Here is a 144,179-nt window from a genome sequence, read left to right as displayed (position 1 = left end):
CACCCGGAGGAAGCAGGGCCAATTTTGCTACCTCTGAGCACCGGCAGCTTGATGGCAAAGCTGCATGAGCTGGGGTTCAAACCTGCAACCTCGGCCTCCCGCTCATAGTGGCAGCGCTTTAGACTGCTCGACCACTCGGCGCCCACTCTAATCAGCATTTTTGAGTGGAAAAGAATATGGATAAAATATTGTGTACCAGTGTGCTGAAACGACCATCCCTGCTATGCCTAATATATTCATTTTGAAAACTGGGGTGTCACTTTTCGCAGGAGTTCTCCTGGCCACATGTCTTATGTACTTATGTCACACATACTTATGTACTTTCGCCTCATGGTTGGTGGAGCAATGGAGACTTCAGAAGGGGAAATTCAGAGCTCAGTAGCTTTATTCACTCATAGTAAAAACTAATAAACGAAGGAGTGAAGTTTCTGACTGAGTGCGCTCTCTCTCTCTGTGACTGAACATAACCTGGAATCGGATTCATCCGCTCTGAAAGGAGACCACATCACACCTGCCCAGTTTAAAATGATTCTTCCGCATACTTGGTGCAATTACCCATTCTCACCAGAGAGGTCCCTAAATCCCAAAACTTACTGACATCAGCTTTTTTCCATGAGCCCTAGAAGCTACCCCCAACTCCCCCTATGACCCTGGCAGTGTTATATACATGTTTTAACATAACATATGTATATAGTATACTACGCCAACAAGGAAAAGTCATAGCACACTGAAGAGTAACTGTTTATTATACGTTGGGTTTATTGACAAATATCTTTCAATTATGATTACTTATCTTAGTATCTATATTTACATAATCATTGTGTGAAACCTTGTATTCAATATGCATAACCAATACTCACATTGTATTTGATCATCTTTATTACTCACAGTGTATTTTACACGCATTTATATAAAAGATTAACCAATAATCACAATATATTCTTTATCAGGCATGTGACTAACACAGACTCTATTATATGACAAATTAACCCACATGATACATTTACTAACACATTAACATATAACATATGAGATGTAGCTCAGGCTTGAAGAATTTTGTTGACTGCATGACCCTAACTAACGGTCATCAATTCGACTGGTACGGGGCGAAATTGCTACAAAAAAGGCTATTAGATCAAAGCAGCCTTTTGGTGAGTGAGTGCCTCCCTAAAAAACCTCTGCTTCAAAGCGGGGGGTGACGCACACACACAGATAGTGCCATGATGGAAGAACACAGTCAAGGTCAAACACTAGTGGTCCAGTCAGACACGTGAAACTTCAGTACTAACACGTGCATGCTAACATGAGATGATTTTAACAACGCCTCATCAACAGGCTTTACGTCATTTTGGGTATAAACATGGAGTCAGATCAGAGGGGGGTCAGAACTCTTACTGAGATAGCTGTAATTCTGTCTTGTATGTATTGGTTCTCCTGAATTCAGATAATAAATACCTGGTTTGCTTTCAGCTTCACTCCACCTGTCTGCCTCTCTCTATCAAACGAACACGCAGGGGAGTTGTACCCCGGACGAAAGGTGGGGGTAGCCCACCTTGCATTTTCTTTTCTACAACAACACCCATCACCATGTTTTACAGATGCGGTGGTATGCTTTGAGTCTTGGGCAGTTCTGATTTTTTTCTGAACACTTTTGTTTTTTTTTCTCTAACAAGTGATATTTCTCTGTTTAAAGTTAATCTTGATATCTTTAAACTTTTTATTTTGATCACATAATGTTTGGAAGACCTCCTGGCAGTTTTATGTTTTAAACAAATTGAACATGGTGCTTTTAGTTCATTTCTACACTGAATTGTCTAAAAATGCATTCAACATTTAAAAAATGCCAGTTCTTAAAATGTATGTGCTTTCTTTGCTGACAGTGTTAATGTAACCGGGTTAACGTTGTAGTGTAGAATTAGCAAGTCCATGAAATGTTGTTACTAGTATTATTTAATGTATTAATTATCACATTACATTACATTTGGCAGACGCTTTTGTCCAAAGCGACTTATAATAGTGAAGTACAAAAGTAATAGAAGTTTAAAGGTAAAAACATATTTAGATAGGGCTTAAAGGAGGTCAAAGGAAAATAATGGGATAGAGGAGTGAAGGAGGGGAAGAAGGAAATGAGGTTAGAATTAGTTAGTGTGTTAGAGGTGTTAGGAGAGTAAGTGCTCTTTGAAGAGCTCTGTCTTCAGGAGTTTATTAAAGATAGTGAGAGATTCTCCTGATCTGGTAGTGGAAGGTAGTTAGTTAGAGGTGTTAGGAGAGTAAGTGCTCTTTGAAGAGCTCTGTTTTCAGGAGTTTATTAAAGATAGTGAGAGATTCTCCTGATCTGGTAGTGGAAGGTAGTTAGTTAGAGGTGTTAGGAGAGTAGGTGCTCTTTGAAGAGCTCTGTCTTCAGGAGTTTATTAAAGATAGAGAGAGATTCTCCTGATCTGGTAGTAGAAGGTAGTTAGTTAGAGGTGTTAGGAGAGTAAGTGCTCTTTGAAGAGCTCTGTCTTCAGGAGTTTATTAAAGATAGTGAGAGATTCTCCTGATCTGGTAGTGGAAGGTAGTTAGTGTGTTAGAGGTGTTAGGAGAGTAAGTGCTCTTTGAAGAGCTCAGTCTTCAGGAGTTTATTAAAGATAGTGAGAGATTCTCCTGATCTGGTAGTGGAAGGTAGTGCACTTTGTTCATCAGTATCACAATTTACATGCAGAACAAGACTTTTGATTATGTTGCCAGAACAGTTTTCTATTGTCCTTAGTCTATTTAAAATAACATAGCACAGAGTTTTTAAATTGTGTTGATGTGTGGCTTCTTTTTTCATGAAACTTTGACCAGCATGTGGATTGCAAGTTGAACTTTGACTTCTGGAAGTGTTCCAAAGCCCATGCAGTGATTTCTAGTAGAGAATCAGTACAGCCTGTTTTTAAAACGATACCACCTGAGGACCCAAAGATCACCAGCATTTAATATTAACCTTGTGCACATTGATTTCTCCAGAAATTCTCAAGAATCTTTCAGTGATATTATGTACTGTACATGGTGGATTATGCAAAGTTTTTGCTATTTTACATTGACAAATTTTTTTTTTGTCATTTGCTTTGTTATTTTTGGACACAGTTTTTACAGATTAGAGAATCTCTTCCTATCTTTGTTTCTGAGAGACTCTGCACGTCTGAAAGGCTCTTTTTACATCCAGTCAAAAGCTGCTCATACTGCAGCTGTTTTAAATAGTAACACTTACATTTCCAGCCTTTTGTTGCCATATTCCATTTTTTTAGATGCCTTATGTAAAGCCAGACTTAGTGGAGTGACGCTAGCCGAGTAAAATGAACAGACTGGGTTATTAACAGGCTGATAACCAGATATTACAGACACAAGAGCCAAACAGACATCTCACTGAATACAGGAGTCGAAGTAGTGTACTTTAGTATCTTTCAATCAAACATCCTCAATAAGCAAGTTCAAGTCTTTATTGTGACTCACAGGATACAAGAGTAGAGTTTTTAGCTCTCAGTTTCTTTTTGTCTGGCCCCCAGGAACAGCCATGTTTTTTCTGTTTATAAAACAACAACTTTAGTGTAGGTGCTGCAATAGCAGCTCTGGTTTCTTATGTATTCTACTATACTACATGTACACAATCCGAGTTCAAAACCAAAAGACAGTCCAACCAAACACCAAATCCAAAAGGGGCAAAACAAGAGACATAAACCGATATTCAAGGATTCAAGGATTCAAGGAGATTTTATTGTCATTCGCATCTTATGTGGTACATGAGGTGGAACGAAATTGTGATCTCACGATCCAGTTTACACCCAAGAGCTGTTATTAAATAGATATATAGATAAAAGTACAATAAAGGAATACAATAAAAATAGAATATACAAAATAGTTAAAGATAAATACCCCAATGAAATAAATAGAAAGAGTAGACAGGTTGCAACAACAAGTCCAGAGTGCAAATGTGCTATAGCAGCATGAAATGAATTAGAGCAGTAGAAAATAAAGTGTCTCAGTGCGGGTAAAGTGACCGTGTTTGTGCAGTAATTGTCCTTGTGTGTCAGTGCAGTGTGTTGTTAAGTGGAGTTTAAGAGTCTTACAGCTTCCGGAATGAAGCTGTTTCTCAGTCTGGTTGTTTTGCACTTGATGCTCCGCAGCCTCCGTCCTGAGGGAAGCGGGACAAAAAGTGCATGTGCTGGGTGGGTGGGATCCTTCCTGATGCAGGTGGCCCTCTTCCTGCATCTGGAGGTGTAAATGTCTGTGGTGCTGGGGAAGCTGACTCCAACAATCCTCTGTGCAGCCTTCACCACCCTCTGCAGAGCTTTCCTGTCTGCAGCAGGAAAATAGGGTCGTAACGAGAAGGCACTAGAAAAATGCATGAAAATAACGCTCAGTATGCAACAAAAGTCGACAATACCTCGCGGAGATTGTTTACAGCCTTAAATACAGCAAACTAGATGAGCATAAGCCAGAACTTTCTCAGAACACAGGTGAATCAGAGCGTCGGAGCGTAACATGATTGGGTGAAGGAGAGCGACTGGCGGTGACGTCATAAATCATAGGATTCTGGGAAATGGAGTCCGGTAGTGTGGAAGGAGAGCACGGCAGCGTGACACCTTACTGCAATCAGGTTGTAAATGAGTTAATGTTTTCCATTAAATGCTACAATGTCTCATTTTCTTCAGCTTCAATATGTTCTATTGTAAATAAAATATGGGTTTGTGAAATTTGCAAACCATTGCATTTTTAAAAAATACATTTAAATGTAATTATATTTTACACAGCGTCCCAACATTCCTTTTTTAAATTGGTGTTTTACTATAAAACAGGGTCTCAGCTGTTTACACCTTAATTATTAAATGATGTGGAAAGTTATGAAATATCAGTAGACTTTCCCTTTAAGCAAGCTTGCAGTGCTGGGCCTTTGAGGATGCCTTGGGGGCATACAGGGACAATCCATGATATATGATGGTGCTAATGCACTTAAAGGAACCGTATCCCACATTTGTCTTGCAATTATTTGTTTCCCTCGAGATCCACTTAATAATGGTTGTGTGAGCTGATCAACCAAAAACAATCATACATGTGAAATGCAATTTCTCTGATATTATTCTTCATTATGGTGGGAATTATTCTGTTATTAGCTACCTGCTAAAATATATATTTTTTACTTTGTCTGTAAAAATGGTTATTACAATATCTCACAAAAGTGAGTACACACCTCACATTTTTGTAAATATTTGATTTCATCTTTTCTAGGGACAACTCTAAATATATGACACTTTGGTACAAAGATATAACACTTGTATATACATGTAAATTTGCTGGCAGCAAAATTAAGTACAATTCTATTACTAGAAGTGACTCGTTAATGTTACAAAGTCTCATGTGTGTTTAATTTGGTGTTTTGTGTACATATTTTTCTCATAATGGCCACTGGATATTTAACATGCCACCTCATGGCAAAGAACTCTCTGAGGATGTGAGAAACAGAATTGCTGCTCTCCACAGAGATGACCTAGACGGTAAGAAGTTTGCTAACACCCTAAAACTGAGATACATCACAATGGCCAAGATAATACAGTACACAGTAAATTTACCAGTGTTAAAACAAGTCAAGTCTAGTAGTTTTATTGCCAATACTGCATATGTACAGGATATACAGATAATTGAAATTACATTACTCCCCTTCCCAAATTTTACAGCAAGTACAGAAAAATAAGAATATAAGTATAAAAGAATGGGAGACACTATAGGTACAATACAACAGGAACACAGATAGACATATGTGAGGCAAAAAGACACAAGACAATAGTGCAATAGTGATAAGGGGGGGATTAAAGAGGGAATGACAGTACAAGTGTAAACAGAACCTGAACAGTAGTGCAAATATAGAGGTATTTAACACTGTAAGTGTTAGATTTGACACTTTTAGTGTTAATTTAAAGAGGTAATAAACACTAAACCATTTTTTCAATAATAGCTGAATGTGTTTATTTGAAGTAATGCTTAAAACCTAATGCTATAAACCTGTTCTGACCTTCAAAAACTTTTTGGTTTAATTGTGCTATAGAGAAGAATATGACATCCCCACTGCTCTCCCTTCTGCCCCGCCCCCTAAACCCATACATCACCCAGTGCCCCTGCTAAACTACCCCTTCCACTTTGTAACCATTTTTAAATTTGAGCTGAGGGTGGATTCAGCAAAAAAAAAAGCAGGTTTTAGTGCTACTTTAACACTTTAACAGTGTTAATTTAACACCAATAAATTTACTGTGTAGGTTCCACTCAGAACAGGCTTCCAAATAGGTCCAAATAGAGTCCATGTGTTCAGTGTAATATCCAGAAGATGGCTTTAAAAAATAGACGCATGAGCTTAATAGATACTTTTTACAGTATATAATTAGAAGTTGGTATTAGTTTGTTTAGTGTAATCCCAGTTTTCATGCATCTTGTCAAGTTCTCCTCCACCAGTCTTACACACTGCTTTTGGATAACTTTATGCCTGCACTCCTGGTGCAAAAATCCAATCATTTAAACAATTGATTTTTCTGGTCTTTGGAGTGAGGTGGGGGGGGATTTTTTAAAGGGGATTTTAAATGGATTAGCACCAGACAACTAGAAATTTACCCACGCGCTGCCTTCAAGCGCACACGTCTTCATCATTACACTCTGGCCTGTACACACGCGGGCCTGCGCCGTGCTAGCGTTAGCTGAGGGCAGTCGATATCACACACCCACACACTTTCACACACACACACTTCCTCCTACTATGAGGGTCCCTGGAGCTCGAAGTCTCTATCGTTTATGTGTACTGCGCAGCGGAGAGAATGAAAAATGTATGTTGACAGAGGGTAGTGTGTGTGTGTGTGTGTGTGTGTGTGTGTGTGTGTCTGTGTGTTTTCTGTCGACTGCTTCGAGCCCCAGTGGTCCCATTTACCTAGCGCACTGTTCGGGTCTGCGATATTAATTAAGATAAATTCACCTCCACATTCGGCGGCCGCGCTATCACCCCATTTATCAAAATTAGCTTCATTATTTCTGCGCGCCGGCCAGAATTATTACCTTTTTCATGTCTGATTTTTTATTAATATTCATAATTTAATAACGCAGCATTTGAGGCTGTCCGCAGAGGGAGCATCTGCGAGATAAAGCGCCGTGACATCCTCAGACAGGGACACACACACACACACTCAGAGCTATAGTGTTTATCAGGCGAAACAGACATAAACTCACCGCATACACACACAGACTGCTTTAATAATTACCCCTGCTGTCAGACTCTGCTTTAGCTGCTTTTACTGGCTGTTTAAAGTAAAGGCACATTACTACTACTACAGCCAAACTCCATGTATTTATGCTCACATAATTACATTTACAGTCGGTACTGTAGTGTATATTGATCCTAATCCATCTTACTCTCCAGTACTGATTACATCCAAGCCATTAGTGGTGCTTATATACTCCTGAATATATATAAAACCTATGTGGATGTATAAAAGACTTTTTAAAAAATAATTTAAAAGCCGTTTGTAGGGCGCCGAGTGGTCCAGCGATCTAAAGCGCTGCCACTATGAGATGGAGGTCGCAGGCTCTCTCCCTACATCACTCCTAGGGTGATGTCTGCAGCACAGGGTGTCTGTGAGCTGATGTATCAGAACCGAGTCACTGCACTTTTCTCCGAGCGTTAGCGCTGTGATGCTGCTCGGTAATGCTGCATCAGCAGCAGCTCGAAAAGAAGCGATGGCTGAATTCACATGTATCAGAGGAGGCATGTGTTAGTCTTCACCCTCCTGGTGTTTTGGGGCATCATTAGTGACAGGGGGAGTCCTAGTGAGTGGGTTGGGTAATTAGCTGTGTAAATTGGGGAGAAAATGGAAAAAAATAGAAATAAAATTATATATATTAAAAAAAGTAGTTTGACCAGTGGTAGGATGGTCCCCGCTTTTATATGCGTCTTGGTCCTCCCAAGGTTTCTTCCTCCTGCGTTCACTGAGGGTTCTGTGTTCTGTATTTTCTATGTCTAATCTTTTGCCTGATTCTTTGTCCTGTGATCATGTTTCTGTAAAGCTGCTTTGTGCCAACACCAGTTGTAAAAAGCTCTATACAAATAAATTTGATTTGATTTGATTTGATATATTGAGTGTGTGAGTGCTAGAGGGGATTTACCGACTTTGGGCAATTGCCCACCATCTACAGATGACTAATCTGTAAATGTGCAAATGTGCATTCAATCATTGATTGATAGAAAAATATATACAGCTTTGGAAAAAAATAATAGACCACTTTAAAATGATCAGTTTCTCTGATTTTGTTATTTATAGGTATATATTTGAGTAAAATTAACATTGTAGTTTTATTCTATAAACCACTGATAACATTTCTCCCAAGATACAAATTAAAAAAATATTGTCATTTAGAGCATTTTATTTGCAGAAAATATTACTTTAGAATAAACAATGCTAATGCTTTAAGAGTTCTGACAATTATAAAAAAAATATTTGTTGGAATTACCCGGATTTTTAATCGCAGCTTTTATGCATCTCGGCATGCTCTCCACAAGTCTTTCACACTGCTTTTTGGTGACCTTATAGCACTCCTGGCACTAACATTCAAGCAGTTCAGCTTTGTTTGATATCTTGTGACCAATTTACTGTGCATTTTACGTGATTACATTCAGAGGTTTTTCAAAGGAGTTCAGGTCTGGAGATTTTGATAGTCAACTTATTTGAAAGTCAGTCAGCAACTGCAGGATGACATCAAGTGACCTAAAAAAAAAAGAATGGCAAATGGCAGCTGGGGTGAAGTGCATGGAAAGAACAGTTCAACACACTCTCTTAGAGGAAGGACTAGAGCTAGAAAAAAGAACCTTCTTCAGTGATAAGCAAAGAAGAGCCAGGCTGAAGTTTTCAAAAGATCATAAGATTTGCACTATAGAAGACTAGAATAAAGTCATCTTCCCTGATGAGTCCAATTTTCAGCTTTGCTCAACACCTGGCCATCAAATGTTTAGATGGGGACCTGCAGAGGTGTACAAGCCTAAGTGTCTTGCACCCACTGTGGAATTTGGTGGAGGATCGGTGATGATCTGGGGAAGTTTCAGCAAGGTTGGAATTGTGTAGTTTGGTCAAGGTTATCCTGGAAGAAAACTAACTTCCTTCTGCTCTGGCAATGTTGCCCAACTCTGAGGACTGTTTTTTCCAGCAGGACAATGCTCCATTTCACACATCTACATCAATAATTAAGGTGTGGATAAAAGACCACCAGATTAAGACCCTGTCATGGCCAGCCCAATCTCCAGACCTGAACCCCATTGAAAACCTCTGGAATGTAATCAAGAGGAAGACAGATGGTCACAAGCCATCACACAAAGCTGAACTTCTTGAATTTTTGAGCCAGGAGTGGAAAACAAGGTCACCCAAAAGCAGTGTGAAAGACTGGTGGAGAGCATGCATGAACACACATGAAAGCTGTGATTAAAAATCTGGGTTATTCCACCAAATGTTGATTCTAAACTCTTCTTTAGATAAAAGTTTAGTAATGTTGTTTTTTCTAAATGAATATGAACTTGTTTTCTTTGCATTATTTGAGGTCTGAAAGCTCTGCATCTTTTTTGTTATTTCAGCCATTTCTCATTTTCTGCAAATAAATGCTCTAAATGACAATATTTCTATTAGGAATTTGGGAGAAATGTTGTCTGTAGTTTATAGAATAAAACAACAATGTTCATTTTACTCAAACATATACCTATAAATAGCAAAATCAGAGAAACTGATTCAGAAACTGAAGTTCAGAGCTGTATATCCAGATCGCTGCACAACTCGCCATGCATTTATATCTCATTCAAATATGTAAAGGTGTGATTACGGGTGTGGTTTCCCTTCGGCACTACATTAAGGCTCTCAGAGACTGTTTTTACTGTTTTTTTGGTGAGAGATTCTATTTATCTGATAGAAATTCATGTCTCTACAACACTCAATTCAAAGACATTTTGCTCAGTTGACAGAATTTTGCGAGAAATACTTTGTAAGAGTTTCAACATATTTCCACCATCTAGGTGTCTATCAGCCAGCCACCACCATCAGACTGTAACTATATTGTATTTAGAGACAAACTCAGCTCTGATTGGCCAATAATTGTCATACAAAAACCTGTTTTTCTACTTAATGTGAATAATGTGGAAAGTGTTTGTTGTACTTTCTGACAAACCATTTTAAAACAAAATTGAATAACACTGTAAGAATTTGACTTCTAATTATATCACCTGATTGGTTGCAGCAATTTTTAAATCAAATTAAAACATATAGGACTCAAATTGGTTATTTGAGTATTTGTTGTTGTTCAGTAGTATGTAACTCAACCACAACCCCAATACCAAAAAAGTTGGAATGCTGTGTATGAAAAAAACTTTACATGTAAACAAATGTAAGTTAGACAAAATCCAATAATTTGTAAATCGAATTTTCTCATTATTGCACACGTTGCATTGTTCTTCATAAAATACTAAAATGCTTACATTCCTCACTTATACTGCGTATGTTTTTTTTACTTTAAGGCAACTTAAGTTGGGTATTGGGGATGAGTGGTGGGGTTGGCAGTGTGTGTTTTTTTTTTTTTTTTTTTTTGTTCTTTGTTCTTGTTTTGGGAAATAATAATGTAAAAATGCTATTTAATGCCTGTCTTTCAGATACCAGTTCAGTTCAATAAACATAAATGCTGACAATTATCATCTGATATGTGTTCCATGTTATACTGTGAATAAAATGTGGGTCCATGAATTGTGTAAATCATTGCTTTCTTTCTTTATATTTACATTTATTTATATATTATACAGTGTTCAACTTTGGGTGTGTAATTTAAAAGTTAGATCTCTTACAATATGATTTATACATATTTATAAATTTAAAATCATATATATATATATATATATATATATATATATATATATATATATATATATATATATATATATATGATTAATCCCTCTCAAAATTAAATTCAACTATCAAACACTTGGCTATAAAGGGTAAACTGACCTTACACTGCCAATCTATTAAACTTTACTTGAGCGTGACAGTTTACATTACTGCACTGTATGTCTTCTGTAGCTACAGCAGGTCCACTTAGATTTTCATATATTCATACACACTTCTTATAGTCTCCCTTTCTATAATCATTCCCCCTCATTCATCTCTCTCTCTCTCTCTCTCTCTCTCTCTCCCCCTCTCTCTCTCTCTGCAGGTGAGCAGAGCTGAATTGACATTTTCCCTCGTTTGCGTTGCCCCCCCCTCCCCCCCTCTCTCTCGGCACTGTAATTTGACATAATTAATGCTAACATTACTGCTGATAATTTAGCTACTTAATTAAACTCCAAGGACTTCATTAAGGCCAGGATGGCACAGCGGCGCCTACATGAAGGCGTGTGTGTGTGTGTGTGTGTGTGTGTGTGTGTGTGCGCGTGCGCATGTAGATCATGGATTCAGTGTGTGTGTGTGTGTGTGGGTGTGGGGTGGGGGGGTAGGCATGATTTGGCTGGTTAATTGTTTCTGTCATTAGAAATGTACAGATTGAGCTGAGATATCAAACGTCTACAGGTGTTCATTCAGTGTCGCCGAGGCTACCATAGTGATAAAACACACACAATCAAAGAAAAGATAATTTAATCAAAAACAATAATAATATTAAAAATATTAATAATAATAATAAGAAGAAGAAGAAGAAGAAGAATGACAATAATAAGAATAAGAATACAATAAGAAAAATAATAATTATTTTTTATTTTTATTATACAGACTATACAGAAATAATATTACAGACAAAAGAATAGACATGAAACGTTACATTAAATACTTTTATACTCCATGCTAATTTATGAGTTCATTTTAAACCATTTGTCACAAAGAGCAGGCAGGAAGATGTGGAGGCGGACGCAAATGCAGGTAAGGTGAATATATTTATTAAACAAATAACCAAAGAAACAAACCAGGGGTAACAACATACAACTAAAGGCTAAACAAAGAAACAACTAAATATATATATATATATATATATATATATATATATATATATATATATACAAACAGGAAACACACACTAAACACGAACACCTGGGGTAAGGGCAGAGCTACAAATGGGACACACGTGATGGAAAATTACTGGGGAAGAAACACAGAGGAGCATGGGTCACGTGGGGAACATATACCGAGACATAAGAACAGACAGGAAACAGGGCAAGGACGTGACACCATTAAGGTCTGGTTATATGGTAATATTTATTCTAAACGATCTAATGATTTAATAACTGATTATGTGGATAATATTATTGATTAAAATGATTGATGTATATGATTCTTTGCACCCAAAAGGAATCAGCAACAGGAAGGAAACTTGGTGGGCTGTGTCTCCGAAAAGAGTTCAAAAGCAAGATTGAAGCAAATTCAAGAGGAGACACATTGTAGAGCTCCATGAGGCAGAATGGTTATATAGTGGTGTGGATTTTACCACAGCACATTGTTGCCAGCAGTGAATAGAATTAGACACGCCCCAACAGCATAAAGAATCTGGTAGATCCACACAAAGAAAGTACATGGCGGCCAGACGGACACATTCAGCAAACACTGATGCCCTCCTGTCACCCTGTTACTGCCAGCACCATTGGCAGACGGCTGCACAACACTATTACATGCACACAGACACACAGACTATTACCATAACTTCCCCTGACATCATGTCAGCATCACCAAAGACTGAAATGGTCTCGAGCCGCACTGTCCTAAAGTGACTCAGAATGGCAGTGAGTCATCTTCAAAGAAGAGTCCCCCTTTCCTGGTCCTGGTGGAGAGGACCAACAAATCAGAGTGTGGAGGTTTGTGTGTTTTTTGTAGCAGCAACAACTGCAGATTTCTTTTGTGTTTGCTTTTTTATATTGCTTACATTTTTTTAGATTAACAAATACACTTTAATATCAGACCAAGATAATCAGAGCAGATATAAAAAGCAGTTTTTTAATTATTATTTCGTTTATTAAGGGGAAAAAATCTGGCCCTATATAAAAAAGGATTTCCCCCCTAAACATAATAACTTGGTTGTTCCACCCTTGATGAAAACAACTGCGATCAAGCATTTGCTGTAATTTTCAATTTGCCTTTCATATCTCTGTGGAGGAAATTTAGGCTGCGTTCACATTACTCAAATCAGATTTTTTCATGGCTGTGTGAACGTGGCAAATCCTATTTTTTTAAATCAGATTTGAGTCACTTTCATATGTGGTCCTAAATTGGATACATATTCGATCCATGGGTAGCGACATGAATGTGAACGGTTGAATCGGAATTCATGCGTCTTTTTGCTTTCATGCATTAGCATTAGCGCTACGTGCTTCTCTCTCGTACCCACACATTTCCTGGTGCAGCTGTGCAAAAAACAGCAAAAGCAAACCGCCTGAGTATGTACTTCAGAGCAGCTGTTTACTCTCCACTCCAGCAAAAGATGTTCCACATATGAGCTGCTAACAAACGCATCCATTTCCCTTTATAAAGCTACCAGTCGTCTCTCAAATATGAGTTTTTTTGTTGGTGGTGAAGAAGGCGGCATTTATATATGTATTTATGTGGCATGTGAGGAACGTTTCATGGACAGATTCATTCACATTACACACAGATACAGATCACTTACATTTGTTAATGTGAACCGTCAAGATAGACAAACTGAGCAAAAAATCAGACTTTGTCTAGGCCACTCCAAAACCTTCATTTTGTATTTTTCAGCTATTCAGAGGTGAACTTGTCTGGGGTACTTTGGAAAACTGTCCTGCAGCAGAACCCAAGTACGCCTGAACTTATGGATGGATATACTCCTTCGGGATTTTCTGGTAGAGAGCAAATTGCAGAATTGGTTCCATAAAATACAAGTTGTAGTACCTTAGATGTTGCTCTGGGTCCTTTTAGGACTTCCTGGATGAGATGTCCATGCCCTTTTGGAGTAATTTCTGTCGGCCAGTCACTCCCGGTAAGTTTCACCAGTGTTCCATGTTTTCTCCATTAGTGAATAATAGCTCTCACTCTCTCTCTAGAGTCCCAAAGCTTTAGAAATGACTTTGTAACCTTTTCCAGAATGACAGATTTGAATGACTATTTTTTTTAATCTGTATCTGAATCTCATCAGATCAGGACATAATGTGTTGCTTTTTAGGATTCTATTAGATTCTGATTTTAGGTTCTATTTAATTAACGATTTAATTATTAGATTCTACAGGTCTGGCTGTAATAATGGCTGGTTTTGGTTAGTAGTAAAATTAAATATAGCTTTTCAATAAATGTGATTGATCACAGTTAATACACAGCAGGGAAGTTTCTTTTTATAAAGAGCCAGGTTGGTTTGGATTGCTTTTTCCTCTTAATAAATAAAATCATCATTTAAAAAGTGTTTTTTATATATATATATATATTTACTCAGGTTATATTTGTCTGATATTAAAATGTTTAATAATCTGAAAAATATCAGTATAATTTTCCAGTGTTCTGATAATATAAAAAATATGCTAATTGTAATGTAATTGCATTACAATAAAATATAAAAGTTATATTATTTGAGAAATAAATCAACACAAGTAACAATCTGAAGTTATGTTTCACCTGAAAGTAAAAATGAAAATAAATTGATGATACAACATTAGTACAGAATCAACTTCTATCTATTAATTCTATTAATCTAGTAGCTAGCACTGATAGCACTGATGCACACAGTGACATAAATCTCTGTGACAAAAGTATATATTATTTTTAATATTACATACATATACATACATATTTTTACATATAAATGTGGTGTGGTGTTTATAATGTATACAACCTTTTTAAAATACAGTTTTATGACGGTGTTATGATCAGTTTTCCATATATAATATATATATTTCCATATATAATATATAAATATTTTCAAGAATTTCCCCCCGGGGATCAATAAAGTATCTATCTATCTATAAAGCAGTTATAAAACATGATTAAGATGAGAAAAATCTAAGACGTGTGTTTAATTTAAATCTTAACCCTTGTGTGGTGTTCGGGTCTGTGGGACCCGTTTTCATTTTTCATTCAGCAAAATTAAGCAATTTTACATTAAAATGCTTTACACATGCTTGTTTCACCTAATTTGCAAGCAATATAAGCTGTTTATATTGCTTGCAAATTAGGTGAAACAAGCATGTGTAAAGCATTTTAATGTAGAATTGCTTAATTTTGCTGAATGAAATACAAGTAACAAAGTAAACGAGTAACAAAAATATGAACACCACACAAGGGTTAAGCATCTTTTTTATGTTGTGCAACCTAAATAAAGAATGACCCAGTCTGTTCTATAATAGGAGATTATAGAGGCTGTTTGTCAGCAAGAGCTGCACCTAAAAAGAATTCCATAATTAAAAATGGATATTTATAGTGTATTATTACATCAACTCAATTCAAACCCTGCAAGTGAATGAAGTCACTGTCAGGAGGCTTACACTAAGCTCTTTATGCGAGTCCTCCACAGATGGAAAAATCCTTAAACGAACAAACCCAACAGGCCGGGGTCTTGTGAGTTGGCGCTCGGAGCCGCGAGCGGACAGCGCGCTCGTCCAACCTGCGCCGAATAAATCAATTGTCCGAAAAAGAGCTATTTTAAAGAGGACCCTCATTTTCTGCTCTGAGAGTGAAGGCAGTTTAAGTCTGTCTGTTTTACTAATCACTGTCCGAATGGTGGGATGAAATATGCTTCGCTCATACATTATGCATACGAATCACTGGCAGTGTGTAACTTGGCCAGTGAGTTTGAAAGGGCCTATAATTCACCACACTGTTTTCCTACGACTCCGTGACCTCCCTCCTCCGCCGCCATTCACCACTTTACCAGAACTGATTAAGCCACACAGCAAAATGGAGGTGAGAAGCGATGGTAGCGTGGCGAGGAGCGAGAGGTTTTTTAGAGCTGCTTCTCCAGTTACACTGTTTTAAGACCCGTGTTGATGTGTAAGACTTATATTATGAAGGATTCTCAGCTTTAACCGCTCGAGACTCTGCGTCCTCATATGAGGACGTTACATTTCTGCTTCTCTGCAGCATGATACTTCATTTCTTAAACCGTTAACCCTTTGGCATCATATGCAGGCACTGCCCAAACCATCTAGTGGTCATATGACAACAATACACTCAAATGATTGAAAACAAGATGGCAAGAATCCCAGTCTAATGTTTCTACAGCCAGTCCAGACAGAAACATGGGCCAGGTAAAAATGATCATCCAATTTTACGTTTTAAACTAGTTTATTTACTTGCCGTAGAAATCTAAAGTTTAGTTTTTGGACTAATTGGTGTTTCCTGTTTCCAACTGGTACCCAGTGGCCAGTTAGCAGTTAGCATTGCAGTAGTTGAGGCGTGAGATGACCACTGCTTGTACCAGGAGTTGGGTGGCCTGTTGCGTCAGAAACAGTCAAATTTTTCTGATGTTATACAGTTAGTTAGTTAGCTAGCATTAACTAGCTCGCTTGATAAACATTTTTATTTCAGTAATACCTGATATAACTGCCTTTCAATCGCTTGCTATTTGGCGAACTTGGTTCATAAGTAAAGGTCAGATCAAGTTTGTGTATTTAATTTAACAAAAAGCCCATTATTTGGAGCAGAATTGGTTTGAAGTGCGTTTTACAATAAGCAGCAGAAATCAGAAACCATCTCAGAAACCGTTTTTTGTCTAGACTAGCATTTACTGATGACTCTAGAATGCACAGGTTTATTTTCACGATTATACATTGCGTTTGCAGAGGTGGAAAGTAATGAATTACATTTACTTAAGTTACTGTAATTGAGTAGATTTTATGAGTAATTTGTAATTTTTAAAGTAGTTTTTAAAATAGGTCATTTTACTTTTACTCAAGTACATTTTGACACAAGTAATTTACTTTGCTACATTGGAAAACTTCCAATTACTGAGTAGCAAATAAAATACTGGGGGGGGAAAAATTGTCTAAATAAAAAAGAAAACTGGCACGGATGCTCACTCGTGGAATAACGAGGCAATAACTTCCTCATGCAATACAAAATGTGCCCCGCCAGACAGAGCTGTCAGCTTTCAAAACTTCCACATCAAACCTGAGAAAGCATGTGGTGTAAGTACTTTTATCATTAAACAATCTGCTTAAATGTTAAAAAAAACCAACAACATGTTAATAGCAGTTAAAGCACAGCAATGGCAAGTTAAACTGAAAAACTATAAAAATACGGTTTATAGTCACAAATATGACCATAACCTTTTAATAGTAAAGAAAAAAAAATGGATCATAGAAACCTATGCCACTTGTTCTTAAAAATGTTTTATAAGGGTGGTCTAAACAAATACTGCCTGAAAGGTCCAAATTATTATGTGGAATAGTTTAATAGTTCATTAAAAACAATTTAATTTATGATTTGTTGTACTTTTTTACATTAGAATAATTAACAGTAACTATGTAACTTTTACTCAAAGTACATTTTAAATTGAGTACTTTTTTACTTTTACTCGAGTAGATTTTTAGATGGGTACTTTTACTTTTACTTGAGTAGATTTTTAGCAAAGTAAAGGTAATTTTACTTAATTACCATTTTTTTTGCCCATCTGCTGTCCTCAAAACAATCACGGATGGCTAGGGTCGTATAGTGCCACCCTGACAACTTTCACCACACATCTGAGAGTGCAAACACACCAGACAGTTCTGGATGAGCAGTAAAAAGAACTTCAGGAAGTCAAAAGCAGTAGAGACAGTTTCTATTCAGAGAACAGATTCTATTCACTAGCCAACCATGCCAACTAATAAAAGAACTGCTATTGCTTTATAATATATATATATATATATATATATATATATATATATATATATATATATATATATATATATATATATATATATATATACGATAATTTTGCCAGCTGTAAATTAACACTTTTATTATAAGATTTATAACATGTGAGCAGTAAACCCTGCAGGCCTTGGTACTGAACATGTGCATAGAAATCACAACCCTGTCACCATAGACCATAGACTTTAAATACAGAGATCACACTGCTTCTAAAAATAGAGTGTATTATTATTTTTCCATCATTATTATTATTTTTATAATGATTTTTATCAGGCACATTGCTGTTCTGTGCACTGTGAAGGGTAGAAATGTCTCAAGCACTGTTTTTAGTGCTGCTGCTGCGGATGATGATGATGATGATGTAGACAGGGGGTGGTGTTACTGACGCATGTCCGAGTGTGTGTAAATATATGTGTGTGTGTGTGTTTATGTGTGTGTGTGTCAGTAAAGGAAGACTCCAGACCAGGTCTGTGATCATGCTGAGTGGGTTTGGGATTATGTGTGTACTAATTAACGCCCGGGCCGAGCAGGTGAGAGAGGGTCTGTCTCAGCCTCAGGACACACACACATGCATGCACACACACGCAGCACATGCAGCGCAGCGCAGCGCAGCCGAGCCAACACACAGCCAGGGGCCACTCGCTCAGCTCCCAGGGTCAATCTGACTTTACCGTACTGTTTTTGTGTTCCTGACAAATTTATTACAAATGCTCAGTGATAAAAAGAGGTGGTCGCTGTGGTCTTTCTAAAACCTGGTGCACACTACACGATGTTTAGTCCAGATTCCAAGCCAGATTTTGTGCTTTTAACAATGTAGACGTGTGAGAGCAGCAATGACTCAATCCTAAACCTACATTTTTTCTAATGTTTCATTTTTAGCATATACTGCATATACTGAGAAATTATCTCATTTCAAGGCAGTAATTCTTTTTTTTTCTCTGTTTAGAATTGTTGTCTTACTAAGCATCGTGTATTCATTTACTTATTTTAGGAATAATAATCTTATTCAGTCTTACTTCTTATTTAGTCTTAATTTGAGTTTAAGCAAAAAAAAAAAGTCACCACTCATTTCTTATTACAAGTTATTCAAATTCTTATGTACAAATTTAAGTCATAAAATAAGGGATTTCTGCTTGATTTACTTCTTACCTCACTCATTTTGAGACTTTGTGATTGCTTATTTTAAGAAATCTTACTAAGAAAATTTGCTTAACTCACTCCCAGATTTTTCGCTTAATTTAAGCATTTATGTCGCAGTTTACACATATTTTGTGATTTTTTTGCCGTGTATAAGCTGACCTGCTATGCAATGTGTTTACTATGTACTACAGTTAGCTACACTTATAGGCAGGGCTCTCAAGTTTTGAAGTTTTGTGGGAGTGAGATTGGCGGGGGGTTGGGGGGGTGATGGTGGTGGGTGTGCGCAGTTCTTCTTCAGTTGTACCAAGGGGGGGGGGGGTGTGGGGGGGGGGTGGTTGGATGCATGCTGTTCTTCTTCAGTTGTTCAAGGTAGGTGGGGGGGTTGGGGGCGCGGTTGCCGCCGTTTTTCAGTTGTTTACCGACGTGAGTTACAGAACTTTCACATCGGACAGTTTGTCGTGTCTGACACTCTGGCTGAAACTCCTCCCTCTTTGACTAGGTCTGCCTAACAACAGAGCAATCTATATTCTGATTGGCTCAACGAGAGAACATTATAATATACAGCCGATGGATTGGCAAGCGTGAGAAATACCATGTGTGGCGTGTGAGCGTGTGAACTCGCTCAAAGTGTGACACTTGAGAACACTGCTTATAGCTCAAGTCCAAATGGGAACCAAAAAGAATTGTCCATGGATTCCATGTAGGCCAAACCCATTAAAGGTAGAGATATACTTGCTGGAAACTACACGTTCACGTAAACATCATGGTTAGGTTGTGCACGTCCTTCAAAAATTACTGTGCCTCGTGCATGAGGTGCAATACACACAAAACCCACTAGGGGCAGTGTAGCCGTTGTAGCATGTTTATATCGTTCAAATCCAGAAGCCCTTTGCCATGTTTACATTGTGTAAATCCCGAAGCCCTTTCTACGTTCTGCCCTCTAGTGGAAGCCTGCAGTTAAACGCGTTGCACATAGGCTAGTATGTTCTTAGTCACATTCACAACGCAGCCAGTTATCTATGAGCAAACAGCAAGTATGTTTCCACCCTAAGAGCCCATGCCCACCTGGAGCCCACCTACCCCACATACTTGCTTGAGAGTGAGCCCCACATGAAGTGTATATACATTATGTAAAACAGAAAAGACATAGAGAGAAGTTGGGCAGAGATTTATATGTTTTATTAAATATTATTTTTTTGTATATACAGTACCAGTCCAAGGTCTGGATACACGTGGACGAACCAAAACACTCTGTGAAGCATTTAGATAGCAAAGTTAACTCTTGTTCCTCCTTTCCTGGGGTGGTCCTGATGAGAGCCAGTTTCATCATAACATTTCTGATGGTCTTTGTGGTGACGGCACTTGAGGACACTTTCAAAGTTCTTGAAATATTTTTGGATTGACTGACCTCCATTTATTAAAGTCTTTTGTCTTTATTTAGTTGAGGAGTTCTTGTCATAATCTGGATTAGAACATTACTCAAATAGGACTATTCACTGTATACCAACTTTACCTCTTCACAACTTTACAACTGATGCTCTCAAACACATTAAGAGACAAGAAATTTGAGTATTTAATTTTAAAATAATTTCAGCACAGCTGTTAACTGAAAGCCTGAATTCAAGGTGACTCTACCTCATAAAACTGACTGAGAAAATCCAGACAAGATGTGCAAAACATGTAATGTCATGTAAGGTAAGAAAATTCTTTGAAAAATCTAAAATATAAAACATATTCTGGTTTGTTTTACTCATTTTTGTTTACTAAATGCTTTTGACTGGTCCTTATTTGTAGTTTTTGCTTTTCTATTCATAGGAAAGCACCAACAAAAAGGGAACCACATGCAGAATCAGGCTGGTTCACAAGATTGAGGTTGTTAATTGTGAGATTCTTTAGCCTTTATGCTCAGGGTTTGGAAGGTTCCTTTAAAAATCTAATCTGATAGAGATTACTAATTACCTGTTCAAATATGTATCTACTTACTATTTAAATTAAAGTAATCTGATTACTTTTAGTTACAGTTGGATTATTTGGTCGTTTAAAGCCACAAATTCAAATAAAGACGGGGAAAAAATATATATTTTACAATAAAGTGTGTTTGGCGAATTTGAAATGAACCTTGGAGGGGACATTTTTGATGAACCAATTGTTAAGCATGGTGGTAGTAGCATTGTACTCTACGACTGTTTTGGTACCAGTGGAACTGATACATTGAACAAAGTGGCTGGAATAGTGAAAAAGGACGACTACCATCAGCAAGACAGTAAAAATTGTATTTTTCAGGGACTGGAAGGATATCAACTATTAGTTACTGTCTGACGAGCCTGAAACAGAGCTCAGAGGGAAAGCGGAAAGATACGGCCTTATTAGCGAAGCGACGCAGTAAGAAAGCGAGAGAAGAGGCCTATCAAACGACTGTAGGCAAGATGATACGATAAGGCGTAATCAATCAGGAGCGTGCAGAAATCCTTAAGTGGCTGGTGTAGCCTCCCTCAAATTCAATCAGCCAGCCTTGGAGGAAGCCCATGCAGCGCAAAGCCCCGTTAGAGTGAGCCTCTCACATATCAGCTAATTCCATCAAAGGCGCGTGATGAAGTTCTACACACCCGTCGGAAAGGCAAAACTAAAAGGTCGGAGGATTTTTTAATATTGAAAATTGAGGGATATTATATCATTCAATTTGTAAGAGAGGGAGAGGGGATCTGATTATGGCGTCTAATGTGCTTTGGTTGGAGAGAGGCGTCTCATCCTCGACGGCAAGCCAACAGAGAGGTTGTAATATACTGTGATTAACCATCTAATCCACTAAATGGAGCAGGATCTGTCTTCATCTGCGCGGACTACACGGGCCGAAATCGGGTTAGCTCCGAAAACGAGAGGAGGAGAGAGCAGGAGGAAGAGGAGGTGTAACGAGAGAATGGAGAAATGGAGAACAGGGAAAGAGAGAAAGCAAAGAGGGAAGGAAGAGAAAGCAAATGACCAAGAAAGACAAAATGGAATCGAATGCGGTTTCCATAACAGCATTGCGAGATTATGGACCTTTGGGATGATATTTCTCAAGACTGTTATAATTTCAGTTATTTTTTTAAAGAAATGTACACCATAAAATCTGTGCTATTAGTTGGAAATTTGGTTGAAAATGTGTGAAAAAATGGTCCACAAGGTTTAAATTGGGGGGGGGGGGGGGGGGGAATGGGTCAAGTAATCCATCTAATATTCATCCACAAAACAGAAAAAGCTGGGAGATTATTAATTTTTTCCTACATTGGTCTGCAAAATGAATTCAAAATGTTTTATGTTTTCTTCTCTGTTCTTTTCAGCTGATGGGGGGGGGGGGGCTACATATAAAACCTTAAAAAAAGCCTGACTATAATAAAAGCCTTTTTTTTTTTGCTGCTGTATAGAACCACCTACCAAACGTTCTTACAATCATTACCTTTACCAAAGAACCCTTTTACAAACTTCAAGTTTATTTAAATTCCATTAAGTGTCTAGAATCCCAGATATACCCTTTGGTCTCCAATTTTGTTAGTTTGATCTGAACCAAAATAGCAGTTTGCTGGACCAAAGTACCAAAATATGGTCTAAGCAGAAGAGGTGGTCTCGGCGTGAATCATCTAAACCATGATGCGGTTCATTCACAGTGTGAAAACACTTTTGTGTGTGTTTTGGACTTTCTGACCAGTTGCTGCAGGCAATCATCACCCATTATACAATAGAAGAAGAAGAAAAAGAAGAAGAAGAAGAGAAGAAGAAGGAGAACTGATGTTATTTTGAAATCCAACTTTTCTGTGCGTGCATCATGCAGCAGTAGGAACACGACAGAGTATGTATCTGCTGTAACTGTAGATTAACAGTTTAGAAATATAAATAAAAGGAATTCAAAGCTAACTTGTTCTTTTTTATTTAGTGCTCATTTTGATGTGAGACAAGTGTGCACTCAAAGGGAATTTTTAATTCTGCTAAGGAGGCAGATTTTAGGCAAAACACCTTAAAAGGCAACACAAAAAATAAATGCACACCTTTTTACACACCAATCTGTATGAAGCAGGGATGTCAATCAATAAACCAAATTATCAAATTAATCAAAACAAAATTAATTGATAAATCACAATAAATATCACACTTTTTCTCCTCCTTACAACTAAGCTTTTAATAATGGGTTTTTAAACGTATATAAAGAATCAGTGTTAGATTGGTAAAAATGTAAAAATATTGATATTAATGGTGTAATTTGCTTAAAACCCATAATTGTATTAATCATACCAATATTCAGTGATTAACTAAAAATGAAAATCTACTTTCTGAACTGGACAGTAAGCGATACTGTACTGTTTATATTGCATTGTAAAATATAGTCTAATGTCTCACCAGACTCTGTAAAATTTGTCCTGTAATAAATTAATGCGTTTATGTTAACAGCCTCAGTGTCACGCTCTTGCTCTGTTTTCCTGTGTTTCTGCGTTTCCCAGTGTGTTCCCCAGTAATTTTCCATTCACCTGTGTGTAGATTGTAGCTCCGCCCCCTAGCCCCAGGTGTTTCTACTTCCTGTGTGTGTTCCTGTCTATTTATAGCCCTGTGTTTCAGTCTGTATTTGTTGGTCTTTGCACCTTCCCCTGTTGTTTGTCTATTCTGCGTTCCGTGTTATTGCTCAGTGTTTATCTCGTTTTACTTCTAGTTCTTTGTTTATTTTCCTTGTTTACACCCTTGCCCAGTTAGTTTATTTGTTTCGTTTTAGTTCCTTGTGTGTTAGCCTCCCTGTTTGTTTATGTTTTGTTTACCTCTCATTTGTTTTGTTTTTTTTCTTTGTTTATTTGTTTATTTATTTAATAAAGCCTTACCTGCGATTACGTCCGCCTCCATGTCTCCCTGCCTGCAAAACCGTTACACTCAGTATGAAGTGTAGGGTAATACTGTTCTTTAGTCTGATCAATAAACTGCAGTTTAAACCAAAACCAATAAATAAATTGTAAGACATGAACCTCAAATCAAACTTTCACACACTGAAAAAAGTGTAACAACCATGTCATTGATTTAAAGGGCCTTTTAATAAAAACTTCAAATAAATAATTTAATTTCATTTTTAGAGGTTACGACATCACATCAGATCACTCCTCCTGGAGTTCCCATCACCACTTTTACATGTAAAGGGCGTGGCCTCCCTCACCATCACTATGAAGTTGTTCTCCTCAGGATATCTTCTCTTAGATACTGAGGGCAGGTTTATAAAATGGTTAAATGCTTGAATGCAGTGTTGTAGGCTGTAAGAGCAGCTGCTGATTCGTAGTTGTGTTATTGCACAGCTATACTGCCTTTGTATGGTGAATTAAAGAATGAAAGCCTGATCAGATTTTTAAAACAAGTTTGTCCAGCTTTAATTGCTATTTAATATTAGAATATTAAGTCATATTGAGTTATTCTAGCAATTTAATATGTTTCATTTTATGCTGAAAAGAAAATTACAGAAAGTTTATAAAATTAACTAACAGAATAAAAAAAATAATTAGTTTAATTAAAGCTAAAAATATGCATGGCTGTAATGGCAGAAATTAATAGAAATTAATAGATTTTCCAGATTTAAAAAACATAGTGTAAAAAAGGGTGTTATTTATAAATCCTATATATTTTTCTGTTTTAAAAAACTTTTTTAAAACTTGGGTTAAATAATATATTGATTTATTTTAAATCCAGATGTTAGATTCTAATTAAATATTCTTATATCATAAATATAAGTTAAAAAAATGAAAACTAATATGTTTGGATGTAACAAATTAGAGTAATTTTTTTAGGTTGTTTTTTTTTTCATTGCACTTTTAAACATTTTTTACATTGATTTACCTTAATGCAGATTTAATACACTAAACATTAAACAGGTTCTAGCAGTTCTTTAATGCATCTTTTATTCAGAGCGTAAATAAGTCCTGATTTTATCTCTCAGGCTGAGAGACAATCGCATTTTTTGTGCTCGTTTCCACAAATGAATATCTGTTGGAAAAATCCTGACGTCTTCTCGTTTCTCCTCAGTATTTAGCAGACTAATGGGACAATACTTTATAAGCTGGAATAATACAGGATGGAATAACTCTTGAATAAGTTGTCATATTTTGGGCCGCGACTTGTTGGCGTGATGACGGCCGAGGTGCTTTTTCGGGAGATTATTAGTCAGACTGTAATAAACGTCACGGAGAGTGATGGCCGCGATGATGGACGGTGCCCAAATCGGGCTCGGCTGCGTTAAGGTCACACTCGCCTGCGTTCAGACAGAACGTCTGCGGAGAACAAGAGCGAAAACCACACAAGAGCCGCGCCGTTCCATCACACAACAACGCAAACAGCAGGCAAAAAAGCAGTCCTTCTCCGCTGACGTCAATTTGTGCGACCGCGCAAACACAATCACACACTAAGCGCTAATTATGCTCCCACCATGTTAGTGTTGGCAACTGATGCTCGTCCACCATGACTTTGAGTTATCACTCTGTGTGTGAGAGAGAGAGAGACATATGACAAATCGTCCATGCACTCCGACACTCACGTCAATGGGGATGATTCACAACTTCTGAGTGAAAAAGCAGTGCCACATTGAATTACACATCAATTTATCTCTCTTTCTCTTTTTCTCTCTCTCTCTCTTTCTTCAACGCAACAGTGGCGAGAACAAAACCCTGCTCAGACACAGTTTAGAGCTCAGAGCTCAGGGTCCGGTGTAATACAAGATCCTGGGTCATTATCAGAAAACTGTGTCTCTTTTAACCTTTAAAACATTTTCAATTCTTTTGACTCTTTACCAAATAGAGAGAGAAATGAAAATTTCCCAGCTTAATCATTTTTATTTCACTTTTTTTTTAACCTATCTTACATGCACCCACCCTATCATGTATAAGTGCACAGGTGTAGAAACTATGTTGAAAAAAAATTCTTTGAAATTATTTAGTGAACAAAAAAGTGTGAAACAAACCAGAATATGTTTGTTTTAACTAAGTAATGAAAAAAAGACTTTAAAAAATGAAGGTCAGTCAATACAAAACATTTCAAGAACTGAAAGAATGAAAGTTTCCTCAGGTGCCTTCACAAAGACCATCAAAAACGTTATGATGAAACTGGGTCTCATCAGGACTATAGAAAAAAATCCTTAAGATTTGCAGTTTGATTGACTATTTATGACATATTTATAAAACTTCAGACAACAGAGAAAATAAAATTTCCCAACTTAATCATTTTTATTTTCACTTTTATTTTTTAACCTGTCTTACATGCACCCACCCTATCATGTATAGGTGCACAGGTGTAGAAACTTTTATTTTTTCATAGAGACCTTGTTCTCATTCAAACATACAAGTCTGTGGTTGTTGGATACAGCTTAAATTCTTTTTTTTTTTATGTTCTGCGTTATAGATTAATACTTAGTCATTTAAACTATGTTGAAAAAAAAACTTTTTTTTATTAGGGAACAAAAAAGTGTCAAGCAAACCAGAATATGTTTGTTTTAACTAAGTAACGAAAAAAATGTACTTTAAAAAATGAAGGTCAGTCAATACCAAACATTTCAAGAACTGAGAGAATGAAAGTATCCTCGGGTGCCGTCACAAAGACCATCAAAAACGTTATGATGAAACTGGCACTCATCAGGACTGCTTCAGGATAAGTTCATCAGAATTTAGTTTGTTTAACATTTTTAAGTTACTACATGATTTCTTGTGTTCCTTCACAGTATGAATGACTTTAGTATTTATTTACAATGTAGAAAATAAAAGAAAAATATAAAAACATTTAATGAGAATTTTTGACTGGTACTGCACTTTTTGCTTTTGTAAAATATTATAATTATATTTATTTACCACAATAGCTTAGGTTTTACCTCAGCTACGTAGATAATATTGGATATATTGTATTAATTTAATATTAATAATTGCTGAACATGCAGTGTAAGTGCTTTTTAATTTGCAAGCTAATTTTCTTATAGGGGTTTTTATCCCAAAATGACATGACAAGTTTAAATAGCTTTATATTTTTAGATGAATTAAATTGTTTATTACTAAATAAAATGGATTAAATATTTTATATACTGTATTTATATATATATATATATATATAATACATATAATATACTATTATAAATATTGTTACACAGTTTATTAAATGTAAACAGCTATACTATAGACACAAAAGGCACATAACGGTGATACTGACCCTCCTCACACTGTGCATGAACTCCAGTCTGGTCCAGGTAAACACACGGAGAGGACACAGGACACTAATTATGAAACCAAGACTCCTCTGCGGAGGAACAACGCCCTGAGTCAAGCAAACCCTGCTGAAATCAACACTGCCTGCCAAAACTCCAGACAGATGGCTACTTGAATGTTGACCAGACATTGCCCTTGGTCAAACACCTACGCTAGAAAGAAAGCGGTGGAAGCTGTAGACCTTCTGGATCATTTTAAGGCTCTATTAACAGTTATGAATGAGTTCTTCTGTCTGGCATTGGCAGCCATTCAGCACTCTATTTACCACCACAATCTCTTTACAAAAGCTAAATCTTCCAGAAGTAAAAATATGTTTTACAGTTAAATTAGGCTTTTAATTAGCTTTTTATTGAGCAGATTAAAGAGCAGTTCTTTTTAAACATAATCTCCACAGTTTCTATTAACTGTCATTTCTTACTTTTTACATTAAAAACAAAGGAAACAACGTCGACTACACTGAAAAAAATTTAATTATTGAAAAACTCATCGTGCAGTTATGTCCTGTATGTCTCAGGCAGATACGTGAATGATTACAGGTGTGGTCTGATTAGATATTTGGTCTTGCTAAGCGCTGCCACTACGTTCACGAGATCGCCGATTCGAATCCTGTTCATGCAGCTTGCCATCGGCTACCGGAGCCCTGAGAGAGCACAATTGGCCTTGCTCTCTCTCTGGGTGGGTGGATGGTGCTCTCTCCCCACAACAATCCAAAGGGTGATGTCAATTAACACAAGGCGTCTGTGAGCTGATGTATCGGAACCGAGTCGCTGCGCCTTCCTCCAAGTGCGCTGTGATGCTACTCGGCAATGCTGCACCAGCAGTTTAAAAAGAGGCGGAGTCTGACTTCACATGTATTGGAGGAGGTGTGTGCTAGTCTTCATCCTCCTGGTGCGTTGGGGCATCACTAGTGACAGAGGGAGTCCTAATGAGTGGGTTGGGTAATTGGCCGTGTAAATTGGGGAGAAAGTGGAAAGCACCCTCAGTGTACAAACAGCTCATGTGTTGCCTCTCATGGCAGGGCTACCAGCTGACATTGCTCAGGGATATCTGCACCAGAGTGTAGTATCTCCTTGGCATGCACATAAATACCGTATCTTTTTTTCTTTTTATCTTTAAGGCGCTCTTAAAATAATTAAATTTTCCATCAGTGTGCCTTATAATCGTACTTTATAATCCGGTGTCCCTTGTAAGGAGCAGTAAAGCCACTCTGCTGAAGTACAGAGTTATACAGGAGTTAGTTCTCCAGCACTGAGACTGGAGCAGCATTAGCATTACCCGCTAACCACGTTAAGTGCTAGGTTTTTCACTGTTCAGAGGTGAGTATTATCGGCCTGTAGCCTGCTGCTAACCCTGGCTAGCACTGCTGGAGCAGCATTAGCATTACCCACTAACCACGCTAAGTGCTAGCTCTTTCACTGTTCAGAGGTGAGTATATCAGTCTGTAGTCTGCTTTTTTACCGTGTTTAAACAAGCTACGTGGGACGAACTGCTAGCTGATATCACTCTGGGTTACCGGAACACTCAGGGTTCCTTAGTGTACCGCTGTTGCTCAGCATTAGTGGAAATCTGTAAATCTAAACTTACTGTAAATAAACAGAAGCACTTTACCCACTCAAATAAACAGTTTCCAGAAGAGAAATATGTGTAGATTAATGTCCAGGACTCGTTTGACTTTAAAAGAAAATGTTTTGTTTAACCTAGCTTAATTTTACAGGTCTCGACACCCAGTGGTGAGACCTGCTGAATTAGAAGTAAAATATGGCAACAGCCCTGTTCCTTACTAGTGTCGCACAATGCACCTTATAATCCGGAGCGCCTTAGGTATGAAAATAGACCAGAAAATAGACGATTAAAATAAACCAAATATACCATCATCCAGTTTAACCCATGAGCTGCTGCGAGAGTGTCGGCACGCACTGGTGACAGTTAAAAAGTCTGTTCTATCCAAGGTTTTCAATCACTCACATTCTTGACGGATTTGTCAGCTACCTCAGCTGCCAAAAAGCAGTGCTATGTTATAAAATGCTAATACGGTTTGCACGAATCACGTAATCCACCTAAATCACTATGTTTACCATCAATGATTTCCTAAAACACTCCTTTTTTAATATAATATAATTAGATTTGTCTATGCCACGGGTCACCTTCACAGTTCAAGACATTCCAATTCTGGTGCATTAAAGCAAACAGATAAGAAACAAAGAAAAAAATAGTTTTGATAAAGCAGCACCTTATTTAATTTATGTTTATTCTGAAAGTCACCTACTTGTGGTCTTGTTGGAAGCAATTATATTTGTTTGATCTAAAGCAAATGAAAGGGTCTTTAAATATCGGGGAAATAAATCATACTAATCTGTGATCAAACAGAAATAAATATAAAATCGGGACAGCAGGAGGCATTTGAACATAACAAAGGCTATGCACTACATACAGCTGTCTGAGCTTCGACTGATTCCTTTCTAGAATCACAAAGCACTCATATAGTGAATATAAATAAATAATATAAAATACTTATACCTTATTCCCAAAGAATGCCAATCTTCATAAAAATGTACGCTTTAATGAGCAAGGAGGGTGAAAAAATAGATTGTACCTTCTTTGAGGGACGTCTAAGACGTTCACTTATCACACCAGTCAAATCAGTCAAAGTATTCCCCTTACCCTTTATAAAAAAATACACTCATCATTTAAAAAAAAGAACTGGACAAAAAGACAAATGCGAGATCATAAGGATGTCACTGAAGATGTCTTGTTGGAGATGACCAACAGATCAATGTGTGGAGGCACTGTGCTCAGTGCCAAGATACATAGTTTGTTGTCTAGCATCACACATCCAGAAGGCCTGGTACTGTATAATGGTGTGGGGTGGAATTTCATCTTGAAGCTCATCTTGACCATCATTACAGGCCTTTTTGTACAGCTCAACTTTTTCATTAGTAAAACTGCAAAGAGTGGCCCTACTCTTTCTGAACATGTGCTTTGTTGCGCTATTCCAACAGGACAATGCTCGTCCACATAATTCTGCCATTTCAAGAGATGAGATGATTTATTTAAGACACTGATACTATGGCAATGGTCAGCCACATTTGTCAGGTTAGAAGCAGGAAGGAGACGTTGAGAGTGGACACACTTGCGAGTGATTTAATACATGGGGATAGAACAAACCAAGGGAACCAAGGGATGAATAACACAAGAACAAGGGAGACTATTTATACACACAGACAGGGACAGGAAACAGGCTAGAGCTGGGTAACAAGGGGCGGAGCTACAAATGAACAGGTGAGCAGCAGGGGCGGAGACACGGGATAAACACAGGGCACGTGCAGGTAAGGGTAAATAAACACAGGGACAGACCAGAGAGACGAAAACCAAACCTTGGAAACTATTTTTTTTTTTTTTACATTTTGTCACCTTACAACCACAAACTCGAATGTATTTTATTGAGAATTTAGGTGACAGATCAACACACAGTAATAACATAATTGTAAAGTGGAACGAAAATGATACATGGTCTTCAACATTTTAATCAAATAAAAATATGAAATATTTTTCGCAGACCCACCTTTCGATGCAATTACAGTCTTTTTGGGTATATCTCTACGAGCCTATTCTTCTTTATAAAATATCTCAAGCTCAGCCATTTTTCAAGTTTCAGCACAGAAGCTTGATGGGATTAAGGTCTTTGACTGGGCCATTCTTACACATGAATATTTGTTAATCTAAACCATTCCACTGTTGCTCTGGCTGCATGTTTTGGTGTTTAGGGTCATTGTCTTGCTGGAAGGTGAATCTCCTTCCCAGTCTTAAGTCTTTTGCAGCCTCCAGGTTTTCTTCCAGAATTTCAGCCCTGTATTTATCTCCATTCATCTTCCCATCAACTCTGGCTAGCTTTCTTTCCCTGTCTTCCAGTCATTTTCACTACACTTGACAAGTATGTGCTATTTTGTGTTGGTCTATTACTGTAAGGTAGGAAAATGTTCAGGGGGTTTAAATGGTTTTGCAAGCCACACAAATCTGTAGGAACTGCATGAATAGTCAAGTTACATGGGGTGTAATATCACAAGACACCATTAGGAACCTCTACAAATCTCTGCCAAGACATCCGGCATGTTGTGTTACTTCAGTGTAGCTCCCATACAATTTTTGTTCTGGTAACCTTTATATTACTTCCAAATAGCAATTAAATCTGACTTTTTTTTTTTTTTTTTTTTTGATGATGAGTGTATGAGCTCTGCGACTGAAACTGACCACTGATAAAAGACTACCTGAGCTCACAGGATGTGCCTTTCAACAGATGGGTCTCTGTTTCAATCACCAGGACTGACAAATTACTCTTCAGGGTTTGGTAATAACTGATCCTCTTTACCCCAGGCCCTGATTGTTCAACTCCTGCACAGTTATAGGAGTCCTTCACAGAGCCAACTGGCTCCTTCCCGGGATCCTGTGGAGACTCGTCTCCTACAGCACTCACCCATGTGTGTTCAGCTCACCCAGATTAGGAGAAGCTGCCAACCTGCCTGCCAAGCTCAAATTCTTCTCCAGTGGTATGAACATATGGTTTGGACATCTTTTTTGAACGTCTGACACTGATGGTGTACAATCTTTTGGGCTTTTCCAGTAGATCTTACTGGAGCAGCTGGAGATGCTTCAGTCCAGAGGAGGCGGTTTGGATGTTCAGACATCAAGAGATACCAGGTAGAGTTGGACTGATCTGTGTTTTAGGTTTGATTGGCTAAATGCTGATTCCGATAGCCCCGGTAGATGCCACATTAACTTTGACAGGATTTCAGTAATGGTCCTGCATCATCCCTCAAGATAAAATGTAGTTTACTTTTTGGAATCAACCAAATTTAAAAAAACGTTGTGCAACACAATGTGCGACTGTACTTTTGGTTGTGGTTTAATGTGCTCTGCACCGTTCACTGTGTTGTTTTGTGTGAATAGAGATGTGTGTTAGCTATGTTGTGTTGCTGTGCTAATAGCTACTCACTGTATGGGATAAAATATGCATTCAGAGGTATTCCAGTTACTGGGGTTAAAGGTCTTTACTCTGCTTCCTCCACTAGGTGCTTTAGGTTTACCCCTTCTACAAATATTTTTTTGTAGAATGAGTTTGACTGATGGCAAATGCCACACAGAATATGATCTGATTGACTCCCAGGATCAGCTAAATTATAAAAGTATCAGCAAATCAACAATCACTGATATCAGTAGTATTGTAGTCAAGACCGCTAGAGCCAAATCCGAGTCGAGGCCAAGACCGTAACATGTCAAGTCCAAGTTAAGACCAAGACTTTTTAGTAGTCAAGTCCGAGTCAAGACCGAGACCAAGACCAAGACAGAGACCTGATTAAGATTTAAAACATTAAAGTATCTTCTCTATTTATCTAAATGATTCTTAATCTGTGTCTTTTCTAAAACTAAATCAGAAGTCAGCACATGAAGCCAATGAATCAAATTCTATTCATTTTTATTATAAAATGTAAAAACAATCACAATTTGCCCTCAAACAGCTCGTCCCCAAGCTTAGCCAGCTAGCCAGGTTAGCTGGCTCGTCACTAACGGTAGTTCTCTCCCTGGTAACATTAGTATTTTAGATAACTCATCACTAAGGTTAGCTAGCTCATCACTAGCTTTAGTTCTCTTCCCAGTAACATTAGTGTGTTAACCAGCTTTTCGCTAAGGTTATCTAGCTCATCAGTATCGGTAGTTCTCTGCACGGTAACATTAATATTTAAGCTAGCTCATCTTTAAGGTTAGCTAGCTCGTCACTTGCTTTAGTTCTCTTCCTGGTAACATTAGTGTGTTAGCTAGTTCATTGCTAAGGTTAGCTAACTCATCTCTAGCTTTAGTTCTCTCCCCAGTAACATTAGTAATTTAGCCAACTCATCAGTTAGCCAGCTCATCACTAGCTTTAGTTCTCTCTCTGGTAACATTAGTAATTTTGCCAACTAGTCGGTTAGCTAGCTCGTCACTAACAGTAGCTGTCTCCCTAGTAAAATTAATATTTTAGCTGGCTCATCACTAAGGTTAGCTAGCTCATTGCTAAGGTTAGCTAGCTTGTCGCTCACTTTAGTTCGCTTCTTGGTAACATTAGTGTGTTAGCTAGTTCATTGCTAAGGTTAGCTAACTCGTCTCTAGCTTTAGTTCTCTCCCTGGTGACTTTAGTAATTTAGGCAACTCATTGGTAAGCTAGCTCGTCACTAACTATAGTTCTCTCCCTGGTAACATTAGTATTTTAGCTGGCTCACCGCTAAGGTAAGCTTGCTCATCACTAGCTTTAGTTCTGTTCCCAGTAACATTAGTGTGTTAGCCAGCTTTTCACTAAGGTTAGCCAGCTCATTACTAATGGTATGTCTCTCCCTGGTAACATTAGTATTTTAGCTAGCTAATCTTTAAAATCAGCTAGCTCATTGCTTAAGTTAGCTGGGCTCGTCACTCGCTTTAGTCCTCTTTCTGGTAACATTAGTGTGTTAGCTAGTTTATTACTAAGGGTAGCTAACTCGTCTCTAGCTTTAGTTCTCTCTCTGGTAACATTAGTAATTTAGCCAACTCGTCGGTTAGCTAGCTCGTCACTAACGGTAGCTGTCTCCCTAGTAAAATTAGTATTTTAGCTGGCTCATCACCAGTGTTCTCCAGTCTCACGCTTTGAGTGTGTGACACACGCAACTCAGCAAGTTCACATGCTCACACGCCACACATGGTATTTCTCACGCTTGCCAATCCATCGGCTGTATATTATAATGTACTCTCGGTGAGCCAATCAGAATATAGATCGTTCTGTTGTTAGGCAGACCTAGTCAAAGTGGGTGGAGTTTCAGCCAGAGTGTCAGGCACGAAGAACTGTCCGATTCAAAAGTTCTGAAACTCACGTTGTTGAACAACTGAAGGAGAACAGCAGCAATCCCGCCCACCCCCCCGCCACCCCCGTTTAACAACTGAAGAACTGAATTGAATGAATTGTTGATGTTTAGTAACAATAGAAAAAAGGTTTAATTTCTAATGAACTTCACCTCAGACAGAGGACTCAGACCTGGCCAGTTTTGTCCACAAGACCGATTCCAAACAAGATTGAGTCCAAGGCGAGACCGAGACCGCTCGTTTTTGGTCTCCAGACCGGTTCGACACACCGAGACTGGACTTGACTACTACAACACTAGATACCAGTACATAGCCGATCAATCTTTCCGTCTCTATTAATAGAAAATCTAGAAGTTTTAATCCTCCTGGTTTTATTTTACCCTCAGTACCAGCTCAGCCTCAGAGTTCTATTAAAACACTCTATCAGACAAGTACTATAGGGGGTGGCTCCACTGTCTGCCATTCAGACGCTCGCTGCTGTTTCTCCATGCTAACTCAGCCACCTCCCATTTAACAGACACGGAAGGGTTAGACTTAGCAACACTGCTCCCTGGGGCAGAATCGGAATGCTCTACTGACAGAAAGTCTGGGTAAGAGGCAATAGCTGAGGCTTCAGAGCCACGCAATGGAGATTTTGTCATCTCCGCCAAAGACAAAATTGAGACTCATCCCCGAAGATGACCCACTTCTGCACGGCAGTTAATCATGACTATCCACCAAGCTTCACTCCTGTCAGTTGGTTCTTTCTTTTGGATGAGTGTAGTGCTGTGCGATATGACGATAAATATAGTTTCTACAGTAATTTCATCAATTTTGCATGCAAATATATAAAGAAGGTTACGATGAAATGTATTGGCGTGGTCACTTTGCTTAAACTCGGTTTATATAAGTGATAATAAAGTAATCTTCGCTAAAAAGCTTCATAATGTGGTTTTGCGACGTGACGCTGCTTTACGTTATTTGACGGACACGCCGGTTTGCGACATGCTTTACGTTATTAAACTCATGAGAGCTGAACAATGGAGACGCATTGTTCTTTTGAAAAAATTATCTACTGCATCTACCTCATCTGTTTTCATTTGATACATATATATTGCTGCACTAAAAGGTAGTAATTCTCATTTGTGAATGTTTGGTTTAATGTTATTTGAAATAAAATTGGAAAAAAGTAAGCAATGATATTAATTACATATCGTGATATATGATTTTTCCCATATCGCCCAGCACTAGATGAGTGTATTTAGTGTGGTAGTAGTGCACAGTTTGGGAAGCAGGGATCGTGCATGTTGTAAGATGCACATAAAGGGAATTCTAAACACAAAACCTATGCTTAAACATGCTATTCATAACATACATTCTTAACATATGTTTACACAACATTTGCGGTGTCACCAAACACTATTCTTGCTAAAGCTGAATGGAAAAACATTTAGCTAAATATATTGCAGGGAAATTATAGTCATATATAGACACAGACTCCCACTCCTACCATTTCGCATTTTATTTCTTGTCCATGTTTAGCATATTAAACCCAGAACTGAAGTGCTCTCGCTCAATGGGTTTAAACTTTAAACTGCCTCATATCGCCTCTCTATCATTTTATATCACCCTTATATAGCCTGAATAAACTCATTCCCATCCCTCCACAAAGAGAGCAAAAATAAGTCCTGGATGAACGCTAGTCATTACACGAAATAGCAAAGTGAATTTGGAGTAAGGAGTCAAGCTGTGGCTGTGTATATGCACGTTTGGGGAAAGGGGGTATATATGGTGGCTGAGTTGGACACAAACTGTCTCTCCAGGTCAGTTCAAATAGTTTTTCCAGCTCTAATGGCTTTTCCAGAAACCTCCGCACACACACTGAATGGATTATGTATATAGTAGGCATGTACACTGATGAGGCAGAACATTATGACTACCTGCCTAATCCTAATGCTGTTGATCTTCTGTGTGCTGCCAAAAAAGCTCCAACCTGCTGTAGCATGGACTCCACAAGACCTCTGAAGGTACCCTGTGGAATCTGGCACCAAGCTGTTAGCAGCAGATCCTTTAATCCCCGTAAATTGCGAGGGGAAGCCACTGCATGTTAGACGTTTTGTTTGCAGCACATTCTACGAACGCTGGATCAGATTGATATCTGGAGGTTTTTATAGCCAAGACAACAGCTCAACCCCTTCAAAATGAAGGTCCATGATGATAAAAGGGCACGATAGGTGATGCATGTCTAATTTATGTCCATATTAAAGCCCAAACTTCATCCATGTGATGCAAAAAAAAGAAAACTTGTTAAATCAAGTGACTTTCTAACATTGTTTCAAGGTGTCGAGTTCTGAAATGTAGAAAAGAGAACATAGATTTTGAAATACAATTTTACATTCCATTGAAATCCTTAACTCATGTAATCCTTAGTAATGGTAGCAACACATCTCAAAAACACTTTGGGACTTGAACATTTTGAACAAAATGCTTGAAATATAATTAAAATGAATAAAAACATTTGGACAAGGTACAAGGCTAACAATCAAGACTGGATGCTAGTGATCTTCAGGCCCTCAGAAACTGTCACTGCTTTAAAAAATAGGCATGATTTAGTAATGGAAATCACTGCAGGGGCTCAGGAACACTCCCAAAAAAACATTGTCTGTAAAGCAGTTTGCCATGCAATCCACAAATGCAATCCAGTGAAAACTGTTTTATACAAAGGCACTTTTACTAGTACACAGGGGTCCGCATGGGCCTTAAGACTGGTCTGTTTTTTTGTTGGCCTCTAGATCATTGATCCTTGGCCACAAAGAGCCCTTGTCTGGTTTCTCTCTTCTCAGACCACTATCGATAGAATGACCCATCATGACTGAACAGGAGACCCTCATAAGCCTTGCCTTGTCTTAGGTCTCAATGTCTGCTTACTTTTCCCATATCCAGACAACAAGGATCAGTGGCAGTAAATGGGCATCCTTGTGATGCAAAACTTCAATCAGGACTTGTTGAATCAGGGTTAAGTCATTAGACCATAGGACATGGTTCCGGTACTCTTTCCGGATGTGCTTTGTTGACATGTCTTCAGTAAACTGTTAGCAGGCTTTCTTGTGTACAAACTTCAGAAGAGGCTGTGTTCTGGGGTGACAGCCATGCAGACCAATTAGATGTAGTGTGCAGAATATGGTCTGAGTACTGACAGGCTGACGTCCCACCTCTTCAATCTCTGCAGCAATGCGGACAGCACTCCTGCGCCTATCTTTGCATGGCAGTTAATCATGACTATCCACCAAGAGTCACTCCTGTCAGTTGGGTCTTTCTGGGTGCAACTATTTTTTGTGGATGAGTGTATTTAGTGTGGTAGTAGTGCACAGTTTGGGAATCAGGGATCGTGCATGTTGTAAGATGCACATAAAGGGAATTCTAAACACAAAACCTATGCTTAAACATGCTATTCATAACATGCTTTCTTAATATAGGTTTACAAAACATTTGTGGTGTCACCAAACACTATTCTTGCTAAAGCTGAATGGAAAAAACATTTGGCTAAATATATTGCAGGGAAATTATAGTCATATATAGACACAGACTCCCACTGCTACCATTTTACCGTTTTATTTATTCATTTCCATGTTTAGTATATTAAACCCAAAACTGAAGTTTTCTCGCTCAATGGGTTTAAACTTTTAACTGCACCTCTTCAATCTCTGCATCAATGCTGACAGCACTCCTGCGCCTATCTTTCAAAGATAGCATTTGGATGTGACGCTGAGCACTTGCTCTCAGCTTCTTTGGACAATCAACAAGAGGGCTGTTCTAATTGGACCCTGTTCTTTTAAAATGCTGGATGCTATTGGCCACTGTGCTGCAGCTCAGTTTCAGGGCCTTGGCTACAATTCGTCTTTTTTAAAATCCTCAGAGAGTTCTTTGCCATGAGGTGCCATGTTGGAACTTTCAGTGACCGGTATGAGAAAGTGTGAGAGCTGTACTACAAAACAAATTGAACACACCTGCTCCTTATGTAGACCTGAGACCTAGTAACACTAACGAGACACGTGACATTTTTGGAGGGAAAATGACAGGCAGTGCTTAATTTGGAAATTTAAGGGTTTTGTCTCTTAGGGGTGTACGCACTTTTGTTGCAGGTGGTTTAGACATTAATGGCTTTATATTGGGTTATTGTCACACCTTAGCCTGTGTCTGTCTCTGTTTTTCTGTCTTGTGTCCCTAGCCATTTGTTTTGTTTATCCTTCTGTCTCCGCCCCAGCCCCGCCTTAGCCGTTAGTTTTGTAACCTCTTGTCTCATTTGTAACCCCGCCCCCTTGTTAGCTCCCACAGGTGTCCCTTATGTTTGCCTGTGTATAAATACCCCATGTGCTCCTTTGTTATCTGTCGCGCTTTTTGTCTGATCTTGTTCCGTTACTCTGTCCAGATCTTGCTTATCTGTTTTGTTTAACCTCAGACCAGCTGTGTTTTTTGTCTTCAGTGTTTCAGGTTTGCTTTTTGTAGTTTGTTTCTTAATTTGTTATTTTTGCTGGTTTGTTTCATCTTTTAGTTTATCCTCTGTTTTTTAGTGTTTTGTTTTTGTAAGTTTAAATAATGGAAAAATAAAGACTTGCGCTTGCATCCTTCCTCCTCTCCGTTACAGTTATTTTGAGGGAAGAATACATTTACATTGTTATGTAAGCTGCAGACTACTTTTCCTTCTGTCAAAGTGTCATTTTGTCAGTCTTTTCCCACGAAAATACATACTTAAATATCTGCATAAATGTGAGGGGAGTAATCACTTTTGTGATGCACTGAACCTCCATCTAGGTCATCCATCAGCCAGTAACCAACACCTTTATTTGCAGTGGTGTTGTAAATGAGAAACCTATTGGGTAGCAGTACTGCACTCTATGCTTCAGACTACATCCCCTGTTGTAGGTTCGAGTGGATCAGCAGCAGAATGAACAGGCATAATCCACTCAGCGTATCAGCTCTGACTCAGTCAACACACATTAGCATATGTTAGCATTTCTATTCTAGTAGCTTTACATGCGTTACAATCTGTGTTCCTGCAGATTCCTACATGATGGATCACAGAAAGCCTAAAGAAGCATAAAACGGGAAAACTAACACATGCTCCGTCATGCACATTAGAAGGATCCATACATAAATATGATATATTTCCAAAATGTTTATGGTCACCTTTTCCTGATATCCACATTCACACTGTAAGTCCTTGTAAACTATCCCAGGCAGAAAAAGAACAAGAACCATGGCAGGCATGGGCTAGCGGAGTATAAAGCCCCCAGTATTGAGCTGTGGAACGATATATAATGATATAAATAATGATCACTAACAGTCTTGTCAGGTTGTCAGAAATAGGTGGATTTGGCCCTCTCAAAAATTATACCGCAGAAAAAGCAGAAATTGTTTGAAAATAAACTTCTTGATTTTGAAAGCATGCTGAAATCTGCACCCCCACCATGAAAACACCCCCTCTCAGGAGTGCATTTCTAATTAAAGTTAGCTAAAGCAAATCTGCTTTTATCAAGAAGACGGTGCGGTCGAGCTGCCAAGAGAGGTGCTTTTCATGGCGGGGTTGCAGATTTAGGCACTTCTATGGTGCTGAATTCAGAACCCTCACCAGGAAAAACACCCCCTCTCAGGAGAGGTAGTAGGCAGTCACTCACAAAAACTGGAGATATCAGCCAATAGCATTCGCTGATGGAGATGACCCTGACCCCACCCCCAAATTATCAAATTCACCCCTATCTACACTCGAGGGCAAAAACTTCACTTGAGCAAAAAGACCAGCCGCAGGAAATGTGCGTAGCTCGTGAGGATAACTGTGAATTTGAGAAAAGAAAAAACATAAAATGGAGAAAACTGAAGCTTGAGAACAATATTTGGTTCAGCATACATACAAACCGGCTAATTATCAACAAGCTGAGGGAAATTTACTAAAGGCTGAACTGCTTTGGCCTCTTGAAGCTTTCTACCTACAGTGCTGTGAAAGAGTATTTGCCCCTCTATAGATTTCTTGTTTTTGCTTTCTTATCATACTTACAATATCAGACAAAAGTTACCTGAGTAAATACAAAAAGCAGTTTATCTAGCCCTGTGTGCAAAATTATTTTCTCCCTAAAAATAATAACTTGGTTCTGCCACCCTTAGCAGCAACAACTGCAATCAAACTTTACCGATAACTGGCAACGAGTCTTTCCAATCTCTGTGGAGGAATTTTGTTCCACTCTTCTTTACAGAAGAGACACATAGAGGGTTTTTAATCATGAACAACCTTTATTTCGTTATTTTTAAATATGGACTTGCTGATGTACTTTGGATCATTGTCCTGCTGCAGAACCCAAGTACGCCTGAGCTGATGACCAGAGATTCTCCTTCAGGATCGTCTGCTAAACAGCATAATTCCTGGTTCCATCTATTACAGCAAGTTGTGCAGGTCCTTAAGCAGCAAAGCAGCCCCAGGCCATCGCACTACCACCACCATGTTTTACATTCAGTATGATGTTCATTTTTTTAATTATGTGTTGTATGCCACAGGACACAACCCCTTCCAACATGTTTCATTTTTGTCAGCCCACATAATTTTTTTCCAAAAGTCTTGGGGTCATCAAGATGTTTGTTGGTAAATGTGAGATGGGTCGTTGCATTCTTTTTGGTCAGCAATGTTTTTTTATGCTTTGGAATTCTCCCATGAAGACATTTTCTCTTTCTTAATATTGAATCATGAACACTTGGGCATTAACTGAGGCAAGTGAGACCTGCAGTTCTTTAAAACATTTGGGACCTCCTGGATGAGTTGTCCATGCCCTCTTGGAGTAACTTTGGTAGGCTGGTCACTCCTGGGAAGATTCACCAGTGTTCCATGTTTTCTCCATTAATGAATAATAGCTCTAACTGTTGTCCACTGGAGTTCCAAAGCTTTAGAAATGACTTTGTATCCTTTTCCAGACTGATAGATGATCAATGACTTTTTTGTTTTCTCATCTGTTCTGGAATTTCTTTAGATCGCAGCATAATGTATTGCTTCATGTTGTCAGACAGGTTCTATTTAAGTGATTTGTTGATTCTACAATCAACAAATTCACAAATGATTTGTGGATAGTGAAATTGAACTCAGCTTTCCACAAAATGTAGTTAATAAAGCAATAATACACAAAAAAAGAGAGTGCTATAACGTGTAATATTGGCCGCAGATCAGGCACAGCAGTGGCACTATTATACGTTATATATAGCTCAATATTGCAATTACACCACGGTTCCATTTTCGCTGTTTATTAAAAGATTTTGAGTTAAAGAGGAAGAAAAAATATGATCTGTTTGGTTATAAACACTGCGAGTTAAAATAGTTCCATTGCTGCTCTGTTTGTAGCTGCACTGTTTGGTTTGTAAGCGCTGCATCGTTGCTAGGTTACCTTCATGTGGCAAAGTAATACATGAAGAGCTTCGTTTACAGTGCATTACCGGCTGATAATGGCACTTATAAAACGCCTCTCAGCCAATTACATTGCAGGATTGGACCTAACTGTGGTATAATCACGGTTAATTATGGGGAGCAGGGGGGGTTACTTTGGTTATCTTTGTCTTATACGAAAGTTTGTTTGATAATCTGAAAAATGTAAGTATGATAAAAAATAAAAACAAAAGAAATCTGTAAGGGGTAAATACTTTTTTACAGCATTGTATGTGAGCTGTATATATTTACACTAGTGGTGTGCACAAGAATATTTCTATTCAGCAGCTTCTCACTCAACACTGCTCAAAACCATATCCTAACAAACAGTGCCTGCACTTTCTCCAGGGAGCTCTTCACTAGTGCAGCATATGGAGAGTCTAATCATGTCATTTAAAGCATATCAGTTTCTCACGTTCCTGGAAAAAACAGCTGATCAACTGCTTCACAGTTACACTCATCACTGCACCCAGAAAGAATCAACTGACAGGAATGAAACTCGGTGGGTAGTAGCGCCAGACTGTAATGGAGGGAGTCAGAATGACAATGGAACAATCCAATGTTACTCTACAGTTTTTAAGCACACTCTGGTGCGCTATTCCAACAGAACAATGCTCGTCCACATACTACTGCCATCTCAACATCTCAACACAGATGCTACGCCATAATCAGCCACATCGCCAGATCTATCGCTGATTGAAAATGTGGACTATCAACACTTCACCCCTGCCACAATTATTATTTATTATACCACAGTTACTTCCGACCCTGCAATGTGATTGGCTGAAAGGCTTTTTATGAGTGACATTATTAACCGGTAATGCACTGTAACCGAAGCTCTCCATGTATTACTTCACCATATACAGTGTAACAGCCAGAATTTAGCAAAGGTGGAAAGTAGTGAATTACATTTACTCACATTACTGTAATTGAGTAGATTTTATGAGTAATTTGTAATTTTTAAAGTAGTTTTTAACATAGGTAATTTTACTTTTACTCAAGTACATTTTGACACAAGTAATTTACTTCACTACATTGGAAACTCCCCGTTACTGACTAAAAAAAAAAACTGTCTGAATTAAAAAAAAAAAAAATTGGCGCGGCTGCGCCGGCACACAGATGCTCTCGCGTAGAATAACATGGCAATAACTTCCTATCGCAATGCAAAATGTGCCCCGTCGGACAGAGCTGTCAACTTTCAAAACTTCCACATCAAACCTGAGAAAGCATGTGGTGGTGAGTATTTTTATCTCTAAACAATCTGCTTTAATGTTAAAAATAATGTAAATAGCACTTAAAGCACAGCAATGGCAAGTTAAAAAGTAATAATGAACTGTAAAACTAGAAATATGGTACAATTGTACAATTTAAAAAGAAAAAAGAAGGAACAAATAGTTAATAAAGTTATTCATTAGAATTGTCATACATATATTACAATATTTTTTCTCTAAATATGGTGAGATTTTTACTTAATTATTTAAAAGGTCTCTATTATTCCTAACATATTAATTTGCTTATATTGTATTAGTGTTTTGTTTTATTGTATCAACAGTGTTTTATTTGTCAAATAGTTAAAATAGTTGTTGTTGTTTAACATCCTAGATAGTTTAAATAATTATATAGTATTGATGGCACTTATTATGCTTAAATATATTTAATTGTTTAATAGTTTAATGTTAAATATTATTTATAGGTATAATATATAGTTATATAATGATGTATATTCTAATGCAAAAGTTTGAACATCCTGGACAAATTATACATTTAACTGATGTTAAACAATCTCCTCTACAAGAAAAATAACTTATTTATAAAAACCAAATCTCCAACTTGCAGAATTGTAATAATAGACAAAATAAAACAATGTATTAAATGTATAGGTGAGCGATACGGCCATAATATGACAAAACACTGAATTAAAATTAAAAAAAGTAAAGGAAATCAAGGATATACTTCTGGAACCAAATTAATATTATGTTTTATTATATTATTCCACACAATTTTATATGGCACTCCCCTAATTGTAGTTAATGATCCAACATGTCACGATACTAATAATGCACTCCATATATCCACAAATGAAGTAAAATAAATGATACTGGACAGATATAATCCGTCTGTAGTAGTAATATTTAATGGGAAATGAGAACAGTATGAATTTTCCTTTTGATACAAATAGTAAAAACATTGTACCCTAAAATTATATCATCATATTTTCTATATTGTCGTATGTGTGTCACAGATCCCTAAAGAGCTGTGTAAAGTTCCCTACAGCATGCTGTTCTTTTTTTTAGCTCCGTTAAAATAAGTTCCTCAGAGCATCACTACAGGACAGTGTGTGAATCTGTGTTACTTCATCTGATCTTATTTACAGAATGTACGAGTGCTTTAGGGTTAGTGCTGGAGATAAACCTAAACTAGCTCCTTTAAAATTGTGTTTTAGCTTCTACAGATCTGTTCTTATATGTTCCAACCATTTTAACAAATTCAAAAGCTTTAATGTAATGTTTTACATTTCATATATACATATTGCATATCTGCAAACAAATGAGAGATCACCACTTATAAATGATTAGTTTCTGGAATATAATTAAGAGGAAGATGGATGATCAAAAGCCATCAAACCACCAAACTGAACTGCTTGAATTTCTGCACCAGAAGTAAAGCAGCATAAAGTTATCCAAAAGCAGCGTGTAAGACTGGTGGAGGAGAACATGTCAAGACGAATGGAAACTGTGATTAAAAAACAGGGTTAATCCACCAAATATTGATTTCTGAACTCTTAAAACCTTTATGAATATCTTTGCATTATTTGAGGTCTGAAATCTCTGCATCTTTTTTGTTATTTCAGACATTTCTTATTTCCTGCAGATAAATGCTCTAAATTACAATATTTTTATTTGGAATTTGGTAGAAATGTTCTCCGTAGTTTATAGAATAAACCAGCAATGTTCATTTTACCTACAAACAGCAAAATCAGTGAAACTGATTCACAAACAGATGTGATTATTCCTACAACAAAATGTTAAAATACAGATAAAGAATTTTTTTGTGTCAATTATGTTAAATCAGAATTTTAACCTTAAAATATTAACAGGCCTGTTCCCACAAAAAAAAATTAAAAATAATAAAATAAAGTGAATTATCTGCTCACTTAATTCATTAGATTCAATTTTGAGTTTAGCATCAATATTCAGTAGTGGGTCTGCGCTTATAGGTTAACCTATTTAACTCTACCTATCCACAGTAAAACAAACAGCTTTTTCTTACTGATAGCATTAAAGCGTCAAATAAGTGAATAAACAATAATTATGATTTAGAGTATGCTTTAATAGTGTGATAAACAGTGTCTAATAATAATTGTAATTTTGTTTTTTGTTGCCTTTTTAATAAATTAAATCAGATCCATGAATCTTGACTGAAATGAAATTTCAGAACATTTCGACTTTTCAAACTTTATTGTAACTTTATTTTCATTTACATGTGGGTAGTACGCAGAAAGTTATGATCATGGCGGTGGAACATTCTGGGGTAACAAACATCATTAAAATGTTTCAGATTTTTTTAAGACAAAAAAATATATATTTTGACAACATTTTGCAAAAATATTTTAATATAAACCAATACTAATAAGTTAATTGTCAGAAATACTGGCACATCATATCTGTGTTTCGTATATTTTATGTTGGTTTTGAATAATCTACACATGTCCTACATCTCAATAATCCTCACCTAGAAACTGCAGAGATTCTACAATAAGAGCTGAGCGCCTCCTGCTGGACACAGTATACATGTACACTAAAAACGATACTAAGAAGATTCCAATTCTAGAGCTGATTTATCACAAAATAGTCAAGAAAAAATACGCCCCATATAAAACGAGGACATAATTATCCATCCTAAATAAAACTACAATAGAAGAACAGTGAGGCGGAGAGGCTGGAATTTTATCATTCATTCTGGATTTAAGCTGGATTCAATATGAATCAATAAAATGTAAAATTCTTCAAATATAATACTCATGTTATATCAGACTTAAACATAAGAGTTAATTCAGAAATAATCCCCATGTGATTTAAAGCTTGGTAGTGCTATTAAGGAAAAAAATCATCATTTCCCATCAGAGTGACACGCTAAACAAACCATTAAAATGACATTTATTAGTGCTTTAAAAACTGAAGGGAAATTCCACCAAATCCATCAAATTATTTCTACCAAAAATGGTAATTCAGTGATGAATGGAAACCTGAAAAGTTTAATGCCTTAAAAAAAAAAACAAGCAAACAAAGTTTTTACATGAAATCTTGCAAGAAAAAAATGTAGATGAATGCCAGACATTTTTTTCTAATATTTTAAGACAGTGGCTTAAAACATTTATTTTTATTATTACAAATAAAATAATGTAATATTAATGTAGTTTGTGCTAAAACTAAACAATCCTTAAAAGAAAAGTTATTCTTTACTAGTATTCCTAATTTATTTTGTCATTAATACTCCATATTGTTGGCATTTAATGAATCTAGTTTTTGGTTTTATATTTAATTTGATTTGATGTAAATAATTATTGATAAATGGACCAATAGAAATGCTTTAAACTTGCTTGGAATTATACAACAAATTTTACATGAGCATCCATTAAAAAAAAAAAGTAAAAAAAAAAAAAACTATGGATGTAATTATGTTGCAAAACTTAAATACCTGTAAGACTTGATCTGAGAACTTAAACCTGTACTATGTTTTGTTAAATTAAGATTTTTATTTGTATTTTAAATATGAGGACTTTGTGATATGATATCCTAAAGTAAAATCTGAACAGAACGTAATATTTTGAGTTGGCAACCCTTAAAACAAAGCAGCACAGCTTCAAATCAAAACTACAATCTACAGTTTACAGCTTCTCCTATTAAAATTAAAGTAGAGATTTTAGTTTTTAAGCTCTTCTTCTACACATTCTCATATCAGGTTTTACAAGTTTAAAAGTTTGGCAAAATAAATTTTCCATAGAAAACAGTCCCATCATGCACCACTCTTGCTGGTGGATCAGCTTCCTGTAGCCTCGGCCTTCGACTTCCACCCAAACAACTTGGACATTGGCGACTTCTTCTTTTTCTCCTTCTTAATGTCAGTTTTCATGTCTGTTATAGAGAAAAAAAGAAAGAGAGAGAGAGAGAGAGAAAGAGAAAGATAAGGATAAATGAGTGGATAGATAGATAAAAGTTCTTTTACCAGTCCACCACAAGCCAAAAGGGTCATTGTAAGGAAAAACTACTTTAAACTAGTTTAAAACACACGTACACACACACAGAGCTGAGAACTCTAGCAACAGTTTTCACAGTTTTTTAAAAATCATGAATTGCAAATGCTCATGACTTCTGCCCACATTTCTGGGACCACTTAATTGGGCTGGTAAATTATACATTTCGCTTAATATGCATTTCAGCACTAAAAAGCAGGCTAATCATTAGCCACGGCTACATTCTAATAGCTGATAGTTGTCCATTAGCGGTCATTAAAATCAAAATGGAATGCGTAACTCCTCCTGTTGCTCACATTTTGGCCTTAACAAAAAAAAATAAAAAATACACTGAATACATAAACATGCCACACCAATTAGCGTTAAGTCTCTGAGTACAGCTCCCGGAGGCGGGAGAGGACAAAGGGGTCAATGCAACCCAAAAAAATGAGGTAAAACTTTGGTTTTAGAAACTTTTTAGTTCCATGACAAAACCAGTACCTCTGAACTGTGACACAGATCAGCGCAGTAGAAACGGTTATCTCCATTTACAGCTCTTTTACCTCCAATCAGGACACTGTTATAGCTGGGAGTGTGCATGCGCTCATCGTAGACGTAAATTTCGAGACAGTATTGACCTTTCAATCTTTTATTTGAACTGCTGATCTGTTTTGGGGACAGAATGACTGTACAACACTGTACTACACAAAACAATAAAAAAAATATATAATTACAACATGGGATAAATAATATACAGTGGTGTGAAAAAGTGTTAGCCCCCTTCCTGATTTCCTGATTTTTTGCATGTTTGTCACACTTAAATGTTTCAGAACATAAAACCAATTAAAATATTAGTCAAAGACAACACAGGTAAACACAAAATGCTATTTTTAAATGAAGGTGTTTATTATTAAGGGAGAAAAAAATCCCAAACTACATGGCCCTGTGTGAAAAAATGATTGCCTCCTAAACCTAATAGCTGGTCGGGCCATTCTTAGCAGCAACAACTGCAACCAAACGTTTGCGATAACTTGCAATGAGTCTTTTACAGCATTTTGGAGGAATTTTGTTCCACTCTTCTTTACAGAATTGTTGTAATTCAGCCACATTGGAGGGTTTTCGAGCATGAACTTCCTTTTTAAGGACACGCCACAGCATCTCAATCAGATTCAGGTCAGGACTTTGACTAGGCCACTCCAAAGTCTTCATTTTGTTTTTATTCAGCCATTCAGAGGTGGACTTGCTGGTGTGTTTTGGACCATTGTCCTGCTGCAGAACTCAAGTTTGTTTCAGCTTGAGGTCACAAACAGATGGTCGGACATTCTCCTTCAGGATCTTTTGGTAGACAGCAGAATTCATAGTTCCATTTATCACAGCAAGTCTTTCAGGCCCTGACGCAGCAAAACAGCCCCAGACCATCACACTACCACCACCATGTTTTACTGTTGGTATAATGTTCTTTTTCTGGAATGCAGTGTTTCTTATACGCCAGATATACTGGGACACACACCTTACAAAGGGTTCAACTTTTGTCTCATCGGTCCACAGAATGCTTTCCTAAAAGTCTTTGGGATCACTAAGATGTGCTCTGGAAAGATTGTGAGACGAGCTTTATTGTTGTTTTTGCTCAGCAGTGGTTTTCATCTAGGAACTCTGCCATGTAGGCCATTTTTGCCCAGTCTCTTTCTGATGGTGGAGTCAACAACACTGAATGTTGTTGTGGGGTCTTTTGTGACCTCTTTGATGAGTCGTCGCTGCGCTCTTGCGGCATTTTTGGGCAGCCGGCCACTCCTGGGAAGGTTCACCACTGTTCCATGTCTTTGCCATTTGTGGACAATGGCTCTCACTGTGGTTCGCTGGATTCCCAAAGCTTTGGAAATAGCTTTATAACACTTTCCAGACTGATGGATCTCAATTACCTTCTTTCTCAATTGTTCCTGAATTTCTATGAATCTCGCATACTGTGTAGCTTTTAAGGATCTTTTGGTGGACTTCACTTTGTCAGGCAGGTCCTATTTAAGTGATGTCTTGATTAAGAAAAGGTGTGGCAATAATCAGGCCTGGGTGTTGCTAGAGACAGTGTACTCAGGTCTCAGAAACCACAGTGACGATATGTTTTAACAAGGGGGCAATCACTTTTTCACACAGGGCCATGTAGGTTTGGATTTTTTTTCTCCCTTAATAATAAACACCTTCATTTAAAAACAGCATTTTGTGTTTTCGTGTGTTGTCTTTGACTAATATTTAAATTGGTTTGATGTTCTGAAACATTTAAGTGTGACAAACATGCAAAAAATCAGGAAATCAGGAAGGGGGCTAACACTTTTTCACACCAATGTACACACAATACCTAGTATTTGGTTAAAGTTCCATTTGGAAGCTGCAACATGACCAGACACTCAATCTGCTGGCTTCATGGGATCGGCCTGGATTTAAAGGTTTTATACGTAAACTGCTTAAAATTCTTTAATTTTTTCCAAAAATCGTCAGTACGCCTTATAATCCGGTGTGCTTTATGTATGAAATTCACCAGTCAGGTTGCAAGGAAACCCACTCAAACCCAACCAAACCCACTCTGCTGAAGTGCAGAGTTATACAGGAGTTTCAGTTCATGTCTCCAGCAGTATTAAAATTAAGCAATTGTCTGCGTTCTAAATAAAAGTGTGGCGCACACAGAGGAGAGATACGAAGCTCATTCAGACGCTGTTCTTTATGAAAACACACACAGTGACGGCAGAACCCGACTTTTCAGCGAAACAGCAGCACGTCTCATGTTCTGAATCATCACCACTGAACTAAACACTGATCTTTAGAGCAGACACACTCACTCTAACCTGAACTGACCAATCAGCTCCTTCAAATGGGTATGAGAACAGACCAGACACTGTTTCAGCCCAGATTTACAGAAACTGCACTTTTTATCTACTTTTTCCAAAAGCACAATGTTTTTTATATATATCCCTTGTTTTAAGGCTACTTTAAGTGGAAAAAAAGATTAAATTTGAGGAATTGTTTAATATATATAATTATATATAATTAATATATATATATATATATATATATATATATATATATATATATATATATATATATATGTATAAATTCAGTGCTGTGTCCTGTATAGAGAAATTTCTTTCTTTTTAATGTTTTATATATGTATGACTTAAGAGAGAAGATACACTTTATTAAGCAAAAAGAAAGTTTGTTTATTTTGTTTATCTGATTTATTTTTAATAACTGGAGTTGAGAACTGCAGAATTCTCAGGTATCGAGATAAATCAAGTGTCTGCAGAAAAATAACATTTTCATAGTAAGACATTTTATTACTGTCCCACTAAAACAAATTCCTACTCCTTATATTCTAAAGCAGATTTTCAGGCTTTTTGTAAAGATAAACAAACGTGTTCCATCAGCATTTGCACAGCCCCTGTCAAAACATTAATACTGGCTAACAGAACAGAATGTTTAGTTCTGGCTCCTCAGCAGATTCCACTATAAACAAAAACCTGGCAGGAATATTACTGGCTCAATTTTTGTTTTTGAGATAAAGTGTCCAAGTTTCAGATGAGAGATACTCTCAACACATGCAGGGATGTTCTATTGAGCAAAACTAAACTTCTCACTTACAAACACAAACCAAACAAAGTGCGTTTTAATTAAAAGTATTACTTCAAATGACTCAAATATTAATTTGTCAAGCAATGAAATTTACGTAAAATGTATTAATTTTATATATAAATTAAACCTTCTTAAGACTAAGATTTTGATACTGGATATTTCTTTATGTGAAAAAAAAACAGTGTTAGAAACATTTAGTTTTGTAATATGGGCCCCTTAAAAAATAATTGTTTTAATCACAACAATACAGTGGTATCAAAAAGTTTGGGCACCCCTGATAATTTTAGAGATGGACCGATCAGTGTTTTTGGGGCCGATTCCAATCGGCGATCATCTTTCATCTCGATCGGCCGATCGCCGATACCGATATTGGGCGGGGCCAAATGCCCCAATAATGCCACACAGGTGCCAGACAAACCTGCTACTGATTCCCCTAATTACATCCACACCTAAGCAAACAGTGGTAATTTACACTGATAGTAAATAAACAGTAGAGTGTTACTGACCCAATTAAAAGCTTTTCAGGAGAGATATAAGTAATGTTTAAATATTTATAAGACACCAGAATTTTTATATTTATATGTCAATACCGCAGGAATGTGTATCCGAACCTCAGCCACCTCACAGCCTGTTTTGTCAGCTTACTGCTTAAATGATCTCACTCACTGTTATTATATAGATAATAATACAATATTTTAATAAGAATAACAGTAATCCATCACTCCAGCTAGAGCTTAGATTGGTCAAAAAATTTCAGCCTGACTCAGTCTGCCCTCATAAACTGTAATTAAGAGCGCGGCTCTGATTTAAACCCCATATTTTTAGTAAGTAACATTACCGAAAAACGCTCCAGACTGGCTGAGCTGCCTCTGTAGCCAGTGGCTGGGCAGTAGCAAGTGGCGCAATAAGGGGGTATGCAGCCTATGTGATGCATAGGGGCGCTGCACTAGAGGGGGTGCCAAATCAAAGCCCCAAATAAATTTCCTCTCCGGAGAAACAGCGCCCTGTCAAGTAATAATTTTAAACGATTTTAAAACGTATCTCACCAAGCACAGAACCCCCCCCACAATGCTTTTAAAAATGTGTCTCTCACCCCCCCCTAAAAATGCTTTTAACACGTATCTCTTACCAAGGACCGCCTGACATCAGATCAGCTAAATTCAGTGGAACATCGGCCTGTTGCCGATATCGTATTTTGGCTGAAAATCGGCCGATACCGATACACTGCCGATCAATTTATGTGATTTCTTTATAAATAGATCAGCAACACAGTGATATTTGAGAAGTAAAATGATTTTTTTTTTTTTTGGATTTACAGAAAGTATGCAATAATTCTTTAAACTAAATTAGGCAGGTGCATACATTTGTGCACTCAAACAGAAAATTTAATTTAATATTTAGTAGATCCTCCTTTAGCAGAAATAACAGCCTCTAAATGCTTCATATAGCTTCCAATGAGAGTCTGGTTTCTGGTTGAAGGTATATGTGTGTGTGTGTGTGTGTACATGAGGTCAGTGCGTGATAGGAATGCATGGGCTTGTAAACAGTGTTTTGAATAATTGATTCACTCAATGATTCAATGAGTCAATTCATTGAGTCGACTCATCCCAAAGCGACCCAACACCATTTTTTTTTTTAAGTAAACCTAGTTTTGAACTAATTTCTTTTTCATCTGTAGTTTGATTTTTCATAGGGGAAAAATGATCAATTATCAATTATAATCTAAGATTAAGATTTTTTAGGCCAAAATTGCCCAGCAGTAGGTGACAAAAAGGGGTATGGATAATTTTGCAAGTCACTGTATGGCAGATGCATGAAACAAAGCTGAGCTACTTGCATTTCTGTGACAGTAATGACATGAATGAAATAAATAATGTGAAAGACTGGAGGAGAACATGCCGAATATTTGGCAAATGAAAATGTCATCATGCAAAATAACATATTAACAAAATTTGTGTTGACAAATACTGAATACCTCTGTAACACACTGAATATTACATATTAAAGAGTGTACATTCTTAACTTACCAAAGCTCTGCAGCATTTTATTTAACTGCTCATCCTCCTCTTCCTCCCTAAAAAGAAAATGAAAGACGGACAGAAACAATCAATCAAAATGAGCGTCATCAAAAGTTTCTGGCTGAAAGTCTGTGGGGTGAAGCTTATATCTGCCATGATTTCTTAGAATAACGACTTCAACAGGCTCTCTGATTAAATAGCAGACTCCCATCAATCAAAGTGACATTAAGCATGCCTGACTTTAAATAGAGCAATAAAGCAGTGATATAACCACATGTCAAATATGACTGTTACAATGAAAGGTCAAACAAATACAAAAGATATTAGAGCTATTGTTTAAACAATATATTCCCACATGTATATTCCCCATATACTGCTGTATAGGAGGGAAGATGAATAGTTACAATAAAGAAATATGAAAATTGCCCTACACTTAATAAGTCTTAGGTTCACTGAATGAAACAGAAGTAATTAAGTTGATGAAGTGGAGATGTAAAGTCAAATAAAACACTGAATTAGAGCTGGAAGATTACACCCTGGTCAGTTCAACCTAAGTATAATAAAATCCAACACCTCAACATCCAGAGTGTGCTAATATATCTGCTATATGCCTCATATGCTTACATTATTAGCCATATGTTCATATACAGCAAGTACTGACACAGGAAAAGGCCAGAACACCATAGCCTGCGTCTAACACATCACATCTGTCAGGACTGCGAGTGGAGTAATAATCACCCAGTCAGGACAGGGTTAGCTAAAGGAAAAGCATGTAAAACAATACTGTCATGAAATCCTAACATGTACAGGTGCTGGTCAACGAATTAGAATAATTTGAAATAGTGCAATCATGAAATTCTTTGAATGCATTTTTTGTGCAGAAAGCAAATCAGGTGTTCACCGCACCTGTCCTACTCGTTAGACTAATCACAGAACTCGTTACCTGGAAAAAAATTTGCTCAGCTGAGCTTTCCAAAAGGCCCATTTAGGCCATTTAACTGTGACACTGTTGTTTTATTGAATTAGAATAATGGAGAAACCGTTTCATTGAATTAGAATATTTTTTATTATAATTACAATCATCACTTTCTCAGTATTTTGTGGCTGCCCCCTTGGCTTGTATGACTGCCTGAAGTCTCCGTGGCATCGATTTGACCAGCTTGTTGCAAGTTTCCGCACTCACAGCTTCCCAGGCAGTGGCGATGTTCTGCTTCAGTTGGTCCATCGTAGTAGGATTTCTGTCGCGAATTTTCCGCTTGACGATGGCCCAAAGGTTTTCAATGACATTGAGGTCAGGCGAGTTGGCCAGCCATGCCAAAACTTCAAGCTGTTTTTTAGTGAACCAATCTTTGGTCGACTTTGCCGCATGAGCCGGTGCAAGATCCTGTTGAAATATGAAGTCTTCTTCGCCGAACTGTTCCTCAACAGTCGGAATCAGGAACGTTTCCAGAACATCTTGATATACGGCAGCATTGACAGTCTTCTTGAGGAAGCAGAGTTTCCCTACACCTCGAGCGGACATGCATCCCCAGACCATAACGCTCTGGGGAAACTTGAAGGATCTTTTCACGCACTCGTGGTTGTAGGTTTCGCCACCACGACGCCAGACACGAGGACCTTGGTCACCGAAGGAGATGCAGAAGCGTGATTCGTCACTGAAGACCACTTTCTGCCAGTCTTCAGCAGTCCACTCGCCGTGTTCTTTGGCCCACTTCAGCCGTTTCTCCATTTGTTTCTTGTTCAGCATCAGTTTTACTGCTGGAACGCGAGATTTGAAGCCGAGTTCGCGCAGACGACGGTAAGTGGTTGATCTGGAGACGTCAGCGCCGGTCTGCTTGTTCCACAAGTCGGTGAGCTCGGAAGTGGACTTGAACCGGTTGCTGACTGCGATCTTTCTCAGCTGCTTGTTGTCGCGAGCAGAAGTTTTTCGGACGCCGGAACAGTTGGTGCGCTTGCTGCAGTTTTTCTTGAGAGCTTTGCAGACGGAAGACTGGCTGATGCCGAGCTGCTCAGCAATTTTAGTTTGGGTCAAGCCTTGTTGGCGAAGGGCTTGAATTTGAGCCACTATTCCGGTTGAGAGGTCGCGCTGCTTACCCATGATTGATTTTACAACTTAGAAATTCTACTCAACCCTGACTTTATACTGCACAGTGAACACTCTTCACAGAAAACAAAAATTCGAGCATTTATTCTAATTCAATGAAACAGTTTCTCCATTATTCTAATTCAATAAAACAACAGTGTCACAGTTAAATGGCCTAAATGGGCCTTTTGGAAAGCTCAGCTGAGCAAATTTTTTTCCAGGTAACGAGTTCTGTGATTAGTCTAACGAGTAGGACAGGTGCGGTGAACACCTGATTTGCTTTCTGCACAAAAAATGCATTCAAAGAATTTCATGATTGCACTATTTCAAATTATTCTAATTCGTTGACCAGCACCTGTAGTAACACTAATATTAAAAAAAGAAATCATCTATATGGCCTGTGCAAATGTACTCTTTGTGCACTTTGTGCTTAAGAACATAGACACTGGTTCTGGCCACAAGAGGGCGTAAAAGTGCTTTACTTCACTATATATATAAAAAAAAGTTTAGCTTTGGATAGAGTACCTCTTGGCGAGAGACATTTTTCTATGAACAGCTTTGTATTTACCAAAATAAGATGAGCAGTGGGTCAGTTCAGTCGAAATAGTAGATGATAATAAAAAAACACTCAATTAGGGATGCATCGATACCATTTTTTTTCCCAACAGAGTACGAGTAGATGTATTTTTGTTTTGTTGTCTTCTTAGAATTAAACAGTCAGGAGAATTACAGGAGTAAGAGTCACATGATATAATCATTTCTTTTCACTAAGATAAAAAATATATTAGTTTTACTCTTTAAAGTGAGTTTTAGTTTTTTACAGTCTGTCTATTGATATTTCACATCAGATGTATGAACTCTTAGACTCTGAGGTGAACGAACGTTCACTATAGGTTCAGCAGGTTCTGGGGGTTGAGCTCTGGATCCGCAAGTACCAATGAACTGGTCTCTGGTCTTTGTGTTGGCATGGGAGAAGAAACGAGCCCGTCAGAGCTCTGCAGTTTCCCACAGAGTACTTATGATTTACTGTTTGCCAAGCTGCTGGTGTTTAGACAGTTGCATTCTGTCTCTCTCTCGCACTCTCTCTCTCTCTCTCGCACACTCTCTCTCTCTCTCGCACACTCTCTCTCTCTCTCGCACTCCCTCTCTCTCTCTCTCGCACTCCCTCTCTCTCTCTCTCGCACTCTCTCTCTCTCGCATACCACCAAGAAGGACCAACCACATCCAACTGGATTAACTGTGGACACTGTAAGAGGAAGCTGTCTGAAAGGGATGTTCGGGTGCTAACCCGGATTGTATCCAAAAAACCACGGCTGATCAAATCACGACAGAATTCAATGTGCACCTCAACTCCCCTGTTTCCACCAGAACTGTCCATCAGGACAATAAATAATTGTGGTCTAAAACCAGGTGTTTTAGTTTCACTGTCCAACTCCTGTATATCCAGACAGAGCAAAGTTGTTCAAGGGTTCTAACACGATAAGGGAAATATATCTCGCTATATATGTATTAAATTAAGCGTATGAGGTTAAGATGCAATAAGAACTTTAAGATCTTCCCTGGTGGGTTTTTTTTTTCCAAAAAGGCCTTTTATGTTCTTTTCTTGGTAGTACAATTGTCTGATATGGTTACAAGCAGGACATTTGGTATTAAGTGTCTATGTTTGTGTGTGTGTGTGTTACTCATCATTGATCTCCAATGGTGAGTAACACTGCTTAATTCTTTGAATAATAAGGCTAAAGCTACACATCTGGCATTCCATGTTTCCTCTTCGTTTTCAGTACCAACAGACCAGATACCAGATAGTACCAGATACAGAACAACCACTAAAGGGTGCAGGCTATTTTTCTACAAAGGTTTCATTTTAACCAACCTCAACAAAATAACCAAATGTTTGCTCAAAGCCAAGGCCTATAAAATGGTATCAATCAAAATGTGCTTCTGTTCAACTTAAACAAAAGATCTCTTGACCTTGAGCTTCTGTTAGCTCTCCTTCACACAAACTATTGACATAACCATGATAACTATGCATAAATGGGTCTGTGATCTCCATCCAGTGTACCTGAGTAAAAAGCCAACAAGTGGTTTGAAAATAGTTGTCTGATTACTCAGCCTAGACCTCAGGTTCCTGGTCCAGCACTGGTCCTGGAGTACCCTTTCTTGCTTATTTGAGTGTTTTCCTGACCTACTGTATTCACTCCCACTCATAAGGCCTTCTCTATGAGATTGTTAGATGAATCATCAAACAGAAGCATCATCAAATGTTCCCACAGTACAGTCATGACCTGCTCAGATCTCCCAGATACTTTTTAACACCAGTCGTAATGTGTATGCGCACCTCAGTCTGTCCTCATCCAGCCCATCCACAATGGCATTACGGTCGTTTACGATTTCCACCAGCTTCGCCATCAGCTCCTCCTCTCGCTTACGCTCTCTATATGTCTTCAGGTGCTCTGCAGAGAGGGGGGGACAGTAATGTGTTCAGTGATGCAGAGGATGCATGTCACAATTTCACGAGGTACGACTCTTGCATACCAGGTAAGCAGGTATTGTATTTTTCACACTGTAAGCGCACAGTCAATGAACATTTATTTTTTGGTCTATTTGATTATAATGTGCATTATTCAACACTAGTAAGGAATAGGGGTGTCGTTCCTTCTAATTCAGCCGGTCTCGTCGCTGGGTAACTAAAGTAAAGCTAAGCTAAGTAAACAAAGCTTAAATCTTAAAAAAAAAAAATATATATATATAAGAAAAAAAAAAAATATATATATATATATATATATATATATATATATATACACACTGGACTGGACATTAATCTACACAGATTTCTTATCTGAAAACTGTTTACTTAGGTGAGTAAAGCACTTCCTTTATTTACAGTAAGCTTAGATTTCCAGATTTCCATTAAGGCTGGGTGTTCCAGTAAGCCAGGACGATATTAGCTGGTGATTCGTCCCACATAGCTTGTTTTAACACGGTAAACGCACAAACTACAGTTCGATATACTCGCTTCTAAACGGCAAAAAAGATAGCGCTTAGCATGGTTAGCAGCTAATGCTAATGCTGCTCTGCCAGTAATAGCCAGGGTTAGCAGTATCTTACATCCCGATAATATTTACCTTAACGGCAAAAGGGCTAGCACTTGGAGCAGTTAGTGTCTACTGCTAATACTGCTTCAACCTAGGTTCTGGAGAAACTTCACTGAAACTCCTGTATAACTCTGTACTTCAGCGGAGTGACTGGTAGAATTCATACATGAGGCACACCGGATTAAAAGATCCTCTGATCATTTTTGGGAAAGTGGGCCTTATAGTGCAAAAAATGTGTCATGTAAGATGTGTCCTAATGGACAGTGGAGAAAATCTGAGATGTCTCTAGACCTAAACCATATTGAGCACATGTGGGGCATCCTGAAGTGGAATGTGGAGGAGCGCAGGGTGTTTAATATATACCAGCTCTGTGATGTCTTAAATGGAGGAGTAAAAGTGAATTCCAGAAGGAAAATGTAAACGTGCAGCTCTGGTGAATTCTTTGCCCAAGCAGGTTAAGGCAGTGTTTGCCCACAAAAAATATTGAAAAAATTGGGCACAATTTAGATATTAATGGCTGTCTTGAGTTATTTTCAGAAGACAACGACTACTTTGATTTTATATCCATGTTTCAATTCTATAGTGTTGTCCCATAAAAAGATAATAAAAAGAATAAAATCTTAGCATATATGTGAGGAGTGTACTCACTTCTGTAAGATACTGTATATCTTTTTTTAGAGAGTTATCATTTAGAACAAGTCATTGATTAGATCATTCTGCACACATAAATCAAGTCTTCTATACCTAAATACTTAAAATCTAACATTCTAAACCCAGCACACTTTTGTCCTTTTCTTACCTGGTGTTTCCATCAGTTTCCGAAGCTCCGCCTCCACAGTAGGCTGCTCTTCTTCCAGATCCTGGGTTCTTGCTCTATAATAAAAATATATCTAAGTAATTTAAACAGGGTTCATGCACTTTTTGAACAATACATTTCCATGATTTTTTTTATATCTTTGAGGCAAATTTTCATAACCATACACTTTTAAATCAGTGCATGGACAATAAAAACACAAATCAACTAAAACTATAATTGATTATAGTAGGTCTAAAATGAAACTGACACACAATTTTGAATAATTAAATTAAAATAGATTTTCTCCTTCTGTAAACGAAAACACTAAGGCCAAATTTCCATGTCTTTTCCAAAACGTTCTGGGTATTTTTATTTTTCCAAAACGTATCCAAATTTCTTAAATACCATACCTTTTCCAGTTTTTTCATGACTAAACGAACCCTCTTTAAATATGTTTATTATTAGTCATATTGTCACACCCGACACAGTTCTAGGCTTTTCAGTGATTCAGAGAGTACAGATACTCACATGTAGACCAGCTCAGACTCTCGGCGCATGTAAACCTGCTTGTTTCGGATGAGGTTGAACCAGTCCACCATTAAGTCGTTCATTAACGTGTCCTCTTCACCCTCTGAAAGACACTCACAGCAGTGTGAAACCAGCACACATTTAAACATATTAACACACTGTAACTGAACATCCTCTACTTCTCACAAGTGCCAACCAGCCAGGGTAACTTTATTCAAAGATATGATTAGAGTTCTTATCAATTACATAACTAATTACAATTTTCTTAAATTTAAATTAAAGATTTCTTTTTTAAATTAAAAACAGTAGTTTCTGAATGGGGAGAGGGCAAACTATTCAAATAAATGGTTATAAAGTGCTTCTGCTACACTTTCTAACTGCCACACACAGTACATCCATTTTTAAAACAGGGTGTCTGGCAACAACAGCTTTTGTTGGTTACCTGAGCTGCTAATGATGCGGATGAGCTACTGCGAACATGGAGATATTAGAACAGCAAACACAGTCTTCAGCTACTCATTCACACAAAATTTAACCAAAGAAAGACAGAATTATAACTGAAAAGAGCTGGCAAGCTAAAAATAAGCGCAACAGATTCCTATATAAAATCTGAATTTTTCTATCTGAAAAAAACTGCACCACAATAAATGCTTTAAAAGTTGCTTTTAGCATACAGACTGTGACTTTTTAAATCCAATCATTCTGTCCTATTACAATTCAGTTTATTTAAATTAATTCAATGTACTCATTACTTTTAAAACACTATATCATTTACTCCATTAGTTAAGCATGTTCACTTGCCTTCCTCCTCAGAGTTCCTGAGCTGCTTTTCCAGCTCTACTCCTTTCCTCTCCAGCTCATCCAGATTCATCTCAATCTCTTTCAGCTCTTGCATGATCTCTTCTTTAGGAATGTAGTTAGGATTCAGCTACAAAAAAAAAACAAAACAAAAAAGACAACACATTTGGTAAATAAATCAGGAAGATAATACTTAAACAACACACTATGAAGGTAAAAAAAAATATTATCAAAATGTCTCCAAAATGGTGAATGTACAGGAGAAGACAAGAATCCTTAAGCTGTAAACAAAAGCTAATGTAAAATAAGAGTGTTCCCATGTAATTTTACAGCATTTATATTGGTCTATTCATACAGAGGTATTTACACAGTGTACACAACAGATACAGGGTTCAAATGATGGAGAAAACTAAAAACAGACATAATTAAGATACATGGTTTTCATTGGACACCACTGAAGATTTTTTTATTTGAGTAAATTACCTTTTTACATTTTTTTTTTAAATGTCAATGTTTTGTCATATCACCAAAAATATAGTCAAAATATGGATATGGATATATCAAAAATACCCTTAATTACTGTGATATATTTTTAGGTCGTATCATCCATCTTTTGGTGACTACGCAAGAATGAGTCTATGCTGAGTTTACATTTTCAAAAGGTATTAAAATCTTATTTTTTCTTATTTTAAGCTCCGCGCGACAGTAGCTGAGCTCCGCGTGACAGTAGCTGAGCTCCGCACGACAGTAGCTGAGCTCCGCCATACAGCAAAAAAAAAGCTCTGCGCGACAGTAGCTGAGCTCCGCAGTACAGCTAAAAAGCTCCGCGGTACAGCTAAAAAGCTCCGCGCGACAGGGAAAGGAAAGGGGAGGAGAAGAGAGAAGGAAAAAAAGAGAGAAGGGAAGGAAAAAAAAAAAAAAAAAAAAAAAAAAAAAAAAAAAAACTCTGCACGACAGTTAAAAAGGCTCCGCTTTTTTGAAAATGAGAATCGATTCTGAATCGTTCAATGTTAGAAACGCGATTCGAGCTTGAATGGATTTTTTCCTGCACCCTGTAGTTTTCACAGTATAACTGTTTCAATCACAAACCTTAGGCTGTTCGGGTGTTTTCTCTGGAGTAGAGTTGCTGCCGGTTTTGGAATCTAAAACAAATAAAAGAACACAAAACAGAAATTAAGAACAATCCTACTGTCACAATTTTGTTACCAAAAAAATGCTAGGCAAAGTGAATCTATCTGTAAAGTGGTGGTACATGTGAAGCCATTTCTAATGATACTAGATAAACTAAATCACCATCTCTATCTGTTTGATAGCAGAATTTACCATGCGCACTGTTTACTGGTGTGTATGTGAGTGTGCACTGGTGTGTTTAATGCACAGATTGACTTTATTTCTTCCTGCCTCCACTTCCTCACTAGGACTTAAAACGACTCTTTCACTTTATCATTAGGACTAGCACGTTTCTCCTTTGATACATGTAAAAAAAAAAAAACGGTCACCATCTTTTTTTGAACTGTTTCCAAAAAGGATATGGGACAAGGGAGCTCGCACAATTAACCAATTAACTTTCCCCTAGCCAGATAAGCATGGCCAGTTGAGCTCTCTCAGACTCTGGCAGCTGATGCAGATGCAGTGTGATCCAATTATGAATTTTAAACTTGCAAAGCTTGGATCATGTAATATTGAATGCAATAATATCTGTATATATCTGTATTACTGCATGATACAGCTGTACATCCGGGGTCTAAATGACTTTGTTTACACCTCCAAGATAGATTTTTATTTTTTGTGTGATGTTTCTTTCAGCCAGCCATGCTGTTCTGTTCCCCTCTGCACTCTAATGGGCAAGCAGCCTCCACACACACACACACACACACACACACACACACACACACACACACACAAACCAGTTTAATTGATGTTGTAGCCTTTACACTGTTCAATCACTGTAAATCCTTGGTTTACATTGTGTTGGACAGAATGCTCCGAATGAAAACATGCCATCAGCTGCAAACCTAACCTGATCCAGACCGAGTAACAGTAATATATTTTTTAATTAAAAACACTAAACAATATATTGTCCATTAAAAACTATAACCTTTAGTGAAAGCTGATGTTCCGTTTTTGTGTGGGCTGGTCACAGGAGATCTCGGGCTTTCACCACTTGTAGAGATGGGGGAAAGGACAGAAGGTGCAGGACCAGAAGACCCAGAGCTACTTGAGCTCGGTGTTGTAGGAAGAGTCACAGAAACAGGTGTTTTACTCGGTACACTGGCTGGTGTGATGGTTTTAGGGGTTCCGGATCTGATGACCAATAGGAGAAGGAGGCAAAAAGAGATAAAAGATTAACAATTTTTAACTCACAACAACATGCGACATGCAGAGCAGCATCTTCTCACCTCTGAGTGGGTGAGAGTTAAGGAGGAGAAGGCAGAGAAGAGAGAAAGGCGCTCAGATGCGACAGGCCGCTGGTTTCGTGCGGCTGGGCGAGACGCGCTCGAGAGAGCCCATCTTAAAGCGTGATGGAGTAAGAGATACAGACGATCTGGAGATTCAAATCAACGAAAAAGCCAGAAAAGCCCAAGAAAAGGACCAATCAACTGACTGACTTGCGTCAAAAATGTACAAAAACATAAAAAAATAAAAAAATGAAGACCACACACAAAAAACACCTTTATCAAATTGAATCACAGTAAAATACGCCTGTTTTCAAACACAATTACAGCTCTGGAAAAAATAAAAGACCACCTAAAATAATGAAATTCTTGATTTGACCAAATTGAAAACCTCTGGAATATAATCAAGCGGAAGATGGATGATCACAAGCCATCAAACCAAGCTGAACTGCTTGAGTGTTTGCACCAGGAGTGGCATAAAGTTATTCAAAAGCAGTGTGTAAGATTGGTGGAGGAGAACATGCCAAGATGCATGAAAACTGTGATTAAAAACCAGGGTTGTTCTACGACATGACAATACTTTTATTTGGAATTTGGGAGAAATGTTGTCTGTATTTTATAGAATAAAACAACAATGTTCATTTCACTCAACCGTAAACCTATAAATAGCAAAATCAGAGAAACTGATTTAGAAACTAAAGTGGTCTCTTAATTTGTTCCACAGCTGTATATAAACTGAACATTTAAAATCCAGATTTGTTTGAGAAATCTTTTTTCTTATTTAATTCAATGAGCTGTTATTCTAAGAATGTTTAATATTGAATCAAACTACAGCACCAGTCAAACGTTTGGACACACTTTCTCATTAATATTTGTTCTTTATGTGTTGGATTATTTACTACAATGTAGATGTTGGAGAATCATTCGAGGTTTTACCTCATGAAACCTCATGAGAGAATGCCAAGAGTGGACTTAATGGGAAATCAAAGCAAAAGGTGCTACTCTGAAAAATGTAAAGTATAAACCATATTTTGGCTTGTTTAACACTTTTTGTTTACTTCATAACTGCATACGTGTTCCTTTAAAGTTTTGATATATTTAAAAAGGTGTGAAAAGTATTAACATTTATTACTCTGTAGGCAGAAGTATAGATACTAGAGTTTAAAATGCTAGAAGTTGAAGCATCAACTCAAGGTTTTCACTCTTTAAATAAAAGTGTAAAAGTACTGGTTTCAAAACTTCTTAAAGTATAAAAGGAAAAGTAACATAAAGAGAAAAAAAAAACTATAGTGCCTATAGTGCTCTATCCCGCCTCATTTTACTAAAAGCCATAATGACTATAATGTTCTATTAAAATGTTAATGTTGGTAATTTTGGGATGCACTAGGCTGTTCCCTGTTTCAGCTACATATATGCTGATTGTAAAGGAATGTATGGCATGACGTGTGCAGGTGTGATGGATCACAGTATAAACCAATAGGGTGTCGGAATAGTATATGTAAATACTTCTCATCCAATCACAATCAGACACACTCTATCTGGATAGAGATTTATCTGGATTTATTGAACAATAAGAAGCTAGAATGAAAACAAGCTGAAATGAAATAGGAGTAACAAGGTTGTTTTTAAAATGTATGTAGTAGAACGTTCAGATAATTTTGTGAAAGTGTAAAAAGTAAAAGTAAAAAGTTGCCATAATAATAATAATAATTACTCCAATAAAGTAACAATAACCAACATTTCTTCTTACTCCAACAAGTCACAATGTATTTATTATTCATAACTTGACACAGCTGATCTTTAGTATTAAACTAAAATAAAGAAAACAATTAAAACTAAGAAAAAAGATTAAATGAGAAGGGCTGTGTCCACACTCTTAACTAGGACTGTATGTTGGCGATAACTCTTAATTTATTTCACATATGAGAAAGTCCTAAATGCAAACCTAGACTTACTTTGTATCCTTGGCGATAGGCTTGAGCATCGCTCTCCAGTCAGAAGGTGCCTTGTCAGCTTCTAAAACAGGAGTCAAAAAGAATTAATCTATTTATTTTTTTTATTAGTGAGCCCCAGTTAACAGCACAACTCACAGCTTTACATCGCTAGCCAGCCTCAGTTAGCAGAGCTAGCAAGCCCCAGTTAGCATTGTAAGGCAGGCCCAGTTAGAATTGTTAGCCAGGCTCAGTCAGCAGCGCTAGCCAGCCTCAGTCAGCAGAGCTAGCCAGCCACAGTTAGCATTGTTAGCCAGGCCCAGTTAGCAGGGCTAGCCAGCCCCAGTCAGCAGCACTAGCCAGCCTCAGTTAGCAGAGCTAGCCAGCCTCAGTCAGCAGAGCTAGCCATCCTCAGTCAGCAGAGCTAGCCATCCTCAGTCAGCAGAGCTAGCCAGCCTCAGTTAGCAGAGCTAGCCAGCCTCAGTTAGCAGCGTTAGCCAGCCTCAGTTAGCAACGCTACACAGCCTCAGTTAGCAGCGCTAGCCAGCCCCAGTCAGCAGAGCTAGAGAGCCTCAGTTAGCAGAGCTAGCAAGCCCCAGTTCGAAACGCTAGCCAGGCCCAGTTAGCATTGTTAGCCAGGCTCAGTCAGCAGCGCTAGCCAGCCTCAGTTAGCAGAGCTAGCCAGCCACAGTTAGCATTGCTAGCCAGCCTCAGTCAGCAGAGCTAAAAAGTCCCAGTTAGCTAGGCCCAGTTAGCATTGCTAGCCAGGCCCAGTCAGCAGCGCTAGCCAGGCCCAGTTAGCAGCGCTAGCCAGCCCCAGTCAGCAGCACTAGCCAGCCTCAGTTAGCAGAGCTAGCCAGCCTCAGTCAGCAGAGCTAGCCATCCTCAGTCAGCAGAGCTAGCCAGCCTCAGTCAGCAGAGCTAGCCAGCCTCAGTCAGCAGAGCTAGCCAGCCTCAGTTAGCATTGTAAGGCAGGCCCAGTTAGAATTGTTAGCCAGGCCCAGTTAGAATTGTTAGCCAGGCCCAGTCAACAGCGCTCAGTTAGCAGTCTCAGTCTCAGTTAGCAGAGCTAGCAAGCCCCAGTTAGCAGAGCTAGCCAGCCTCAGTCAGCAGAGCTAGCCAGCCTCAGTTAGCAGCGCTAGCCAGCCTCAGTTAGCATTGTAAGGCAGGCCCAGTTAGAATTGTTAGCCAGGCCCAGTCAACAGCGCTAGCCAGTCTCAGTTAGCAGAGCTAGCAAGCCCCAGTTAGCAGAGCTAGCCAGCCTCAGTTAGCAGCGCTAGCCAACCTCAGTTAGCAACGCTACACAGCCTCAGTTAGCAACGCTACACAGCCTCAGTTAGCAGCGCTAGCCAGCCCCAGTTAGCATTGTTAGCCAGCCTCAGTCAGCAGAGCTAGAAAGCCTCAGTTAGCAGAGCTAGCAAGCCCCAGTTCGAAACGCTAGCCAGGCCCAGTTAGCATTGTTAGCCAGGCTCAGTCAGCAGCGCTAGCCAGCCTCAGTTAGCAGAGCTAGCCAGCCACAGTTAGCATTGCTAGCCAGCCTCAGTCAGCAGAGCTAGAAAGCCCCAGTTAGCTAGGTCCAGTTAGCATTGCTAGCCAGCCTCAGTCAGCAGAGCTAGCCAGCCTCAGTTAGCAGCGCTAGCCAGCCTCAGTTAGCATTGTAAGGCAGGCCCAGTTAGAATTGTTAGCCAGGCCCAGTCAACAGCGCTAGCCAGTCTCAGTTAGCAGAGCTAGCAAGCCCCAGTTAGCATTGTTAGCCAGGCCCAGTTAGCAGCGCTAGCCAGGCCCAGTCAGCAGCGCTAGCCAGCCTCAGTTAGCAGAGCTAGCCAGCCTCAGTCAGCAAAGCTAGCCATCCTCAGTCAGCAGAGCTAGCCAGCCTCAGTTAGCAGCGCTAGCCAGCCTCAGTTAGCAGAGCTAGCCAGCCTCAGTTAGCAGAGCTAGCCAGCCTCAGTTAGCAGCGCTAGCCAGCCTCAGTTAGCAACGCTACACAGCCTCAGTTAGCAGCGCTAGCCAGCCCCAGTAAGCAGAGCTAGCCAGCCTCAGTTAGCAGAGCTAGTCAGCCCCAGTAAGCAGAGCTAGCCAGCCTTCCCACATAGCTTGTTTTAACACGGTAAACACGCAGACTATAGTCCGATAAACTCACCTCTAAACAGTGAAAGAGCTAGCGCTGCTGTTAGCGGAACTTTATTAAAACTTCATTGAAACTTCCTTATAACGCTGGACTTCAGTTATGATTAATACATAAGGCGCACTGGACTTTAAGGAACACTGATGGTTTTTGGAAAAAAAAATACGAATTTTAAGAGGACCTTAAAGTGTATTTAAAAAAAAAAACAGTAATCAAATTGGGAGCCAGTCTTAGAGAGGTGTTTAGAGAGCCCGTGTTTCAATAATAATATCCATATTTGATCATTTATCATTGATATGATATATTGATATACTGCCCAGTTGCTAATAACACTAGGCTCTTATGAGGAGATCTCTGGAGATGTACTGATGTGTCTCTTACCTCTGTTAGTAGCAAGTGGTGTAGACGCTGCATTTGATGGCTCTTTATCTTTAGTTCTGCTCCAGCTGTGTGTTTTAGTTGAAGTGGGCGTGGCACTGAGGTCCAGATCTGCCTCCAGTGGTTTGAGACGGATTCTACCAGAGGGGCTTTTACTGCCGGCATCCACAGGAGAAACATTACTACTAACAGAAAAAACACACAGGGGAATAAAATCTGCTTTAACCCTTCTGCTCCACCAGGGGGCGAAATCAACCAGCTCATAGACAAAGTGGAAAATAAAGTATTTCCAGAAACCATCCAGTTACAAAGATCGCTTACATTTTACGGAGTAATAAAACAGTATAAAGCACTTTGTTAGGCATATTCACAAAATTACGTCCAAAATGGTTCTCATAAGGGGTGTGCCATATCATATATCATACATGATAAGAGTGTTATAATTTTTAAACAATAAAAAAAATCTATATTGTGGTTTTCTATTTTAAGGCTTTAAGGGTACTTTTGTTTCTTTATGTTTGTAGTTTAAATGCATGCACTAGTGTTCAATTACATTATTATTATTATTATTAGGGTTCAAGCACCGAAGGTGCGTAGAACCCTATTGTTTTTGCTAAGATTTTTCTTCTTATTATTATTATTATTATTATTATTATTAGGGTTCAAGCACCGAAGGTGCGTAGAACCCTATTGTTTTTGTTAAGATTTTTCTTATTATTATTATTATTATTCTTTTTCTCCTGAAAAAACAGTTGTGCAGCCTAAACCGTAAGTCATAGAGAAATGAAACTTGGTAGGTAGATGAAGGATCAGTGCATCTCGGTGGACAACAAAAATGGCACCGATTGGTCAAGTGGTGGCGCTATAAACAAGGAAATTCATTTTTCACAATTTTCTCAATAACTCAAAAACCATAAGACCTACATTCAAAATTCTTTTTTTGATGGATTCCTTGGGTCAATACCAACAACTTTCCTATTTGGACCATGCACTTCCGTCTATATAGATTTTTTGCTAATTTGCATAATATGCAAAACCTACTTTTGCAAACTAGTCCTAGGAATTTTGACCAATCCTGGCATGTTTGGTATCAAAACACTCGTGAGAGCATGCGCTTCAATATTCATTAAGAAAAAGTTGAAATATGTAAACAATATGGCCGCGATATGCAAATTAGTCCTTCCGGATATATGCCCCATTCACTTCAAGAGGTACATTTGGAGCACTGTTTCTCAGCAACCGTGCAACCTAGCAAGTTGAAACTTTGCATGCAGAATCTATCATACAGCCTCTAAAGGATGTTCAAAGGGCAACTTAATCAATCAACATGGCTGAACACCATCAGCCAATCAGCATTCAGCAGACATTTTGGCAGGCTGAATGTTGCCCAATCTGGATGATATTTGGCAGTTATGTTCAGGTGGAGACACTGTAGTGACCTGCAAAGTGCTGAAACAATCCGCCCACTGGGGGGCACTGTTCCAAAAAAACGAGTATATGTCAATCATGCTGTACTATTTTGACATCTAATTGTTTTTGCCATATTTAGTACAGTGGCTCTGACAAATTTCTCAATACAACTATGTTTAAAAAGTGCTTTGTTCATTCATAATTGCTAATTGTTTGAAAATAGCTATATTGAAACTACTCTCTGGATATTTGGCCTATCACCTGCATTTCAGTCTTGCTGCACACTGTAGAGTCTCTAGGTAAATGTTCATTAAAAACATTTGGGAAAATTTCACATACAATACTCTCCAGGCATCAAGCAATCTGTGCGTCCTTGGAATTTCTAACCTAAATTGCTGTAACTCTGCAGTATTTGCTGTAATGTCACAATGTTAATAACCTCTGTACAATATCACTCTGATGAAGCGCCATTTAATACAGAACTAGATTAAGAATAACTTGACATTACATGTCATATCAGAACATTCACTCCTTTGTGCCTCTTCTCAACATTAATAACAGGTGAAAGACTTTTGATCATTTCTAAATGTGACAGAATGTCTCCAAATGTGTTAGACCTTCTTACACATCACCATCCTATGCTCTAGTAGGCACCATTGTGCTAGTTGGTGCTTGATGAAGCGCCATTTAATTCAGAACTAGATTTATAATAACTTCGTAATTACATGTCATATCAGAACATTCACTCCTTTGTGTTAATTCATACTTGTTTGGTCAAACATTTCAGCTTGTTCTGCAAAGGTTCAAAGGTCAATCTGAATACCACTTTGTGAACATTCTGGTTGAAGCCACCTGATCAATACCAATAACATGTAGACACCTTTTGACTAGTTCTAACTCACTTAATGAATATCCTACAAAGTTCACTAGATTTACATGTGAATTTAAGCACTGATCAGGTTGAAAGGCCTCTGCTCAACATTAATAACAGGTGAAAAACTTGATAATTTCTAAATGTGACAGGGCATCTCCAATCATATTAGACCTTCTTACACATCACCATTCAATGCTCCAGTAGGCACCATTGTGCAAGTTGGTGCTTGAACCCGATGATTGCCGCTTGCGGCTATATTTATTATTATTATTATTATTATTATTATTCTTTTTCTCCTGTAAAAACAGTTGTGCAGCCTAAACCGTAAGTCATAGAGAAATGAAACTTGGTAGGTAGATGTAGGATCAGTGCATCTCGGTGGACAACAAAAATGGCACCGATTGGTCAAGTGGTGGCGCTATAAACAAGGAAATTCATTTTTCACAATTTTCTCAATAACTCAAAAACCATAAGACCTACATTCAAAATTCTTTTTTTGATGGATTCCTTGGGTCAATACCAACAACTTTCCAATTTGGACCATGCACTTCCGTCTATATAGATTTTGTGCTAATTTGCATAATATGCAAAACCTACTTTTGCAAACTAGTCCTAGGAATTTTGACCAATCCTGGCATGTTTGGTATCAAAACACTCCTGAGAGCATGCGCTTCAATATTCATTAAGAAAAAGTTGAAATATGTAAACAATATGGCCGCCATATGCAAATTAGTCCTTCCGGATATATGCCCCATTCACTTCAAGAGGTAAATTTGGAGCACTGTTTCTCAGCAACCGTGCAACCTAGCAAGTTGAAACTTTGCATGCAGAATCTATCATACAGCCTCTAAAGGATGTTCAAAGGGCAACTTAATCAATCAACAAGGCTGAACACCATCAGCCAATCAGCATTCAGCAGACATTTTGGCAGGCTGAATGTTGCCCAATCTGGATGATATTTGGCAGTTATGTTCAGGTGGAGACACTGTAGTGACCTGCAAAGTGCTGAAACAATCCGCCCACTGGGGGGCGCTGTTCCAAAAAAACGAGTATATGTCAATCATGCTGTACTATTTTGACATCTAATTGTTTTTGCCATATTTAGTACAGTGGCTCTGACAAATTTCTCAATACAACTATGTTTAAAAAGTGCTTTGTTCATTCATAATTGCTAATTGTTTGAAAATAGCTATATTGAAACTACTCTCTGAATATTTGGCCTATCACCTCCATTTCAGTCTTGCTGCACACTGTAGAGTCTCTAGGTAAATGTTCATTAAAAACATTTGTGAAAATTTCACATACAATACTCTCCAGGCATCAAGCAATCTGTGCGTCCTTGGAATTTCTAACCTAAATTGCTGTAACTCTGCAGTATTTGCTGTAATCTCACAATGTTAAAGACCTCTGTACAATATCACTCTGATGAAGCGCCATTTAATTGTGTTAGACCTTCTTACACATCACCATCCTATGCTCTAGTAGGCACCATTGTGCTAGTTGGTGCTTGATGAAGCGCCATTTAATTCAGAACTAGATTTATAATAACTTCGTAATTACATGTCATATCAGAACATTCACTCCTTTGTGTTAATTTAAACTTGTTTGGTCAAACATTTCAGCTTGTTCTGCAAAGGTTCAAAGGTCAATCTGAATACCACTTTGTGAACATTCTGGTTGAAGCCACCTGATCAATACCAATAACATGTAGACACCTTTTGACTAGTTCTAACTCACTTAATGAATATCCTACAAAGTTCACTAGATTTACATGTGAATTTAAGCACTGATCAGGTTGAAAGGCCTCTGCTCAACATTAATAACAGGTGAAAAACTTGATAATTTCTAAATGTGACTGGGCATCTCCAATCATATTAGACCTTCTTACACATCACCATTCAATGCTCCAGTAGGCACCATTGTGCAAGTTGGTGCTTGAACCCGATGATTGCCGCTTGCGGCTATATTTATTATTATTATTATTATTATTATTATTATTATTATTATTATTATTATTATTATTATTATTATAATAAATGTAAATGTTGAAATACAGGAAAAAATTAGAGACCACTTAAAATTATGATTCTTTTGTTTATTTTACCAAATTGAAAACAATATAATTAAGAGGAAGATGGATGATCCCAAGCTGAACTGCTTGAATTTTTTGCTCCAGGAGTAAAGGCATAAAGTTATCCAAAAGCAGTGTGTAAGACTGGTGGAGGAGAACATGCCAAGACGCATGAAAACTGTGATTAAAAATCAGGGTTATTCCACCAAATATTGATTTCTGATCTCTTAAAACTTCATGAATATGAACTTGTTTTTTGTATTATTTAAGGTCTGAAAACTGCCTCTTTTTTGTTACTTCTACCATTTCTCATTTTCTGCAAATAAATGCTCTAAATAACATTATTACTATTTGGAATTTGGGAGACATTTTGTCTGTTGTCTGTATAGAATAAAACAACAATGCTCATTTTAATCAAATATATACGTAAAAATTGCAAAATCAGAGAAAATGATTCAGAAACTGAAGTGGTCTCTTCATTTTTTCCAGAGCTGTATTTTCAGAATTCTGATATCTCAAAAATACTCTCAAATATTGTGATATTATTTTAGTACTATATCTCCCTAATGAGAGCACCCTGGTCATTTTAAAATTGGTATGTATCTTCAAAAAGGACACCAATACATGACTAGATTGTAAACAGCTTAAAACGTTTTTTAACTGCACTTTTTTTTTTTTACATTCCACCAGTCTGACTCAAATAAATTGTTTGCAGACTTTGGTGGCAATGAGGCAGATCCTGCACAAACACAGAAGGCCCATGTAGACCTACAGTGACTTGCAAAAGTATTTCACATTTTGTCACCTTACATCCACAAACTTAAATTAATTTTATAGAGATTTTAAGTGACAGACCAACACAAAATAGCACATAATTGTGAAGTGGAATGTGGAATGTCTTGTGGCAAACTGCAAATGGAACTTCTTATGTATTGTTTTCAACAGTGGTTTTCTTCTCGCAAGTCTTCCATAAAGGCCAGATTTGTGGAGTGCACAACTTTAAGTTGTCCTTTATACAGATTCTCCCACCTGATCAGTGGATTTCTGCACCCCCTCCAGAGTGACCATGGGCTTCCTGGCTGCTCTTCTTGCTCGATCTGTCAGTTTAGGTGAATGGCTGTGACTTGGTAGGTTTGCAGTTGTAGAACACTTTTTGTCATTTTGGATGATTGATTGAACAGTGCTCATGGGGATGCTTAAAGCCTGGGATATGTTTTTATAACCTAATCCTGTTTTAAACTTCTCCACACCTTTGACCTTTGAGCTGTCTGGTGAGTTCCCTGGTCTCCATGATGCTGTTTGTTCACTAGTTTTCTCTAACAAACCACTGAGGCCTTCACAGAGCAGGAGACTGAGACTAAATTACACACAGCTGGACTCTATTAACTAATTAAGTGACTTCTGAAGGCAGCTGATTGCACTGGATTTTATTTAGGGGTAAAGGTGGCTGAATACTTTTATTCTTTTCAGATTTTTATTTGATAAAAATGGGGAAAAGCATGCATCATTTTCGTTTCACTTGGCAATTATGTGCTACTCTTTAACTTAAACTCTCAAAGAAATATATTTAAGCTTGTTTTTGTAATGTGACAAAATGTGAAAAAGTTCAAAGGGTATGAAAACACTGCAAACAATGTTTTCCAGTCTAAAAATACACTGAACACTGTAGCATAATTAGGGAGTGTCTGATATATTTCATTTATAATATAATTTGTTAAGGCTTGGCTTTCTATACAGGGATTAAAGTTGAGGTCTGTCTATTTTAAGTCCTAAGACTTTGCATTTCAGTTTTAATAATAGTCAGTAAACAATATGAACAGGGAAAATAAAAATAAAATAAAAAAAACACTAGATTGTATCTGATCTACATTACCAGAAAAATACCTACATGGACCATTTGTATTCAAAAGACTAAAAAGAGTCATAAAAAAAAGGCATAACTACTTTCCTGCCAATCAATCAATCAACACAAGCAGATACATCTACCTGTCTGTTAACCTATCAGTATAAAAGGTGAATCTACTTATATCCAATCAAGGCAATGACTGTGCACCTACTTGAATGTCTACCAACCAAGAAAAGAAGTCATTATTATTTTTATAGAAAATGCATTGCTATATAATTTTCTGTCATATAAATACATGTTTTTCATTTATATTTTATAATAAATGCTTATTAATGCTTAGTCTCCTTTCTTGCTGTTTATTATATGCTTGCACTTTATAATGCAAAATCTGTCTGCTGCATTTACTTTATCCACTACTAATAATGCAAACACTGTGAAATCTGCTGTAATTCATGTGGTCATTAACTTACCTGGTACTATTAGTTGTTTTCAGGCCACTCGACCGCCAAGCTGAGCTACTGCTTTTGTTGGTGTCCTCAATCACCAGCTTGCTAATGACGGACTTGGCTTTCTCCTTCTCGTTCTCCTTTTCTTTATCCTTGTCTTTGGCCCAGTCTGACGGCCGCAGCAGAACCCTGCCTTTACCAGTGACACCGCCAGCTCCTGCAGCTCCTGCGTCCTTCGGTGGGTCAGTCATTGCACTAGATTTTCCAATGATTGGGCTTGCTGTGCCAAATTTGGTGACTGACACAGTACTCCCAGTACTCCCAGGACCAGTGCTCGACTCAAAGAACCTGTGGGTAACATAAGAAAAATAGATGCCAGTTGTGGAAGGGTAGAAAACTGCGACAGATTCAGTCACATTCCGTCATGTTTGGGTGAAAGGAAAACTGCAAGTTTACTTTTGGATTAAATAACTTTTTTTTGTAACAGAAAAATGTATATTTTGTACAAATAATGTATATTTTAGGCTAAAACCTAACTTAAATAAAAAAAATGCACTGTGTAACATGAAAAAAAATTGGAGAGTTTAAATACTTTTTTAACCCTTTCAGACCTGAATTATCTCCAGTGATGGGAAAAAAATATATAAGAAAAATATATAAGAATACTGTTTTCTTTCTGTAATGCACAAAAAGAAGACTCTTATATTTCTACTTAAATTTATATAGCAAATAAATCCAAATAATTAGAATATCGAATATTTCCATTGCATTTGATGTCTGTATGTAATACTTTAAATTTTATATGGACCTTTTTATTCCATAAACCATCTCAAAACTGTACAAAACATGATTGTTTTAACGATGTGATCTAAATCAGATTACATTAGTAAAAAATAACTGTTACTTTGCCTCAATGACCCTGGTACTACTGTTTTCCCAGTGCAGTGGGCGGTGCCAAGTTACTGTTTCATTGGTTTATAAGCTTGTTAATTGGCCTGGTTCATGGTCTGTTCTGAGAACAGTTCTGAAATAGTGTTGTGTGCAACAAAAAAATTAAAAATAAAGGAAATACATGAAGATGTCCGTTGTAATGGATGCAGGATCTGAAAGGGTTAAGGCACAATAATATTAGTATCCGATAACTGTACAGAGTTGTTTGGATAAAATTATGTAAGGGTATGTTTGAAAGAAAAGGAAAAAAAATAAAATAAAATAAAAAGAGACATTCATTCCAAAGATCACCATACCAACCGACAAGCATGGGGGTGGTAGTCTGATGCTCTGGGGTTGATTTGCTTATAGTATATTGCAAGAGTGAATGGACTAATTCTTCAACATGATCTCAAACTCTTATTTTTAATACCTTTAATTTCAGAAAAATCATAAATTAAGGAATAAATTAATTAATTAATAAATGATTGAATAAATGACCCAATAACTTTGTCTATTAGTTTATTCTTACCTCAGTCTGGCCTCCTGGTTCTTTATCACTGTGCTGCTGGGAGGTTTTGGGGACTCTGTGCGTGGTTTCTGATCCTGAGGACTCTTCACAGTTATGGTGACAGGTTCAGAGCGTGCTGGTGGGGGCTTAGACCGGGGGGTGGGTGTAGGGCTAGAGGAGTTATCAGTCTTACCAGACAGCCACGTATTGTTTGGTTTATACGGAGTGGAGCTCTTCACCAGACCTGCTGGAGGAGGGGAATTCTGGTCGGTCGGGGCGGGAGGTGTGATCCTGAAGGTTGGTGGTGTTTCTTTGATTCTGGGTGAAGTCTGTGTGACCGGTGCAGCCGGGGAAGATGGAGGCTTCAGTGTGTTTGAGTGAGTCTTGCAGATAAACGTGTTCGGCTCTTTCCCAGGCTTGTAAGTGCCAGACAGAAGAATGTTGGAGCACTCGTTGCACCTGTTGCAATGAAATAAAGACATCATTAAGCACCAAGCAAATATCTAGGCGTCAAGAGAACAATGGCCAATTTATTTTAGTGTTATTTTAATGTTAAGATTTTTTTCAGCAGTGGCAGGCCCACACTCGTCCCCTCAGAAAGCTGCTTTACACAGAAAGAGCTAGCAGACAATTTTTAATAAAAAAAAAGTAGTCTATCTGATAAATATAAATTAAATAAATTAAATGAAAAAATAAGAATTCATAACACCCTGCATTTCCACTGAGGAAATTTCACTTTACATGTGACTTAGTAGCACTCATGAGATGTATTTATGATTAAAATTGAACTTCTGAGTAAATGTATGATTAGAATCCACCAATTAAATAAATGTGAGACTAGAACAACACAACTGAAGTAAACGCATAACTAAAATAGCACTGTTGACATATTTGTAAATGTTTTGGGCTTTGTTGGTTTGTCTGCTGGGATATTAAATTGTGTTTTGTGTTAAACAAATATTTTTTAATTGTAGATTTGCAACTGCTATGTTTTTGAAATCAAGACAAGATACATTTAGGCCATGTTGTATTCATTCAACAGCAAAAACTGGCATTTTTAATGAAAACCCATGTTCAATATTTGCAGTGCCTGTGTCGAGGGGGCAACATCCCCTTTAAATTAGAAATTAGGCACAAATCTTTTTACTTCTGTAAACACACAACAAAGCAGCACACTAATGTAAATACTAATGTTCCCGTCAGACTTTTTAGATACTTCTGTGTCGGACCTACGCTGTACCCCTTACTAAAGCTTAGGTCCTCTATGACAGTTAAGTAATCCGAATATACTGTTCAATTAAGGACAGCAAAGGCCTTTAAACTGTGAGAATATGATGATTTGTTGCAAGAAGACAGAAACAGAAAAAAGCTAACAACACAGTGAAGCACAGCAAAAGCTTTAAATAGTGATGTTTGTTGATCTGTTTGTATGAAATATGAGAAAATAACCTGTAAGAATTGCGATGGCTGCTGTAAAAGAAGCTTAATATAAAACTGTATTAAAGGGATAAATAACATTTTAAATAATAGCAGCCTTTGAAATGCGATGGGTTAATATGTTTGTATGACATGACAAACACGGAATTAAGATTTGCTAATTATTTTAAATTGTGACATTGTAACTGAAAACTGTATAAATAAAATGTCAATTGATATTGAATGGATATTTTTCTTCTTAATGTCGGCAAAGCACTTTAAACTAGAAAATAATCGTCCCCTCTAACTTAAAAATTGGCCCTAGACAGCACCCTAAGTTTAAATGGTCAAAAAACGGCACTAAATATTTGGCTTTAAGACAAATGAATCACGGTACTCAATGGTACACGCAGGAGAGGTATGGAGCTCACTCAGAGCATGCTCTATAAAAAAACACATAGTGGTGGTGAAACCAGCTTTTTCAGCAAAGCACAGACAATTCAGAACCAGCATCTCCTGTTCTGAGATCATAGCTCTGATAAACAGCAGCAGCGTGAAGCACCACCACTGAACTAAACACTAATCTATAGAGCAGACATGCCCACTTTAACCTGAACTGACCAATCAGTGCCTTCACATGAGCATGAGAATAGAGCTGACACTGTTTCAGCCCTGATTCACAGACAACTTAAACTGCACTTTTTATTTATCTACTTTTTCTTAATCCCTTCAGTTTTCCTTCACTTTCCCTAAAAACACATTGCATTTGTTATGTCTCTTTTTTTTTTTTTTTTTTTAGATAACTTTAAGTGGAAAAAAACATCTAATTTGAAGAATCTCTTGTTTATTTTTCCCTCTATAAAGCGCGCTTAAAACTCTTTAATTTTCCCAAAAATCGTCAGTGTGCCTTATAATCCGGTGCACCTTATGTACGAATTTTACCAGTCAGATTGTAAGGAGCAGTAAAGCCACACTGCTGAAGTACAGTGTTATACAGGAGTTTTAGTGAAGTTTCTCCAGTGCTGAGACTCGAGCAGTGTTAGCTTTAGCCGCTAACTGCAGAGCTAACTCTTTCACTGTTCAGAGGCGAGTATATCAGACTGTAGTCTGCGTGTTTACTGTGTTAAAACAAGCTACATGGGAGGAACCGCTAGCTGGCAGCACCCTGGCTTACGAAAACACTCAGAGTTCCTCAGTGTAGCGCTGTCAAGCAGCATTTGCTAGCGCTAACTGCAGCTGACTAGCGGTGCTAACCGTGACTGTCCTGCACTGCTAACCAGAGCTGGCTAAGCGCCTGCTAACTGGGGCTAGCGCTTACCCTAGGACAAAATACTGTAAATTTAAGCTTACTGTGAATAAATGGAAGCGCTTTACTTTAATCCAAATAAACAGTTTTCAGGAGAGAAATCTGTGTAGATTAACATCCAGCTCTCATTTGACTTTAAAAAAAAGAGTTTTTAAGAATTAAGTATTACAGTTTTGTTTACCTAGGCGTGTTTACTTAAGTGTCTTTCTGTTATAACCTTATGGGATTAAACTCTATTAAGATTGTATATCAAAAAAAAATATATATATATATATTTTTTAATCCCTATCGCCCAGCCCTATTTCATTATGTTCAACTTCAGCCAAAACTGTGTGCATCTCTACTTATTTTACTTATTCTTTCTGAGAAAATAAACAATAGATGCTATTTCTTCACTCAACTGAATAAAGTAAATCAATAGAGAGATCATCATTTCTTCTACATTCACTTTCGATTAGTTTCAAAACCCCCTTACTTCATGCTCACTGTTCACTGACAAAAGAAACTGCTGTGACGTGTCTAAAGGCCGGAGCCTCTGACAATAAGAGTGACTCACTGGCCTTATGCTGCTGACGACTGATACTGCCTAAAATTCCAACCCCGCAGGCACTGAATCAGCCTGTAACCCCTGTACAGCGAAGTTCGCAATACTAACGTCTGTAACTTCATCACAACGTTATTCTCCCTGTTAATAAAAGATCCCAAAAAATATACACAGAGAAAGTAGTTAGAGTAGTTCTAAACTTTTAAACAAATCAGCACCTTTCAGTTCAGATATATATTCACTGTATATCATTTTTAGGTGTCTAAGACATGAAATACTTAGTAGTAATAGTAATTTACAGAAATGTAGGTCAGTATATAAAAAGTTCACGCCTGAAAGGTAAAGAAAAAAAAAGTAGTAAAAGCACCACAATTTTGGAGGAAATCAATGAAACATTTGGCTAAAGGCCTTATAAAAAAAAAGCTGGACACGTTTTTCTTAAAGTGGCAGTCCGTATTATTTTGTTTCTAAACTAATATCAGAGACATTTCTGATTGGAGAAGGGATAAAATATTGTGTTTAATGGTACCAGTGTGCTGGAACGACCATCACTGCTTAGCCTAATGTAAAAAAAAAAAAAAAAAAAAAAAATTCTACATGTCAGTCGATATGCTAGATACAGGGGTTTCAATTTAACGGACCAGAATATATTGTAATACTGTAAAAAAAAAAAAAGATATATTGTGATTGTTTAAATCAAATGTTAGACAAAAACAAATCATATTTATTAAACCTAAAGGAGTACATAAAATAAATTACCTTTCATGCAATCAGCAAAGTAGAATCTAACAACAGAGTACATCACTGCTATCTAGTGAGCATGGTTTAAACATAAAAAATGTAAAAGTAAACCGCTTCTGACACCAATCTTTACATGTAAGCTAATAATTAAATATAAATACCTTTGCATTTTTAAATATAAAAACAGTATTGCAAAATAAAAATCAGGATACAATACAGCATAAAAAACGTCTTATACCTTTAGTGACTTTATTTCATTCAATTTATGCGAGATCATACAAATACTTTAAAAACCTGCTCTTTTTATGCTCTCTCCCTGCCGTTTTTCTTCAACACTGTGTGTAGAAGCTGCTGAAAATATCCTAACATTAGCAGAAACAGAACAATATGACCTATATTTTAACCTATATAACTAAACACTAAAATTGCTTTGTTTGCCATTTTCAGCTGTTTTTGGTTGCCACATATCTGGGCATTCCTTAATAAAACAATATTAAAACAGTTCTCCTACTTGAAGCAGTTCCTGTGGTAGAGTTTGCCGTCCACAAGATGGCGCTGTACAAGGTGGACGTGTTTGTTGCAGACGTTGCAGTTGCTGCTTAAGGTCCCCGATTTATTTGACCGCTCCACCAAAACGTCTCTCTGAAAAACAGCACAGCACACACACTTTAATTACCTTACTAAAAAACATTCCAACAATGTTCATAAAATACATGAAAAACATCAGTTAATCTTTCAGAAGACAAATCTTAACCCCTTCACTGCATATAATTTACACAGTTAGGAACGAAGTGAAACCCTGCAAGGATCTTATTTAAGAGCAGTAGTTGTAAGGATTTTAATACATAATGAAAAATCTAAAAATCTAAAAGGAAACAGTATCAAAGTTTTTTGAACAACCATTGTCGTTATGCTATTCAGTCTCTATTTTATTCATCTTTCAAAGAAACCACTATGAACAGAACATCTGGACACAGCCTATCAGATTTAGAGCTCTGTTTTACACATTAATCTGTTAAATTTTAAATAAAACAGAACTGAAAATCTTAAATTTAGGCTAAGTAAGAAAAACTTGTCTATAAAATAGATGTGTATAACTTACAACCTTTTGAATCTTCTTAATTAAACTTCAAATTCAACTTACAATTACTTTTTAACAAAATGTATTAATCCAAAAAATTATTCTTTTATCCAAAACACAACTATATGGAATCAAATGTCCCGTATTGTGTATTATTACACCCCAGGGGCCAATATGACAAAACATTAGTGGTGTAGCGATGCAAAACAATCTGATGATGTGCATTGCGAGCACAGACGATTCCATGTTCTTTTACTATGAATTCTCGTGCAGTTGCAGTGTTTAAATTCCGCGAGAGCAGGTCGGAGAACCAGTGGGCGTAAGCAAAGGGCGGAGGACATGTCAATGATTTTAGACTAAAACCAATCACACAACCACATTTTGATGTCAGTTACTTTTTTAAGCCAATCAACAGCCAGAGTTAGCTGTCCATCATTTTTAGCCGCAGCCCCTAAATAGGTTTTTGTTAGGTGTCTGTTGTTTTGTCTTGGCTTGTGTGAGCGGGGGCTGAGCCCGGAGCCTGGGGACATTTAGTGGAGGACAAAGACGCAGCGGGTGGGAAGCAGTGCACAGGGTGGCTTCACTGCATTCCCAAAGGGGGTTTTGACTTCAGCAACCCAAACCAAAAGGAGCAATGGATTTTGCATAATGTAGTGTAGTGAAAAATAAGATATTTTATTTTGCACTGCAAATTAATTAAATTAACAAAATGCAGCTGAGTGCCAATGGTGGGAGCTACCCAAGTTTAGTAAAGCTAAGCCAAGTAAACAAAACTGTAATTCTTAAGAAAAAACACTTTCTTTTAAAGTCAAATGAGCACTGTTTTTTTAGTCTACACAGATTTCTTATTTGGGTAAGTAAACGACTTCTGTTTATTTACAGTAAGATTTAGATTTTCAGATTTCTATTAAGCTAGCGCTCAGGGCGGTTAGCAGCTAATGCTAATACTGCTCTAGCCTCGATGCTGGAGAACTAAACTGTAACTCCTGTAAAACACTGCACTTAGCAGACTGGCTACTTACTTACTGCTCCTTAGAACCTGACTGCTAGAATTTGTAAATAAGGCGCACCAGATTAAGAGACGCACTAAAGATTTTTGGGAAAATTAAAGGATTGTGCAAAAAATGTGGAATAAGGGAAAATTTCACATGTGAATACAGAATCGTGAATTGAATTCAATCATGAGTGCATTGTTACACCCCTTTTGTTTACACTTCAGAAAACATTTATAATTTCCTAATCTGTTTAATATATCGTGAGAAAATGTAATTATGAACAGAGTGTGTATCGTTACACCGCTACAGAACACTGCATATTGCAATACTCAATCACAATTTGAGAATAAAACTATTTTGTTACCATGTTGAAATAAACAGTGCATAAAATTTAGATAAATTTGGTTGTGATCATGATGCAAGCCTCAGTGTTGTGCGTGAACAAGTTCAAAAGAACGCATTCATTGAACACACTCATTTTTTCATTAAGGTTGAACTGAACGCAACACATTTTTTTATAAAGAAATTGAACGTGAATTAGTTCACATTATGTGTCATGAACAGCAGACATCCCTGTAAATGAACGTTGGCTGGCGAGAGAGAGAGACACCAACGACGAGAGCGCGGAGCGCGTGAGAGAGAGATACAGAGAGAGAGAGAGAGAGAGACCAATGACGAGAGCACGGAGCGTGAGGGCGAGAGAGAGAGGGAGAGAGAAAAAGCGCTGCAATTTAAAAAAATGGCTAGTGGAAGTGATGCACGGAGACAGACACCGATTCTCCTTATGAACATTTTCATCACCTGGTAAGAAACCCACAATTGCAGTGTCATGAGCAAATATCTACAATGAGCAGTTTCAAAGAACGTATAGTGATTTCTAGGTTGTAGTGTGAAAAAAAGTATTTATTTGAATATCTCACGAAAAAAGTAAAATGAACTGAACTTTGAACTAGTTCAAAATTAAAATTGTGAACTTTGAACGTGAACTGTTCACTTTGAGCATGTATGAACTGAACTTGAACTAGTTCAGAAAAGCTGTGAACTGGCACAACCCTGGAAAGCCTATTCTAAGCTTATCCGGACATACATCTCACCTTATTTTCCGTTTCTGGTTTAGGAGGTCCATATACTTTAGCTGTGACCGCCTGGTTCTTCTTTCCAGGTTGCTCCTCGATGGACTCCGTGGCTGGCCTTTTAATTCCGGCCATTCCCCCAACTATTGGGATATCAATAATAAATAAGGTTATATGGCAGTGGCAATGAGAATTATACCATTCCTGCCTTTACTGACATTCTCTTTCTGAAGGTATGAGTGGAGAACCTTCAGATTCAGAATGAAGACGTGCACACAAAACCTTTAAATTTACAGTAAAAAAGCGCTGGCAGAAAATTCACTTCTGGAATACAGTGAATACAGTGAATACTTCATCATTTAACTGGAAACAAACAGAGGAAATTATTGTAATATTACATTTTTATGTTTCTACACATTCTACAAGGGGCATTCTCATTACTATATATCTTTATTAAAGAAAAAATATAAAACTTTCACCATAATTAATGTGCCAGTAATATATTTTACGGAATATAAGGTGCACCGGATTATAAGGCGCATTATGTCGCCATGTTTTCCTTCTTATTCAGCAGGTCTCGCCGCTGGGTGGTGGTGGTGGGGGGTAACAAGGTTAAGTAAGGCTGAGGTAAGTAAACAAAACTGTAAAAGTTAAAAGACACCTGTATTTTAATCTACACAGATTTCTCTCCTGAAACGTATTATTTGAGTGAGTAAAGCGCTTCCATTTATTTACAGTAATCTTAGATTAGGCTGGGTGCAGCAGTATTAGCATTAGCGGCTAACCACTAACGCTAGCCACGGTTAGCAGTAGTAAATGCCGCTCAACAGCACCACACTACGGAACCATTAGGCTACAGTCTGATACACTCGCCTTTGAATGGCAAAAAAGATAGCACACAGCACGGTTAGTGGCTAATGCTAATGATGCTCTAGCATTGCTAGCAGAGGTTAGAAGCATGCTACAGGCCGATAATGCTCACCTCTGAACGGCGGAAGAGCTAGCACTTAGCGTGGTTAGCGGCTAATGCTAATACTGCTCCAGTCTCTGTGATGGAGAACTAAACTGAAACTCCTGTATAAAGCTGTGCTTCAGTGGAGTAGCTTTACTTTAAGATTAAAGGATTTTAAGTGCACCTTATAGTGCGAAAAATACGGTAATTAATTTATTTTGGTTTTGTTTAAAAGGTTTTAATACTTCATTCACCACACACAGACACACCACAATGCTAATCGGCTAAATATAGGCTTTATATATCAGACATCAGCCACTACTCTACTATTTCTATATATAAATGTCATTGACCATTAAAAATTGAACAATATCGGTCGATTACTGCTCAGTTATGTTGGTACTGTGTTGTATTTGTGAATGTTCCCCAAGTACACCTTCATGCTAATAGAGTGATGTCTATAAAGGCAGGAGTGACCACCCCCCCTCACCTCCCACAGAGCATACCTGTGTACAGTATACAGTATATTACTCTTAATATATAAAATAATCTCTGTATTAGTTTTACTTAACAATAACTCAGAAGCCTTACTTGGATTACGGCCATGGAAGTAGTTGTAATACTGGGAGACGTAGGTGAGAATACTGAGGCGGTCAGGTACTTTTAGAGCCACCATATCTTCAGCGTCCAGCAGCGCAGGAATGCCCAGCTCCTCTTCCGCCACCCGGAAAGCCTAACGTATAAAACACAAACCGAGAGAACAGAGAAAGCTCAGGTTACAGGTTAGAACACTGCACCAGACAGGCAACTGCACAGATACATTCAGTAACCTATTTAATATATAAAAAAAACATATTAATGATTATAAAATTAAAAATGATTTAAATGTACTATTTGTATAAATAGTACAGCCACACAGTTTAGATTAGCTCTGCTGCTGGTTAATATTAAAATAAAATTGCTTTCTGTTTAGCTGCTTGGTTTTAATGGAATGAGCAAAAATAATAATAGGGTAAAATTCGGAATGAGCAGATCTTTGATTTGTTACAGTCTACGTATAAATTTTTATTAATTAAATAAAACATTACCTCTCTGCCTAACATATTATTTCTAATACAGATACAGCAAGTAATATAATACAGGAAATTGACAAATCCTGCACCTAACAGCTGGGGTTATGCATAGGGCTCAGCCAGGATCTACTACTCACTCAACTAACAACAATAGCAAAACCACCACAATCTGATACTGGCTCGACAAGAATCCAGAAGCACAGCCTAACACTATGTTCATGGTCCATTGCCTCAACTGCCAAGTAACAGACCTACCAAAAATAACCTATGAACAAACAGAATCCCTCCTTAATCTAAGCTCACTTCCTTTAACTATGGCAACAACACACTTACCTAAGCACAATCACACACAATAAATCACATTATAAGTTGCGTGAGCAGAACACAGCAACCACTACCATCTGATACTGGCTCGACAAGAATCCAGAAGCATAGCGAACTATGTTCATGGTCCGTGCCTCAACTGCCAAGTACTCAGACATCCACAAAAACTCATGAGACAAATTATTACAAGAGCAGGACCACACCAATCCCCTTCATCCAAACTCTAACACAAACTTCAGTGCAAGCTCTTCTCAGGGGTCATCAGGCAGGCACCTTCCTTCGTCAGTGTTTCGCTGAATTAGGCCCACGACACCTCCAGAAGGCTCAACAGTGAAGTCTGGCGTCCCAGACCCAGGCAACAATTAAAATGTAACATTTATTATATAATTTGTATCTGTGGGTAACTACATTAATATCTACATTAAAATCTTTTACTTGCATGAAAGAAGTACACATGCTTTGTTACAATCCACCACTAACATCAAGGTCTACTAAGGTCATCATTACGCAACCCAAGATAATGATCACTGACCTGAGATGAACCTGAGAGTAGATCATATCTTCACTTTTGGTTACATAAAGAAATAAACATTTTCAGTATAACTGAGATGGCTAAACCTTTTTTAAAAACAGTCAAAAAAGAATTTAATGCAACTTTTAGAAGAATTGTGTTGTTGATACTGGAGAGCAGCACATCACTTTTAGACTCTGCTAGTTATGTAAAACATGGTTTGCTACATAAGCCATTTTTTATTGAGTTCCTACATCACAATCAAGGACTCAGGGACAGGGGCTGATTTACTTACCAACTGATACACATCACTCACATTAATGAACCTTAATTTGAACCTACACAATAGAGAATTGATCACTAATGTTTGTAATGCAAATGTAGCCTAAATATCACTTCAGGGAATCAATTGATAATTCAACCAGTCAAAAGACAGGGTGAACCATTATGTAAAGTCCTAAACAAGAAAAGCTTCACTGCACATAAGAAAGAAAAGGCTGAGGTTGTGTTTTATCTCATATCTGAGACGCACAAAGGATTACAGGAAGCTAAAGCTGGTAACATGCTGTATTATTTACTTTTGATTCCAAGTCTCAGCTCATATTGACTCAGCCAGGTTTATGAGTCAGTGTAAACACAGACCTTAGCAGCTACACACACTCTGCAATAGTTTATAATACACTGTAATTTCACCAGAGCATACAACTGAAGACATGTTAAACAGTAAAATCATCAACCGCAAGCCCTGGTGATTAAGAGTCAAGGAAGCAAAATCCTACCACCTCAAAATTACACTTAGTGACAAAAAAATATTACTGCTAAACATTACTTGAAGGACAACACAAGTAAACACAATGCAGTTTTTAAATAAAGGTTATTATTAATAAGAGAGAGAAAAAATCAAACCTACATGGCCCTGTGTGAAAAGTGTTTGCCTACCAATTAAAACATAACTGATTTTACAATACCTGAGTTCAATTTTCAAAGTAATTGAGATCTATCAGTCTGAAGAAGGTTCTAAAGTCATTTCTAAAGTTTTGGGTCTCCAGCGATCCACAGTGAGAACCATTATCACACAAATAGTAAAAACATAGAACAGTGGTGAACCTTCCCAGGAGTGGCCTGCCTACCAAAATTACCCCAAGAGCGCAGCGATGACTCATCCAAGAGGTCCCAAAAGACCCCACAACAACATCCAAAGAACTGCAGGCCTCACTTGCCTCAGTTAAGGTCAGTGTTCATGACTCCACCATCAGAAAGAGACTGGGCAAAAATAGCCTGCATAGCAGAGTTCCTAGACGAAAACCACTGCTGAGCAAAAACAACAATAAAGCTCGTCTCAATTTTGCCAGAAAACAACTTGATGATCCCCAAGAAGGAAAATAATCTGGACTGATGAAAAGTTATTTTTCTTAAAAGGTTTGTGTCCTGTTACATCAGTGTAAATGTAACACACGATGTGGAGAAATGACAACAATTCTGCAAAGATGAGTGAACCAAAAGTCCTCCACAGGGCTGTGAAATACGCCCTGCAAGTTACCACCAACACTTGATGACTTATTAATAAAAACCTTCATTTAAACATAAGACTGCAAACACTTTCACACCACTGTATGTCAGGGGTGTGAATATCTGTCTATATTTTAAATTATAAATTATGTGATTGAGAAGATAAAACTTTTTGCAACATTTCATATTAATTTTTTTGAAAATATTTTAAACATATTTCCAAAGTACTTCGTATTTTCGAAGTCGATTTCGAGGCATTTTGAATCGATTCAAAATCGCCAGGACAAGGAATCACGATTCTAGTATTTAAAGAATTATTTTTTTTCAGCACTTCTACTGTATGTCTCAGGCAGATGAGTAAATTATTATAGGTACATCTCTCTAGCTCATCACACTAGCAGTCCTTTACTGCTAGTGTGATGAGCTAGAGAGATGTATGCGGCAGTTGATCACCCACAAACGGCAAGGCCTTCCCAGCAACGTCTCCACCAGACTGAAACAGTTTCTGCATCCTTTAAGGGTAGAGCAGGATCTACAGGGCCAGCTGTAACATCTGTGGGCAAATCTGCCAGAAAATGCCATACAGAGCCTGTATGCCTTTATGCCAAACCATATGTCATCTAGTATTCGGGCTAGATATGAAACAGCAAACTAGAGCTTTATTCAGTTGTTCCAATAGTTTCCCAAATAAACATATCATTTTTTTAATACTCTAATCACACATATAAAGTTCTCCTCTTGGAGGTAAAGTTTCTATCTATCTATCTATAAGAATATTCTTTTTAGGCCTGGGCCTGTGTCCACGATCTTCTCAAATGCATTTGTTGTCTTTGGATCTTCTGTTTAAAAAGGTTATTGACCCTTACATTTCAGTTTATTACCCTTAAAAACAGCCACTTCCTCACAACTTTAAATGAGAGCACCTCCATGATTATTAATGTTAAGATGGAAGACCTTTAGCAATCTTCACTGGAATGAAGCTTGATCCTAATCTACTGTCAAATCAGTGACAGGAACTTAGCAGTTAACAGCTGCCTCTGGAATGCCTCTGGTGCAGCTGCGTAAATGCTAAACTACTTAGAGAAGGGTAAATAATAAGCCAAAAGTACATAATAAGAAACAAGGCTTGAGGGAAGACGTATGTGGACACATATTAATCTGAGGTGGGGACTAATCCGCATTAATATTTGTCAGGGGTCCATCAATAAATCAGATCAAATCTTGTTTGGTTTCCTGGATCCACATTGCAATACACTGTAATGCTTTCACATTCTACTACATAATTTACATTAGTTCAGATATTTAGACTGTTCAGGTTGGTCAGAACCAAAATAGCAAGTATGGAATCTGCTGCGAAGCACAGTCTGAACCAAAATACTAGGGGTGTCACGATTTCGATATTTTATCGAAATTACGTTCTGGGTTTGAGCCTCGAAGTCAAAAAGAGGATCGACGATCCCTCCCTCTAAGCTACGCAAGCACACGCGCACGCTATGCAACTGGCGCAGCGCGCTACGCAAACGGAAACGGCGCCGCGGACGTTGTGACTGCTCAAAGAGCAGCCCTTTCTGCAGAGAATGTGGACATTCTCTTCTCCTTAAAGAAAAACTCTAAAATATAAAAATAACAGACGTTTTGTCTAGCCTCAAATATGTTAATAGTTTTGGTACCTTAAGGAGCATCTTTCTCTCAGATAAAGTTAATAATATATCTTTGTTAAAGAAACATGTGTTAAACATGTTTAACTGTTATAGTAGGATAGAGTTCAGTTTGTTAGGGCTCTAATTGTTCTATTTTTTTGTACATGACTGTTCCTGTATTTTTTTATTATTTATTTTATGTTGCACATTGCTGTTTTAATAGTGCACACTGCTGCTACCAAAAAAAGGAACTAGATGGCATTACATATATATCTTAATTAAATTACTTAAATGTGACCATTAGTGCCTACTGTGGTGTATTACAGATCACTTGTATCACTTTGCATCACTTATATCAAGCCCACCTTTTGAAATAAGATATTGTAAATTTGATGACTCAAACCAATGACTGACCATAGACTAATCTAAAACTGGCATAGGCCTCTCTGCTGTAAACAACAAAAAAAAAAAGTATATCGAGAATCGAATCGAATCGTGACCCTAAAATCAGAAATAAAATCGAATCGAGGGTTTAGAGAATCCCAAGGTGACACACACATGTAAGTGTGAAGAGTAAAAACAGAGAATTTGCCATATTCAACTCCAATTTGGGCCACTTCCATACATCAAATCAGTGGTTAGAGCATTGGGTTATCAATGACTGGCTTGTGGGTTTAATACATAGGATTGGCAAGCTGAGCTGGGCTGGGCTTTGACTTTTCACATGAGGGATGAACTACAGCATTCCTGCTTCTCTCATTCCACTGCCAAGCCAACCACCATGAACCTGACCCTTATTTCATTACAGCACTACCAAAAAGATCAAAACGATCAACAAGACACAACATGACCTGCCATCTAACCAGGAAATAAAAACACTGAGTGGGTGAAGTGAATCTTTTGTATGTATTGGGGTGGGCAGATGTCACAGGACAGCTACCAGTTTCAAGTCTACTTTATTTCCATCTTGTTCAGATTTTAAAAAGCAAAAAATGGGGAAAAAAGGGGCCAAAACAAAAGTGTCTGTTCATTTTGTCAAGAGGCACAACCTGTAAACACTAGAGTTCGCAGTGCCACTGGCTTACCAGATGGGGAGGTGTTGTCATATATAACTATCCACCCATACTTTGGCTCAATATGACCAAAAAGTAGGGATGCACCAAATATAACTGCCATTAATAAAACACCACCCATTTTAAAGGTGTTTTCACACCAAAATTATTTGGTCATTTGACTTTGGTTCATTTGTACCCTTGTACTCTTACCCTTGTATCCCTCACTTGTGACGCAGACTTTTTTTGTGAAAAAGCTCTCAGCGTTACGTCACCCATGCACAGGTGATTGGACTAACCCTAGTTGCAAGATCTGCATAAACATGGAAAATAAAGAGACCACTTAAAAATTGAGTTTCTTTGATTTTACCAAATTGAAAACCTCGGTAATATAATCAAGAGAAAAATAGATGATCACCGAGCTGAACTGCTTAGATTTTTGCACCAGGAGTGGCACCAAGTTATCCAAAAGCAGTGTGTAAGACTGGTGGAGGAGAACAGGCCAAGATGCATGAAAACTGTGATTAAAAACCAGGGTTCTTCCACCAAATATTGATTTCTGAAATCTGTTTTCTTTGCATTATTTGAGGTCTGAAAGCTCTGCATCTTTTTTAGTATTTCAGTCATTTCTCATTTTTTGCAAATAAATGCTCTAAATTACGACATTTTGATTTGGAATTTGGGGGAAATGTTGTTTGTAGTTTATAGAATAAAATAACAGTGTTCATTTTGCTTAAACATAAACCAAGAAATAGCAAAATCAGAGAAACTGATTCAGAAACTGAAGTGATCTCTTTTTTTTTTTTGTTCTTTTGCTCTATCCAGGGAGTAATTCTTCCTAAAAGTTTTCCTGGTCTTCCAGATCTTAGCTTAATCGCTACCATTCCAGTTCCTAAGAACTGTCAGTTCTTTATTCCATTATGAAATGGTAAAAGGTAGAGGTTTTACTTTTAGTTTTTCCTAATACACATTCTCTTTTTTTCAAGTGAGAAAGCTAAAGAGTGGAAGAGGGAATGAAAGAGAGTGGGAGAGAACAATGAACATGTTCCAGGGAAGAAATCTGCATAACGAAACTTCCAGGAAAGCAACAGCATAAGAGAAGCTGTTCTTCACATCTAATAAGTAACAGAGAAACGACCCGCACACAAAAGCCCTCACCAGCAATCAGTTCAGAAATCAGACACTGGCCGATGTTTACTTTAGATCAACCACAAACTGACTTTCACTTTCGGCGCTATGAAAGGACGTGGCTGTGGGAGACTTAAGAAAACGCCAAGCTTCCTATCTGTTCTATAATTGTGCCTCACAATTCCAATTTGCTTTCAGTTTTTCCAGTTTCTCTTGCTCCTGAAGAACGGAGGTGGGGAAGTCCTCACTGAGCACAGAAAGTACCATTTATTCTGAAATTATAAGGGGTTTAAACAAACAAAGTACAAATGGAATGGTTGATATGCATGCAGTAGTCAACCAATTTTGAGAATTAAAGCTAATTTTATTAAAGCTGTCACTCTACCTACCTACATGCCTAGACATGAACAGTTACAAGAAAACATTTGAAGAAAACACCCTCTATTTTTAAATGTAAAAAGAAAGTAAGGAAAACAATGACTGATTAATCATTTTCACTTTCCCGCCACGTTTTTTTTTCTTACTTACATAATACACATCCCTGTTTGCTTCCTTCTTTCACATGTGTGTGCAAAAAAAAAAAAAATAACTTTTATTATTATTTTTTTTTTGTACACATATGCGTAAGCAAATACAACCTAATCGTTTCATTTTCACATCACAGTAACACTGGTGTACAGATAAGTGCAGAATAGGGTATAAAGAACAGTCTCCATCTCTATCTGTTAAGCATGGGGGTGGCTGAGCTATTTATTGGTAGCGGGAAAAAATTATGCATTTAAATGGCAACAAATTCAGAAAACAGTCACTGTTCAGCCGGATTCCGACACATCACACATTATCACTAGCATGATCACTAACCATAAACGATTAACATTACTGATACATTAAACAAATATTTGTAAAAAAATTGTTAAAAAAACATTTAAATGAGCAGCAAGACTAACAGAAGCTTTTTTTGTGTTGCATAATAGATAAATCTTATATACTGAAAGTGACGTGTAGTGGAGTGGTCAAAAACATGGAAAATAAGTGCAATCTGTGCATGCTCAATCCAAATCAAGCACACAACACAAATTGGGCAGTAGGGCTGCACGATATATCTTTTAAGCATCGCCATCGCGATGTGCACAAGCGCAATAGTCACATTACAGGTATTTGCGATGTCAATTAAAGCAATTAAATCATTTGATGCTTGACACAAGAAGTAGATACACAGCGCTGTCTCTGTGTCTGTGTAAGTGACAGGTTCCTGCTGCCTGTGGGAGCACAAGGGGGAGGGGGCCAGGAGTAAACACGAGGTAACTACATGGTTGGGCACGTGGGTCGTTTAAATGTCTGATTTAAGAGCTGATTTCTGTTGTTTTGCTGTTTTCCTCGGGTTTTGAGTTGAGCTCGGCCCTGACTCAGCTCTTGATCGGTCTGGACCCGAGACAGTCGTGGGTGGGGCGGGGCTGGTGACTTCATGGGACCTGCATTGTTTAATATCGCAATTCATAAATTGCAGAAAAAAAGAACATTTGCAATGTATTTTTTTTCCATTATTGTGCAGCCCTATTGGGTAATGACATTTAATTTGCAGCATTTTCACACCTGCTCACTAAAGTCTCTTTCCCCTCCATCACCAACATCTACATCACACGCTGCATCGACCCCACCCATCCCTTACACGGACTCTTCGTTCTGAGCCTCCACTACCAGACTCTGCAACAGCTTCTTCCACCAGGCAGTCAGACTCCTCAACACACAGAACTGAACTGAACTGAACCCCCCTCAGCACTACTCATCCTACTCATGAAATGTCTCTATCCCCTATCAGAAATATTTGCTACTTCTTCCAAAATAACTATAACCTCTCTACCTCAGTAACTGCTGTGATAATATATGTTCTATATGTTAAAGTATGTTACATATCTCTGCACCTTATCCTCAATATGCACATTTTATTATACCGTATCGGTACTCCACTGTCCTGTCTGTTAAATTGTCTCGTCTATATTTATTGTAGTGTTATAGGTCTATGTTGCACTTTTGTTACACGTTTGCACTTTGTTTTTCTATTATATTTTTGATCCATGTTGCACCATGGTTCCGGAGAAATGTAATTTCGTTACACTGTGTACCTGTACTCAGATGGAAAGAGAATAAAAGCCTCTTTACTCTTAAAATGTCATTCCAAAATCAAAATTTAAAGTTCATGAGTCCGTAACATTGTACACATTAGGTCCAGTTAGTTGTTGAATCAGTAAACAGAGCTGTGTGGAGATAAGTGGCAAGTGCTGAGCCTACCCCATTCACTGTGAAAGCAGCTTAGCATGGAGCAGCAGCAGTTTGAACACACCTTAAATTAACTGTTTTTTTCATTGTTTTTAAATATTCTGCATTGTAGATTCATACTAAACTCATCCAAACTACAAAGAAAAAAATATGGAGTTATTTAATAAACAAAAAAAAGTGTTAAACAAAACAGAATATGTTTAATATTTTAGATTCTTCAAAATAGCACCTCTTGTGTTAGATGACGGTTTTACAAATCTTGGCTAGACTTTCTTAGTAAGTTTTATGAGGTAGAATCCCCTGGAATTCAGGTTTTCAGTTAACAGCTGTGCTGAACTCATCAAGAGTTAATTACTTGAATTTCTTGTCTCTAAATGTGTTTGAGAGCATCAGTTGTAAAGTAGTGAAGAGGTAGAGTTACAGGTATACAGTGAATAGTGAATATTTGAGTAATGTTCTAATCCAGATTATGGCGAGAACTACTCAACTAAAGAAAAAGTAAAAATATACTTTAAGTAATGAAGGTCAGTCAATATAAACAATTTCAAGGACTTCAAGTATCCTTACAAGTTAAATCACAAAGACCATCAAACGTTATGATGAAACTGGCTCTCATCAGGACCACCCCAGGAATGGAAGACCAGGAGTTACCAGCTTCAGAAACCACAGAAAACAGCTCCCTAGATAAAAGCACCTAAATGCTTCTTCACAGAGTATTTTGGTTACAAAATACAAAATTACACTTTTTAACATACTATATGATTCCTTACGTGTTCCTTTATAATCTGAATGACTTCAATATTAATTTATAATGTAGGAAAAAAGAAAAAAAATCAGAATGTGTCCAAATGTTTGACTGGTACTGTATATTTGATGATTGATTTGGATGGAAGCAAGTGAATGATCACAGTTGGAGTCCATTTTACCTGAACTAAATAGTTCTAGTGTAAAAATACTCTTAAAGAACTTCATCCAGGCATCAGTAACTATGTGAGCTGAATCTACCTACAATTTCTTTTATGACAGGCACGCATGTGAACGTTAGTCAGATTAGACACTGGTTCTTTTCCTCCTTCAGTTACTAAATTGGTAGCGACAGCCTGAATAAACTTCCTGTAATTTGTTCCAAAGTCCAAACCATCTAGAAAAGTGTTTTTCTTACTGCAGACAAAACAGACTATGGTTCAGTTCATCTGGGCCAAGACAAACTCTTGGTTCTTTGATCTGGATCGAGGTTTGCGGCACCTTTCACACACCTGCTGGGTTGTTTGGACCAAAAAGGAAAGGCTAAAGAGCAAGGTTGGTGTGAAAGCAAAAGTAAGGAGCACTGTGATCCAAAACACAGTTAAACACAGTGTAAGGGAGGTCAGCAGGGGAGTAGGGACAATCATGCTTGGGCGTGGCACAAATCAACTGGGCCTTGTGCAAGTACACTCTATCTATCCAAGCCTGCCTCTTCCAGCTCCCAGCAAGTTACAGTACCTGCCTGAACTCAACCTGCAGGCTGTTGACTGTTTGCCCACTATGACCACAGTGTTGCAAACGTGACTCCACCCAACAAACAGTAACAGATCACATAAAACTTAAGGGCAGACCTCTGGACTACGCCAGAGTGGAAATCCTAGGTAGCCTCACACCTCAGAACACCAGCACTATTCCAGGGTGACTGCTGTGATAAGCCATAGACAAAGCCATATTCATACTCATGAATATTCAAGAATCTTTACATCCAAATGACATCTTATATTTTATTAAGATATTTAAGGGCGTTTTCACACCTGTAGTTGTGAAAGTTTCTATGTTCCGGATCAGTTGATAAGTTTGTTTACTCTGAGCATTTCTTCCTCTGTTTGATTTGGTTTTACACAGACATAAACCTGAATGCACCAAAATGTGCACCAATAAACCACGGAAGCATGCTGTATCCTCTGATTGGTCAAAGCTATCTGGAACGAGAGAAAAAAGGTAAATATACAGATAAAATACTCTGTGTTTCAGCACGTTATATCTGTGCAGTGTGAAGCTGCTTTATAACCAAACGCTAAAAAACATCACGTTTTTAAATGGGATGTTTTCAATGGGATGTGCAGTGCAGATGTACACGTAGTACAGAGCAGTGAACGCCGCACAGACTGTGCGTGTAAACAGCACGGAACAGAGACAGTGTTTGTTCATAGCTGTGGCTAATATATCAGATTAAACTTCACTTTATCAGCAGTTTAGCTCAAATAAAAGGAGTATGTTGATTTCTGGGTCAGATCGAGACCGGATTGTCTTCACACCACAAGCGAACCGCTCCAGAGTTCATTTGTGACCGGACCAGGACCACCTCCTCTAGCAGGTCTCGATCAAATAATTATTTCCTTCACTGTAGCTCTGAAAAATGGTGAACAACCAGTGGGAATGTTGGGTTAGCACAGCTAGCTACTATATAATCAGTCCCCAGCATTCACACTGCTTTTACTCTGGATACAATACAACCATAATCCATCAGATACACAATTACTGGAAATTCCAACATAAAGTCAGGAGAAAAAAACTCCTGAAAGTATGTGTGGCATAATAAACTAAATTAGGGCTAATTTATCCCAGTATTGCAATTTGCAATGCTAATAATCACTAAGTGAACTGTCTACCTACATCTACACTTCACACTCTTTTCCTCTTCTGCACCTTTTCCCTTACAACATTGGGATGATCTGGCAATGCCATTTCTAGACAGTTTTCCCAGGAGAATGAAGGACAGGAAGCACTGGAATGTATATGATTTATAATCTCAATCACTAGCAGCACTTTTCCCAACCATGTTGGATTTTCGAACAAAAATAAACAGCATCTCATGGCAACAGCAAAGCAGCACATTCCACATAACGGTCACTCAGTCCTGAGCCTTGACCAGTCAAACCAAGAGGTCCCAATAACTCATATGCATTAATCAGCATTGAAATACGAACTCAACTTGGAATGTCTGAGTCACAAATTCCAAAGCTGTTTTGAAAGTACAGATGAATATTGTGCAAGATCAGTTCTACTGAATGTTAAACAGAGTGATTTGTTGAGGCTGAAGGTTCCAGACACACTGGAGTTCAATTCCTCATGTAGAACCACACATTAAGATACACTAGTAAGAGTCTGTGGACATAAAAATGCTTTCCTCGCTGCCACATGCTACATCTAGGTAGTGTACCTCTTTGTGAGAGACTGCTGACTGCTAGACGTGCCCTCAATAACATTTATCCCTGCTGAAAGACCAGAAATCTGGACAATCTCTTGCAGATTGGAACCATATAGTTACATGTGTAACCCTATTGATAAACATGTGGTAAGAGCTGCAATAACATTGTGAATAACAGAGAACTTAAACTGCGAAACCTACGGCAAGCAACAAAACAAGCTTTTCACACTGCAGACTGTGATCACATGACATTTTTATGCTGGAGGTAGAGGTCCATAGTAAACACACACTACAGATTACTTTTGGGCTTGGGAGAAATGAGTGCAGCAAAGACGTGTACTGAAATTTTTCGGTCTGGACTTCTTGTCTGAGGCATCTTTCTTATCTACTATATACATATATAGCCTTCTAATTGATGCATTACAGAAATTTAGTAAATCCACCCTTTTTTCCTTTTATTAAAAACTTTGCTGACACATTAGGGTAAAATTGTGATTGTGGGTGGCAAATAAAATTTATGTTGATGTGAATGCAACTGGTTCCTATTAACAACCACTGTGAAGAAAGGTTTTTCACAATCAATCAAGCATTTCACACCAGGACACTCTGAATGATTTTGCTTACATTTTAAACAGAGAGGCTGTGTTCAGACTGCAAGCAAATCAGATTTGTCTCTCAAATCAAATCTGTTGAGATGATTGTCCACACTGTTGTTTGCAAGTAATCAGATCAGATTTACATGTCCAGACATCACAAACTTTTCTGCAAGGGTTGCTGTGGTAACGAGGTCGGCTTCAGTTACAACGCAATTTGATTTCAGGGAATTTTCACACCTGAAAATACACAAAGTTTTGTGTTACATTGTATATATTTGGTCTGGTTAGTTGTGTCGAATTCTAGCTCTCTGCAAAGCTGAGATATCTTTTCCACTGGTTTGTTTAAAGACTGACTCAACTTTAAAGTCTGAGCCATCTAGAAAAGTGTTTTTACATTGTTTTGGTCCGAACAATCTCTTTGGGTCGACCAAACTCTGGTCCTTTGGTCTGGACCGTGATTCAGTAGATCCTCTTTTGGTCGGACCAAACTCTGGTCATTTGGTCCGGACTGTGGTTCAGTGGATCTTCTTTTGGTTAGATGAAACTCTGGTCCTTTGGTCCGGACTGCGGTTCACGGCCTCTTTCAGACCCGCTACTTTGGTTTGGAACAAACTAAAAAGTCGGAAAGTCTGGACAAAACAAGGTAGGTGTGAAAGCCCCGTCATAATGCCAATTCAAACCAGCTTTCTGTTTTGAGCTTGCAGTCTGAATATTTTAGGAAAATGAAGGAAATTTGGTGGACTTTCACTTTCAGCATGACTTAAACTCTTACAAGGTGGTTGTTCTCATAGATATTCTATTCTATCCGGATGGGATACGTTTCTCAGAGAGACGTCTGTGAAAAATATTTCACACTTCTACTCACTTCTAGTGATAAAACTCTTGCATCCGGACTGCAATTAATAAAAACAGGAGGACCAGTAAGTTTTTTTGGCTTCTCTGTCACATGACCTCACATTCAGTAGGCCCCCCCATTTCCACTCGCAGTTGTGTTTACATGGATCGGTTAGAAGTGTAATTACGGTGCGTGGCAGTGGAAAAAATAGCTATTTTACTATAAATGCGAGGAGGTGAAACTCAGAGATGTGCATCTGGACGGGACTAAAATTACTGGAGGACCACAGAGTTCAGCAAAAAAACAGTAGGTATTTCAGCCTATAATTTTTTTCAAAGGACGTCTGAGAAAAAAAAAAACATGTACATGGTCATTCTGGACAGGAATAAAATCATAGGGAACCCCCTATAAAAAAGAAATTAACCCCAGGACCCCCTAAGAAACTAATCCCATCCGGATAGGGCTAAAATCTCTACAGTAAAAAAAAAACATACAGTGTGTGTGTGCATGTGCACATGTGAGAGAGAGGTGTGATTGTTTACAATACAATTTCTAAGAAAACATTCAAAACATTAAATGAACAAGTCAATTAAAATCAGTTTTGGTTTGGATTTAATATTAATTAGCAAAAATCTAGTTTAATGTGATTTTCTGACTGAACAGACTGTTGAAATCTAATCTGAAAACCTGACTTTGGTCTTGCAGTGAGATTTTTTTTTTTGAAAAAATGCATGAAATTTGGTGGACTTTCTCTTTCAGCATGGTTTGAAGCTCTTACCAGGTGGTTGTTCTCGTAGACATTCTCTTTACTTAAGGAGTCAAAGTCTCTGCAGAGAAAGAAACAGAGAGAGCAGAAGTTTAGTGTTTAGACAGTAAACACTCAGAGCATCAGATTAACCCATATCAGAGTCTAACTGCAGGGATTCCCCGAGCACAGCTTTATATTACCAGAGTTTCTCCACTTTATACACAGGTTTAGAACAGAGGAAACCTCGCTACAGTTAGATTAAACTGAGTTAGTGTCCAGGCCAAGCTAAAATCGACCTGAGTTCAGAGTGTGTGTGTGTGTGTGTGTGTGTGTGTGTGTGTGTGCGGTAAAGCTGGGTCAGTAAGTTACTCACATCAGCTCGGGTCTGTGTTTGTGGATGAGAGCGCAGAAGGCCAGGCCGTCTCTGAAGGACGTGGTCATGTTGGTGATCGCCACATCCCTGTAGCCCTCACACTGAACCCGACACCACTGCTGCAGAGCCTTCACCGCAGCCATGAGGCTCCAACCCGCTCCAGAGCTCTCTCAGAAACACCACGCACCAACCGCACAGCCCCGCGGACCCGCCGGCCCTCACTCCACCTCCGCCTGAACTCGATAAACCCGCTCTGAACAGAACTCAAACCGCGGAGCACAGAGATCCAGACTCGGTTCCTCAGCAGAGTCCCGGGGTTCACACACCAGCAGCGGCAGCAGCGGCAGGAGGAGGAGGAGTCTGGAGTTTCTCCTCTTTCACCACACTTTTCTCACTCACTCTCTGTGTGCGTGCGTGTGTGTGTGTGTGTGAGAGAGAGAGCTGTGATTGTTTACAGTCGGTTTGACTGGACATGAGTCAGGCTTTTGGATTTGAGTTAGATTCAGAATAAAAAAACACATCCGAGTGCACAAACAGAATATACTTATTAAATGAATACATTCATATACAGCTCTGGAAAAAATGAATCCGTTTATCTGATTTTGCTATTTATAGGTATATGTTTAAGTAAAATGAACATCGTTGTTTTATTCTATAAACTACAGACAACATTTCTCCCAAATTCTAAATAAAAATATTTAAGTCAAATGAGAAATGGCTGAATAAACAAAAAAGATGCAGAGCTTTCAGACCTCAAATAATACAAAGAAAACAAATTCATAAAGTTTTTAAGAGTTCAGAAACTAGTATTTGGTGGAATAATCCTGATTTTTAATCAGTTTTAACTTTTAATGCATCTTGGCATGTTCTCCTCCACCAGTCTTACACACTGCTTTTGGATAACTTTAAGCCGCTCCTCTCCTGGTGCAAAAATTCAAGCAGTTCAGCTTGGTTTGATGGCTCGTGATCATCCATCTTTCTCTTGATTATATTCCAGAGGTTTTCAATTTGGTAAAATTAAAGAAACTCATAATTTTTAGGTGGTCTCATTTTTCAGAACTGTACATACAAAAAAAAGTATTATATATTATATTATACATTATTTATATAACCTTAATGATAGTGTATGAAATTTGAAAAAATACTTGTAAATAGATTTCTTAGAAAATTATTTAAATTACAAGTCAATTTAATTGGACATGATTCAAGTTTTTGAATTCAAGCTAGGTTTATAATAAAAAAATGCCGATGCACAAACAAAAATTTACACATTAAATTCATATACATACAAATTATTCATTGATTATATAAATAACAGTGTATGGAATTTAAATACTTGCAAATCTTTATAAATCACGATACCTTAGAAAACAGTTCAAACTGACGACTAGTCAATCAATTTGATTTATATATATATATATATATATATATATATATATATATATATATATATATATATATATATACATATATATATATATATTTTTTTTCATTTAAAAAATATACTAGCGCAACAAAATAAATACAAATACGTTTTAATTTCTGTAATTGTAACAGTTTTTTACATTCAGTAGAAACAAAGAAAATATGTAAACATTTGTGTATTTGATAAACAACATTAATCTCCCAATACTGTTTTTTTATAAAACAATAATAGTGTGAGAAAATAATGTAACATAAATAAAGTAATGCAATATCAAAAATATATCTCTAAAGTGCAGTATTTAAGTACAAACTGTAAAAAAAAAAAATCTAAAGTAAATACAGTAAAAAGCTTAACAAATACCAAATAGCTTGCTTTCAAAAATATTGTGATATTGGGATATGGAGTTTTTTGATTGTGCCAAAATTGTACAGACCCTATTGTGGACAGCATAGTACAGCACACCCCTAATCCTACCCGAATGTAAGATAGCTCTAACTAAAAAACAAATATAAATTAAAATAAATTAAGTGGGTTGTGAACAAAATAATGGTTCATTGCATGTTATTGTTGTTGTTGTTGTTGTTGTTGTTTTAATAAACAGGGCATTTTTATATTTTTTGTAATTAAAATAGATTTTTTTTTTAACAGAAACAGAAAATCAATTAAATGTGTCATTGGACTCTGCATCGGGATAAAAATTGCATATATATTTTTAATGCATACAGTAATAATGCATGGAGCTTAAAAATGGTTCAAGAGAGGGTAAACAGTTCCCAGTGTGTTGTTTTTAGGAAGTCACTTGAATATTTAATAGAGTAATATACAGAAAGTAAGCCACTCAAAATAAATAAGTTTAAGGGTTTACTGCTTATATAATTTGCTGTAAATGTCTTGATTCCTATACAGCAGCATTGTTAGGAGGACAAACAGGCCTCACATTAGAGGATGAGGGGAAAGAGGGGGCTAAACCACACAACATACTGATGTGGGGCTCATACAGGTGAGTGGGTTTGTACATGTATTGTTATTGGCTTCCCAAATGGGTCCCATAATTACAGCCTAGCTTAATCTTGATCACATCTAGGCCCCATTTACAGAGTTCAAACCAGATGGGGCCCATGTTTAACCATTCCTGGGGCCATAACTGACAGCCTTTTGTGGGGCCCACATGGAGCCATTGTTGGGGACAAAAGTGTACCGGCCCCTCATGGCTGTGTTATCTGAGAAGTCAAAGATTTACTCCAGCTCTTTTCTTTATTTGTTGTATATAAACGGGGTCTTCTTCGTATCATGTTAAGATGCAGTGATGGCAGTGAGACTTTGAGACTAGCTCTCTGCAGGTACGTCACCACAGCAAAGTTCAGTTCACTGTTCACAGCTGGGTGTGTCCGTATCAGGGAAAGCTTGTCAGGTGTTGCAGGACTTGTTTTATCTTGCTGAGTCATAACACTGACCTGCCCACGTACACATACACAGAGCATACACTAGGCCTAAAGAAATAAGAGGCGTATTAAATATCTGAATATCCAACACCATCTGCTGGGAGGAATTAAACTCACAGTCTGACCTGAGAGCAGTTTCTGAAGTTGCAGCTCTTCTGCTTTTTTGCTGATAAGACACTCCTTATCAATGCACTGGTAGGTCCACTGGCAGGTCACTGGGGCCCTCTTGTGGGCTGTGTTAGTTAGTTTGTCTATTGACTGTAATCTTCAGATATTAAAGATGCTTTAAATGGTGCTGAGCATAAAGAACCATGTTTGTGATATATATTCGTAAAAGAAGTAAAAAAAAAAAAAAAAAGTAAAAAAATTAAAGAACATTTGTCTTTGCATCAGTAAAAGTTCTTGAATCTTTAAAAATAACGTGAAACCTAAATTGATTTTCATATGGTATCGTTCAAAGAACTAGGGAGCCCCTAAGGTCACATCATGTAAAGAAAAAAAAAATGAGCGTGGCCACGCCTTATTAAGGCATGAGAGCGAGATCCTAAGGAGTGGGAATAAAATCTCAAGGCATGGAAAAGAGATATTTAAGGCATGGAAACAAGATTGTAATGCATGAGACGAGATCATTAAGGCGTGGCCATGACTTATTAAGGGGTGGGAACGAGTTAACTAAATCTAGCCGGAGAATTATAAAGCTTGCTTTTATGTAAATAAATTCCAATAAAGAAATTTAATATTACACCAAAGCTCCAATCCAAGGATAATCTTTTGTAAGAAAATAAAAAGTGAACTGGTTTTATTTTATTTTCATCCTGGAATGAATTATCGTGATATTTTGGAGTCTCTTGCAGAAGTCAATGATCTATTCAAGTTTCATTTGGAACGCCACATCCTGAGAAGTAAAAAAAATGCCAAAAACAATAAACTAAAAAAGACAGACACAATTTATATAAAATAGTAAGCAGTAGTAAGTTCTATAGCATTTTTCTACAACATGTCACAAAGTGCTTTAAACACAAAAGAGCCGAGGTTTAACATGTCATTTTAATTTCGGGAATGTTACTTTTAACATTTCCATAATGTGAGCATTCACTTAGCTGTTAGCATTCACTTAGCTATTAACATTGTTTTGTCAAACATTTTTATGTCACAGGTTTTCAGATCATTATTGGACCTTTAATTTTTTAATGTTACAGGCTAACCTGCCAGATACCTTTTTAAAACATTGTTAAAGTTCTTACAATGTTCTGTGTTTGCTGGGAGGCCACTCAATGTTGATTAAGCCTGATTTGGAATTAAACTTGATGAAGCAATAACAAAAAAGATGTCTTGGAGATGTCTCATTTAGTAACCCTGTCACCAGTACTGCCAGATAACCTACGCAAAGGTCCTATAGTATATAAGACAGGAATAAGAGAATAAGGTCTGTTTCTCCTAATGATAGAGGACACTTTCATAGAAACCTCAATAAAAAGACCCCAGAAGCAGCAAACTAGCAATTAAAACAAAATGACAGACTTAAAGAAACCTGTACATTTTATTTATTGGAAAGTAATTAACATTTATTCCTATAGCAGTTTTCTAGGATGTTTTACAATGCTGACAAAATAAAATACATAAATACAAACAACAGTTTACCTGTTAAAAGAGTCAAGATATAAAATAAACATTTAAAAAATCATATAATCATCAAATAATCAGGAATACAATTCAGAAAATACTAAAAGCAAGAGAAATGGAGCAAGTTTAATCCAATAAGAGAAGTATTGAGGGGGGCATTTAGTACTCGGTCACCCTCTGGTAAACCGGTCACCCTCTGTAAAATGAGGCAGCACCAGTACTAGATAACCTGAGCAAACGTGGTTATGCAGAATATAACAGAGGGGGTATACAATAAAGGGGTATTGTGTTGCTAATTACAGTATAGCTGGGAAGTTTATAAAACTATCCACAAAAGGTTTTTCACCAATCAGGAGAAAATTAAGTTCCCTCATTTGTTTTTCTGTATATTTGATCTTATTGTAACTCTGACTAAGGAGGTCAATCTCATAATAACACTCTGTCCTGTTACCTAAATACATTTTAGATCTTATTTGTTTATTTGTAAAATACAAATTTGGGGAAAATCACTAAAATTTGCTCAGCGTCCTCACGCTATTAGCATAGATGCCTTTTAGCTATTTTCATGTATTTGTTAATTCTATGCTAAAAATTTATTCCTGTTACTTTCAGTCCAGTTAGTCAAAACATAAGAAGTAACAGGAGTGAGTGTCAGTAACAGGATTGAGTTTTGTCTCCAGGTTTATTGATTTATTAATAATTTTATTAATTAATTAATTATTTTATTAATTTATTAATAAATTAGTTAACGTAAACCACTTTTTACATTTGGTTCATCCTTCATTCATTTGTTTAATAAACTGCATAATAATAAATTTGATACATTTCAGGTTGGGGACTTCTTGAAAAGATAAAAATGACTTATTTTAGAAAATTACAATGTGCATGCAGAAAACCATTTCTTAAAAATAAAGGCTTTCTTTAAAGAAAACCAAAGGAATTAGTGGACTTGCTAATAAACATGCTTTTTTAAATGTTTAAGAGTTTAAATAATAGGACCATCTTTGGCTTAGAAACCTTGTAGAAATATAAGTAAAAAAATAAAAAATAAAAAAAATAAAAAAAAATAAAAACCTTTATTTGTATATTTCATTGCAGACAGTGAATAAACCCAAGATAATACATGTTTGTTTTCTGGTCTACTGCATGTCAGGACTTTAGAACACATTCCAGAGAAGGAGGGTCAAGCATTTACCACTTTGTAATGTTGCCATTCCTTCTCACAATGTTTCGCTAATGAGTGCGAGTAATGAAACATTTCAGGTTTCATTTTGTGCCATTCTTCCTGTAAACGCGTCATAAGGTGTGCAGCAGTTCGGGGTCTTTACTGCAGTGTCTGATTCTAAATACTCCACACATTCTCTATTTAGGACAGGCCAGGATTATAGACAGACCAGTCCAGTACCCACAGCTGTTAACTGAAAGCCTGATTTCCAGTCGACTCTACCTCATAAAACTAGAACAAAAGATGATACTTTGAAGATTTTTTTGAATACTTTTTATTTACTAAATAGTTCCATGTGTTTTATGTGTAGTTTTGATGACTTTAGTATTAATATACAATGCAAAAAAAAAATTAAAACAATGAAATAAACTGAATTTAAGGCTTGTCCAAAAAGTGCTCAGTTGTAGCACAGAAAACGGGCCAAAGAATCTAAAAGCTGCGAGAGTGCTCAGTCGTAGCGCAGAAAACGGGCCAAAGAGTCTAAAAGCTGCGAGAGTGCTCAGTCGTAGCGCAGAAAACGGGCCAAAGAATCTAAAAGCTGCGAGAGTGCTCAGTTGTAGCGCAGAAAACGGGCCAAAGAATCTAAAAGCTGCGAGAGTGCTCAGTTGTAGCACAGAAAACGAGCCAAAGAATCTAAAAGCTGCGAGAGTGCTCAGTTGTAGCGCAGAAAACGAGCCAAAGAATCTAAAAGCTGCGAGAGTGCTCAGTTGTAGCACAGAAAACGGGCCAAAGAATCTAAAAGCTGCGAGAGTAAATAAACAGGCAAACCAACACGGATAACATGATAAAAGCTTCCCACTTAAAAAAAAAAAAATATATGGAAGCAATTTTTTATTGAACAAAACAAACAATTCATCAGAACACATCACCATTGGATCAAATCATAAGTGTGAAAAACTGAACTGAATTTAAGAGAAAAGTTACTGTAGTCTTTACAGTGTGCAACATATTAAAGGCTTGCTACAGCCACATGCCTCATTAATCTAACTAAGACCAAAGCACTCAAAAGGTGCATAAGGAACACAATCATCATAAGCATTTCCTAGAAGCAGCTTCTAATAAATTAAACCACGTAGTGTAAAATAATTAAACAGCGTCTTTGGGGATCACCATAAAGCCTTAATGCACAAAGCCCTGTTCATCATTTAATACTTAAAGAGTCGATCTTCATGAAAAATGCTCTTGATTAAAAAGCTTACTGGCATTAATCAAGTTTGAAGCAAACTATAAACGAAAAAAATATAATTTTAATGATATTAAAACTGGAAGCCACTCACAATGTGTGCTAGTCCTGGTCTAAATGACAATCGACCAATGCCTAGCGAAGGGTCTTAAACTATATTAACTGTGGCTCCTAGATGCAATCACAGTAAAAGCGATAATAATCACAGTTTCAATGCATTATAAGGCACAATGTGTCTGAAAACTGCAAATGGTGTAACACTGAAATGTACAAAAAACAAAACACGCTACAGGTGCACATTATTAGTCTGGCATTATTACCACACGCCTTAATAGTGCAGTCAAGCTTAAGAATTACTTAAATAATTTTATACATATAAACTGACTTTGGACTTGATAAAACACAGTGGATCAACACCAGCAGATGACATGTCTCTCCAAACCATCACTGATTGTGAAAATTTCACATTAGACCTCAAGCAGTTTGGACTGTGTCTCTCTCCACTCTTCCTCCAGACTCTGCTCCCTTAATTTCCAAGTAAAATGTGAAATTTACTGATGATCAGTGATGGTTTGGAGAGACATGTCATCTGCTGGTGTTGATCCACTTCGTTATATCGATTTCAAAGTCAGTGCAGTTTTGTTTTCCTGGGAACTTTTACAGCACTTCATGCTCTCCTCTGCTGACAACTATTATGGAGATGTAGATTTCATTTTTCAGCAGGACTTGGTCATTTCGGCAGCGTGGGCAGTGCGCCAATTGTTTTTTATAATATTTAAATTCTCTGAGACACTGATTTTTGGGTTTTTATTGGCTGTAAGCCACAATCATCAACAATAAAAGATATTTACACTTAAAATAGATCACTCTGTGTGCAATACATCTATATAATATAATATACATTCAAACTTCTTTTAAATGATATTCTTTTTTTTTTGCGATGCACTAGTGTGTGAATGTATATATATGTATATATATATATATATATATATATACACACGCATGAAATCTGAAATATCAGCAAGAACACAGAGAATGGCTAAACTAATCTACTGCTGAGCAGGACAGCTACAGATCCAGTAGACAGGAGTAGTCTCATGGTCCCAGAATGAGACCTAGGGGGCTTTTTCACTCACTATCAAACTTATTGCACAACTCCCTTTCCCTGAATGTCTAAAGAACAGAAAATAACGCATTGGGGGAAAAAAGGTTTCCAGCAAAGTCTGAAACAAGAAAGTCTCATCAGGAAAACATCTGGACTGTTTTAAAAGGGACACACACACACACACACAATAAAATAATCACAGACATACACTGTCTACAGTGGTACCTGTCACAGGCTAAATGTGGCTCATTATTATTTCCCTGCTTCTTATTCAAACTGTCCATTCCACCTTAAACAGTGCGGTCACATTCTGGTGTCCTTGGCAGGTGACAAGTAGTACGTGTCGCCCCAAGTTTGTATCTTGTGGGTGTGTTACCGGCAGCATACGGTGTTGTCTGCAGGTGTGTATCGGCACAGCTGGGTAGCACAGAGGCTAATCTAGCAAGCTACCTATCAAACCATCAGCTAAATTCATTCATGGTTAAATTTTGCTCAAAAGTACCCTGTGTTTGAAAAAAATATGCATCATATAAAACAGGAAAGGAAGAATCTATTCCTATAATTCTCTCTGTCGTGTTCAGAACTACACTGCTGTGGATATGAACCAAGTACAATAGGTTTTACGATTGTTTTGCTTTGTTAATTGTTGCTTACTTGCAGTAACACAATCTGTTTTCAGGCATGCACAGACTGAGAAATTCCAGAATACGCCAGATAAGAATATACATGCACTAAGAAATACCATTACTGAGCTAAAATCCATATCTCTGTAGCTGTTTTCACGGATACCGCAATAATTTTATATTTAGATGTGCATGTAAACACAATCATTCCTTACCTACTTATAGTGGCATCTGTTAAGGGGTGGGTCAAACATACTGAGCAGCAAGCGAACAGTTTGGCCTTTTAGTTGGTGTGCTGAAACAAATGGACAAATTTAATAATCTGAGGAACTGATCACTTTGAAAAGAGCCAAATTCTGATGGATAGAGGACAGGCCGATCTAGTCAAATTCCTCTAAAGAAAGAACAACCAGTGAACTGGCAAAAGGCTCACTGATGAGATCCATGGAGAGCCACCCACTTCTCAAAATACAGGACTTCTTAAATTATCTGCTGATAATATTAGTCTTTAGGCCAAACACCACAACACCTTTGGGAGGTTTTGTAAAGCCATGCCTCGATAGGTCAGAGCCATTACTGTGCCACAAGGGGGACCTACATAACATTAATGTTATCTATGTTAACTATGGTTTGAATTTGAGTAATTTTACCAGTTATAACATCGATCAACAAAATCGGTATCTCTGCATTCCTATTTTCAACTGGACACCCATCAAATGACCAAACATTTTCAACAGAATTTCAGAATTTAAACCACTAAAAGTGTCCCATTGACGTTCACCCTCAGTTCTTGCACGTTATCCCTGTGGCTGTCAGAAAAGTACCAACTGCACTTGACTGGCACCCTGCAGTGATTAAGATTATTTTACAATCAACAGGTACAAGTCAAGTATAGAAGGTTGTGTCCCAAGAATTTCAGTGCATACAATCATCATCACCCCTAATCCATTAAGAGTAAACTGTCAGTCAGCAGGTTGGTGATTGGCTGATTTCTTATGATACCCAGCTGATTGTAAAGTTCTGACTAAGGTTCAGACCCAAGTCGTATACTTTCAACACCTGGAAAAAGAGACAGAGAAATTATAATTATTATAGAGCAAAAAATAGTTTTCGTGCACCAATCACTACCACTTATAAAAATCTGCTTGTATCTCTAACCTGATTGGTTGTGTAGATGAAAGAAGCTTCCTGGGAGTTGACAGTAACGGAGGTGGGCCCTTTCTTCAACCCATAGAAAGAAACTGTCTCGACTGTGATGTATGTAGCCTCCACGTGACTGTGCACCACCTCCGAGGTCATAGTGTTCTGGGAAAAAGCATGATGAGTTACAAGGAGGAAGAGAGAGAAATAATTCATTTAACACATTAAATCAGCCATAAACACTACCATCTTGTTTCTTCAATTACTGTCTATTATATCGGCTCAGTTTTATCGTTCTTTAATCACAGTCTGTAAAAAACTTTTGTTAGGAAAGTATTTTATATTCTTAAATATTGTTAATTAAGAAGAGGAAAGTCATTGTAAATTATGTTACTGTTCTTGGTCTATTTGGGTTTAATGATTGTGCAGTGCCGTATTCCTGATTTTGTGTTTTTTGCACTTGGGCTATAAGCACAATATAAAATAGTTTGTTTGTTTAGAAATTATTTTATATTCTTAAACATTGTTAAATTATATTAGATTATAGGACATTCATTCAGACATCATTCTTGTAGGCTAGGCTTTTTATAACTGATTTATCCCCTACTGTTGCCACATTACCCTTTACATTTTATTATATAAATCAGTTTCAAAGTGCCTGCAAGTTTTTATCATGTGTAATAGAGGTCTGCGCAGGACTGCTTTTTTAAACCCACTTCTCTCCGCTTCCGAGTGTTTTTGTCCCGTTAACGCCCGCTACTGCAAAAAAAAATGCTTCTTTTTGTCCCACTTCCGCCCACCGTATCCAATTTCTGCCGCTCCCGCCCCGCGGTCCTAATATGAATTCAATTAATTACATTTAGTGCTCCAAATTTACTTATTTACTTTACTATTTATTAAAACAGCAATTCAGCGCTGAATAGTGCTGTCACGGTTCTTACCACAGTCCAAACACATGCCGTCAGGAGAATTGGAGAAGCTGAAAATCTCCCATCTGTGTGTGTGTGTGTGTGTGTGCATCGGTCAATCCTCCGCTTTGAGATTTTTTTGAGGGTTTTTTGTTGCTTGCATGAGAATCATAGCGTGATTATTATTATTTTCTTAAATATTTATCAATCGCCTGGATTGATTAAACTCCCGCTCCTGCCAAGAACAATTCAGTTCTGTTGGAGCACTGGAAAGGGAAAAAAAAAAAAACGAATATCCGAATACCAAAATTAAAAATCTGAATACCTACTCAACGAGTGAATATCCGAATATTCGGGTGCAGCCCTAGACCAAGTTTAATATTTGTATAATTGTTTTATTTGTTTAACTGGGTTCTTTTTATCTACTTTGGCTCATATTTACAAAAAAAATCTAAAGGATTCACAAACTTTCAAGCACCACTGTATTGTAATTTAAGGGTCTGGACAGTAGGGGTGTCACGATTCTCTAAATCCTCGATTCGATTTCATTTTCGATTTGAGGGTCACGATTCGATTCGATTCTCGATTTTCTTGTTTTTTTTTCTTGTTATTATTTTATGCCTCATAAAATTTAAATAATATATTTATTATTATTATTATTATTATTATTATTATTATTATTATTATTATTATTATTATAAATATTATAAATATTATTATTATTATTTATTAAGATATATATGGTAATGCCATCTAGTGACTTTTTTTGGTAGCAACAGTGTGCACTATTAAAACAAGCAGTTTATCAGAGCTGTGTGTGGATGGCTGGTGAAACTGCTCATTACATGAAGCTGCAGTTCTTCATCCAACCACTAGCAGCAGCAGCACAAGCCCCGCTCTCTTCACTCAGTCACTACTTCAGTACAGCCCAGCCACGGGCTACAGAGCTCAGCCAGTCCGTTTTTACTGTTTCTGTAAACAAATAAAGGTTTTAACCCCACTAACCGGATAATACAGCTCACTACAGTTCATCTTTCAGCCCAAGCAGCTAACAGCAGCAGGTTAGAACAGCCGACACGGAGGCACTGCTCGGATTACATTATAAACAGGTCAGTTAGCGCGCTGCTAACCTCAGGATGTTTATAACTACGGAGTTTAGTGGACACACCACGGCTGCCAGGTAAGTCTTTTAAAGGCTACTGAAGACTATTAAAGGCTATTAGAGTGTAACCCCTGGCTCCCAGGGGTTACAAGAGGTTATTGAAAGCATTATTGGGGGGCAGAAATCAGTACAGGCTGGTTAGATAAGTGATGTGGGTATTGTCTTATAAATATTTACACATAACTTATATCTCTCCTGAAAAGCTTTTATTTTAGTCAGAAACACGCTTGTGTTTACTTTATCTGAGAGAAAGATGTTTTTTTAATTCAATGGAAAGCAACAGGTGTAGTCAATTATAAGTTTAAGATTTTTAATCCACCTCACTGTGATCTATAGTCAGTGTTCTCAAGTCACACTGACACACGCATTTCAGCGAGTTCACACGCTCTCACCTGCGCGCACCCACCCCTCCGTTAGATACAGATACAAAACCTGCGCGCCCAACCCCCGCCCCCCCTCCCCCGTTGGACAGATAAAAACAGTGATCACACTCCCGCCGACTGCGCTCATGCAGTGGCTATCTCTATTTAAATGAATAGGATGCGCTGTGTTGGTGCCGCGCCATTTGCGTAGCGCGCTGCGCTATTTGCGTAGCGCGCGCGGGAGGGATCGTCGATCCTCTTTTTGACTTCGATACTCGAGATCGTGACCTCATTTCGATTCGATTTCGATAAAATATCGAGATCGTGACACCCCTACTGGACAGTGTGTCCACTGAGGTGAGCATGGTGAAAGAGTGTGTAGAAGAAAGTTTGTGGTTGTAAGATGATAAAATGTGGAAAAGTTCCAGAGATATAAATACATTTTCAAGAAACTGTAAGAATATTGTATTAAACGTTATGCCTGATTTTTGTGTATTCTAAAATTCACTTTATTAATATATTCATTTCAATTTAATAAGTTTGTAATACCTGTTTCAGTCTGAAAATAAAGTAGGCATACTGGTCAGTCTCATAAGTGTCGATAGTCTCCCCGTCGTCCCAGAAAAGGTCTCCCTCTGCCAGGCCATCCTCAGTCAGACACGCTATTAAGTGCAGGGGCTGACTGCTGCTCACCCACAGAGTCGTGTTAGGTCTCTGAAACACACAAACACACACAGATAAATATAATGTACAATGTGTATGCTGGTAAGAGTGGTTCAGACAGCACTCCTGCTGGAGTTTTTAAACACGTCCACTCAATGTCCAGTCTTACATATCGTCTATGTCCGTTCGTTTGTATACTTAATAAAAGCATAGCTACTCAACTATACACTGTTACCTGTGTAGGTGTGATGGATCCCTCCCTGAGATGCAAGTTAATTTTGTCCAGTGGAGCATGGAGCTTAATTTCTTCCCCCTTGCTGACCAAGGAGTCACCCTGTGATACAGATACAGTAAAATCCAGAAATTAGACCAGCAGCTTTCATTTCTAAATTCACAAGAAAGAAGAAACAGAGCCTCTTACCGTATAAAAGTCATACCAGATGCCCTGGGGCAGATAGCCGACTACATAATCCACCCCAGGGGCCAAAACTGGAGTCACCAGCAAACTCTTTCCCCAAAGAAACTGTTTATCTATCTTGTATGTCTTTAGATCTCTTGGGAACCTAAAACACAGGGAAATACATACACAGAACATGTGCATGTTAATCAAAACAGAAAACAGGACTGTGTGAGATACACAAAAAATGCCTATTAATATATCATAAAGTGCACTATACATAAATGTAGCTTTTAAATTGTTTTCATCATCCAAAATTACCAAATGCATTGGCATATAAATTTTGACCATATTGTCCAGCTCTATATTTACCATAATGTGACTTACTAAAAAAAACACCTTCTAAAACTACAAATTCCAAAACTGACACCTTTAAGATTGAGTAAAGTTTGCAAAAGACATTTAAAAGCATATCATGTTCTGCCCTCAGAGAACAGAGGCATGTTTAGAAAATAAAAACTTCTCTTCTATACATTCCATTCAATCTGTGGTAATACCATCTCTGAGGTTTAAAGGATACAAAATGAAAGGATTCCAACAATCCAGTACAAATAGACTAGGAGTACTGCAGAACGCCAATATTACTGTACAGAAAAAAGCTGTTCAGAATTTTCTATATTTCTACACAATTATGACCTAAAACATTATCCGATTTTCCCGTCCTAAAAGTAAATGAAGTTAACTCAGTTAACAAAAAAAAATAGTTGGTAATTTATTGTTGATGCTCATCAGGCTGAAAAAGATTTCAAAACCTTTTCTAAAAAGTTGGGACTTCACCTATCCACAGTCAGACAGATTGTGAGACAGACTGGGTACAATTTTGCTTGCCTTCAGTGAGGGAATGAAGTGAGGCTGAATTTTAAAACCTTAAGGTCAAGTTTTTCCACCAAAGAATGGTTTAAAAAAATGTCAAAGTCCTGACCCTAAATCAAAATGTTGTGTTAGGACCTGAAACAAGCAGTTAATATTAATGTTAATGTAGCTGTTTTGTATGGAGGAATGGGCTAAAATATCTTCTTGAGTTTTTGCTCAAAGGGAGGGCACTTGAAAGGACCAGACACTAAAAGCAAAGATTCACATACTTCTGCTACTCACAAATATTTAATATTGGATAATTTTCCTCAATAAATAAATGACCAAGTATTATATATATATATATATATATATATATATATATATATATATATATATATATATATATATATGGCGCCGTGCTAGTGGCAGCCGATTGCAGCAGCTCCGTCTTGTGAGACATTATCTTAACCTATATTAGTTTTTTTTACTCATTTTTTGTATTTTTACTAAGCTGGTTAGTCTTCACTCTTTATTTTTCGGTTCTTACTACTTTTTTTTTCTTTCTGGCCAAATAGTTTCTTAGATATCAGTAGTTTTCTTCTCAGTAAGAAGACCTTTCAGAGGATGCAGAGCTGGTGTTAAAACGAAGGCAAAGAGAAGACGTTACAAGCCCTTCATCCCCTCCATCATCATGGGGAATGTGAGGTCTCTTGCAAATAAAGTGGACGAGTTGAATGCACTTATCGCGACTCAGCGGGAGTACCGGGAGTGCAGTGTACTGTGTTTCTCTGAGACCTGGCTCTGTGCTGACTGTCTGGACTCCAACATGTCGGTACCCGGCTTTCAGATCGTGAGGGCGGACAGAGACTCTAAACGGAGCAGTAAGAGGAAAGGCGGAGGAGTAGCTCTCTTTGTAAACGAAAGATGGTGCCATCCACAACATCTTACTGTGAAGGAGAGTCACTGCTGCCCGAACGCTGAATTTTTAGCGGTCAGTTCACGTCCGTACTATCTGCCGAGGGAATTCACCGCCGCCATCTTTGTTATTGTTTACATTCCACCAGCAGCAAGAGCGGAGGTGGCGTGTGACGTCATTCACTCGTCTATCGCGAGACTTCAGACCCGGCATCCTAATGCTCTTATGGTCATCTCAGGAGACTTCAATCATGTCACACTTTCCACCACCTTACCAAAGATTAACCAGTTTGTTAAGTGTGCAACAAGGGAGAACCGGGTGCTGGATCTTCTGTATGCAAATGTGAAAGATGCATACAGCTCATCTGCACTCCCTCCTCTTGGGAGATCTGATCACAACCTGGTCCGGCTGACCCCCACATACCGGCCGGTGGTCTTAAGACAGCCTGTGACAGTAAAGACTATCAGAAGGTGGACTCCAGAGGCAGAGGAGGCTCTGCAGGTCTGCTTTGAGACCACAGACTGGGGTGTTTTGTATGAATCAGCTGGAGAGGACATTAACAACGTGACAGGCTGCATCACTGAGTACATCAACTTCTGTACTGACACCAGTGTTCCAGTCAGGCGGGTTCGTTGTTTTCCCAACAACAAACCATGGATCACCAAAGACCTGAAGGAACTTTTAAACAAAAAGAAGCAGGCTTTCAAACAGAAGGACAAGGAACTTCTAAGGAGTGTGCAAAAGCAATTGAAGGTGAGACTGAGGGTGAACAAGGAGGCATACAGAAGGAAGCTGGAAGGCCAACTTCAGCAGCACAATGCCAAGGAAGTCTGGACGGGCATGAAGAAGATCACAGGCTTCAATTCCAGACAACAACAAGCTGCTGGGGGAGTTTGGACACAGCCAACGAGCTAAATGTTTTCTTTAATAGATTTAGCACACCCCCACCCAACACCAGTTGCACCCTGTTTACACCCCCTCCACCTCAACGGCTTTCACACTCCTTTTCACACCCCACCACCTCACAGCCACTGTCGGCAGACACACATGCATCTACACCTTTAGAAGTGACTGCATACCAGGTGAAGAGGCAGCTGGAAAAGCTGAAGCCAGGCAAAGCTGCTGGTCCTGATGGAATTGACCCTAAAGTCCTAAAGGTCTGTGCCCCTCAGCTGTGTGAGATTCTTCAGCAGCTCTTCAACCTGAGCCTTAAAGTGGAGCAAGTTCCAGTGTTGGGGAAAACATCATGCCTGGTTCCTGTTCCAAAGAAGTCACAGACATCCTCTCTTAATGACTACAGACCAGTGGCTCTCACATCACACGTCATGAAGGTCCTGGAAAGGCTTGTTCTGACACATCTTAGACCCCAGGTCAGCCCTTTCCTGGACCCCCTGCAGTTTGCTTATCAGCAGCAGGTTGGAGTAGATGATGCTGTGATATACTTACTGCAGAAGGCTCACTATCATCTTGATCAGACCAACACATCTGTGAGAATCACCTTTTTTGACTTCTCAAGTGCCTTCAACACAATCCAACCCATCATGTTGAAGGAAAAGCTGGTCAAGATGATGGTGGACAAGTCCATGATCTCCTGGGTCTTAGACTATCTGTCTGCAAGACCACAGTATGTGCGGATTGGAACCTGCAAGTCTGATCGTCTGGTCAGCAGCATCGGCGCTCCACAAGGAACTGTGCTTTCCCCCTTCCTCTTCACCCTGTACACCACTGATTTTCAGTACAGGTCTGACCTTTGCCACCTTCAGAAATTCTCTGATGACTCCGTGGTGGTCGGGTGCATAAAGGATGAACAGGAAGGAGAATACAGAGACCTGGTGAACAGCTTTGTTGAGTGGTGTACAAGGAACCGCTTGATCCTCAATGTGGCCAAAACAAAGGAGATGGTGGTGGACTTCAGGAGGAAGAGGTCCACAGCCAGTCCTGTTACCATCATGGGTCAGAATGTTGAGCAGGTGGATTCCTACAAATACCTGGGTGTTCTACTGGATAACAAAATGGACTGGAAGGCCAACACGAAGGCTGTGTACAGGAAGGGGATGAGCAGACTCTACTTTCTGAGAAGGCTCAGATCCTTCAATGTGTGCAGCAAGATGTTGGAGATTTTCTACCAGTCCGTTGTTGCTGGTGCTATTTTCTTTGTGGCAGTCTGTTGGGGAAGCAGCATCAGACAAGGAAATACCAGGAAGCTCAACAAACTGATCAGGAAGGCCAGCTCAGTTCTGGGCTGCTCACTGGAAGGGTTTGAAGTGGTAGTGGAAAGAAGGTCACTTAAAAAGCTTATTGCTATACTGGACAACACAGCACATCCTCTTCACGATCTACTGGTCACACAGCGGAGCACCTTCAGCAATAGACTCATTCAGCTCCGCTGTAGCAAAGATCGCTACAGGAGATCATTCATACCGACAGCCATTACACTGTACAACAGCTCTTTACTGTACCGACATAACAAGGACTAACTAGTTCTTGCTCAATTTGCACCAGCTGGACATTATAACATCTCTAATATTCTGCACTGTCACTTTGTCCTACTTTTTTATACAGTGCTTTGTACTATATTTATGCACATCTTTTTTATTTATTTATTTATTTATTTATTTAACTGGGTTCTTTTTATCTACTTTAAGGACGTGTGTGAAATCTGCTGATGTTTTAGCTCATATTTATAAAAAATTCTGAGGGGTTTACAAACTTTGAAGCACCACTGTATTTTAATTGAAGGGATTGAGGTAAACTTGAGTCTTACTCGAAAAACAGGGGTCTGGCCACAGTGTGTCCACTGAGGTGAGCATGGTGAAAGAGTGTGTAGAGGAAAGGAAAGAGGGAATAACGGAGGAGAAGCACTTCTGTCATCGCTTTTCGAGCAGCAGGACTAAAGACGGTGGGATCCTGAGCCTGGAAGAAACACAATAAAGACTTTAGAATCTTACGCAGCTCAATTCATGATTCTCTAAAGTGATTAAGAACACACAAGCTAATATTAAACCAATATCAAGAATTGAGTCATTCTTCAAACTTGTACAATGTTTGCTTGAAAAGGTTTAATAAATGCAGAAAAAATGTGCACAATACTCAAAACAATTTATTCATAAACCAACGCTTTCTTTTGATAACATGGTGTTTTGTTATACATAATTAATTATATTTAGGAACAACGGCCTATTGCTCCCAGGTCTAAATAAAAAGAATATTATGAATAAAAACAATGTACGAATGAACATATTCATGACTTAAACTTAAATACCTGAGAGTCTTTAGTGTTATGGTTTCTGGTGAAGGGGTAGAATGCTCCTAGCTGAGTCCAGCGCACACACAGCTCTTCAGTGGTGGTGTCAGAAAAGCCACAGATGTCTGCTCCCACCAGTGGAATGCCCAAAATATTAAAAGTCAGCATGCCTAGAAGAGGATAATCAGAACAGACAGACAGTAGCAGTAAACCTCACTATAACCTTAAGAGCACATTTATAATAGTTAATTATAAATGTTCAGCATGGTGGTGGCAGCATTAGGTTCTAAGACTGTACAAAGCAGCACAAAGGATTGATTTTCACAGTCCAAAAAATACAAAATGACTGGGACTGGGATTGATTTTCATTTTTCCTTTAAAATCTGTGAACATGAACTAAAACTAACAAACATGAACAAAAAAAAACAAACTAACAAAAGACAGACATTGAGCAAAACTGACTGAAGTGAGCCATTTCACATGGGTACCTGGAATAGACATGTATAAATCTTTCCATTGGCTCCTGTTGTCTCCTAGCCAGTGACCGGAGTAGACTCCATGACTGGAAAACGTTGAGCGGGAAATCACAAACGGTCGTTTTTTCAGGAGCTTCTTCAAAGCACTAAAACCAATTACAAACACATACACACAATTAGCTTAGCATTCTGACAAATAGGGTATGTCTAAAACAAGATAACAAATAAAAGACTGTGTATAAATTACATACTAGGGGTGTACTGGGGTAACAGCACAAATAATTCAATGCATTTGACACCACATTTTGGAATTGGATGTTAGGATTACAGATTTTATATCCGATTTTAGGGTCACAATTCAATTTGATTCTCGATTTTCTTTTTTTTTTTTATTATAGGCCATTTGAATTGAAAAATCGTTCCAGAATCGAAAAATTGTTTCTGTATCGAATCGTGACCCCAAATATCGTAATCAAATCGAATCGCCAGACACTGAGAGATTCGCACGCCTACAAAGACACACCCACACACCCTAAATCAACCAATGGTGTTTTGTCCACCTGTGTGTATGTGATACCTTGCTGAAGCCTTGGCTTCCATGAGTCCATACAAGTTGTGCAGGTTGTAGTGAGAGTTGAGCTTCTGGCGTGCAGATGCACAAACTGTCTTAGCCCTCAAACTGCCACCTAGAACAGCTGGATCACACAAAAACAGAAAATATAAAACAACAAAATATAAATAAAATTAAAAAAAAAAATCACACTGCAATAAATACTACACCTCAAAGACTTTTAACTGAAAAAATGTTATACCTGGTGTACAGGGGGGTGGGAATCATTGACTTCTGATAGAAAGTTTTAGACAAATAAAACCAAGAGTTTAAGTGTTTGTTTGCCATAATGACACAATAGACAAAAGTACTGGGACCCCTGCTCATTCATTGTATGTTCTGAAATAAAAGGTATTAAAATTAAATATTCTGCTGGCATCCTTTGTTGGAGTAACTGTCTCTATTGTACAAGAAAGTCTTTTTACTATATTTTAGAGCATTTCTGTGAGGATCTGACTGTTTTCAGCAGTAAAAGTAATGTTAAGTAATGTCAGGATAATTGATGATCACTGTTCATCCCAAAAATGATTGGATGGAGCCCCATAATCAATCAATCAATCAATCAATTAACCTTTATTTTCACTCAGGGGAAAAAAACATTGAGGATGACCCTCATTTACAATGTGGCCGAGCCTTTATAACAGCAAAGGGATTGAACTCATTTAATAATAATTTAGAAATAGTAAGAAATAAAACGGTAAAAAATAACAAAAAAAAAAAAGAAGTACTCATTTTAAATCAACATTTATTAAAAATATATATGTAAAACACAAAATTCTTAAATACCATAAAACATTGACACATAAAAAGTAAAAAATGTATAAAATAAGTAAATAGATATTAGTTAAAGTAAAGTAAAATGTTAAAAATGATAAGTAATTAAATGAATAATAGAACTAAGAACAAGAATAAAAGATGAACATTAAAATTAAATACAAAAATAAACGTAATTATAAAAAATAAATAAATAAAATAAAAATAATAAATTAATGAAAAAAATAATAATAAAAATATAAAAAATAAGAAAAAAAGATAAACTAATAAAAAAGTCATTTAAAACAGTCACAGGCTTTCTGATGGTGATTAGAAACTAAAAGTTTAAAATGATTCAAGTGATCCCAGCGAGCTGAGCTTCAGTGATTCCTGTAGTGAATTCCACTATCATTCCTGAGATTACAGTTCCACAGCTTAATACTGGGGGATTTACAGCACTCTAACTTATGCCAGGCATTAGACAGAGTGGCAACAGGTTAACGTTTATCTGTCCAGATTCCTATTCAAATAATGAAACTCTAAAATCTCTAAAATGGACTAGAGAAGCTCACATCTGTTTTTGTGAAAAAATAAGCCCAACTTAACATACTTAAATGTGCCTTGATTACAAGTGGTGTCAACAAACATGTGGACATACAGTGTATATCCTGCATGTCTGAAAAAGTAATGGTTAATCATTTGACTCGAAGATCATTGTGCTAGCTATTAAGCATGGTGGTGGTATAAATATTACAACACACATTTCTTAAATAAACTCTTATCAACAGGAAAAGCTATACCTGGTGTATAAGGAGGGTTTTCTAAGTCATTGCTTGGGCAGCCATCAACAGACCCGTCGAGGAAATTAGATGGTTCATTCATGTCCTAGAAAGGAAAAGAAAGAAGGCTAATAAGTAATACAAATAAATAAATGAAAATTAAAAAAACATTAAAGTGGGCATTTACAGGAAAAAAAAAAAAAAAAAAGTCTTCACTCACGATCCACAGCCCGTCAAAAGGAACTTGATCATGGAACGTCTTCAGGTTTTGGTACCACCACTCATGTGTGTCTGGGTTGGAGAAGTCTGGGAACGCTGTGAGGCCTGGCCAGACCTAAAAACAAATCAGGTCTTTAAAGCTTCTGTAAAGCCCATCGCACAAGCAGGCACTTCATGACTCTCAGTTCAATACATTAAGGCACCTCGTTTTCACAGCGCTACATTAAAATTAAAGCCATATCAAGACCAGAGAAAGACATACATCGCATGTGAGTGAATTTTACACAGTCTTTTAAAAAAACTTGCAAATGCTAAGGCTAGTTTATAAATGTTTTATAGGAATGTGCATCTTACTTGATTACATGAGAGGATATTCAGGTCTAAAACTTTCACCCAGTAACAGTTTTAAATGTATATTAGGAGTGCAGGAAATATGTTTAATCTCCTGAATGCTTTACCTGCACATGGACTGGCTGCACTTATTTTTCTTAGACTTAAAAGTTGATCGGTTTGTAAGTTCACTAGTTATATTATATAAGCACAGTCTGCAGTGTAAAGAGCTCCCTCTGTTGCTGTACACGAGTAATGCAGTTTGAGTTTGCTACTACCATATTTTTCACACTATAAATGTGCATCAGATTATAAGGGGCATCATTAATAAACGTCTATTTTCTGTTCTATTTTCATACATAAGGTACACTGGATTATAAGTTGCATTATGTGACACTAGTAAGGAAAAGGGATGTTGCCATGTTTTCCTTCAAATTAAATTTACAGCTGGGTGGCGAGACCTGTAAAGCTAATCTAAATAAACTTTTTAATTTAACGTCAAACAAGAGCTGGATGCTTATCTATTTCTCTTCTGATACTGTTTATTTGGGTGAGTAAAGAACTTCCGTTTATTTACAGTAAGCTTAGATTTCCAGATTTCCACTAAGGCTAGCCACGGTTAGCAGCTAATGCCGTCCGATAGTGCTACGCTGAGTAATCCTGTGTGTTCCGGTAAGCCAGATTTACCAGTGATATAAGCTAGCAGTTTGTGCCACATAGCTTGTTTTAACCCTATAAACACACAGGCTAAAGTCCGATATACTCCCCTCTGAACAGTGAAAGAGATATCGCTGCGGTTAGCAGCATGCTATAGCCTAATAATACTAACCCATGACTAGCGGCTAATGCTAATACTGCTCCAGCGAAGTGGCTTCACTGCTCTTTAATACTTGACTGGTAAAATTCATACAAAAAGGCACACCGGATTAAAAGATGCACTGACGATTTTTGAGAAAATTAAAGGATTCAAGGAGCTATTGCAGCTCTTTTCATGTTTACTGTGAGAACTCATAGCAATAACAATATGACAACTTGCACCTTGCACAGTAACCATAGTGAATTGCTCTATAGACAATAAATATCAATTTAACAAATGTATACATAGAGCAAGTCTACAACATACCTTGCCAATGAGCAGGTCTCCACTGGAGTTGGTGATAAAAACACCCTGTTTTATTCCTTCCTGGAAAGGCAAATAGGATCCTGCTGGCTGAGTGCTGCTGATGCCTGGATCCTTAAAAAAGAGAGACACATTATAAAAAAAAACACATACAAAGACAGAGAGACAAAGCCAAGAGAGACAAAAAAAATAGTGGGAAACAGGTCATACACAAACTTAAAATTAATTCTAAAATTCACAATACATTTTTAATTTAGTAAAAGTTTGTTAAAGAACATAAAATAACTGTTGATAACACAATTCACAGCAGTGTCCAAAAGTACTGAGCAGTGTCTCCCATACAACATTAAAATGATAAATCAAATCAAACTTACCAGTATCATAACATAATGCTGATCGTGTATATGAAGGTCTTTCACAAGGTCAGGCAAGGTTGCAAAATTAACAGGGTCATGAGTGAAGTCCAAGGCACGGTCCATGTAGTCGATGTCATTCCACTGCACATCCTAAAACATAAAACAAACATTAAAACAAATGAGGATTCATACAAAAAAAGTAATTATATATATATATATATATATATATATATATATATATATATATATATATATATATATATATATATATATATATATAAAATAACACTGTAACTGATGCAGTGAGTAGCTTCTCATTTGTTTAAACAACCATGTGGAAAGACTCATCCTGTGGTCGTGGAAGAGATGTTAATCTGTTTCAGAAGGGTCAAATTATTGCCATTAATCAATAAGGGAAAACATCTAAGGAGATGCCAAAATCGGGTTAAGAACTGTCCCAACGCATTATTAAAAACTTTAAGGACAGTTCGGAAACATCATCTTCCAGGAAGGAATGTGGTCGTAAAAAAATCTCAAATGATTGTGATCAGCAATTACTTAAAACTCTTGGTGAAATCAAATCATAGAAAATAAACAGTAGAACTCAGGGATATGTTTAATAGTGAAAGTAAGAGCATTTCCACATGCACAATACGAATGGACGTTAATCAATGGCAAAGTAATAGGCGCATAAGGATAAGAAGAGAGGCAGCTAAAGTGATGAACCAATCATGCCTAGTGCCTACCGTACAAGACTGCACTACGATATGGAGTTTTTCTTCCCTGATGGCACGGCCTTATTTCAAAATGACAATGCTAGGATTCATCATGCTCAAATTGAGAAAAAGTGCAGGGTTCAGGGAGCATGAGACATCATTTTTACACTTGGAGTGCAGACCAGAACCCTATTGACAATCTTTAAGGGAAAATTTACACAACTGGGCAAAAATAAATATTGGAAACAATTCCACAGTGAATGCTTGCCATAATCAAACATAAAGGCGGTTAAACCAAATATTAGAGTTTGTTACTTTTGGGTACACTACTCAAAAGTAGCACCTGAGAGCCATTTTACAAGATTTACTGTACTGTACTTATTTACCTGTCTGCCTCAGACATACCTGCATACCAAGGTTTTTTTTTGGTCACAGAAGAAAAAAAAGAAGAGCATAAATCATGGAAACAAACATATTCTTGTTAAACAGTAACTCCTTACAGTGTATGGCAATCCAGTCTGAACTGCTATCACCTAGATAAGATTTTACTGTATTGGGCCACTCATTATCCTCTTATCTTTGATTAAATTATATTTCTCTGTTGATGAAGAAATGCACCCTTTTTCTTTGTGCAATAAAAGCACAGCATTAAGGCATTTCCTCATAACAGCATGCTAAGTAGGCTACTGTACCTTACATGCATTTTGAGTCACTCAATAATGAATTTTAAAATACTGCCTGCCACAGCATAACAAAACATTCACTTACATGTACAGAGCACTGCACACTTCACTCAGAAAGCATTTCATTAACAGTACCTTCTAATATGAGTTTAACTTAAGCATAGCAAGGACACACTTAAGAATAAACAAAAAAAGAAAGATTAATCTAATGATTTTCTCTGTGTGTTAAATATTTTAAATGATTTATTACTCTTACTCTGAAATTAAACAGAAAATAATATAATAATATAGCTGAACAACAATGATAGATGGGGTACCATATGGCACACAATGATATCGTCATAATAAAAAATATATATATATATAATATATATATAATAAAAATAAATATAAAAACGTATTGAAAAAACATTGACTGCGATGAAAGCAGTCTATTTTGTATTTGTTTTGCTATTTAATGTGAAGCTTTAAGGATATTGTTGTATAATTGATCATGATTGCAGTTTATAAACATGAACTACCTAGTGTTAGGGCTCAGCCAGTTCCCGCAGCGGCCACCAGAGGCCGCCATAAACCCACCAAGGTGGTAAGAAGGGAACCGGCTGAGAGTTCATTAGAACAGGGATCATTAAGGCCACCTGAAGCCAATCACGCGTCATCAGCCTCAGCTGTGGTACCGTCTTTAAAAAGGCAAACTTCCAGCAGACTGATGTCGCAGACTTCATGCCCTGTGACCGGTAAACGGTAGCTCCACGGAGCAAAGCTGAAAATAAAAAATAAAAGAAAGCCTGCAAGGCTGAAAAGAAAAAATAAAAGAAAGCCTGCAAGGCTGAAAAGAAATAAAAGAAAGCTTGCAAGGCTGAAAAGAAATAAAAGAAAGCTTGCAAGGCTGAAAAGGGAAAAAGAAAAGGAAGAAAAGAAAACAAAATAAGAGAACAGAAAATTAAAGAAAGCTTGCCAGGCAAGAAAGAAAAGATAAGGGAAAGCCTGCAAGGCTGAGGAGAAAAGAAAATAATTTAATTTTCTTGAATTTCTGTTACTATTTCTGTCTTTATTTTATTTCAAACAGAGGCATTATTTAGTTAGCTTTGTTGCGCCGAAAGGGCATTCTCTTGTTTATTTTCCCCTTTTTCTTTGATGCACACATAATTATAGTGTATATATATAAAACCCTTTTCATTATATCTCCGCATTTGGCTCCTCCCACACCCCTACCATGACACCTAGTGTGTACTTTTGTGGTAAATTTGTCCTTATTTTTAGGTTAAAAGAGTCTTGGTTAATTACTGTTCTTTTTTTAAATAGACAAATTGTACAAATGTTTACACATGTATTTTGTTGCAGTAGTATATTCTTAACATTCCCCAAAATATTGTTATTACAAAAATACCCTAAATACCATATACCATATCAATATCAATACCATATCATGCACTCTTAATTTTGGGTAACGCGTGGTGCTGCTACCAATTATTTCTGCACCTCTGCTGTTATGATAACATAAATAGATTAAGACACAGCACTTGCTAGCATGCTAGCACTGCAATAACGGTGTAATAAAGCCGACGTGTTGACCATGCGCTCCACAAATGCTTGTGCACAGCAGCCACATACTTTTTACAACAGTTTAAAAAAAATACCACACTGTTGACTCACTGTCCAAAAAAAACAGGTTACCTGCGAGTGAGTGTTTTTTAGACCAGAGCTAGAAAGCTGGAGAAAGCCAATGGCTGCATTCAAAATCACACATTTATATCATTTACATTCAGAATGTAGCTAATTTTTAAAAGTTGCCCTATTTCTAGCTAATTATTTGTTTAAAAGGACATCTATATGACGCACAGACGCAGGTTATGCAAATGTATTTTGGTAATAATGGACACCGATTACATCGAGTTGCCCCAGCCCCAAACAACAGTGGAAGTTGTTTAGTGCTGTGTAGAACCATATACAGTGGGTATGAAAAGTATTCAGACCCCTTTACTTTTTTTTTTTTTTACTCTTTGTGTCATTGCAGCCATTCACTAAAATAAAAAAAAAAGTTCATTTTATTTCTCATTAATGTAAACTTAGCACCCCATCTTGACAGAAGAAAAACGTAAAAATTGTTTGCAAACTGAAATATCACATGGTCATAAGTATTCAGACCCTTTTCTGTGACACTCATTAAACTCACATGCTGTCCATTTCTTCTGGTCCTTCTTGAGATGGTTCTACTCATTCATTGGAGTCCAGCTGTGCTTAATTAAACTGATTGGACTTGATTAGGAAAGACACACACCTGCCTATATAAGACCTCACAGCTCACAGTGCATGTCAGAGCAAATGAGAATCATGAGGTTGAAGGAGCTCAGAGACAGAATTGTTGCGAGGCACAGATCTGACCAAGGTTACAAAAGAATTTCCGCAGCACTCAAGGCTCCTAAGAGCACAGTGGCTTCATAATCCTTAAATGGAAGAAGTTTGGGACAATCAGAACTTTTCCTAGACCTGGCGGGCCAGCCAAACAGAGCAATTACGGGAGAAGAGCCTTGGTGAGAAAAGTAAAGAAGAACCCAAAGATCACTGTGGCTGAGCTCCAGAGATGCAGTAGAAAGAGGGGGGAAATTTCAGAGTCAACAATCACTGCAGCTCTCCTCCACCAGTCGGGGCTTTATGGCAGATTGGCCCGATGGAAGCCTCTCCTCAGTGCAAGACACATAAAGAAAGAAGAAAAAAAAAGACTATGAGAAATTCTCTGGTCTGATGAGATGAAGATTGAACCCTTTTGGCGTTAATTTTAACCGGTATGTGTGGAGAAAACTAGACACAGCTCACCACCTGCCCAATACAATTCCAACAGTGAAACATGGTGGTGGCAGCATCATGCTTGTTTTTTTTTAGGTGCAGGGACAGGACAGCTGGTTGTAATTCAAAGAAAGATGATTAAGTACAGATATATTCTGGAAAAAATAAACTTTTTTTAGAGTGCTCTGGATCTCAGACTGGGCCAAAGGTTCACCTTTCAACAAGACAGTGATCCAAAGCACACAGCTAAAATAACAAAGGAGTGATTTCAGAACAACTCTGTGACTATTATTGACTGGCCCAGCCAGAGCCCTGACCTAAACCCAGTTGAGCATCTCTGAAGAGACCTGAAAAAGTATGTTTTGAGTTTACCATCCAACCAGATGGAACTGGAGAGGATCTGCAAGGAAGATTAGCAGAGGATCCCCAAAAACTTGTTGACTCATGGCTGTACCAGCTTAAAAGGGTGCTGCTACTCAATACTGAGCAAAGGGTCTAAATACTTATGACCATATGATATTTTAGTTTTTCTTCTTTTGCAAAAAATTCTACATTTCTGTTTTTTTCTGTCAAGACAGGGTGTGAGTGTACATTGATAAGAAATAAAAATTGAGAACTTTTTTTTTTTTAACAAATGGCTGCAATAAAACCAAGAGAGGAAAATGTACAGGGGTCTGAATACTTTCTGTTCCTACTGTACATATACAGTTTTTCACTGATCCAAATAGCCTTTAAGCAGAACTTTTGAAAGCAATCAAATGGGTTTGAAGTTGTCATGTGCTATAGAGTTATTCTCTTTTTAGGAGTGTGAAATTAACTGAATACAGTACCTGAGGGATCTGATTGTTTCTCATTTTCTTTACAACATCCCAGGTGTTATTGCTGGAGTCGTAGCCCCACCGGCAAAGGTGATATCCCAATGCCCAGTATATAGGCATAGCAGGCTTTCCTAGTTGACAGATCAAAAACAGAGAAAGAGAAAGTCAGTCTAGTTAAACTATACCTACACTCTGGCTGAATTTCATAAAATACAGACAAACTGAAAAACAAATACTGACCTACAACCTCCAGATACTCTCCAACCACAGAACTGGGATCAGGGCCAACAAAGACATACAGATCCAGAATTCCCCCGATTGTGCGCCATGTGAGGGCAGGAGCTGGCTGAAGAACAACATCTAGGAAAAACATAGAAGAAACACTGCATTAGTAATAATAATAATAATAATAATAATAATAATAATAATAATAATAATAATAATAATAAAACACAAAGACAGAAAAACTTGTTTGAAAAAGCAGATTTTTACTAAATACCAAATATTTAACTAGAAAGTGAATAGATGAATGTCTTTTTTGAGGTTTATAAAGCAAAAAGTGTTTTGATGTACTATAGCACCCCCTTTGAGACCAACTGACTAGGGAAAAGGATTGATAGACAATATACTAAACAAGCTTCCTACCTGTCTGACTTACCTAGGTTGGATGGATTGAATATCAGAATTAAGAAATGTGTAAAATTAGAGTAACACTGTATATTAGCCTAAAACTAAATGTTTTATTTTATGTTTATTTACAACTGATGAACAAAATATCACATTTTTTGGCCACAAAGTTCTGAACATACAGTGACTTTGCATATCCTCGCAAATGCTATTCATGTACTAACTGTGATGCCTTGAACGCTCTTTAAAAAAAACACACACACTGAAGACATGCTCACGAGAAAGCAGATCAACAGTATCACTTCCCTTGTTTGGGAGCACGTGAAATAGTTTACATGCACAAAGATTACTGGCAATTGTACATATTTTCACTTCCTTTCTATTTTATGAAGCCTACTGTATTTTACTGCAGCTTTTATGGTTACATGGTATACCTCTGGAGTATTTGCAATAGACACATACAGTCCTTATGGATCCTTGTAACCTTTCCTTTACAAGACAGTACTCAAGTCATTTTAGAGCACTGTTGTTTTGAGCCTGCAGACTACAAAAACAATAATGCAATAAAACTGCTCAAGATAAAAAAAAATAAAAAAAAAGTCCAGAGGGCACAGCCTCCACAGATCCTACTTCACTGCACCAGAGAGCACTTTCACATTATAGCATAAATATTAAAGTAGTATTTAAGTAAGAATAAGGCATAAAACCTCTATGGTCAGAGCCACATTCTATGCATGTTAGCTTACTACAAATAAGTATGTTTACACAATGAGAGGCCTGTACTTTTAAAGAACCTTCTTTGTTTTTTGACAACTTTTTTCATCCTATAAGCCCTGTACAATCATCCACACATGTGCAATAACGTCTGAACATCAGTGTTTCCTGTTGTAGGCTTATGTGCATTTATTTTTTCACTCACCCATTGCATTGCTGTTGAGTAAGAAAGACCCATGTGCCAGTCCATCAGACTCCATCAGAAGGTAAAACGGATGGACTCCATAAAGGTTGGTGAGCTCCTATAAGATGACAGTGATATAGAGAACAATGAGAAAGGTGAATTTCATGCATACATTTAGGTAAACGTAGGAAAATAATGTATCTTTGTGAATTACAGCTCGTATACACTTAGAGCACCTTACTTTTTTGCCATCAACATCTTCTGCTAAGGTCTTCTGCCAACAAAGGGCTTGAATTCCTTTTCTAGCAATCTTTGTTTATGGTAAAATATAGAGATCTAGACAGCTGCTCAGAGAAGATTATTGTTGGGACAAGATTGAGGAATCAGTGTATTTATTAGGTGTTGAAATTTTCACAATTTGGACTTTCCTAAATATGACTGTGAAAAAGCAGTAGACTTCACAGCTAAATAAGATCTGAGAACTAAAATCTCTTGTGGTTCGCAAACATTTTTTTTTTCAAAACATTACAAGAAATAAAAATTAAGCAATAACACAGTGTAAACCCGTAAGTTGTTTGAACTCAAATAAATTAAGGTCTGTTTTTATCTCAACTATTTTGAGTTAGCTGAACATTTGTGTGCACATATACATTCAAACAGAGATTTTTGAGTTGAACCAACCTATAACTGAGTTTAGTCTTTAGTCTGGCACAATCTATTTGCATGCTGGGTGTGTCCCCCATTCTCTAACACTCACCTGGCTGTAGGAACAGGTATCATTTTCTGAGCTGCAGTAACTGTGTTGGCTGTGCTCTTAATACTACTAATGTTCGCTTGTTTTGTCTGCTGTATCCTGTTAAGAGTCTAAGTTTATTCAACTTTTCTTTGATGTCATAGTGTATTTTGATTTACTTAGTGGTGCCTCTTTAATTTAGATTTTTTGGATAAAACAACTACAATGTGCATACTTATCTTAAACAAGTAGGATAGACCAGATTTGCAATAGTTCATTTAATTAAAAAAAATTACACCACATTTTGAGTGTCAAGTACTTGTAGTTTGTCTGTTGAATGTATAGATGAACATTTGTACAATATTATTATTTTAAGAAAATGTTTACAAATTACCTAAAATAATTAAAGGAGACATAACTTGTTAGGATTTACAGTGTATGAGAGGGAGTGCTATAACAGGCAATATTGGCACTCAAGTACTGCAGTCAAAGGCACAAGGCCGCAGGCCTATAAAACAGTTCTGTTATCAACATTTATTAGTAGATTTTAAGATAAAAAGGATGGGGAAAAAATAATCCTTTGTTTATAAAAAAATCCACTATGTAAAATAGATACAGCTGCGAAACCATTAGACCAAAATAGTCAAGAAACATCAGAATCCAAGCATCACTATACAAATAATAAACAGAAACTTATCTATTGATCATATTGTTATTAAACTAAAATATAATAACACATTTTATAAACTTTGATTGATTTTGTCTTTAGCGCTGCAGCTTTGTGAATGACTAGATAGTAGGGGTGGGCGATATGGCCCTAAAATAATATCACGATATTTCATGGTATTTTTGCGATAACAATGCTCTTGGAGATATGACAAAACACTGTTTTTTTTCTTTCTTCAAGAATACACTACTGCACAATACTAATAATGCACTCCATATATCTCCATATATCCAGTACTGCAGTATTATTAATGACATTGGACAGATACAATATGTCTCTAGCAGATATATAATGGAAAATGAGAACAGTGTAATTGTTTCTTTTGGTAAAAACAGAAAAAGGTTGTACCTTGATGTGATAATTAGGGTGATATGACACGATTTTTCAGGGATTAATATTGTTCACGATATTCAAAAGTGTTGGCGATATTATCGTGTACGATATGATATGACACACCCCTACTAGATAGGTTTAGCTGGTCAACACTATCATCAATGCCACTTACTTGTTTATGTGACCCTTGAGTTATACTTAGAGAGTTTTAGATAGAATGCCATTATCATGCAATAATAGCCCTTCTAAAACCACATTGCAGCGTCTGGACTAGAGGTCTGCGCAGGACTGCTTTTTTAATCCCGCTCTTGCCCGCTCCTGTGTATTTTAGTCCGTTATCGCCCGCTCCCGCCAAAAATCGCTTCATTTAATCCCGCGCCCGCCCACCACATACACACCTCATGACCGCCCAGCGGTCCTGAATTAATTGAATTACATTTATTGCTTCAAATTTACTTATGTATTTATTAAAACAGCAATTCAGTGCTGAATAATGCTGTCACGTTTCTTACTACAGTCCAACACATTGGAGATGCTGAAAATCTACCATGTGTGTGTGTGTGTTGACTGGTAACAGTGGTATAATAATCAATACAGATCAGTTAATTCATATGCATTTACATAGTACATGTTTGCTAACATTAAAAGGGTAAAAAGCTGAATGTATGATTACCACTGGTGCTGCATCCCGAGTCCACATGGTTAGCGTGTTCCACTGCACGTCATGCAGAAAGTTGGAGCGATGCTCCCCCAGTCCATAAACAAACTCTGATGCCAAGGATGTGGACATTTGCAGAAATTGATCCGCATAGAAGAGTGGAGCCACTGTTGTGTTTAGCCTTTAAATTAAGCACGGCAACAAGTGTTGCATATTAGAAAGTACAAAATGATTGTTTTCATAAAAACAACAAAAGGCATAATTTGAGCCAGATCCAATCCTTTTTTTTTCATAGTATCTTGTTTCTTGTATCTTAGAACTGGATATGCTAAGCTAGTGTAACAAACACTGAATTTGGGCCAAGTTCACACAGACCTGATTTGTTCAGATCTTGCAGAGTCTCTTGGAAGTTTATTAACCGTTAATAAAAAAAACGTTAATTATAAACAGTCATCACACTTACAGCACAGCCCCGTTTTGTTTTCTTTTGACAATAAGCCCAAAGGGTTGTTCGGTAAACTCCACAGTGTACAAAGGATTTGAAGCCTTTTTCTTCACAACAGGCACATCTATGGGAACTTCATATCTATCCTTTGCTGGATCTGTTACCTGGAAAACAGGGGAAAAAAACATCATTGTGTTAGCTTGGGGCTAAAGCTTTGCTTTCTGACATAGTGGACACTTTTCCACTATAGGGCTGAATGCTACTGAGAGTGGAGGTTAACTGTATCGGTGGCTTTTTTCACATGGGCACGGTTCAGCGTGGAAACGCCAACAAACCGGGCTTAGACCAGTTTTTATAACACAGTTAGCACTGTGGGATAAGACTGGTTAACAGAGTGCTAATGTCACATTAGCAACGTGGAATAAGCTTGTTTGCCTGCGTGCTAACACTGCTGTAGTGATGTTGAATGAGCCCAGTCACCTACACTTTAACGCCATGTTAGCACTGTGGGCTGAGGCTGGTCACAAGCATGCTGTAGTGATGTTATAGGAGGTCAATAGAAATATGGGACGAGATATGCAAGTTAACATGTAGGAATAAAACTGGAGACATCATGTGACAGAGTCATAAGAACACTGTGCAATTACTGGGCTGATTAAGTAATACACTGTGACTGGACCAACAGAAATGCTCCAAAATGGCATGTTAGAAACTGGAATTTACTAAAAAATGTTCTGTATCCTGCAATGTAAATTAAACTATAAACAAACTAATAACCAACAAAAATACTCACTCTGATGCGTAGCCTGCTGTCAGACTCATACAGTACATCCAACTGTAGCGTCTCGATATCGTTAGGATAGTAGGTCTTCTGCCGACGAACCAGCTTCCCCCTGTAACCCATCTCAGTCTCATTATTGGTCACCAACTCATAAGATGGAAAGTCAGGTGGATAGAAGCACCATGGCACTCCATTTTGTCCAGGTGACTTTTCTTCTGCTACCTGTATGAAGCAACAGTTCCTCTTGTGGCACATCTCCTCATTAACCACAACACCTCTCTCTGGATAGCAGTCAAACCTCCAGCCTTCTGGGATGAGGGTGCAGGATTCTGGCTGAGCCCCACCATCCCACTCCCTGCTTTGGCCTGGAGAGGCTACAGGCGGTGGAGGTTTATGGATTTCAGTCGAAGGTGGACCACGCAACCAAAAGACAGTCCCCAGCAGCCAAACCCCAAGGACCACCAGAATAAGCCCTCCCAAGGTCAACAGAGCAACAGTGGAGGAGCACTGAGATCTCTGCTCCAGCAGAGGACGCTCTAGGTCTTCTGTCTTTGCCTCAGCATCGCCTGAATCTTCAGGTGGAGGTTCTCTTAAAGTGGCCCCAGAAAAGTTCACCTCTTCTGGGTTCAGCCTCTTGTAGGACACCATGATGGGTGACTAAGAGGGAACAGAATAACAGAAGAAGTTAAACTGCTGCTGGAAGTTTACGTTTCACTATTAACCATAATTAATAATTACCGCAAATCAGAAAAGGTTGGAACAGTATGACAGTATTTTTTTTAAAAAGTGTTTTTCCTTCTCATTTTCAATGCGTTTTCTTTATTTTCATGACTATTTACATTGTAGATTCAAGGCATCAAAACTATGAATGAACACATGTGGAGTTTTATGTACTTAACAAAAAATGACCTGTCCTCCGAAGTCACCGGACCTGAACCCAATCCAGATGGTTTAGGGTGAGCTGGACCACAGAGTGAAGAAGGCAAAAGGCCAACAAGTGCTAATAAACACCTCTGGGAACTCCTTCAAGACTGTTGGAAAACTTTTCATTTCAGGTGACTCTACCTCCTGAAGCTCATTGAGATAATTCCAAGACTGTGCAAAGCAGTAATCAGACCAAAAGGTGGCTATTTTGAAGAAACTAGAATATATATTTTTTTTGTTATTTCACCTTTTTTGTTAAGTACATAACTCCACGTGTTCATTCATAGTTTTAATGCGTTCAGTGAGAATCTACAATGTAAATAGTCATGAAAATAAAGAAAACGCACTGAAAAAGAGATGGTGTGTCCAAACTTTTGACCTGAACTGTAACTACATCAGTTTAGCACTGTGTAAGTCCAGTCCAGTACCCATACCCTTTTTTTCTGCAGCCACAGCTTTGTAATGTGTGCAGCATGTGGTTTTGCATTGTCTTGTTAAAAATGCCTGTATGACTCTGCGGCAGAAGTGTACAGACACAACCCCATATCACCACTGAGCCTAGCATTAGCTGATAACAGTCTTAATGCATGCTGAATCTTCCATACTGTCCAAACGTCTTCAGAGATGAGGCTGTATATTTCCCCTGGTAAAATGAAGGCAGTAAATCTCCCAACCTTATTTATAGTATAACAAAAATTTAAAGGTTGGTTTAACTGGGCACCTGATTTGTGCAACTATTTTCAGTGCATTTTCTATACATATTAGACAGCCTTTGTAAACTCTTCAAACAATATATCTTAACTTAAGTTTGGTTAAAAAAAAATACATTGATGGTCTGTTCATGGTTACATCAGCTCAAAGCAAGTGACATTTCAGATAACCACTGACAACGCACTGAGTAGACAGTCACATGAGCAGAGGCATTGCGCAAACATGTACTATGAGTAAGAACCTAAAGCTTATTTGGGGAGAAAAGTAGAGTAAATCTTTGCAATGAAGGTAAAGACAACCCCGAAGTAGAAAAGTTCCAATATCTAGCCTAAAAAATGTACATTAAAAATCTTAAAGGACATGAGAGAGAACAACAAAAAAATAAATAAAGTTTTAAAACGTCAGTATTAGAATTGTTCCCAAAAAGCATTCAAGTTTTCAAAATTACAAATGAGTTTTAAAAAATGTAAGAGGGTACAAAGTACTAGGCAAACCAAAAGTTTTTGGAAAACCAAACCAAGTTTAACACAGTACCATGCAAAAATATGGGCACCCTTGTTCAAGATTTCTGTTATAACTAGCTAGTAGAAGATGAGCTAATACTAAAAAGACATTCTTTACAATATACTAAAGATAATGTACTATTTTCATTTTGCAGCAAAAGTGCACCATGCAAGAGACTGTGCATGACAAATATGACTAGGGCTGGCCCGAATAGCGTTTTTTGAGCTCCGGATATTCGGCACTGATTCGAAGCGAATATTCGAATATTCGTTTTTAAAAAAAGAGGTAAAAAAAAAAAATTTAAAAAAGCAAATCACGGCCCCTTTAATCCACTGAAAAATGTTCAATTTGCTCTGACCGACGAGACATATTCACCCCGGATTTTTGGTGTTTTTATCCCCCATATTTTTTCTGTGTTTTTAGCTCAGATTTCTTTGTGTTTTCATCCCGGAATTTCTGCTGCCCCACACGCGGCTTATCCGCTGCGTAAGCAGGCTAGGAGGCTGCTGCTGCACGGTTTCTCCGCAGCGCAAGCCAGCCCAGTAAATTGCTGTTTGTGTTTTCACACTTAGGCTATTTGCTTAAAAAAAACAAACAAAAAAAACGTTTGTTCAGGAAGTATTTTATATTCTTAAACATTGGTAATTATATTAGAGGACAGTCATTGTAAACTGTACTTGGTCTATTTCGGTTAAAGGACTGTGCAGGGCATATTACTGATTTTGTATTTTTGCACTTGGGCTATAAGCTCAATATTAAATATTTCGTTTGTTTAGAAATTATTTTATATTTTTAAACCATGTTAAATTATATTAGAGTAGAGGAAAGTCATTGTTAATGACGTTATTGTACTTGGTCTATTTCGGTTTAAGCATTGTGCAGGGCATAGCCGTATTACTGATTTTGTATTTTTGCACTTGGGCTATAAGCTCAATATTAAATATTTCGTTTGCTTAGAAATTATTTTATATTTTTAAACCATTTTAAATTATATTAGATAAGAGGAAATTCGTTCAGACATCATTTTTGTAGGCCAGGCTTTTGTAACCGATTTAGCCCCTACTGTTGCCACATTACCCCTTACGTTTTATTATATAAATCAGTTTCGAAGAGCCTGCATTTTTTTAATCATGTATAATAGAGGTCTGCGCGAGACTGATTTTTAAACCCACTCTTCCACGCTCCCGCGTTTCTGTCTCGTTACCGCTCCGCAAAAAAATTGCTTCTTTTAATCCCGCCCCCGCCCGCCACATAGTGCGGTCCCGTTCCTTACCCCAGTCCAAACACCATCGGTGTGTGCGTGTGTGTGTCGGTCCATCCTGCGCGTTGAGAGTTTTCTTTAGGGTTTTTTTTTTTTACAATTATTACAGTTTTCTTAACTATTTATTAATTTGCTCCCGCATCGTCTGGATTAAACTCCCGCTCCAGTCAATAACAGTTCAGTTCTGTCCCGCGCGCAAGATATTCTGACGGGACCCGCGAAAACAGAAGTGGTTAGAGTGAGGTGGAACTCTGGAAAGGAGAAAAAAAACGAATATCCGAATACCAAAATTAAAAACCGAATACCTACTCAACGAACGAATATCCGAATACCCGAATATTCGGGTCCAGCCCTAAATATGACAAGTCTGTGTGTTTTTTTTTATGAGAATGTATTATTGTATATTAATATGTATTAATATTTCAGCTTCTCTGCAATGCTAGCTGTTCCATCATAAAAATCTATTTACCGAAAAGAGAGAAGTTAGTTTAGGGATATCTTATGCTATTTGTGTGCCTTATATAACCATTCATGTCTAGTAGTATCCAGTTATCCAGTCTAGTAGTATTTTACCGTCTCCACACTACTACTTTCAATAAAAAAGCATAAAGGACTGCTACTTAATAGGGGTGGGTGATATGGCTCTAAAACAATATCACGATATTTCAGGGTATTTTTGCGATAACGATATAACTTACTTAGCGATATAGGAAAACAGAAAAATAATTAATTATTTTCAGGAATATAGTATAAGAGTATATCAGCATTAACATAATGTGGCAAAATAAATAATATAGCATAAACAATATAATTCAGCAAAAAATATTGCAGAATATTTAGTGCATGCATATAAACTGCAAACTAAAACAAGTATTATACAATAAATACATCTAAAGCTTCACAGTAAATAATAGACTACTTTTAAGACAGAACAGCCCTATTATCACGATATGGATTTTTAATATCATGATATTTCTGTGTCACGATATATTGTATACGATATAATATTGCCCACCCCTACTACTTAATCAGGTTTTTAAGACGATGGCTTGTCCAAAATCACAGTTAGGAAAGTTGAGGTGGGAAATTTTAAAGCTTCACAAATACTGGGATACACTAGCTGTGTCAATTTGCATTTCAGTGTCAAATTTCTTTTAAATAAAAATGATTGGAGTTATTGGACGACGGTCCACATAAACTGAAAATGTTTAACTAAGCTAGACGAATGAAGCTAACAAGCTAACCTAGATAAGCTAATGTCAGGCGAATATTCAATGTATTCTAACCTTTTAAAAAAGGCTAAAAAGCTAACGTATGTAGTTAATTAGCTAGGTTAGATAGCAGACAAAAACTACCTTAATGTGGGTAGCTAAAATATTTGCTAAAGGCATTAGCCTTATAGCTAGTTGACTACGTTAGCTAACGTTACTGTTTCCAGTATTAGAGCGTTAGGTTAACTGACCTTTGTTTATTTAACCTCGCTCATTCCTGGCAGGTCAAACACACTATTAATAATACATGTAAGTTAGTTCACTCGTTTAGAAGGTACGGTAGCTAGCTTAGCTTAGCTATTTATGATGTTTTCATGCCTAACTAGCTAAACATGCTAGCGTTCACTGGTCACAGATTAGCAGCTAACTAAACTAACGTTAAACTAACCTAGGTTAGCTTACTATGCTAACATTAAGTAACGTTATTCCTCAGCAGCAGTAGCATTTACTCTCAGACTCCCAGCTAAAAAAACAACACACCAACAGGTGTTTTATTCCTTAATTAACAACTGAATATTTATAAAGTAACATGTGGATAAACAGACTCACATACTAACAATCCAAACTAACTAAGTTATACCAGTAACATTAAACACGAAGTTAATGTTGGTTTAGGTAGCTAAAGTCAACCTAACTATCGCTTAAGTGTTTAACCTACAGTATGTGTCCCGTTATAGCTACCTTACAGTCAGAATCTACACAGCTGTAACTGTAACTCTGAGGATTTAAACCCAGCACAGACCTGTCCTGTGCTCTCCTCTCCTCAGACTGAAGACCGGACGGTGAGGACGCTACACATGCCGGAGCAGAAACTACAGCTCATGTTTATCTCTGTAGAAAAGTCTGGCCTCTCCTCCAAACACCGCCTACACTGCTGCCTCGGAGACTGCAGTTCTAGGACCCTATGTTTTCGCGACACTGCCACCTAGCGAAATGAATGACTTACTACTCCTTAATATAATATCACCAGTTTAACTACTTACAGCAGGGGTGTCCAAACTTTTTTTGTTGGGGGCCAGAAGGAGAAATATATTTGAAGTCACGGGCCACAGACTCTGTAATAAAACAAATAATGAAATATACCACTTTAAATAATACTTTTTCCTGATTATTTCATTTACACACCACTTTACTTGACTTACTATCTTTATCTTTGACAGTGTTGTGTAAACTAAGATTTTTCAAATTGATGTTTAATTTCATGATGTCTCTTAATATTAAACTCCTTAATTACGGCAACTTTTAGACTCTTTGGTCCGTTTTTCTGCGCTAGAAATGCGCACCCTCTCTGCTTTTAGACTCCTTTGCCCCGTTTTTCTGCGCTAGAAATGCACACTCTCTCTGCTTTTAGACTCTTTGGCCCGTTTCTGACACCAAGCATTCAAACTTTTAATCTCACATTATAAAAAAACAGCTTAAAATCAACCATACAGTGCAGTTTGTCCAAACTTGCACAGGTGATAGACAAGGACAGTCTCTTTCAAATGTTAGTAGAATCGTTGTTGTACTATGGGCCAATCTTGAGTAATTTAATTTAAAGCATTATTTTAAATAAATAACAATTAATATAAAAACAACCATACAGTGCAGTTTGACCAAACTTGCACAGGTGATAGCCAAGGACAGTCTCTTTCAAATGTTAGTAGAACCATTGTTGTACTATGGGCCAATCTTGAGTAATTTAATTTAAAGGATTATTTTAATTAAATAAAAATAAATATAAAATCAACCATACAGTGCATTGTGCCCAATCTTACACAGGTGATAGCCAAAGACAGTCTCTTTTAAATGGTAGTAGAACCGTTGTTGTACTATGGGCCAATCTTGAGTAATTTAATTTAAAGCATAACAATTCACCCACCCAGAGGTCTGAAATCACAGTATGTTGTCCAAATGGCACCTGAGTGGTTGCATGCGAACTTTCGTGCCACAGAAGTCAATGAAGGCCAAACTCCTTTCCTCGACCTCCTGAAATCGCAATATGTTGTCCAACTGGTGCCTTTGTGATTGCCTGCAAAATTTTGTGCCACAGAAGTCACCGTAGGCCGAACTCCACCCAGAGGTCTGAAATCACTGTATGTTGTCCAGCTGCCACCTATGTGATCGCTTGCGAAGTTTCGCGCCTTTGAAGTCATCGCAGTTTATTGTCCAACAGGCACCTGTGGGTTTGCTTGCAGACTTTCGAGCCACAGAAGTCACTGTGGGCCAAACTCCGTCCCCTGAGCACATGCAGCGCAGTTTGCCAAATTTCATGTCACAGAAGCTACCGTACTCCATCTCCCGACCCCTCAGAGGTCTGAAATCTCAGTATATTGTCCATCTTGCATCTCTGTGGTCGCCTGCAAAGTTTCGTACCACGGAAGTCACCGTAGGCCAAACTCTGTCCCCCGACCACTTAGAGGTCTGAAATAGAAGTACGTTGTCCAACTGGTATCTCTGTGGTCGCCTGCGAAGTTTTGTGCCACAGAAGTCATTGTAGGCCAGACTCCGTCCCCTGACCACCCTGAAGTTCAAAATCGCAGGAGATGGTCCATCTGGTACCTGCAACATCCACTGCTGAGTTTCGTGCCACAGAGGGTGCCGTATCAATCACAGTATGTTTTCTAACCGACACACGACAGCGATCGTCAGCGATGTTTCGTGTCACAGAAGCCACCATAGGCCAAACTCTGTCCCCCAAGCTTCCAGTGGTCTGGTGTCACTGGAGATAATCAGAAAAACACCTAAGTGGTCACCAGAAGAGCTTTTTCTCACAGAAGACACACTATGGCCAAACTGCATCCCCCCAGCTCCCAGAGATCCAGCATCACAGGATGCTGCTCAAAATGCCACTCCGGGGTCGCCTCCTGAACATTGTGTACAATTACAGTTAATTAAACAAATGAATCTCATTTGTTCCATTTTAAACCCAGTGTGATGGCATGCAGAGCCCAAATCATGAATATTATATAATTGTCCAAATATTTATAGGCCTAACTGAAGATAGACAGATTTAACATTACACCCCAAACACACCCATGATTAGTTAAGAGGACAGGTCATGCTTTTGGCTTATTTTAAGTCGCATAAGGTCTACACAGTTTTTTTTCTTTTTCAGCATTTTGACAGCCTGATGTATAGTAATACAATAAATTCTTATTTGATGTAATGTTTTGTTCTGTTGTGTTCTTTTACTTTATCTGTATTCTATTCAAGTCTTATTTAAGCTTTGTATTTCTGTGTTTTTTATTCAGAGCGTTTTCACAGTGCTGTGTTTTAAATGCGGCTTTTCGCTGTTAAAATCCACGGTAACAATTTCTTTGATTGTCATCTCTTTAAGACTCTATAAACATACTCATAACACATTATAATGCATTCATAAGGCATTATAAACATGGCTATACATATTTATAAAAATGTATAATTCATTATAGCCATGTTCATTATGCATCATGAACTGTGATTATAATGCATTAATAGCTGTGTTTATAACATGTTATACGTCAATACCAAGAAACTCAGTCCCAGACTTTATCATGACTAAAAAAGCTTCCAACTTATAAACACATCCTGAATAATCCTAAATAATAAATAATAAATATATTTTTAACCACTCATAAATTATTCTTGTCTTGAATATGATATTAATTATAGTCAATTATAATGTATTATAATCGTCTTTGTGCACTCTAAGTAAAGTGCCAGACTTTCATTGTAGGTCTAGATTGTTACTGATAGCGATATACTATTTTAACATATATATTATAAGCACAGCTTATAATACATTATGATCACAGGTCATAATGCTTAACGAACATGGCTATAATGGGTTATGCATTTTTATAAACATGTATAGCCATGTTTATATTGCCTTATGAATGCATTATAATATGTTATGGGTGTGGTTATAGTGTCTTATAAAGATGACATTTATAGAAATGTTACCAAATCCACCATTTAAAGGTGGCTGTGTGTAACTGCAGTATGCATTTAAGGTGGAACGGAAATCTGAATAAGACACTGGTAAAAAAAAGTTTTGCTCCTGGTCCATTTTTTTTTATTTCCCATTTTTGTTTGGGTCATCAAATAAACAAATAGAAAATGCAAGCCTTTATTTGTTTTTGGTTAGGGTTTGAGATTATTTTAGATTAATTAATCACACAGCAGGTAATTGAAAAACGCTAAAACAGAAAAAAATAATAGGGCCCTGTATGAAGTCCAACCATTCAAAATCTTTAACCAAATGTTGATTTGAAGTTACAAAACTTCATCCTACAGTATTAACGTTAAGGTGAAGTTCCACATCTGAACACTAGATGCTGCTACAGGCCTGTGAGAGAGAGGGGCTGTGAAGCTGAGTTTCTGAGAGAAAGTCATTTAGACACTGAATAAAACACTAATAACAACCAACTGACAACAAAAGGTGTTAAGTTATTTTGAGGGCACAGTAAATGTACACTGTTATATAAGCTGTAAACTGACTACTTTACATGGTATTAAAGTGTAGTACCTTCATTGTTTCCCATGAAAAGATATAATACAATATTTACAAAAAAAAATTGAGGTGTTTACTCACTTTTATACAATACTGTACAACTCTCCCTTCCTTCCCTCACTACTGTAAATATTTTACTACAGCTCAGGACTTTTCTATTAAAAAAGACCCACAGAATCATTGACTGATTCTGTTTATTTTGATGGAGATATGATGTGAAGATGCTCTGCTGAGACACTCCTCCTCCTTTCACTCATCACTCGTCTATCCCAGTGCTGAGGATCTACAGAAACCCTGCTGAGCTTCAACGTGCTGATCTGTGTAGAACCATCAGTGTTCTCTTGGTCAAATATGGAGTAAAGTCCGAGTTTAACTCTGATAAGTCTTCAAACTCAAATCAAGCTTTAATTAAACCCAGAAGATAAAACTACCCTAAAGACCAGAGTACAGACTAAACTCTGCCCTCATCAAAACTGGCACTATTTATACACCCGCACAACCGGCACAAGTGCTGGAATAATGAATCTTTATATAAATGAATATCTGAGCCTGTAATCAAAGCAACAGAGTTGTAGAATGTCTGAGAGAATCCCAAACTCCTACATCAACACAGCACAGAGCCACAGGTAAAATCCTTACCATACATTTCAATCAGCAGATCCACCTGATCTCTGCTTCTGGCTCTCTGTTCCTCTCAGAGAGAAGAGTCTGCAGTTCTCATGTCAGTGGTGTTGAGAACTTTAGTTCTGTTAGAGCTGCTGAACGAGCCTCAGCTGTAATTACAGAAATATTGAACTTATTTTTAATCTCATGTGAATTTCTGTACTTAAACACAAAGTCGTAAACGTTCACGAGTTTAATGAAGACGTTTCTGATGTTCCTTCAGCAAGTTAATCAGAGCACATTTCTGGGTAATTATACATCAGCAGCTTTATAGACAGGAAAATAAATTAATAAATACACACCTTTATTTCCTTGTCTACAGAGAGATGTTTTAATTGCTTTCACAGTCAGTTCAGTAACGCTGGTGAAACTTCCTCCTGACAGATTTCAGTCGTCAGGATATACAGTTTATGCAGTTCAGTGTGTTTTCTCCAGCAGGTGGTGCCGCGGTGATGACCAGCGGCTCTGTGTTTACAGTGACAGTTCATTCACAAACTCACTCATTCACTAACTTACTCACTTATTCACTAACTCACTCACTAACTTACAAACTCACTCATTCACTAACTTCCTCACTCATTCACAAATTTCCTCATTCACTAACTCACTCATGTATTTACTAACTCACTCACTAACTCATTCAGTAACTCACTCACAAACTTACAAACTCACTCATTCACTAACTCACTCACTAACTAACTCATAAACTCACTTATTCACTAACTCACTCACTAATTCACAAAATCACTTCCTCTCTCACTAATTCACTAACTCACTAACTCCCTCATTCATTTAATAACTCACTAGCTCACAAACTCACCCATTCACTGCTTCACTCACTCATTCACTAAATCACTTACTCCCTCACTCACTCATTCACTCACATACTCATTCACTAAATCACTCACCCCCTCTCTCACTCATTCACTAACTCAGTCATTCACCAACTCACTCACTCATTCACTAAATCACTTAATCCCTCACTCACTCATTCACCAACTCACTCACTCATTCACTAAATCACTTACTCCCTCACTCACTCATTCACTCACATACTCATTCACTAAATCACTCACTCCCTCTCTCGCTCTTTCACTAACTCACTCATTCACCAACTCACTCACTCATTCACTAAATCACTTACTCCCTCACTCACTCATTCACTCACATACCCATTCACTAAATCACTCACTCCCTCTCTCGCTCATTCACTAACTCACTCATTCACCAACTCACTCACTCATTCATTAAACCACTTACTCCTTCACTCACTCATTCACTCACATTCTTATTCACTAAATCACTCACTACCTCCCTCACTCATTCACCCATTCACTAACTCACTCATTTGCCAACTCACTCACTCATTCACCAACTCACTCACTAACTCATTAATTCCCTAACTCACTCATTCACTAAATCACTCACTGACTCAAAAACTCACTCTTTCACTAACTCACTCATTCACTAACTCACTCACTAACTCACTCTTTCACTAACTCACTCACTTATTCACTAACTCACTCACTCACTCACTAACTCACAAACTCACTCCTTCACTAACTCACTCATTCACTAAATCATTCATTAAATCACTCACTAACTCACTCACTCATTCACTAAATCACTCAATAACTCAAATTTCCTCATTTACTAACTCACTCATGTATTTACTAACTCACGCACTAACTCCCTTATTCACCAACTCACTCACTATCTCATTCACTTACTCACTCACTCACTAACTCACTTATTCACTAACTCACTCACTAATTCACAAACTCACTACCTCCCTCATTCACTAACTCATTTACTAACTCCCTCATTCACTAAATAACTCACTAGCTCACAAACTCACCCAATCACTGCTTCACTCACTCATTCACTAAATGACTTACTCCCTCACTCACTCATTCACTGACATACTCATTCACTAAATCCCTCCCTCCCTCCCTCCCTCACTTATTCACTAACTCACTCATTCACCAACTCACTCACTCATTCACTAAATCACTCACTAACTCACAAACGTTCTTGGTTCCAGAACCTACTTTTGTTGGTGGAAACATTGTGAACCGGTTCAAAATTAGGAACCAGTATGGTGCCGGTTCCACGTCGGTGGAAAAGCACTAAGTGAGAAGTTTTAGTTCTATAGAAAGTTTAGTGTGTTGTATACCTAAACGGAGCAACTTCAGAGAGCCCTGCTTGGCTGCTTGGTACTGGAGGCCCGGTTGTCACTTCACTGCGATTCTGATTTCCCCTCGGAGCGCGGCGGGACTGTGTGGGCGGTAAAAAGATATTTCAATATAAAACGCCTCCCAGAACTGAGGCTATACGCCACAATGTTGTCTGACAACCTTCCCACCAAAGCCCGTCTCATCCCAACTGATCCGAGTGCCGGAATTCAGACTGTTTAAAGAGTTCTGTCAGCCCAGCGAAGAAAAGAGCCACTGTAGAATTGGCATAAACAATGCACAGAGTGTCTATCACCTTAACTCCTTCCTGAAATAGTTCAGAAATAAAGTTTATAACCTAAATTAGGTCACATTTAACCCTCGAACTATGTTCATTCACTTTTTCAAATACTAAATCCATTTAGAGTTTAGGCCATGATGTTTCTGCAGCAGCAGCCGGAGTCTGAGAGAGAGAGTACAGTAGGTCATGCTGTTTCTCCATCAGCAGCCGGAGTCTGAGAGAGAGAGAACAGTTGATCATGATGATGATGGTGGTGATGAGGATAGTGATGGTGATGACAATAGTAATGATGATGATTGTGATGATGATGATGGTGGTGGTAACAATAATGATCTCCACAATTCTAAATAAAATTCTCTGGGCCTTGCATAACTTAAGAATCTTTCAATTTATTATTTATTTTATTTATTAGCAACAGAAATAAAATATTGGCTAAAACTGAACACTTGTTTCTCTTGTTGCTGTAAAATGTGAAATCTGCAATGGCTGATATTTATAAAAGAAAGTTTCGATTCTCTATTGGCCACACCCCCACAATTGAAAGCTTATTGGACAGTAAAGTACAGAATTTAATGAATGTTTAATAATAAATAATAACTGAGGATCCAGATTAAATATCTTCTGGATGTGAAAATGAATCAGTTCGGGTGTTTTCTGATCTGAAGGTCCAATTCAGTCAGAATTACAATAAGACACTCTGTTCTCTCCAACTCTGAGCTTTAAGAACACCTGAGCGTAATAATAAGCTGAGTTCACCCCCCCACACACACACACCTTACCTCCCTGACCCGGCTCCACCG

The 144,179-nt window shown here is 37.6% G+C and overlaps 2 protein-coding genes across 4 annotated transcripts; both read right to left on the bottom strand.

The window, feature by feature from the left end:
- Positions 1-44,999: 44,999 nt before the first annotated feature.
- micall2b (mical-like 2b) lies at positions 45,000-98,345 on the bottom strand. Of its 2 annotated transcripts, none has more exons than XM_049469832.1 (17): positions 97,974-98,345; positions 97,631-97,679; positions 83,324-83,465; positions 81,802-81,923; positions 79,143-79,273; positions 74,646-75,083; positions 73,208-73,531; positions 66,540-66,721; positions 64,058-64,118; positions 61,805-62,010; positions 60,796-60,848; positions 59,710-59,836; positions 58,909-59,011; positions 58,384-58,457; positions 56,828-56,942; positions 52,416-52,462; positions 45,000-46,672 (listed from the first exon to the last, which is right to left on the bottom strand). In XM_049469832.1, exons 1-17 carry the CDS (start codon positions 98,114-98,116, stop codon positions 46,578-46,580), a joined length of 2,412 nt encoding a protein of 803 aa, XP_049325789.1. In that variant the 5' UTR covers positions 98,117-98,345; the 3' UTR covers positions 45,000-46,577. The 2 variants fall into 2 exon arrangements, with proteins under 2 accessions (XP_049325789.1, XP_049325790.1); XM_049469833.1 differs by having other exon boundaries at positions 66,540-66,718.
- Positions 98,346-104,466: 6,121 nt separating this feature from the next.
- Positions 104,467-136,653, bottom strand: gaa2 (alpha glucosidase 2). 2 transcript variants are annotated; one of them, XM_022674917.2, is made up of 20 exons: positions 136,510-136,653; positions 131,109-131,753; positions 130,334-130,479; positions 129,886-130,051; positions 127,441-127,537; positions 126,135-126,254; positions 125,907-126,025; positions 120,909-121,040; positions 120,538-120,648; positions 119,086-119,199; positions 118,887-118,971; positions 117,301-117,418; positions 116,736-116,869; positions 116,266-116,417; positions 115,768-115,916; positions 111,257-111,398; positions 111,071-111,169; positions 110,722-110,886; positions 107,759-107,905; positions 104,467-107,659 (listed from the first exon to the last, which is right to left on the bottom strand). In XM_022674917.2, exons 2-20 carry the CDS (start codon positions 131,742-131,744, stop codon positions 107,594-107,596), a joined length of 2,898 nt encoding a protein of 965 aa, XP_022530638.2. In that variant the 5' UTR covers positions 131,745-131,753; positions 136,510-136,653; the 3' UTR covers positions 104,467-107,593. The 2 variants fall into 2 exon arrangements, with proteins under 2 accessions (XP_022530638.2, XP_049325701.1); XM_049469744.1 differs by lacking the exon at positions 136,510-136,653 and adding an exon at positions 132,006-132,156.
- Positions 136,654-144,179: the final 7,526 nt, after the last annotated feature.

The sequence above is a fragment of the Astyanax mexicanus genome, chromosome 21, assembly GCF_023375975.1.
Source record: "Astyanax mexicanus isolate ESR-SI-001 chromosome 21, AstMex3_surface, whole genome shotgun sequence".
Classification (NCBI taxonomy): domain Eukaryota; kingdom Metazoa; phylum Chordata; class Actinopteri; order Characiformes; family Acestrorhamphidae; genus Astyanax; species Astyanax mexicanus.
The sequence above is the reverse complement of the archived record's forward strand: the minus strand, read 5'-3'. Positions and strand labels throughout refer to the sequence as shown.

Bases quoted from the DNA above. Each gene is read 5' to 3' on its own strand.
- gaa2 (XM_022674917.2), bottom strand. From the start codon at position 131,744: ATGGTGTCCTACAAGAGGCTGAACCCAGAAGAGGTGAACTTTTCTGGG. The intron at 130,480-131,108 runs GTGAGTATTTTT...CCTGTTTTCCAG, and splicing joins ACAGCAGGCTACGCATCAGA to GTAACAGATCCAGCAAAGGA. The intron at 126,255-127,440 runs GTGAGTGAAAAA...TGTTTTTCCTAG, and splicing joins ACTCAACAGCAATGCAATGG to ATGTTGTTCTTCAGCCAGCT.
- micall2b (XM_049469832.1), bottom strand. From the start codon at position 98,116: ATGGCTGCGGTGAAGGCTCTGCAGCAGTGGTGTCGGGTTCAGTGTGAG. The intron at 83,466-97,630 runs GTAAGAGCTTCA...TTTATACGTTAG, and splicing joins TCTACGAGAACAACCACCTG to GCTTTCCGGGTGGCGGAAGA. The intron at 59,837-60,795 runs GTTTGTGATTGA...TTTTTTTTGTAG, and splicing joins AAACACCCGAACAGCCTAAG to CTGAATCCTAACTACATTCC.